The sequence below is a fragment of the Lytechinus pictus genome, chromosome 3, assembly GCF_037042905.1.
Source record: "Lytechinus pictus isolate F3 Inbred chromosome 3, Lp3.0, whole genome shotgun sequence".
Classification (NCBI taxonomy): Eukaryota; Metazoa; Echinodermata; class Echinoidea; order Temnopleuroida; family Toxopneustidae; genus Lytechinus; species Lytechinus pictus.
In genome coordinates this window covers 40902741-41028883 of record NC_087247.1, presented here as the reverse complement: position 1 = coordinate 41028883, position 126143 = coordinate 40902741, and the positions used below count along the sequence as shown (strand labels likewise).

General features: G+C 35.3%; 5 protein-coding genes across 6 annotated transcripts; 3 read left to right on the top strand and 2 right to left on the bottom strand.

The window, feature by feature from the left end:
• The first annotated feature begins 28700 nt into the window (after window positions 1-28700).
• LOC129255614 (tumor necrosis factor receptor superfamily member 1B-like) lies at window positions 28701-58509 on the top strand. Its single transcript, XM_064095975.1, has 8 exons — window positions 28701-28790; window positions 35891-36044; window positions 38395-38751; window positions 42536-42649; window positions 48094-48162; window positions 53448-53638; window positions 53887-54130; window positions 56625-58509. The coding sequence occupies exons 1-8, from the start codon at window positions 28701-28703 to the stop codon at window positions 56630-56632; spliced, it is 1227 nt and encodes a 408-aa protein (XP_063952045.1). The 3' UTR covers window positions 56633-58509.
• A 9440-nt stretch (window positions 58510-67949) lies between these two features.
• LOC129257227 (uncharacterized) lies at window positions 67950-82719 on the top strand. 2 transcript variants are annotated; one of them, XR_010293080.1, is made up of 6 exons: window positions 67982-68169; window positions 74299-74351; window positions 78371-78490; window positions 79871-80027; window positions 80609-80996; window positions 81108-82719. XR_010293080.1 is itself a non-coding variant. In XM_054895510.2 (5 exons), exons 1-5 carry the CDS (start codon window positions 68058-68060, stop codon window positions 80767-80769), a joined length of 603 nt encoding a protein of 200 aa, XP_054751485.2. In that variant the 5' UTR covers window positions 67950-68057; the 3' UTR covers window positions 80770-82719. The 2 variants fall into 2 exon arrangements, 1 of the variants encoding a protein (XP_054751485.2); XM_054895510.2 differs by having other exon boundaries at window positions 67950-68169; window positions 80609-82719.
• A 13498-nt stretch (window positions 82720-96217) lies between these two features.
• LOC129257228 (nicolin-1-like) lies at window positions 96218-105279 on the bottom strand. The gene is made up of 7 exons (XM_054895511.2): window positions 104821-105279; window positions 104082-104160; window positions 101417-101517; window positions 101001-101114; window positions 99571-99651; window positions 98399-98503; window positions 96218-97680 (listed from the first exon to the last, which is right to left on the bottom strand). The coding sequence occupies exons 1-7, from the start codon at window positions 104983-104985 to the stop codon at window positions 97639-97641; spliced, it is 687 nt and encodes a 228-aa protein (XP_054751486.2). The 5' UTR covers window positions 104986-105279; the 3' UTR covers window positions 96218-97638.
• On the top strand, window positions 105228-111404 carry LOC129257229 (piercer of microtubule wall 2 protein-like). Its single transcript, XM_054895512.2, has 4 exons — window positions 105228-105736; window positions 107936-108059; window positions 108459-108592; window positions 109502-111404. The coding sequence occupies exons 1-4, from the start codon at window positions 105677-105679 to the stop codon at window positions 109568-109570; spliced, it is 387 nt and encodes a 128-aa protein (XP_054751487.1). The 5' UTR covers window positions 105228-105676; the 3' UTR covers window positions 109571-111404.
• Window positions 111405-120501: 9097 nt separating this feature from the next.
• LOC129257231 (TBC1 domain family member 25-like) lies at window positions 120502-125678 on the bottom strand. Its single transcript, XM_054895513.2, has 3 exons — window positions 125571-125678; window positions 123409-123560; window positions 120502-122609 (listed from the first exon to the last, which is right to left on the bottom strand). The coding sequence occupies exons 1-3, from the start codon at window positions 125609-125611 to the stop codon at window positions 120715-120717; spliced, it is 2088 nt and encodes a 695-aa protein (XP_054751488.2). The 5' UTR covers window positions 125612-125678; the 3' UTR covers window positions 120502-120714.
• Between the last annotated feature and the right edge of the window lie 465 nt (window positions 125679-126143).

Here is a 126143-nt window from a genome sequence, read left to right as displayed (position 1 = left end):
CGATTGTGAATGATGTATTTTTCTCCATCATAACAGACCAAAATTTGTCCCCCCCCCCCTACTATTTTGGGCAGGGGGGACGCGTTCCCCCTTGTCCCCCTGCGATTTCTGCCCATGGGGCAAATCATTTTCTATGATTATTTATAGCCTTTCATTTACCAAATTACTGCATTATAAATGCCGAACAAAGTAAGAATTATTCTGGTAGATTTGGAAATTGCATATAGCCGAAGTAAAATCAAGATTCCAAAGAAATTTATCTTCTCACAACCCAGACTAGGCCATAGAGACTGTTTTGGTCGGAGCGGGAGTGTCGGAGGAAGCCCAGTCGGATGGACCTTCCACCGGCGATCAAGATATACGACTATAAAGGGACTATAACAAATTCTAATCATATACATCCAAATTCTCCGTTATTTCTTCGTCTGAAAATGCTACCACTGTGTCGTTTGTGTATTGTTCATGTTCAAACTACAATCAATATGCCTCAAGAATGTACATTAAAAATTATTTCTTCAGAACTCACAAATAGGCCCACATAATTATAAATACACATCAAAGGGATCTTCTTCGTCAGCCTTTTGTGAGAACAAATTAATGTCACCTTCTCTCATAATCCTGCATTAAAGAGTGGAACAGTTTACCGTTGATCTAAGAAATAGTTTTACTATTTTCAAAAGGGTATCCAAAAACATATTTTCTTGGAAGTCACATGATTATTTTCCTTCAATATGTATTTTAGAACTTTTTTGCATTTAAGTTTATGACCTACTCATTGATGTGCATATGTGGGTGGATGTGGGTGTGCGTATGGATGTGTGTTTGTAAATTGTTTTCCGTTCTATATAGTTTAGCATCTTAACCTTATTATATTTTTTTTTTCTCTCGACCCGTATGTATTTTATAGATATATCGATCCTATATATTTCATGTTATTAATCATGCATGTTAAGTATTCCAGGGCCCCACTCACAAGCCTTGCTTTGAAAGGGGTCCTATATATATATAACCAATTGGTCTATGCTAAAATCTAATTGATAGAGGGCCTACATTTTTATGTACTCATTTACATTGTATGTATATTCATTTTTATTATAATGTCAGAATTTTTTTTTTTCGAAATAATTTTCAAAGTCAAGGCCATATATATATATATTTTTTTTTTTTTGGAATAATATTTTATTTTCTTCCTCTTTCAAATCAATAAGTTTTCAATCACAATTCATATAAATCAAGATTTTGTACATATATACGAAACAAATAAATATATCAATATCAATGAGATTACAAATTTTCAAAATTATTACAATGAAGTTATCTGCTCAATAATATTTCTCTTCCATAACACAGAGCAGAGGGGGGAAACATATCAATCGACAAAAAAAAATCAGATTTTGTAAAAGGTGACTTTTTTCCCTGAACAGAATAGAAGTAATCTGTTTTGCACATAATTGTACAAGAAAAAAGAAGAGGATAAAATATTTTAAAGGTTAATAAGAGGAAGGTTATTAGCCTAAAAAACGTCCCTACACACTCATAACCTTACCCCCCCCCCCCCCTTCCCCGTCACAAAACTCACACATCCATCAACACACGTTCACCCATGCACGATACATCCGGCTCTGGTACAACTATCTGTATTCGAACAAAATAAACAAGAAAGGCATGCATTGATTTGTTCCCATTTTTTAAGTGCACCCCATCATCTTCCCCTTTTTAAACGCTATTTGATATTCTGTATCTCTATCTTTAACCAAATGTGTCACTTTCTGTACGGTTGGCAATATTCCCTGCTTTCTTGAACTAAAAATAATATACAATTTATTAAATATAATCTTGTAGTATTTCCAGATATCCCCATGAAAATTGTTTTCCAACTGTCACTGCCAAGTTCATTCAGTTAAAATATCTTACTCATCTCTTCCCATACTCGCTTAACTTCAGGACAATAAAAATATAAATGTTGGTAAGACTCAACTTCTTTTTTACAAAAGGAACAAAAATGATCTGTCTCAAAACCAAATTTAAAAAGTTCCCTTTTCGTGTATACAGCCCCTTGTAATTGTTTGTATTGAAATTCTCTGTGTTCAATGAAGTGGTCATATATTCGTCTGGATTTTATATCACATAGTTTCTGAACATGCCCAAATACATATCATCAATTCAATTTCAAAATTGTCTGTATCCATTTCCATGAAATCACCTTGTATCCACTTTTTTGTTATTACTAAAAATATCTCTTGAATTCTGAGCAAGTTTTTAGATGAAAATTTCAGATTATACCAGTATGAAATTGGTCTTATTGACCTCCAACTATTATATCCGAGACCTTAACTATACATTTCTGAAATAATTCAATATAGAAAATTGTCTTATTATTGAGGCATATACGCTTGTTATTAAAGGACAAGTCTACCCCAACAAAAAGTGTATTTGAATAAAAAGAGAAAAATACAAAAAGCATAACACTGAAAATTTCATCAAAATCGGATGTAAAATAAGAAAGTTATGACATTTAAAATTTCGCTTAATTTCACAAAACGGTTCTATTCACATCCTGGTCGGTATGCAAATGAGGAGACTGATGACGTCATCCACTCACTATTTCTTTTGTATTTTATTATATGAAATATGAAATATTCTCATTTTTTCCTCATTGTCAAGTGAAACAATGATTAATTCCTCCCTGAACATGTGTATAGCATTGTTTAATACTAAATGGTTCAGTCAAGTTGGTCCTTATTGTCAAATCTGTAAAAAATGAAAAATTGTATAATTCGAACTATAAAAAACAAAAGAAATAGTGAGTGATGGACATCATCGACTGGCTCATTTGCATGTCACTGAGTTGCGCACATCACTGTTTTGTGAAAAATAATCGAAACTTTAAAATTCCATAACTTTCTTATTTTACATCCGATTTTTCAGCGTTATGCTAGTTTGATTTTTCTCTATTCATACAAATCAACATTTTTCTGGGGTGGACTTGACCTTTAAAAATAATGGGATTTCTTTTCCCTCCAAAATGTCTACATTTATCCAAATCGTGCCATGCCTTCAACATATCTATGTAAAATGATGGTATGTCTTTCAAATTCATTTTACTCGTATCATAATTACACAGAAATATGATTCGACCACCCAAAGAACTAAAAAATATTCGATGGTTGCTTCCACCCGAACTTTTCCCTCCGTCTAGCAAACGTTTAATCCACATTATTCGTTGTAGTCCAGTCAATATAGGGTTTGACCCACCACTAATTGCAACACGAGATATTCCACTGCAATGCTTTCAAGGAAGTTCCCTTAAACAACATACTAAAAGTCCCCAAAAATCCAAGCAGTGGAAATTTATGAAATTTGCATATTATGCAAATTAGCCATAAAAAGTTAGAAAAATAAGGAAAATAGCCCAAAGATTACAAATTGAGTGTCCAAAACTATTTAATTTGAGCGAAAATTCATGATAAATAACTGTATTCAATGTTTTTTGTTAAAAAAGCAAAAAAATCTACCTCATTTGCATAATATGCAAATAAGCATCCTTATATGTAAAAATGTCAAAGTATAATGATTTTTCTCTCATTAACTGCTTGAAAATTTCATTAATGTTGAAATTTACATGCTGCTATCACTAAGGACGTTGAATACATTTGTATTCAGCTTAGTGTCTGTAGTGTAATTTACATATTATGCAAATAAAAGTATCTAACATGTTATGAATATTCAAGAAAACACACTGGTGATACATCCCTCAAAAATTGCAAGTAGATTATCTATTGAAATTGGAATATGACAATACCTTACAGGAAGGTTTCCTAAACACCATATTAAAAGTCCTTGAATATACAAGCATATAGGAAAATCACAAAATTTGCATTTTATGCAAATTAGCCATAATAAAATACAAATAAGGAAAATAATCCAAATATTAAAAATCAAGTGCAGAAAACAATACGAATTGAACTGAAGCCCATGATAAGTTTTCCAAATTTATTTATTTTCTAAATAAAAAATAAAAAATAAATCTGCCTCATTTGCATATATATGAGCATCTTTGTATGGAAAAAAATCCAGAAATTTTGATTTTTCTCACAAAAACAGTTATGAAAACATTTCAGTCTAGATCAATATGATGTGATCACTAAGAATAGCAAATACATTAGTAATCAGATCAGAAGTGTAATTTACATATTATGCAAATAAGCATCCGACATGTTATAAAATATTCAAGGAACACATACGTAATACTTTCCTCGAAAACTCCATGTAGATTATGTATATTAACCATGATGACCTTCCCTACACTTCTTGCTTGGTTGATATTGACATTTGTCACGAGCAGTTACCCCACTCATAATTGTACAATGATGAGTCCATTCTACAGGGATGCCATTGCTTGAATGCTTCATTATTTCCATCCAAGCCTTGCTCTCTTCTTGACTTTGTAGAGACTTTGTGTTTCTTGCGAGTATAGTCCACACTAGCAAGCTCCTGGATTGCCAAGTGATCAGCACAAGATGTCACACCCGTACAAATAAAAGCCCATTAGCTTTGAATAGTTGGTCCTTGTAGCACACCACTTAGCTTATTAACTTGGGGTCCTTGTATTTAAAGCGCCTAATGATAAATCTCCACCCTATACATATCAGAGCTCTTATCTCAGCATAGACCAACACGCAGTCTCAGATCAGCAGATCAAGCATTGCTGAGGGAATCTCTCAGCCACACAACCTGGCGTGACAGCCGGGGTGACAGAGCCCTGTACATCTCTGGGCCAAAGCTGTGGAATAGCCTTCCCCAATTAATCAGGGGAGCAGAGACCCAATCAACTTTTGAGTCTTACCTGAAGACCTTTCTGTTCCCCACTCCAACATTATCCCAAGAATAACTCAATTGTAGCATTACTAGGACAGTACTTGAACTGAATGATGATCCTAAGCACTGTTTGAAGACCATGAATACATTGAAATTTGTGAGATATTTCCTATTTTTGAGCAAGTGCCATGAGCGCCCAGCTGAGGCGGATACCGCGGAGCTTTATAAGAACTCATCATCATCATCATCACTTGTCTTGGTGGTGAATATGAGTACTTGCTTGGATCACAACATCTCTGGGCATGCTTGATAAGAGTAACAATGGGCATTTGCCTAAACGAGCGACATGAAAGCCATTCATAAATTCATGATGAAGGCTTAAAGTGCATTATATGCATTTTCTCAGATACAGGAATCGTGATTAGACGTACGTTCTTGCTGAATCCAGTTGCTGCTTCATGATGAAGCATCCATTTTCTGTTCTTTCCTCTTTGATTAATCTCCTATGGCAACCATCTCCAAATATTAAAGCTATAGTTTCTAAGTAAGTCGTATGCAAATAGTAATATTAATTTCCTGATATTTATGGTAAACAGAAATTCCTCAGTGAGACAATGAACAAACCAGATGGAGAACTAAGCCAGATTATTGCCTTTCCAACAAGAGGACACAACATAATGGAACACCCTTAACATCACCATCAAATACCATCCAACATTGATTAGACAGTGTGTACCACTTCCATGATTTATTTGCCACAATGTTTTACTCATGGGTATACTGTGAGGTTATCCAGAGGAATAACCTTCAAGTAATTATGGTACGACTAAGGATGCTCTTCTGGAGGAATGCTGACTTTAATAGTGTCATGCAGATGTACTTTGGACAATCATACAACTCTCTGTACTGAAATCCGACAAGTCGAGCATAGGAGACTGAATGCCAATCAAGAGGACTTTAACAAGAACACACCGTTAACCACGTCTTCTTCCGACACAAGTTGCCTCAATGAGACAATGGACATAAGTTGTGTCGGAAGATGTCAAGAGTTTTAGAGAAAGGCTAGGAAGGCTTGCACAATTTAGAGCTCCAAAAGCATCAGTAAGGTAAAGCTCAGAATTGCTACAATGCATTAAAGAGGACCATAAGAGGGTTTGTAGACAAGCCTATAATACATAATTTGTTGACCTGATTGATAATGATCCAGGCTGTAACAATTAGCATGTTGGGAGCCCTTATAATACCAATAGCTATGACTACATTGGAATAGCATTATTAAAGGAAGGCAAAGATTTTTAGTCTTAGTATTCACCACTGATCATCATGATGATGACGCTGATCTACAAGTCCTGGGACCCAGTGCTGACCCAGATATGGTCAGATAACATATTGTTTGGTCAAGCAGGTGTAGACAGACTACTGAAGAAATTGTTAAAGAAAAAAAACCTACATGAAGCTATTAGGCCAGACGGAATCTCTGCTTCACTTCTTAATGAGACTACTCATCAGATCTTACCTGCCATAAGTTTTCTTTTCCTGGCCTCCCTTTATCATGATTATACGGTGAAATTTCAAGAAAGTCTAAGTCGTTCCCATCATATAAGAAAGGGTTGTCAACTCTAACAAGCTACACACCAATTCAAATAATGTGCTTTGTTCTTGCCAATCCCATCATCTTGTCAGACTATCAACACGGCTTTAATAGGAAGCGAAGAACATATTTCCAGTATTTTTCCTTGAATATAAATCACATTAGGATTTGAATGCTTAGTGATAGCAGCATATTAATTTGAAAAACTGACATGTTTTCACTGCAGTCAATGTGATAAAAATCGAAATTTCTTGACATTTTCCATATAAGGATACTTATTTGCATAATATGCAAATGAGGAAGATTTGCTAGCTTTTTTAAATAAAGACATTGAACTTATTTATTCATCATGAACTTTTGTCCAAAATTACTTGCTGTGGACATTTAATTTGTCATCTTTAGATTAATTTCCTCATTTTCTATTTTCTTAAATGGCTAATTTGCATAATATGCAAATTAATTTTCAGGCATTGGGATGAATTCTCATGCTTAGTGATATAGAAGCATATTAATGTCAGCATTAATGACATGTTTTCAAGCAGTCTGTATGAGAAAATCACAATATCTTGACATTTTTTCCATATAAGGATGCTTATTTGCATAATATGCAAATGAGGTAGAAATTTTTGCACTTTGATTAAAAACATTGAATTCAGTTATTTATCATGAATTTCCATTAAAATTAAATTGTTTTGGACATTTAATTTGTAATCTTTGGATTATTTCCCTTCTTTTTCTAATTTTTATGGCTAATTTGCATAATATGCAAATTTCATAAATTTCCACTGCTTGGATTTCTTGGGACTTTTAGTATGTTGTTTAGGGGACCTTCCTGGAAAGCATTTCAGTTGAATATCTCGTGTTGCAATTAGTGGTGGGTTACCCCCCTATTCTGGCTAGATTGACTGGACTATTGGGTCTTATAACAAAGACCTCAAAATTTGGAGCTCTCAGTCCACCAACAGATATAGTACCTTGCGTTTTATTCTATCTCTTCCTCCCCAAATAAAATTGAAAGAAATTGTTTCTATTTCCTTAAAAACGTCTTTTAGGACTGTCATCACGGAAGAAACATAATATTGAAAATGCATATACATTTTCAAAATTTTGCATACATCGTAGGTGTTTTTCATAGATGTATATATTGTCTTCAATTACTTGTAAGGACCCCATTGGAAATAAGCCATCTCGGCTTTCATGGGCAATCCTGTCAAGGTATACACTTCTGTTCATATTTTCTTGTACTTGTTCATAGTTACCTGACAAATAAAATCAATCAATCAATCAATCGATCTCTTTGCTTCCACCAACCAATAAGTCTTTTACTTTTAATCACAAGATTTCCTTATAGTTCAAATCATCTTTGACTTTACAATCCCGTGCGAAATATACCCCTAAGATTTTAATATGTTTTAATTAACCAATGTCCAAGAAGTGGTAAACCAGGTCTATCTCTTTCTTCTCCCAACCATAAAAGTTTGTTTTATCCATATTAATCTTCAATCCACTTAAGGACGTTCCACAGTTAAAGTGAAATCCATGTCATTTTTACCAAACTTTGCACATAGATACTTTAGAACCTTAATATTCGAAATATGCAAAAATTAACATAGGTCCATGTGCTTGATTTTTTGCTATAGAGCTTCAAAGTTCACCCAAATTGATGTTCTTAAGAATTGCGCATTCAAAAGAATTTGGCATTTTTAGACCGCCCAAGATTACTACAATGAGTTTAAACCTCCATTACTCATTCAAAATACATGAAAAAGTCATCAAATTTCGCAAGAGAGTTAATAATTGTATCGTTAGAATGGAGAATCTATTAATAGTGCTATTTGTTTGCAATTTTAAGTTTAACAGCACTGTCAGTTCTTAAAAATGGCGTAAAAGATAACAAAATCCCAATCTGAAAAATGTAAAATTTCAGTAACAAACTACAAACGTACAATAAATGCTGCACTTTATTCAAAATCCATGTCATTTTCACCAAAATTTGCAGAGTTGTAGAGGAAGGTATACCTAAGAGGTACAAACATTAAAAAATAGGGGTTCATGTGCTTGTTTTTAAACTATCAGCATTTTTATTAGAGCAAATGTGCTTTTTAAAACACCAAAAATGGGCCGAATACTTAGTATCTATGTGAAGAAAAAATCAAAACCACTCTACCATTTATTCAAACTCGGGCTAATATTCGTGATTCTTGGCAGCACTGCAGAGTAAAGTATTTTGAAATTGTAGAAAATATTTTTTGGAATGGTCCATGGAATAATTCATTTTTTAGCTTCATGAAATAGCGCATCGGATCTGCAGTTAAAGTGCAGAAGATGAGAAAAATCAGCTCATACCCGCAGCTAATTAATACCTGTTCATCCATTGTGACGTCAGCGCGCAGAGTGTAAACTATGCGCAGATCATAATGCGCACAAATATAACTGTGGAACGTCCTTAAATTGTCAAAATCTGAGAATATTTTCTTTACTCTATGGATCGAATTCATATCTTTTAAAACAATGCAATTTCATCTGCATACAGAACTTGTTTTATTTCCCGTTTCCCAAATCCTATCCCTTTAATATTATCATCTCCCCTAATATAATGAGCTAATAATTCAATCGCTATGATAAATAAATATGGAGAGAGTGGATCCCTGCCTTACTCCTCTGTTAACTACGTATACGTAAGATCGTATGTGTTCAAAGTGCGAGAGCGCCATCTACGTACCGGTACGTGTCGACTCGACCGACTCGACTCTAGCTCTGCGTACTAATGTATACCGGTAGTACGGTACGTACAGTACAGACTACCGCTATACTACCGCTATACTATTACTATACCGTATAATTCTTCGAAGTAATCTGCCGATTAGAACAGAAGACTAAATTATTCCTAATCAGAAGGCCGTGAAGTTTGTGTTGAGATTCGCCCTTTCGCTCTGGATTCATAAAAGACGAGGTACGTTACTTAGCCTTAGGAAAGTTTGTGGAACTAAATTCTTATTTTGTTTACATACGGATTACGGTATCGTGGTGAAAGGAGGTACCGGTACGGTACCGCCTACCGATACCGCGAGTACCGGTAATATGGTATGATGGGGGTACCTAAACTAAACTTAAAGTTAAAGCTACGCACTTTGTTTTCAAACAATAAAAACTATCACAATTTTAATATTTCAACAAATTATCTTTCACTAATTTGTGGCAAACATTCTAAATATCGTTAACCAAGGCCAAGAAGAAAATATGGCAAAACTCACTAGGCCTCCTAGGGCCTAATACGAAAATCCTGCCGTGTTTTCCGAACACCTCTTGATTTCGCCGCCCGATGTAGAACTTCATAGAACTTAGAAGGGGTCCTGATTTTGAGTGATTTTCGATTCTCGTGTGTTCTCATGGAATTTTTTTTGCTGTCTACGATACCCCTGCCACCCCTCCCTGCCAACATAAGTAGCACACCTAATTTTGTCTGAAGGAGAGCAGCAATATTGCCAATAGACATTCTACTTTGATCGATGAACAGGCTTAGTCCTACAACATCGTTGGAGTAAACTAAACTTAAAGGTATTGTTTAACTTTGTGAGCAGCCGATTTAAAAAATTCTCAAACCAAGATGAAACATGTGTACAAGTGCATGTATTAGAACTAATAAACCCTGAAAACAACCATTATTGAGAATGAAAAGCTAAAACTACAAGGCAAACCCCGATTTTGTAAATAGGCGTCTTATAGACGCCTAAATAGTACACATAAGTGTATGGGATGAAATTAAGATGGTGTTTTCGGTCACTTTATATTTCAATTTTTGAAGCACTAAATAATTATTTTCGAACGCAATTTTTTTCTGGGCTTCATTTTTGTAACATATCACAGACACAGGTGACAAGTGTAACCTTCTAGCTCAGATTTTTTTAAAGTCAAACCAATGTTAACCAATCACTTTAAGCTACGCACTCGATTTATCATGCAAAAAAATAGTATGGTTGGAACTACCCCTTATCGACCACCTAATCTTCTAAGCATCGTATCTGCGAAAATATTCATCAATTTTACCCAGTTTTCGTCTCATTTGTGCAGAAAATTGAGCAGATCAGATTCCCATGTTTCGCTCGGCGACTCCGATTCAATCGGCGTATATATCGACGAACAACAAATAAGACGATTTTACATTTGCTCATTTGCACCCGTCTTTTGAAACCAACCACCAGCGATACACTAAGTTTACGGCCGATTCTTGTCGCGGTGGCGAAATATTTTTATTCTTCCAAATCAGTTCTATGATGTCAACATGCTAAATGATCTCACTACTTCCACTGCGAGCTCCGGCACATGATTCGACGATTGACGACAGATACCGGTATTTGTTGTAAAGCCGTTTCCTATCGGATTTCTTGGTTTTTCAGCGGGTTTTGGGTCTGGTCAATACAATTTTGATTAATTCTACTAAATTTTTACTTTTTGTTGCTTCTTTTTTTCTTGTAAAATCGATTCTTACCGTTTCTATGGACACTGCGCCTACTCTCCCACGCATATCGTTTATAATACGCAATAATTCTAACGCGCGCAAGGTGGTCGGTTTCAAAAGAGGTGGTCGATATGTGGTAGTCTCACCATATTTCCTGTGCCTCAATTTCTAAAATATATTCAAATTATTATAGGATAAAATGAAATTAAAGGGAATATAACTCCAAAATTCCAAACAGTTGTTGGTTTTCTCTGCATTTAGAGATTTACTGCAGCCTCTGTAGGAAAAAATGAATAGGAATTGTTCGTCACTGCAGTCACAGTTCCACACACAGAGTGCGCATTTGCCATAAAAACTGCATGCGCGATGAGTGGTGCGTAGCTTTAGGACCCGTGCAGCTTTAGGACCCCCTACCATACAAATTTGATTTGGTGACCAGTTCCCAAAAAGCAAAAGCACGGAATGGCCGGAAGATGCAACAAGAGAGCATCTTAATAGAGAATTTCTTGTACCAAGACTCCTCTGGGCCGCTGGGTTAGGACCTAGCTAGCTAGGCGTACAAGGCGCTACCTACAATAGCTAGGCCACGTTTTCGCTCACTAACACACAGCCACACTCAAACTCAAAGACCTGTGCAGCGTCTTAGCCTTGGGTTACTGTCTAAAGACGTGTCGAGGTCCCCGGGGCAAAGCCTTGGGTACAAACAATTTTCACTCTCAAAACTCACTTTAAATCCCTCTCATCCTAATTGCAAAGTTATAGTAAGTAAGATTACTGTTTAAACAATATTAGACCCCTATAGAATAATTTACAATACAAGGTACAAACCGTGAAATCTTTGCTGTTCTCGATAACTCTTGTCTGGTCTCTGACCCTGTAATGTATTCTAGGCTGAGCTCGATTCAAATTTTAAAGTATTGTGTTGATGTACGTCGACCATGTACGCCCGTCCAGGCCAGTTCGCGCCTCCGCTAGCTCGATGGACGTATAAGTAGTTATGGGAAATGGGGTGCGTACGTGGTTGGCTTATATAATATATAGCCATCAAAGTCATTATATTACTATAGGGGTGGATGTAAGAAAATTAAACACACGCTCAAAATGAGAACGAAGGCTTTCCACAAAAGGCGGGAAAACTTTCACTAAGTTTTTCAGCGCTTCCAGGATTCTTGAGTTATTCGCCTTTATTAAAAATGCTTATTTTTCATTTCTATTTTAAAGGATGGTCCAAGCTGGAAATATTTATATCTCAATAAATAGAGTAAAATTCACAAAGCAAAATGCTGAAAATTTGATCAAAATTTGATAACAAATATTAAACAAAGTTATGGAATTTTAAAGATTTGCATTATTCCGGTGAAACAGTTCTAGGCAAGTCTTTATGAATATCAATTAGGTGGGCTAATGATGTCATATCCCCCACTTGTTCTTTTGTATTTTTATTACATGAAATTAGGTTTATTCAAAATTTGTCTATCAAGAACTAAAACAATTGGATTGACAACTGAATATTAAAGTGCATTAGTTATTTATTGCCGCAACTTATTTCATCATAATGGAGACACATCATTTACACATGAAAAAATGAAACATTTATGATTTCATGTAATGACATAAGAAAAAGAAAGTGGGGATGTGATTATCATCAGCCCACCTAATGAATATTAATGATGATACATGTGCATATAACTGTTTTCACAAAATATTGATAAACTTTAGAATTCAATAACTTTGTTATTTGTTATCCGATTTTGATGAAATTTTCAACAATTTGCTCTGTGAATTTTACTCTTTTTATTTAGATATAAATATTTTCAGCCCGGTCCATCATATATAGCCCAGGCTAACGTTAGGTCTGGATTCTCGAATAAAGCAGTCCATACTGGTAAGTTAGATATTTAGGAACTAAATAACATTAGATCTAAGGGTCTAAAAATCTGATAATAGATCTAGACTCTAGCCTAACGTTAGGGCCCCTACAGTAAGTTTTAAATCTCCAATAGAGTCTAGATATAACGTTAGATCTACGTCAGATCTAAGATTAAATGGAACGTTGTCATTAGGTCTAACTTAGAATTAGATCTAACGTTAGGCCTAACTTTTTGTTAGGCCTAACTTAGGTCTAGATATAGAGTCTACTCTAAGGCTAAGCTAACATTAGAACGACAGCATTAAGCTACGTTAAACCTAACGTCCTGACCTAGTGTAGTCGTTTGTCATACCCAGTTAGTCTACAGTCTTTTTCAGCCGACTCACCTTTTGCGAGCATGCATTTGAACGACCAACTGCAACAAGACTTGATTGATACATCTGTTATGTCCATAATAAGTTAGTCTTCTTTTCAATAATGTCTTTATTTTTCAACAGGAATACACAAGCAAAAGTCAAAGATCGACATCATTCCATCTATATATCGTATCCGTTGCTTGCGCTTGCGCAATAAGCACGCAAATGTGCAAATTGTCTAAAACTTTCAATTAAATCGCATGGATATTTATGGAATCCGCAATCACCACAGAAAGCAACAATTTGCACGCAATCAAATGGGGATCTCAGCCAAATTTTGCTATGCCCGTTGTTAAGGGGCGGGTCAGGGGGCCACGGGCAGAAATCTTGATAACTATGCCCGTTGCCCTTGGTTACCACCTTAGTTTGTTATTTTGCAGGCATGGTGGATTACATGACCCCACTTTTGACCGATCAGAGGAACGGATTATTTGACATTCTTAAAGAGAGGCTTATGATAACTTGTACTCAATGGGGCTCTGGAATGGTTTTTGTCTCACCTGCATAGCAGAGTGAGACTATAGGCGCCGCTTTTCCGACGGCGACGGCGGCGGCGACGGCGGCGGCGGCGGCGGCGGCGGCGTCAACACCAAATCTTAACCTGAGGTTAAGTTTTTGAAATGACAGCATAACTTAGAAAGTATATGGACCTAGTTCATGAAACTTGGCCATAAGGTTAATCAAGTATTACTGAACATCCTGCCTGAGTTTCATGTCACATGACCAAGGTCAAAGGTCATTTAGGGTCAATGAACTTAGACCATGTTGGGGGAATCAACATCAAAATCTTAACCTAAGGTTAAGTTTTTGAAATGTCATCATAACTTAGAAAATATATGGACCTAGTTCATGAAACTTATACATAAGGTTAATCAAGTATCACTGAACATCCTGCATGAGTTTCACGTCACATGACCAAGGTCAAAGGTCATTTAGGGTCAATGAACTTTGGCCGAATTGGGGGTATCTGTTGAATTACCATCATAACTTTGAAAGTTTATGGATCTGATTCATGAAACTTATACATAATAGTAATCAAGTATTACTGAACATCCTGTGCAAGTTTCAGGTCACATGATCAAGGTCAAAGGTCATTTAGGGTCAATGAACTTTGGCCGAATTGGGGGTATCTGTTGAATTACCATCATAACTTTGAAAGTTTATGGATCTGATTCATGAAACTTGGACATAATAGTAATCAAGTATTACTGAACATCCTGTGCAAGTTTCAGGTCACATGATCAAGGTCAAAGGTCATTTAGGGTCAATGAACTTTGGCCAAATTGGGGTATTTGTTGAATTACAGCCATAAATTTGAAAGTGTGTTGGTCTAGTTCATAAAACTTGGACATAATAGTAATCAAGTATCACTGAACATCCTGTGCAAGTTTCAGGTCACATGATCAAGGTCAAAGGTCATGTAAGGTCAAAGAACTTTGGCCACGTTGGGGGTATTTGTTGAATTGCCATCATATCTCTATAAGTGTATTGGTCTAGTTCATAAAACGTGGAAATAAGAGTAACCAAGTATCACTGAACATCTTGTGCGAGTTATAGTAGTTTTCAAAATCAGCACTGCTGCTATATTGAATCGCGTGATGCAGGTGAGACGGCCAGAGGCATTCCACTTGTTGTTCTTTTTAACTTGATTTTTCCCGTTTTTTGGCAATTAATGTCAAGAGGGAATATTAATTTGCATTTCGGTCGCGTGAATTTTCAAAAGTTAGATTCATTAAAGACAAAAATTGAAGAGCCCCGACGGGGGGATTTTGCATTGTAAGTCCCCTAATGGTGGCTGCACGATAGCGAGCCGTCTGTGTATGAGGAGAAATTTAAAAAATAAAAAAATGTTAAAAAACTCCTCGAAACAGACGGCTGCCAGCTGTCTACCTAAACACTTACTGCGGCAGCCCGAACACGTACTGTGTACGGGCTGCGTTGTGATTCACCCCGGCTCACCAGATGAAATCAGATGAGCATCGGGAATCACAGGAAAAGGAATAAGATTGGACAAAATTGTAATTAAGGAAATCCATACATACTCACAACTTAAGCCGCAATATACACGATTATCAAAACTATGAAATAATGCCCCAAAACTAGGCAAAAACGGAGGGAATTTTTTTCGGTGTGTATTAATAGAAGTCGTTTGTACAGGAAGCAATGGAGGATCGATATAGCCTTTTGACGAGGCAACGAGATAAATATTTTTTTCACAAAGCGGCGAAAAAATAAAAAACAAACAATAAAAGAGAAAAAATACTTAAAAAATAAAATAATAATTGAATATGCGATTTTAGTATGTTCGTATTTTCATCAAATCCTGCCAATACCACTAAAGTCCATATAGAAAATACAACAAACGTTCCCGACAAAAGGCTACCAGTCGATGCGTGGGAGAAAGATTGTTATGAATATTCATGAGTCTAGTTCCGTAAATTCTTGCTCCCTTTTGCCTGGTAACCAGTCAAGATACGGGTTTTTTTTTTTTTTTTTTTTTTTTTTAAAGAAATAAACATATTTTCGTATGAATTATTATTTTTCTTTCTTTCTCCTTCATTTTTTTTCTTTTCTTCTGTTCTAGTTTATTTTCCCTTTCCTTTTTTTATTCTTATGCTTTTCCCTTACCTTTTCATTTTTTGGGGTCGGTTTTCTTTTTCTTTCTTCCCTTTTTTTATTCTTTTGCCTTTTGCTTTTTTCTCGTTTTTTTTTTATTCTTCGTCATTTTTCTTCTTTTATTTTTTTGTCTCTAATTTTCTTCTTGTCTTTATCCTCTTTTTTTTCTTTGTTTCTTCTTTGTTTTCGATAGATTGTACTCATGGTGTCATACAATTTTTTTTTTATTATTACTATTGGAAAATCTACAGATATAGGTAAATAAACAAGCGAAGAAATAAATGAATACTCATATATTAAAGGAATATTTTCAGTGGTGTACCCAGGATTTTCGAGGGGGGCGGGGCAAATTCGTCCGCCCAAAAAATTGACAAGCAAAAAAAAAAAGAAATGGTCTTCAACCACAAATAAAGGATTTCGTACCAGAAAAAAATGACTAGCAAATAACAAAAAAAAAAAGGTCTACAAGTTCAAAAGAGGGGGCCATTTGTGGCTGGTTGGGATCAGTTGTGATTCGTCGGGGGGGGGGGGGGGGGGGGGGCAGGGGTACGTCCCTTGCATGAGTTGTGACTCGTCAGGGGGGGCAGTCTGCCCCCCCCCCCCATTAGGTACGCTAGTGAATATATTCGTTGATCAAAATTATTGAGTGATCAGCAAATCACCTCTTTAAGATATTGATGCCTATTTTCTGGAACCCTGCCTCTGATAGGCCTGTGCTGACTTAGCCTAGAATCTAGAGGACTCCGTGATGTGAATTTTTTTTAAAGACATCATACAATGCTGGCTCCCATATATTTTGATTTTTTTCTTTCTCTCTTGTTATGTTTTACATTTTGTTTATTTTGTATACTGTGCATGCATCCTTCTTTCAATTTGAATTGTATGTTGTACGTTTTAATGAGAATTTAAAATAAATAAATGAAATGAAAATATATGCAAATCTCATTATCATCCAACAACCATTTTCATTATTGATGCCTATATCAATATTAATTTGTAATATTTTTGAACGGAGATTATGGAATCATGAAATATGATTAAAATTCATATGTTTGTTTATAGATTACTATGTTATCTTTCATCTTTTTTGCATTCTGTAAGATTCAATCATCGAGTATATAAATCTCTGCAGGATAAGTATAGGCCTACAATCACAAAGAATTGAATTGCTCATTATATATAGGACGCATAAAGTCGCCGCGAATCTTGCTTGTCTGATTGTTTTCTTGGCATCCAAGAGGCGTTTTTTTTTCTTCTAAAGACGTCTCGTTCTTTATCTTAATTGTTTTTACTTAAGAATTAATTAATAATAATGGTGACACTAAATCAGCTTATCTATATACTTCTACTACTGTACCACTGAAGAATTGATGCAGAAATCCAATTTTGTGATAGATTTTGTCATAACATCCCAATAAAAGTTAGGGCTTTATCATGCACCTTTTCAATTTTTTCTATAACAAGTGCGTCGCAAGGAGGTGGTGGGGTGGCCTTCCCCATCCTAACGCCCCCCCCCCCAGGACAGTATACACGGTGAGAGCAAAGGGGAAAGCAATGGCGAAAAAGATAGCTTTGCAGGATTTTCTTTCTCATTTTCTTTCTCTCTAAATATTTGCTTCCGCGCAAGTTTGCGAGGAAATTATGATAATATTGTTTTTCTCCTTTATTTACCTTTCTATACTACCCCGTTTTCCCATCTCGGCTTAATGCAAGTGTGTTTCGTGGCGGCATCAAGTTTAAAAAAATAATATTTGGGAACGGAACTAGTATTAAGATTCTATGTCAAAATAATATTTTTCTTTAAATTGAATACCAACTTTCCCGATCAGTAAACTTTATAAAAACAATGCTGTCAATTACATACCCACAAAGGCTACTTCTTTCGCTTTTCAGCTCTTTACTTATTTATTTAGGGCCGCGGACGGCCTTATCCTGAGCATTTAAAAGGGGCAGTTATAAAAATTGTGCCGTACAATATATATGTGAAAAAAAGAAAGTACAATATTACTAGATGGAAGTTCATATGTCATCAATCTCCTTTCGCCTATTTTGCGCCATTAATTTGATATTTTGCATGTCATTTAAGTTTCTAATCATTCAAGTACACTGTTAAAAATGATTGGAAAAAAAAACGCTGTTTACGACATGAATCACACAATTGTTTAAACAGTTTAAACAAGTGTTTAAATTCTTAAACAACGCAGTTTAAATTCAAATATTTGATAATCAAAGCATGATTTTTAAGACTTTAAACACTTGTTTAAAATGTTTGAACTATATACTGCGCAATTCACACAATAAACAGCGTTGTTAAGATTATTTTTGACAGTGTAAGCGCTTCGTATAAATGAGTTCAATTAGTAGCGGAACCATGATTTTCAAGGGGGGGCACATTTTTTTCCAATGAAAACTTTGACGAGCAAAAAAAAGAAGAAAAGTTTTTCAACCAAAAATTAAGAAAATTTCGTCCCTGAAAAAATTGACTCGCCAAAAAAAAAAAGAAATAATTTTTTGTTAACAAAAAAAAAAAAGAATAATTCGGCCCCGAAAAAAAATGACAAGAAAAAAAAAAGATCTTCACTTTCAAAGGGGAGGGGGCACAGTTCAGTTTTAACACCATTTTTTACATCACAAATTTTCATTTTGCTTCTCAAGGGGAGGGGGGAGCACGAGCCGGCTTTGGCCTCCCCCTGGATCCGGCAGTGAGTTCCATGTTTTTAATTTGAAAAGCAAAAAAAAAAAAAAGGTCTTTAACATAAAATTGGAGGTCGTTTTGTATTAATTTTCTTTAGAGGGGGGGGGGGGGAGGTGGATGACTAAAAAAACCTATGCTACTGCCATGAGGTGAATTAAACAACAAATGGTAAATAGAGATTATCAAAGCGGCAGATTCTTTTTTGTAATTATAATTATTCTTTACAATATCTTGATATTTCTTTTTAAAGGAGGCAACGTTGTTTTTGTCTCACTGCATAGCAGAGTGAGACTATAGGCGCCGCTTTTCCGACGGCGACGGCGGCGGCGTCAACACCAAATCTTAACCTGAGGTTAAGTTTTTGAAATGACAGCATAACTTAGAAAGTATATGGACCTAGTTCATGAAACTTGGCCATAAGGTTAATCAAGTATTACTGAACATCCTGCCTGAGTTTCATGTCACATGACCAAGGTCAAAGGTCATTTAGGGTCAATGAACTTAGACCATGTTGGGGGAATCAACATCAAAATCTTAACCTAAGGTTAAGTTTTTGAAATGTCATCATAACTTAGAAAATATATGGACCTAGTTCATGAAACTTATACATAAGGTTAATCAAGTATCACTGAACATCCTGCATGAGTTTCACATCACATGACCAAGGTCAAAGGTCATTTAGGGTCAATGAACTTTGGCCGAATTGGGGGTATCTGTTGAATTACCATCATAACTTTGAAAGTTTATGGATCTGATTCATGAAACTTGGACATAATAGTAATCAAGTATTACTGAACATCCTGTGCAAGTTTCAGGTCACATGATCAAGGTCAAAGGTCATTTAGGGTCAATGAACTTTGGCCAAATTGGGGTATTTGTTGAATTACAGCCATAAATTTGAAAGTGTGTTGGTCTAGTTCATAAAACTTGGACATAAATAGTAATCAAGTATCACTGAACATCCTGTGCGAGTTTCAGGTCACATGATCAAGGTCAAAGGTCATGTAAGGTCAAAGAACTTTGGCCACGTTGGGGGTATTTGTTGAATTGCCATATCTCTATAAGTGTATTGGTCTAGTTCATAAAACGTGGAAATAAGAGTAACCAAGTATCACTGAACATCTTGTGCGAGTTATAGTAGTTTTCAAAATCAGCACTGCTGCTATATTGAATCGCGTGATGCAGGTGAGACGGCCAGAGGCATTCCACTTGTTTTTTCTTTACACCAACCTGGGTCTAACTGTGTGTGAATTACAATAGAAAGTAAGTTCATGTATCAAGTGTATCAGTGTAAGGGAAATGAAATTGTTTTCGTCTGATATTTAAGCACTTTACTCTATATGGAGTCTATTAGACATCATTGCCCCTTTAAATAGTTAAGGGCCCTGTTCTCAGTGTCTTAATTTCTTGAACCGTTTTCCCTTAAGTCAGTTTAGAGGACTGCTTCGCTCCTGTCCTGATCACCATTTTCTAAACTGTTTTTCAGAACCACTTTTTGTAAAGTGGCGCGCGCTCAGTGAAGTCAAATACTATGTAGAATTAGCGCAAAATTTTAAACCATGCAAAGATATCTACATGTATCTGAAGAAAAGCTGTGTTCTCACCTACATGTACATGTACGCTCAAACCAGTTTAATAAGGCAAAGCAGTCTTGAAAACAACACTGCAAGCTGTTTTTCGAAACTGGTTTGGAAAACCACTTAAGATCGCTTCCAAGACCTCTTTGACCCTGCTTCTACATGTTAGAACTAGTTTCCATCAAACTAGTTGCCAGTAAACTAGTTTTTAGGACTTACATGTAGATAATAACAGGGTGTATGAACATGATACACTGTACCTGAATTACAATAGTTGCACAGGAGTCATAAGTAGAAGAAAACACTTGAGCTATGCATTAAAAAAAAGGAACATCATGTGTACAGAAGTACATGTGCCTCATCACCACAACCAAGTGATTATTAAATTTAGTCAGAAAAAAGAGCACAATCAGTGTCAGTGATGCTTCTATCATCAAAGCAGTGCTGCAGCCAATGTTATCTATAAATGCAATAATACTCTTTTCCAGAACTCGCAATGAATCGTAATGGTCTCATTGAGTCAATATAATATGTGACATGTAAATAGAAACATTTAGCTTTTGATGGTATTTTCCTTTCCTTCAGAAAAATTGACAGCTCTACAAATAGTACAGTACAGCACTACAAATTATACTTCCTTTTGAAATGAATTTTCGCTTCCTTTCTGGAACTTGTTTCCTCTTTGAAAAAAAAAATATAAAGGAAAAGGAAGTAATCAGGTGATTTGTCTCGCACACTCACTATTACAAACTTGATTTTGATAATATAATTGTAATTATTGTAATACATAATTTTGAAGCTTTAATTTGTGTGGAAAGATGGTTTTTTTCTTGATATTTTAGGAGAAAACAAAATTACCTCCTCAAATGTGATTTTTTAAAATCAAATCTCAATTATTTTCTAATCATGAAGTAGTAATGTACACTATAAATATACAGTTGAGTTGTTACAAAAAGTACAAAGGGAAGACTTGATACCTTTTCATCTTTAAATTTTTTTTGAATTATGTTGATAACCTGTATAATTATGGAGAGTTTACATTTTAAAGGAGTCATTTGTCTGAATTGGGCAATTTGTGTTTTACCATTCTTTCTTTCTCTCCCTCTTCTCTTTCACTCTTTGGAGTTGTGCTAAGCATAGAGCTACACACTGTAACACAGAATGGTTCTCCTTATAGACTCACTGCAAACTTCGCACTTGTATTGGGAAAATAATCCATTATGGCTACATGTACATGTACAGTATGCCTATTACTAATATTAGAAAAACAAGTTGTAGCCTGTAGGATACGGTATACATTTTTATATGCCTGTCCTACAGGACGTATTATGGTTTCATGCTCGGCGTCTGTCTGTGCGTCTGTCCGTCCGTTAACTTTTCCTTGTAAACGCAATAACTCCAGTTTAACTTAACCTAGGCTCATATAATTTGGTGTGTTTGATACTAGCATGGATCCCAGGAAGCCAATTGATTTTGAGGTCAAAAGGTTAAAGGACACAGTGACATGTTTTCATCTTACCCTTCTGCAGTCCTTGTAAACGCGATAACTTCAGTTTAACTTATTAAAGCTAAGCTCATATAATTTGGTGTGTATGATACTAGCATGGATCCTAGCAAGCCTATTGATTTTAGGTCAAAAGGTCAAGGTCACAGTTACATGTTTTCATCATACCCTTCTGCAGTCCTTGTAAACGCGATAACTTCGGTTGAACTCTAAAACCTACATGTTGGCTCATATAATTTGGTGTGTATGATACTAGCATGGATCCTAGGAAGCCTATTGATCTTGTTACAATATACAAAAGAGGAAAAAATATGATTTGAATCAGTTTGATATTTTTACTGGTCATGTCAGACCATTAAATCTAGCTGTATCTGAAAAGTTACTGGCCCAACATCAATTTTTGTCTCGCCCACCAGAGGTGAAGGCGAGATTTACAGGTAGGAATCCAAATGTCGTCAGTCGTCCGTCCGTCACAAACCTTATGACACATAACTCTGCAACCGTAAGTCACTTTTCAACCAAACTTGGATGGTAGATGGACTTGCATATTATGCTGCAGTCGGAGGTCACATGGTAAGGTCAAAGGTCACTTTCAGGTCAACCGCGTAGCCAGGATTTAATTTTGGAGGGGGCGGTAAGTGCACGCAAAGCGTGCCAACACTTATAGAGCGCGCGGAGCGCGCTCCCTAGGGGGGGAGGGGGGAGATTCCCCCTCCTGCGCGAAGTTCTTGATATCTCATCAAATTCAAATCAAAAGAAAGCGTATCTAGTACCCTTACCAACTCGAATATTGACTTGCTGTGATTAAAAAAAAAAAAATGGGAAAAGTTTGGAGAATTTGAAATAATTCCTCTTACTGCGCAAAGCGCGGAAGCTTAAAACGTTTTATAGAAATAGACAACAGAAATTATACAATTTTGCCTACCTTGGTCACATCAGATTTGAGTGTAAAAAGTTTATCCACAGTAAATTTCGTCAACTCAAGTCGCAAAACCGAGTAGAAGATGGGTACCGGTATATACAGAAAGTAAATAGGCCCTATTCCTTTCCGCGAATGGATTTGAAGCTCTGATTTTTAAAAATTTATCTGAAACTTTAATCTCTTCTAATTTTTATATATCTATACATATAACTCGATTAAGAAGAAAAACAAGCTCAAATGTGAAAGGGATGATGCAAGCTAAAAGAGGAACTTTTCCTTTCCCATGCTCGTGAAGCACGGAAACCTCTGTGATTTATTTTGGAAGAAAAAAAAAATCGCTCATATTAAGCGCCTACTTTTGTTTGATTAAGAAAGTTCAGTGATATTTCAAATCAATGGCGCAAAACAAGACAGGAGATGGATGAGCAGCGATACAGAACAAAGTTTAATATCGTACATACTTTTGCATGTAGCACCGCACAAACTTAATTCCTCCACATTTGAGCAGATACTTTGCCAAAAATTACTTGCTGAAGAAATAGCATTTGGGGACTCGGGGAGTGACAGTAATGTTAACCTGCTCCGAACAGAAGAGCCAAAATTTTGTGTCAATGCAATTAAAAAAATAAAAATAAAATTTCATTTCTTTACACCCATGTATACTTTATAATATCTGGCAAGATACGATTCCCACTGCAGGGAAGGGGAAAAACGGAGTAGAAAGGAGGTGTGGGAAACAAAAAGGAATGGCAAATTTTATATTTAAGCTCACACATATTAAGTTTTGAGCTAAAGATGTGCAAGACACATATTTTTTGTGTTGGAAGTTCTGTTGCCATGGTAACAACATATTTGCCCAAAATTAGGTAAAAATCTTGTGGTTTGAACTACTTCATCAGTTTTCAACCAATTCTCATGAAATTTGGCTCACACATTGGTCTTGAGGTAAAGATGTGCATGCACTAGCGTACCTACGGGGGGGGCAGGGGGGGCACTCTGCCCCCCCTGACGAGTCAAAACCCATGCAAAAACGTATCTTTGCCCCCCCTGACGGGCTTGAAAAACCTTTTTTGCCCCCCCTGACGAGCTTTAAGACCTTCAATGCCCCCCTGACGACCTTGAAGACCTTTTTTTTTTTTTTTTTTTTTTTTTTTTTTTGCTTGTCAATTTTTTTCTGGTACAAGATCCCTTATTTGTGATCCTTTTTTTTTTTTTTTTTTTTTTTGCTTGTCAAATTTTTTGGCGGACGGTTTTGCCCCCCCTGTGGAAAATCCTAGGTACGCCACTGTGTGCATGACATATTTTTGTATTTATCAGAAATTGTGTTGCCATTGTAACACCTAATATATGCAAAAAATCATGCAAAAATCTTGTGGTTTGAACTACTACATCAGTTTTTAACCAATTTTCATGATATTTACATGTAGCTCGCGCATTGGTCTTGAGGTAAAATTAAGCAAGACATATCTTTTTTCATATGTTAGAAACTGTTGCCATGGTAATGGTATACTGTGGGGTATTAATCACCTTCAGTGATAGTTCTAATTTGTAATAACATCTTTTAAAATGATACCTACATGTATTATCATCAAATGAATGAGTATAGAATGTTGATTCATGACACATTTTTAATAACTTTGCCATTGTACCCCAAACTGAACCTAATTTTAAAGGGGGAACTGGGGATGCTGAAGTCTGCTGAACGGAAACTGAGTGTGGCACAATGAAAGTATGACTTAAAACCTTTTGAATTAATTGAAATTATCAATATCTTGTTGGAATGTGCATTTATAATTAACAAGAGATCGGATTTGTGCAGCTTGCACTAAAAAAAGTTCATGGAACAATATTCCAACCTCATGGTTTCCAGTTGTAAACTTTAATATTAGGAAGAGTATTTGCATTTCATTTTCTTTCCACAGATAGTACATATTTTACGATGATCATGATGCTTGCTCCTTCTCTACTGGTGGCATGTTTCTCTTTGTCTGCTCTTGGACAGGTTAGTCAATGATAGTATTTAGATGTGTCTTTGAGGGGATTCAAACGCTCGCATTTTGCGTCATTCGAATGATGCAGTTTTAGTGTGTGAATGCAAAATAGCGTACTTTGAAATGCACAAATCAAATGATGGTATCGAGGTGTTTTCCAGTGATGATATCCAAGAATGACGGAGCGAAACAGCTGTGTGAGTGCTTTGACATCCAAAACGTAATTCTGGGGGCAGAGCTAACGTTTACCTTTTCAACCACTTCTGCAGAAAAACCAGCTATTTTCAGCTGTGTTGGCAAATTTTAGCGATGCACGAGTGATTGACGGGGTACCAAAAAGACGCTGTGCCTCTTATCGGTGCAAAACATAAAGCAGCAGAAGTCCCGAATCCTCCTGAACCGTGTGAATGGAAGATAATTCTAGTGTCATTACCATTCGGCATTGCAATTAAGCATTCAAATGACGCAAAATGCGAGCGTCTGAAACCCCTCTTTAATATCATGTTATTATATCTTTATCGTAATATGTTATTAAATTAAATCTTACTCTTAATGCCACCAGGCTATTTTTTTTTTTTTGGGGGGGGGGCCTTGTATACCGCAGTAAAAAATTGAACCTTATATCATGAAGTTGGAATGTGGGTTATAAACTTCAGAAGCCCACACACATTGTTTTTGTTTGTTTTTAAGAGACTGTAAGGCCCGAATTCACAAAGGTGATTTTGAAAACCCACGGTTGAGTCCATGGTTTATGCAGATTTTCTGTATAAATTATGCTTAATTTAGCACGTATCGGGCGCGTGTATAAAAAATGTCCTATGCTGAAGCGCGCTTTTGTCACAGTGCGCCAAATTGACGCCTGTTACCATGGTTAGATACGCTATTTTATTAATGAGTCCACTGTTTGAAGAGTGGACTCATGAATATAAACAGTGGACTCATGAATAAGATAGCGTGGGTAACCACGGCAACAGGCGTCAATTTGGCGCACTGTGACAAAAGCTCGCATCAGCATTGGACATTTTTTAATATACGCGGTAAAATAAGCGTAATTTATACAGGAAATCTGCATAAACCATGGACTCAACCATGGGTTTTAAAACCACCTTTGTGAATTCGGGCCTTTGTTTTTATCAATTGCATGTCAAAAAGAAATTGGTATAAATGTATAATAGTAACATGTATTTGTCTTTTCTGTGTTTTTTAGATACATTAGTGAATGTATTTGTTTTTATACAACACGATATCAATTGATTTTAATCTGTTTAAGTGAAAATAATGATATATTTGTTATGAATTTTGGCTGGAAACAGAATTCACATAGAATGAAATTGGAGTTAGAGGAGGGAAAACTTGTCCTCAGAAAAAATCATTCTTGGGGCTAATTTGCATTAGAGGCTTTTTGCTCAGGATTAACATTCTTGGTTTATTATCCATTGGGTTAGGTACATGTAGTTGTGTTTGTTGGATAATTTTTAATTTAATCAGGTTCCTTGGGATATTTCTATGGGGTATAATTTCTTTGACAGTATAGAAATGAAATATTGGGCTTTTGATTTGGGTATTTTTGTGTCTGGGTACACAGAATTTATCAATGAGTATCCATGGGTCTATTGTTGACTCTCAGGCAGAACTACCTGTAGCGCAAAATGTGTTTCAGACTGTGTGTCATCTTTGGCCCTGCTGTCCAAAGTCCAACAGTTCTGGCTTTCAACATTTTTTATATGCCATGGCTGGGATTTGAACCCATGACCGTGTGATTGAAAGATGAGAGTAGATTCTGAAGAAAAAAAAAATCAGAACAATATGTGATACTGCCTTGTACAGTATGTTCACCAGTATAAAGATTGTGACCTAATAGTGTAGACCCAATACCATAAAAAGTGAATATGAACAACAGCAACTCTACTCTATCCTACATGTAATGTAAAGGAAAATAGTGGCAGCAAACAATGATTTCATTAGAAAGTCTTTAATAATAGTAAAACTAATTATATTACTTTTTTCCATAGGCAGTCTTGCATTTCTAATTCACTCAATAATTTATTGCTTGAAATAGACAAAGTTCCAATTAAAAAGGTAAATAGTGTTAATTTTCTAGGTGTTTATAGACTATAATATGCAATGGGACACTCATGTTCAAAAAGTCACCCAAAAAGTATCTAAATGTATTGGTATCCTATATAGGTTAAAAGACTCCCTTCCAACTTCTGCATTATTACTATTATACAATTCTTTCATGTTGTCATATCTTAATTATTGTGTTGTTGTTTCATTTTTTGGGGGCAATCGCAGTCGAACTAAATTATAAAAATTATTTAAATTGCAGAAAAAAGCATTTCACATATGTATGGGATGTCATTATCAAGCCCATTCTGCCCCACTGTTTCGAAAAATAAATTCTCTTAATATTTGTGATTTGTATTATTTTTCTATTGCATTAATCGGTTCCTTTTATTTCCAGAATAAACTACCTCTTAATATCCATAAAATGTTTACCCTTAATCACCGGATACATAATCACAATACCCGTTTAAAGATTCATTCCACCTATGGCCAGTTAAAACTAATAACGTAATGAAATGTGTTAGACATAATTTCCCTGTGATTTGGAACTCCACCCCTAGAGATGTAATTGAAAGCAAGTCTGTTAGGTCATTCAAAAAAAGATTGAAGCAGTTCCTATATATCTTAAATATGTATACCGGTAGTTATTTTTTTTCTTGTAGATTGACACCTTTTTATGTTTTTTTTTTTTCTGTTTTTTTTCTTGTTTATATATCATGTTTAATTCTTTATCTTATTGTTTCTCTATACCATGTCATGTTATTAATGTTTTGGGAACTGCGCTTACACAAGGCCACTTGGCCTTATTTATACAGTTCCCCATTTCATTTTCATTTTTACTCTTTCTTGTAAATATATTGTTTCTCATACCTTGCTTTATAATTGTTTTTATCGAGAATGAAATAAATGCAAATTGAATTGAATTGAATTGAAAAAATAATCAAGGTTAATTTTCACCATATCATGGTAGATTATTAAAGAGATGGTTTATTTGCATCTTCATATCTAACTCTGTGAAATCATGAAATCTTAGCTGAAAAAATGACCACACTAGGTGGTTTCAGACCGCCTGTTCCAGGTATTCTCTGATCGGGAAATTTACCCCGATCAGAAAATACCAGGTATTTTGGTAATGTGAAAGCAAACTACGCGAAATTTCCCAGAAAGAAAATACCCGCTAAATAGTAGGTACTTGGCGAAATTACAAGAACTTTTGCGGGGATTTTTCCAAGGTCGCAGGTATTTTGGCAATGTGAAAGCAATTTACGGGAACTTTTAGCCCAGCGTGTCGTTGGGCGCGGGTGCCGTGGGTGGCTGCTGGGCTAGTGGTTTTGAATCTCGCGCCTTGCCTGCTTATTAGACCATACTGCGCATGCTCCTTACATTAGGAATTTATCCCGAAGGGTATGTTTCGGGGCGGTGTGAATGCAGGAATAATTAATGGGTATTTTTTAGCCTAAAAATGTTCTCGTAATTTAACGGGTATCTTGTGATCGAGGCGGTGATCACCAACACATATAAGGACACGTGGGACTGGGAGAATGTACATTCATTGCTTGGAAAAAGACCGGACATCTGGGGAGAATTTCGTTAAAGGAAATGTCAGACAGTGACACCATAGTAGTATTGCTACTCAGCTAATTAGAATCAAGGAAAGATGTCAGATCTGACAACTTGTTGGACAATAATGTTGATGAAACGGTCCCCTGGCTGAAATGCCATGCTTGTGTTGTCAGTTTCTCAGCAATTGCACATTTTTATACCAGAATCATGTTGTTCATTAACAGATTATCTCTTGTCCTCTTGGGTGTTATTTTATTGGGTTATGCTTGAAATCTTTTTCAGATTGTTACCACATCTGACGTTGATGCTTTCATCCCTCAAATTGTCAACAGTTATGTGAATTTTATTTGACCCTGATGTCAACTTGAGTTTAATAAAGAGAAACATAGATGTTTCATGAAGGTTCGGCAAAAATCAATTTAACAGAGAGATGTTATTTTTAGCAGATTGCATTAGCCAACATGTGCCCGCCTCTATCTGAAATTGTCAAATTAGTGCGGGTTCACAACCTTTGCGCGCTTGTAGAAAACGTACCGCTAGTACTGTGACGCTGAGCAACCAAGCTTGCGCTGAACAATGCTGTTCATCTTGGTTTAAGGTGCTCAGCCGACATGCGAGCAAGGAGTTTCACTCATTTGCTCATGCTCGAGGCAGCGTATATCCAGCTAACAGACCCGATTCTGTGCTGCCAGAAGGAGTTTGTAAGAACCCTTGCGCTATTTTAGTTGCTTTGCTTCAATTTACAGCTGGTACTAAGCCTAATTTGTTAACCTAGACAGCCAATCACGGCTCGCTATTTAGCGTCAATTGTCTGGTTACGGTTCTATTATATATTGTTTTGCTCTAGCATTTTAGTCCTTCATGCGATTTTACTCCGATGAGTGCATGTCGAAAAGCTTCAGTAATATGTCCGTTTTTAAGGCTATTTTAAGATGTTATTTTGTGATATCACATGTGAACAACTACATGTACCTCAATTTCCATTTTTGTCTGCTTGCATAGTATAGCAAGACTATACATGTAGATGCCGCTTTCATTGAAATGGCAGTGAACGCGTTGGCGTTGTCACTTGTCAGTACAGTATTTAGATGTTGACTAAGATTTTGAAATGTCATCATTATTACTTAAAAAGTATAGGGCTTATTTCTTAAAACTTGAACAAAAGGAAAATCAATTATCAATAGGAGTGGGTTATAAATGGGTGATTTTTGGTTTTACTGTGGGAACAGTTTTTTGTGTTCCTTTTACCTTATCTCAATATTTTTTGTCTCGGGTCCGAGAAAAAAGTGTGCCAGGCCATAATCCAAAATGGCCGCCAAAATCCCCCCAAATCACAGTTTTGGCCACAACTTTTTTATTTAGTGGTCAATTTCTCTGGTTTTGGTGTCTATTCATATGTTTTGGGGGGCAGGCAATTTGTTTTTCCTATAATTAGTACTTTTAAACCATTATTTGTAGAGTTAAAAGGTAATTATACCTAAATTTTCCAATTTTTGTAGCCTTTTTTCAGCCAAAAAGTAGGTTTTATCATCCTGGGGTTCTGGGATATTAGATGGTACGAGGTCAACAATAGCAAGCAGCTTCATATAGCTATATTGCTTTTATTCCTCCACTTTGGGTTTTACGGATATTTGTGAAATATATCTTATCAAATATTAAAGAAAATGTCATTTATCACTGTACATACTACACTGCATATATCCATGCATTGACCACCATGGCATATGACAAGGCCTGTATATAAACTATAGTGTCATAGAAATGAGCTTCAAAGGTTGAGAATTAGATTGTGAATTTGATTCCTTGTAAGCTGATGTACATGATGAAACCAGCAACGTAAATTGCACTTAAAGGTAAATTCCAGTTTTGGGAACGATCTCAAAATGACTTTTTACAGAATTTAATATAATGATCACCAAAGTGTCTGTTTGTATGAACAAAAAATATGTGCCAAAGGATTCTGGAAGAAATTGTGTAACTGCTGAGAAATAAGCAAAATAAGCGCGGATTCGGTCACTTCCGTCGGGTCTTTATTCCAGCAATAATAATACACTGTCCCACGTGTGCCTATCTGTTTTGCGATCTTCAGTGTGATCGTTTTTTAGCTAGATATTATGATTTCACAAAGTTCAGTTTATGTAACTGTACCAGATCTAGATCCACGATGATATATCAATACTTTACCTTGGTTTTACAGACTTTCTCACGAAATCAGTGTTTTACTGCAACTACGTTCATTTAGCTTTAAATATCACATACATGTATATATCATATACAAACATCACATTTTTAGCCATATCTTCTTCATTTGGAGGCTTTTTTTAACCTGGTTCTGGTGTCCAACTGGCCTATGTTTATGTGGTCAGGTAACTACTAGTATCATGGTAACGCTCACTAGCGTACCTACGGGGGGGGCAGGGGGGGGCACTCTGCCCCCCCTGACGAGCCACAACCCACACAAAATACATATCACTGCCCCCCTGACGAGCCACAACCCACACAAAATACATATCACTGCCCCCCTGACGAGCCACAACCCACACAAAATACATATCACTGCCCCCCTGACGAGCTTGAAAGACCTTTTATGCCCCCCCTGACGACTGACGAGCTTGAAGACCTTTTTTTTTTTTTTTTTTTTTTTTTTTGCTTGTCTATTTTTTTTTCTGGTACAATAACCTTCATTTTTGATTGAAGACCTTTTTTTTTTTTTTTTTTTTTTTTTTTTTTTTTTTTTTTTTTTTGCTTGTCAATTTTTTTTCTAGGATTGCATGCAAGTTACCATTAAGTTAAGTTAACATAATGGTAATTTTTTATGCAACGGGGCCCAGAATAGCTACAGTGTAAATTACCTCTCTCCGCCCCCTGAATTAGCATATTTGACAAAACATGTCCTCAATTTCTGAGACAAGACATATCTTCAATTTCTGAGGCATCTAATTCTAAACCTGAGAGCTCATTTCTATGACACTATAGTTTATACAAGCCTTGTTATCTGTCATAGTGGCCAATGCATTTATGCAGTGCAGTATGTATGTACAGTACATTGTATACTGTATAGCCCCAATGGATAATTGACATTTTTAAATTTAATACGATATATTTCACAAATATCCGTAAAACCTAAAGTGGAGGAATAAAAGCAATATAGCTATATGAAGCTGCTTGCTATTGTTGACCTCGTACCATCTAATATCCTAGAACCCCAGAATGATAAAACCTACTTTTTGGCTGAAAAAAGGCTACAAAAATGGGAAAATTCAGGTATACTTAATGGTTTAAAAGTACTAATTATAGGAAAAACAAATTGCCTGCCCCCCAAAACATATGAATAGACACCAAACTAGAGAAATTGACCACCAAATAAAAAAGTTGTGGCCAAAACTGTGATTTGGGGGGTTTTGGCGGCCATTTTGGATTTTGGCCCGGCACACTTTTCTCGGACCCGAGACAAAAAATATTGTCATTTCATGTTGAGATACATTACAAGGAATAAAAAAAACTGTTGTCATATTGAAATTACAAAAAAAGTATTTTTGACCCATATATAGCCCACTCCTATTATCAATCACTGTTCACCTTGCTTGAGATTCAGGTCACATGATCAAGGCCAACGGTTATAAAGCATCAATAAACTGTGACCTTGTTGTGCTGTCAATGTATAAAAAACTTAACCAAGGTTAAGATTTTGAGTTTCCAGGATATCTTTGAAATTATAGTCCCTATTCCATAAAACTAACTTTCATAGAAAAAGTATCTGGTCGCTAGGCAAAAGTCATGATAGGGGGGGTGTCACTAAAATATTTGTAGGATTTTTACTTTTCAAGATACTCAGTATTATGTCTAACATTGATGCCTATTATGGTTATCAGGTATCAGATATGAGTTGAGTATAGTGTAAGGACACTGGGTCAAGGTCAAAGGTCATTTCAGATCATTTAGCTAGGAAAAGAATTGATATTTTGAATTTGTTTATTATAATTAAGTACTGTACATTTAAGGAAACTTATATGACATTATTATTGGATATCACAAATTAAATGAAATTAGTCAGGTCAATAAACATAGGATTTTATTATACAATCAATGTTTAGTTTTTTTTGCTTTCTAAAAGAAATATTCATCTTGTATAATTTTTGTATGTAGTTTTCAAATTCACACTGCTGCTAAATTGAATTGCAAGTTATACTTCCAGAGGCATTCCACTTGTTGATTATTCAAAATGAGTCACTGGAAATATATTTCTTAAGTACTTTTTTATCAAATGATTTCTATTATTGAATACACAGGTGAAATAATTTTCAAATTTTTTCAAAAGATAGGATATTTTTTAACAATTTACACAATGAATTCGGGATCTGAATGCATTTGATATCACAAAATAAAAGAATCATTGTTGATCTCGGAACGAGCATTACATGTATGTCATGCTTTCCCATCTTTCCCAACTCTAATTAATTGCCACAAACACTGTAGGCCTACATGTATACCTGTTATATGTCTCCATTCTTTTATTAATGTGAATTTCGGCATAATACAGTGTACTTCAATTATCATTTAATGCTTTGATAATGCATTTCACCCCCACACATTGTGAATGAGAGCAAAGAGGAAGTTTGGAAAAGGGAAAGGTCATTCGAAACCATATCATCAACACTATGACAAAATATGTACTCATCATTGTAGTGATTTGATCATGATAGCCTACATGTATGTGAATATGACTGTGGAGGTATTGTACATACATTCATGTCCTTTCTCTAGCACAGAATTTTTACATTGCCAGGGTGCAAAGAGTAGAAATTAGATTGCATAAAATTTAAAGTAAAATGGTTTTATCTTCATTAAATAATGAAGAATTAAAGATTGATGGTAGCATATATTGATACATAAATTGACCCAAGTTACATTGGTATAATGTTCTTATTTTTGAGATTTTATTGTTGATAGACAAGTGGTCTGTATGAGATCTCCAAGACATTTTTAAAATAACACACAATGCCTTCTGAAAAAAACTTGACTGTAGAAGTTGTTTATTCTGCACATTATGATATGATTTGCATGGTGTTACCAGGGAATCTCACAATTCCCTGGTGTCACATTTGGATTTGTACACATAGTACATGAGTACTTTGTACAGACCTGAGTACATGTATGCATAGAGCTAATAGCTCTATGATGTATGTATGCCAATGTACATGTATTACAAGTAGTACACATCCACACAGTAGTAGTAGTAGGCATGAGACTGCAAGATGTGAAATCACATTAACAGGGGAAGTTCACCCTGAAGAAAAGTTTGTTGTAAAAATGACAGAAAGATAATGGAAATTATTGGTGAAGATTTGAGGAAAGTCCATTAAAGATTAAGAAAGTTTGATTATAATTTTAAGCTTTGGTTTTGTGATGTCATAAACAAGCAGCTGCCCCATAATATAAAATGCATAACTTTCATTTTTTCTGTGGTTCGTGATGATTTATTTTTGTTTTCTTTTTCATAAGAAGAGTGAAATTACTTGTCTGTTGATATGTACATTGTTTTAGTTCTAGTACTAGGAAGTTGTTGGTTCTATTGTAGTGCTAATGACAATTACATGTAACACATATAATTCAACTTTTGGTGGCTGCAGTTCCATTTATTTGATTTCCATCATATTAAGATAACAAAAGTCCTTTTCATTATTATCGCAAATAAGCTTAAATGTACACTAAAGTGACCATGTGCAATGAATTTTTTTTTAGGATATTGGCATAATCTACAATGTATGTCTGTACAGTCTGTACCTTTTTAATATCTTTGCAAGTACATGTAAACTGCTCAAATTGCTATTTTAAGTGAAAATATAATCATTGCTAGTGGGTAGAGATACTAAATTTGAATTCTAACAGCTGAAAATGGAAAAATGCCAAATTTACATTCTAATATCTTAATAAACATTAAATGACCACTACACCTTTTTTTATATTGGAATGTTAATACTCCAGTATTATTCAGATTACTGACCATTTACCTACGTTAACTTAATACAGGCTTTTAATGTTCTTATATTTACATTTTTTTTAACACGTGAATTTACTGTGATAAAGATGTTAAAATATCTCTCACAATTATAAATTGTAAGCTTTAATGTGCATGAAAGATGTTTAAAGATGAGAACATGTAAACTAATGTATATTGAGTGAATTCTCCACCCAAATCTGACATTTCACAAAAACATTGGATATACATGTATTTTAGATCTTAAACAAAATAGCAACCCTGTTTTGGGGGCATTTTATTATCGGTTGGATGAGGGCAACTTTAAACAATTTTGTTTTTAGGCCAAATTAGAAAATGTTGTGACAATGATGATGATCTAAATCAGTTTTAATCCTTAAGGATCATAAAGTCAAAGGCCACAGATGTGTACTCAAACCAGTGCTGAATATGGCCAAACAAAGATTTGGGAGGAGACGAGCTCTTTGTCATAATAAACATTTTGTGGATCAACATTTATATGAAATGATGATCTGAACAGGAGGTGGGATTGGGGATCACAAGATGTTCACAGTTGACATTTCATATTCCTGAAAATATCTATTTCTTCTTGTGATATTGAACCATTTTATGTTCATGCTGTACATCAAATTCAAGTCATGTACATTAACTTGTGTTGGAATGCTCCTTAGGGAGGAGTGAAAGTGCAAACATTGTGTGCGGACAAGCCAGAATAGGATGATTGGGGTAATCTCAACTATTAATTGCTTGGAGACGTTGTTCTGATGTATTATGCGGTGCTATATGAAAACAGAATATTTAAAATTAGGGCTTTTAAAGTCATGTTAATATAGAAAATTTCCTTTCCAGATCCCAATGCTCTTTTACCTGTCAGAAAAGTGGCATTCAGATAGGTCATGGTGGTCAGGAATTTTAGCACTACAAAACACAAAATCAAGGCTTTTTATGTTCCAAACAATTAAAATTCTATTAAAAAACATACTAGTACTTAATTTTCAAACCAAAATCAATGAATTCGGAAGTACATGTAGGATTATTAGCATGTTACACCTCCTGGCCTTCCTTTCCAAAATCGCTATTCGGTACGATGTCTTTGCACAGAAGGTTGCCATTTGACTCGCTCTGTACAGAGATACTGTAGATCTTTATGGAGATTGCTTGTGCCTGTCCATTGCTGCAAAAAAGTGTGCAACAGATATTTGCGACCACCATTTACTGAAGATGATACTGAAGAATCTAGATTAAAAAATTTAGAATCACAACCTGCTAATTCCATAATTACAAGTTTTATATTTTAATGTAAATTTTGTGAGAAATCTCAAAGAATTTTATTGTTCAGATTTATTAGCATGAAATTGTACTACTGTCATTTGTTTCGTCAGAACACCGGAATGGGAAAACATTACAGAAATCTGATCACACCATACGGATTCTGGAACACCAGAATCCGTATGACTCAAGGCTAATTATTATTATTATTATGGAATTACAGTTGATCAGACTTTGGAGTCATAATGTTAAACGTAGAGGTAGTGATTCATTGTCACAATAAGTTTTGGATCAATTGGGTAAATGAAAATTAACCTTGTTTCATGATTTATGAGAGTGATGATCTGATTAGAATATTAATATTATGATATGAGCAGTATTATAAAGTTAAGTGTGTAATATCCTTTTGATCTGCCAATAATAGGAGCATTTACACTCTAAAGAGTCTGGTTTGTGTTGCTTATTTTATCTTAGATATCATCTACATGTACATTTAGTATTCATCTACTGTTTTAATATACTCTTCTGCCATAGACTTGCAACCCTCCAACCTGTTTTGTGAATGGGACACGGGAAATTCAGTGTCAAAGCTGTCCATTTGGTTTTGGAGTAGTGGTGGAAAACCGGGAGCCCTTGCTATGTAGTAGCTCTCCACCAAGGAACACCAAGTGTGAGCCATGCGTAGCTGGTAAGTACTTTCCTTTAAGTTTAAGGGAATTAGATCAAACCATTGTCTTGTACATCAATTGATAATATAGAAAAGAAAAATGATAATGGGAAAAATTAGTAGCGATAATTCTGTTAAAGCCAGTATTTGGCGAATAGGTATAACAAGGCTCCACATTAACTTTTTTTGGTGGTGGACCGTTCGGGCCAACAAAACCTTCAAATAATTGTTTTGGTGGCCCGATATTAATGTTTGGTGGCCCTAAAAATATAAAGAAAAACATTAAAAATGAATAAATCGTTAAACCACTGTAAAAAAAAATGAAAGAAAATAATAAAACGGCAAAAAAAAAAGTGTGAGAAAATTCCTTCCCTATATTTGCCAAAATGTTGGAAAAATTCACATTTCGTATTAATGAAATGCCTTCCCAACGTATTTACTTTCTCAAGAGTTGTTTAAGAAGTCATTTATAAAGAAGAAAGAAAGTAACTGTCTGTTTATTTTTGGCTAGAAAAGACACAACTTCGAAAGAAACCAAGTAACAACATACATACAAATGCACACGTGGGACTGTGATGTACTCACCTATGTGTTTTTATGTGTATTATTTTCATTTAGAAATCGGTCTTTTTGAGTCAAAAGAGAGGTCATGATTCCTCTTTTTAATGCTTGCAAATAATCAGGATACACCAGATTTTAACAAAAAGGTCTGTAGAAGGGCATTTCATTGGTGTAAAATGTGACTTTGACTTGGATTTTCACAGTTCTGTAGAAGATTTCTTAGCAGCAACATTTCGTATTGCAGCTCCCTGAGTCTGAATAGGCTACTAACGCACAGCTGCTTGAAGCATGCAAAGCTCACGCCAGCCGGCCGGCGCGGCCGGCTGGATAAAAGCTACTTAATGCTATGGCGGTAGGCGAACTTTGTGTGTTTGTGTGTAGATCAACAAAAGGGCGCATGACGAACTGGCTTGCAATTTGAACTGTGGAAAGTTGATAAATGTGTGCAAAATGGGGAGAAAAATTGCGCTATTCTAAAAATCATTGGTTGCCCGATTCGGGCCACCAAAACTTAATATTTTTTCAATAATGGTTGCCCGAGGTGAATTTCTGGTGGCCCCGGGCCACCGCTAATGTCGAGCCTTGGGTATGAAATACATTTTTTATTGTAAGATCTCATGAGCTAAAGCTCATAATAAGCAACAGGTCTATTACTCTGTGATACACTTATGATTTTTTTTCCTTTCCCTCATTGCCATGATTTCAATTAATTTTACATGAATAAAATTGAAGCTAGAATTAAGGTTTTTAATACCCTGCTATGGCTCACAGAATCAGTACTTTTAAAGATACAGTTTGTACATGAAAATTAATCAAAATGGTTTTATGTTCTTGCAGTGCTGTTGAAACTTGTACATGTATGAATTTTCTTTTTATTTATACACTGGCTTTAATAGCCAAAAACAGCACCAAGGTATTGTTGTATTGGTTGTGGACTGGTTTTACACATTCTGAATCAACTCTATTCTACATAATAATGATGATTATGTAGATGTAATCCCCCTCTCCCCCTCTCTCTCTCTAAATTGCCATATATTTTGACATCACTATCACAATCATATAGTTCCTCAAAGCTCTAACATGTACATGTAGCTTTCTCTATGAGCACTATTCCCTACTCTCTCACTCTCCAGTGTCTTGGAAGTCCTGCAGACTGTCCAAAGTATTCTTCCTCTTCCCCTACCCCTTCCCTCAAATTTCCCTGTCAAAAACACCACTATATATGTCACTTGTGAAGTAATTTAAAGAACAAGCAGTGTTTGGGGCTTTATTTTTGTTTTACTGATGCACAGGAATAGGTTTTTTTATGCACACCACTTTGAGGTGAACAAACTTAGTATTTTATTATCAAATTAATGTTTTTTTTTTTTTTTTTTTTTTTTTTTTTTTGGGGGGGGGGGGGACTTATTCATCTTAATCAACTTAATCATCTTTTGAAAGTCAGCACTGCCATTAAACTGAATTGTATAATGCAGGCGATACTGCCAGAGGCATTCCTTTCATTTTCAGTATACCTTTTTTATTCAAAATCTTTGAAGCAACATTTCCCCCCTACTCATACACACACAAAAATGTTGTTAATGTAATATCAACAATCAACATTGTTTTGGCATAAAATACTGAAAGAAGCATATGAAAAAGAAATGTGTGACCCATAGACAATGTATATATCGAGGAAAGAGGGTTTAGGTACATGTATCATGAATACAACATTTGTTATATATCTGATTTGTGGCTTTATAACATTTTGTCTTCAATCATGTTTGATAGCCACCAAAATAATATCTTATTTTGTAAACCTTATTTGCAGGAGTCAATTATTCTGATACAAATGATCAAGAAAGCAAATGCTCTAGATGTCTGGAGTGCCGTATTGACAAGGAAGTAGAGGTTGAACCATGCACAACTGAATCTAATACAGTATGCATCTGTAAAGAGGGGGAGTATTACTACAATAATGGACTTGATTCCTGCTATAAGTGCACAGATTGTGGAGAGGATGAAGAGGAGACAAGTCCATGCACTCCTACTGAAAACAGAGAGTGTGGACCTAGGAGAAGTCCTCCTGTTACCTCACCCTCTCCCGTCCCCTCACCATCTTCTGTCCGTCCAGTTTCCCCAATAGGCAACAAGACAACACCAACTGTCAACACCAGCCCAAAGACAAGTAAGTTTTCAGCTCCAGTCAGATGTATTTTTGTGTGTAATATAGCTCAATATCATTAGACGTCATGTGTAATTGTTGTCTTCTAGATTACACTGGACTATAAAGTGATTGTTTGTGGTTAAGTCCTGAGAGGCACCATTGTTCTTTGGCAAGACATCATTCTGCATTTTTTCACTCTACACCTATATGACAAATAAGAGAAAGTTCCAAGAGACAAAATTCTACCAGAGCCCAAGTAATATTTTGGTTTGTTTTGCTTCTCTATACAGTGCGTCCCAAAAAAACTATACACTTTTGAAATGGCTGCCAAATAAAAAATGTAGAACTTTGGGGGAAATAACTTATAGATATGGAAAGCCAATAAAGTCAACTTTCAATTGACACCAAAAAGTTGGAAGATTATTTATGCTTGAGCGAGCACTGCCCACTGAAGCAAAGGGTATGAAAATTAGGGTAGGACGGAATTAGCCTTCCAATTTCTTTCAGGTTTTTTGTTTGGTACTTGCAAAGTTGAGGGTTCTTCGGTGAATTAAAGATCAGTTGTGATAGTTTGTTGTTTGTGAAAATTTAATGCGTTTATTACATTGAAATTTAATGCATGAGTGATCGTGAATTGCAATTTTTAGTGCAGCATTTTGTCTTTATCATGTGGATCTCAACAATGTGTTTATGAAAGTCAGGAGAAGAGGGGGTAATATGACTTAGGTAGGTGAAGTACGTTGATGGGATAAAGGTCAACAGAACATTTAGCAACCCCTCCCTCCATCTCAACCCCCCCACCCCCGCTTCTTTCCTCCTCAGACACTAAATTTGGTTAGGCTGGGCAGGAATTAGCCTTACAGTTTTTTTGAGTGGTTAGTCCTTTGGAACTTGCTAAGCTAAATTAATGAGTGAGATAAGTTTTGGTTTTGGCAAATTTCATGAGTTACTAAATTGAAATTTAATGCATGAGTGAACAGGAATTGAAATTTTAGTGTAGCATATTCATCTTGTGGACCTCAGAAGTGTGTTCGTGAGAGTCAGAGTAATGTGATGGTACCTGTTACAAGCAAGAGGTTGGGATATGCTAAGACTTGGTTAACAGGGCATTCCTCTTCTTTTTGTCCTTTTACAAATTAAAAGTCATAATTATGTACCCTCCCCTCTCCACCTCCATTTCCCAGCCCCCCTCTCTGTCTCACTTCCTGGATTGTAGCCTATTCAAAACTTAGCTGCCAAGTGATCGGTGGCTGATGGTCACTTTTTTATTGAATTATTACCAAGAAATTTAATGATTATGATGATTAATGAAATAATTTATTGAAAAAAAGAACTGAATGTTTGATTGATCACATTGCACATTGAATGAGTTGATTTACTGATAAATTGTTGATGAAATGATTGATAGGAAAAAGTTGATGCCCCAATTCAGAATTAATCATTAAATCAACATTCCGCTCTGGACTTCACGCGTGCATGACAATAGCCATCAGTCTCTCAACATGAGGGGAGGGCGGGAAAGAGGGAGGGGGCGGGGGCTGAATGTTCTGTTGACCCTTATTCCATCAACCTACTTCTCCCACTTAAGTCCTATCTCACCCCCTATTCTCCCGACTCCCATGAACACACTGCTGAGATAAAGTTGAAATGCTGCCCAAAAAGAGATCCAAATGATAAAGTTGAAATGCTGCCCCAAAAGTGTAATTTGTGTTCACTCATGCATTAAAGTTCAATTTAATAATTTATAGAATATGCATAAGCAACCAAAACTGGTTACGGTTGATCATTAATTTATCACAACGCCCTTAACTTTGCAAGTTCGAAAGGATTTGCCTCTTAAAAACTGACATAAATTGGAAGGCTAATTCCAGCCCACCCTAATGTTCATACCCTTTGTTTCAGTGGGCAGTGCTCGCTCAAGCATAAACAGTTTTCCAACTTTTTGGTGTCATTTGAAAGTTGACTTTATTGGCTTTCCATATATGTAAATTTTTTCTCCCAAAATGCTATATTTTTTATTTGGCAGCCATTTCAAAAGTGTATAGTTTTTTTGGGACGCACTGTATAGTCAAAGAAAAATATGATAATTTCTTGTATAATCTGGAAGTACAGAAAACAGAAATCTGGTATTATGACAATGAAAATGGATGCATGTTCTGAAAGAGCATATAATTCAGAATTGAATGAACAAATTCAATTCATGTACATGACTGCAAAATGATATCATCAAATTAAAAAAAAAGAGGTATAAAATGGATAATATTCAAACCTCTTCATATACCATATATTTCTTGTATCAGATGCACCATTTTCTCTTCTATAGAAATTTTAACAGTGAAGCCTTATACAAAGAAACACCACTTTTTCTTAATATGGTTTGAGCTTTTTAAGTTTGCCAATGTAACTGGCTATGTGGAAATGTTAATTCCTTTCTGCCAATTCTGTTTTCTGTACACAAAAACGTTCAGATTTTGGGGGTGCGGTTTATTCGCAGCCACATTTTTTCCTCATAAAAGGCAGTATTAATGTACATCTCGCCCTCTTCAATACAGAAGATAAATTAGACTGGTTCCTGTGCTCATTTACAGAACACTTTAAAAATAAATATTATTAAGGTATAATTAATAAAACCCTTAAAGGGATGGTCCCTTAAATACATAGAATAGAATTCACTGAGCAAAATGCCGAAAATTTCATCAAAATCGGATAACAAATAATAAAGTTATTGAAGTTTAAAGTTTAGCAATATTTGGTGAAAACAGTCGTCATGAATATTCATTAGGTGGGGTGATGATGTCACATATCTCCACTTTCCGTTTTCATGTTATTACATAAAATCATAATTTGTTCATTATTTCATACTTGTGTGAATAATATGTCTCCATTATAATGAAATAAGTTGCAGCAATAAATATCTAATGCACTAAATCAGTTGTCATTCCAATTTTTCTACTTCTTGGAGGAAAAAATTTGAATAAACCTCATTTCATATAATAAAATACAAAAGAACAAGTGACATCAGCCCACCTAATGAATATTCATGACGACTGTTTTCCCCAAATGATGCTTAACTTTAAAATTCTATAACTTTGTTATTTGTTATCCGATTTTGACGAAATTTTTGTCATTTTGCTCAGTGAATTCTACTCTATTTATAAAGCTATAAATACTTTCAGCCCGGACCATCCCTTTAAGATCTTTGCAGCATAGGAAATACATGAATGTGATAAGCGATTTTGCCCTTATGGCAGCCTAAATTGCCCAAAGATCTTCCAAACACAATATTCAACTAATATTTATAGAAAATCAGTATTCTACATACAGCAGATTTGCCTTTAATGCATGTAGCCTTAAAGTGAAAGAAATAACATAAAATATAGCCATCATCCCTAAAAGAAAGAAAAAATAACCATAAAAAAATAGAAATTATTTCCTGCCCTGGATCTTAGGCATCACTGAAAAGGAATACAGTTTAATATAAGAAGTTGAAACTATTACCAGCCTTTCTCATTTAACAATGTTTGCAAAAGTCTTTATCGAGAGGACAGAAAAGGATGCTCTAAGGCCCAGTCCCAGTGGCTGATGGACGCAAAAACAAACGAACAGTATGCAATAGCGTTTTTCTAATGGATGGCAAGATTTTTAAAATGTTTTTCACCCTCTTTGCTTCTGTAAGTGCACTGGACGAGGCCTTTAGATTTAATATGGATTGAGCTTTTTGTGATGTGAGGTAAAACTTGTCATGAGTAAAAAAATAGCATGATGATTTTATGGGATTGCCTTATTTTACTTTATTTCTATGCAGTTGATACTGGAAAGTCAACAGAGCTGCAACCAGGTGGGAATTCTTTACCTAAAGGAACGATCGTTCTTATTGTCTGTGGGATAATACTTATCATTGTAGTCATTGTAACCATAGGTAAGATAATTCGTAATTAGAGAGTGGTAGCTAAAAGAAGTGCTGAAAATGACACATTTTATCAATTAAATAATTATTTTGTATTGGATGGCTCAGAATGGAATACCAGAAATCTTTCAAGAGTTTGGGCAAATTCCATGAATCACAGATGACTGGAATATTGACCATAACGAGTGGAATATTCTGGTATTCCATGAAATAAAGTCATCCAATATAATTATTATTATCTATCCCCCCCCAAAAAAAAAAAAAAAAATTCATGTCACTTACCACATGGCTTCATCATTTCGTAATATCAAATTTTATTATTGAAAATTCGACCTACATTTAGCTCATTATGATGTCATTGAGAATCATTGTGCTCTATGCTGCGCATTGTAGTGCATTCATTGTACTTGTTGTATGTTTCACACATTTGACTGTTGAACACGGTCTCATCATAGAGCTATTACAGAAGGAGAACCATCTTCCAATTCCTCTGTTAATCCTTTGTTATCGCTTCCTTCGGGCGAAGGAACGATATCTAACATCAATCGGCGAGCGGCCAGGCGAAAGTTAGAGCCCGCTTACATAACGCGATAAGCCCGCTGGTAAAATCTGAGGTCAGAGATTTTTTGAAGGTCCCTGCGAGGCACCGCCGTAAACAACGTTCTCCCACATAACTTCTCTTCGAGCTCAGTTTTATTTCAAAATCGAAACACGACTTGCTATTCTTCCAACATCCATATATCTTTGTACGGATTCCTGATGTACGTCTTTTATGTATAGTTGAACTTCTGAGATGATCCCCTTTGCATACATACCAAATATGTCACAATCTCATTCGACTCAACAAAATTACAAACGGAGAAAGTTGGAGATTGGTCATTTTAGGTATGTCTTTCTTCCGTAGTTAAATCTTTCCCTGTACGTTCCCGTTTTAGAAATTATAATGAGGGGAAAAAGCATACTTTGAGCTTAATTTTGATGCAAAGATCATTTGTGTAGTTATAATTGCCTTGATAATATAACAACGAATATGCGGGGCATTTCTACGTCGATTGATGCATCGTCGAGTATCTTCCGGTGCCCCATGTACTCCTATTTGTGTAATTTGAAGGTGAGTGTGATGCTTGAGCTCCGAGCTCGCACGCTCAGCTCATTCACACAGTACAGGCCTCAGCTCCGGGCCGTTTCGGAAAAATACTAGAATTGACGTACTTGAAGAGATAGATCTAGACCTAACTTTTATGATTTCGTTGATTATGATCTGTAAATTTTATTTATATTAATATTACCCATTGGGTCCGAATGACGGCGTTTTAAATTGCATTCGATCAACTTTCCCAATCAGATTTAGGGCTGATTTACGGGCCGCATGCGCCTGTAAGTGTGAAAGTGCCGTGATGGACCACCCTGCTGTGAGGAAATTAGCGGTGCCGCGCATGGGGCAAAGCGTTCGAGAGAGTCAGTCCTCCTTCTGTAATAGCTCTATGGTCTCATATTCAACAGCAAGTTTTGTACAGGAGCCTATGGGGTATTCATCAGATTTTGGTCCCTTTTAGAGATACGCTCTAGTATTGAACAGACATTTGATGCAGACCAAAATATGTGTTTTGAATGCATCGCTAAAACACTCTATACCATAATAACACCTGATAATCCCAACAAATTTGAAAGAGGTATTGAATTTTTAAGTAGTGTTGCATACCCTAATGATATTTACTTAAAATTAGTAGCAGTCTATCATCCAGCCTTTTTCTTGGACTAGTTTGACTTTTAACCCCAAGCAGACCGGGCTTCAGTGGCATTGTTATACAGTTGAAACAGGGGGTATAGATTCCTCACATCCCAGACCCTTCTCTCAAGATTTTGGCAATGGACAATGCAGTTGAGGTGAAAGAGTCTTATGTATATTTTTGTAATACTGGTAATGCAGATGGAATAGCTTGTAAAGACTTACAGGAGGATAAAACCCTTGGATCAAGTTAAATTGTGTGAGAGCAGAAAAGTCAAAGAATATGATACAAAACTTTGAATAAAATTAGACAAGCAATAAGAAAGTTATGAGCATTTGAATGTCAAGATCACTAAATGCTATGGTGATCCTCTCACTGGCCTGATCTGTAATGTCACACTTGTCTACTCTTTCCTTAAAGGAGAATGAAACCCTTGAAACCAGCTGAATCCATATCAAAGAGAAAAATCAAAGAAACACATTGTTGAAAGTTTGAGGAAGATTGAATGAATAATAAGAAAGTTATGAGCATTTGAATATTGAGATCACTAATGCCATGTGATCCTCCCATTGGCAATGCGACCAAGATCTGTGATGTCACACACGTACAACTCCCTCATTACTTTAGTACTTATTTCACTTATATTCTCACTTTTATAGAGTCTATCACAAGGTGAGGTGTTCTCTTTATGAGAGGACAAGTACAGAGGTTTCACAACATTATATCATTGATGAATTGTTTGTCATATGATTAGATTGAGCAAAAAGAGATGTTTTGGGGTATATTTTCAGTGTCCAAAAGGGGAGAGTTGTTCATCTGTGACATCATAGATCTTGGTCGCATTGCCAATGGCCAAAAGTGAACACTTGATCTTGCGATAAATTTTAAATATGTACAAAAGTGATGGGACAGTTGTTTGTGTGTGACATCACTGATCTTGATTGCATTTTCAATATAAAGGGGACCTAGCAACAAAGCATTTATAGTGATTTCAATATTCAAATGCTTAAACTATCTTATTATTCATTCAATCTTCCTCAAAGTTTTATTGGTCTGTTTGATTTTTTCTCTTTTATTTGAATTCAACTGGTTTCAAAAGTTTCTTAATAATAATTCAAGATGGCAGAACAATGGATATTTGGTTAAAAGTGACCCACAAAAAGCATGATAAGTTGTAGGATATATATATTTTTTTAATAACAGGGATTTGGGTACCAGTTAACAAATTCTGAAAATGACTCTTGTGACTGCCTTTTTTTCTTGTGTGGCTTGACAGATATATTTCATTTTTACACAGAGGTTAGTCAATAATGTAGAAACACTACTACCAAATTATTTTGCTCAACTTTTGCTAAAAAGTTACACCAGTTTGGTTCCCATGGAACTTAATAATCTGTTATAAAATCATAATAATTGAACATTATTTAGTTCCAAACCTTAATGCTATTGAACTAAGGGAGTAGAATAGCATGTCATACATGTACATGTCTCTCTAGCTCGTCACGTAGTAGTATGAATAATCTGTCTTTACAACCATCATATTTTGTGCACGATTGTCAATGGGGGAGGATGTGCTTGTAATTTTGGACTGGCAAGTCAGATAATGATAGACTAGTGTAAAGATTGAAGAGGCATGTTAGACCAGTCGGTAGAGCTATGGTCATGCACTGGCTTCGATTACCATTTTGAACATAAGTGCCAATTAGTTAGGCATTTATTATCATTACTAGGTTCCTCAGATTGGACCTTAAAGCGCTGGTCCTCTGCAGTCAACTGCAGTGAAAAAGCTTATAGACAATGATGATGTCCGTTTATGGGAAACCTTGTAAATGTCACAGAACGTAGACAAGAATTTTGAGATATTTGACACTCATCCTAATACATACATGTAATTTGAATTTTTTAATGAAATTTTAATAGCAATACTATAAAAAAAAGGTCAAAATAGAAAGAATAGCATCATAACACAGGGATAGGAATAACTTTACCAGAACCTCATCTTAGCTGTTGGATTCCTGTGTGCTAGCATGATAAACTCAGGCCTACTTCTTGAATTTATTACTAAGGCCCATTTATTTTAATAGTTATAAGCTCCCAATTTCTCATGTTTTATATTTCGTGGCCCACTGGTAAACTACCAATTCTACCAGTCACCAGTGTAATTTCTTCCAGGCTCGTGGACCGCTGACATAAAGAAAAAAAAATGCAGTGAAAATATCAACCACTTTAAGATCTATATTTCTTTTAATATCTAGATTTATAAATCAGAACTTTCACATGATAATAATCAACCAAATATAGCTACATGTATGTACTACCAAGCAGGATTTCTCAATTTTCTTGCTTGTAATTGTATTACAATCCTTGTGTATGGCTGCATCCATTTGGTTCTGTTTGTGACTTTTGTTTTTAATACTTCGTGCTAAGTCTACAGTGAAGTAAAAAAGATTTGCAAACAAACAAAACTATATGGCTGGTCCATGTAGCAGGATTATAACGTTACAGGCCGATAAATTCAAGCAAGATTAGAGAAATCCTTCTTGGTAGTATCATTTTCATACCCGGGGGGGGGGGGGGGGAGCCACTTACATTGACGAGTGGGTACCATGCGCGACCAAAAAACATGTAAAGAGGATGTCTTTTTCAAGATAGGGCACGTTACGTATGTAACATGATAAGGGTGTCAAAAATGTCAACATAACTTTAATAGAAAGTATATAGTTCTACTTCATGAAACTTGGCCATAAGAGTAATGAAGTATTACTAGATATCCTACCCGAGTTTCAGGTCACATAACCAAGGTCAAAGGTCATTTAGGGTCAATGTACAAGTTTGGGGTATTTGTTGCATTACTATCATACCATTGAAAGTTTATGGATCTGGTTCATAAAACTTGGACATAAGAGTTATCAAGTATTACTGAACATCCTGTGTAAGTTTCAGGTCACATGACCAAGGTCAAAGGTTATTTATGGTCAATGAACTATGGCCAAGTTTGGGGTATTTGTTGAATTACCATCATAACTCTGAAAGTGTATGGATCTAATTCATAAAGCTTTGACATGAGAATAATCAAGTATTTGGCCAATGAATGTACAAGCAGTATTGTATCATTATATGAATGATGTTTTTTGTGAATGATTATTTTATAGTAGTTTTCAAAGTCAGCCTGCTGCTATATTGAATCGTGCAATGCAGGCAAGACTGTCCGAGGCACTCCACTTGTTTCCCAATTTCGTTTTTTTTATGCATGTATACAAAGATACTACAAGGAGAAGATCGGACACTCCAGCGATTTTTTTGAAAAGCTTGATTAATGCTCATGTGGTAGGGCGCCCACTAGTGTTGAGTAAATAAACCTTCGCACATCGGCTCGCGACTGTGTGAAACATATGGGGAAAATGAGAGAAGGGATTTGGGAGAGGGCACAGGGGCAACGCATGTAGATAATTCCACCTTTTATTACCCAGAAACCTCTCAAATAAATTCATCTCTAATTCAACCATTTCTCTCATGTTTTGTACACATCCATATCGCGATACGCAGAGGTAAAAAAACGCTGTAGGGAGTTCTTCCCAAGCGTTTCACTGCACGCTTTATGTACTGTCCGATCTTCCCCTTGTAGTATCTTTGATGTGTATGATACAAAAGAAATTTGTTAAAAAAAACATCTTTGAATTGACTTTTTTATCTTGTAAAAAAATAATTCTGCACATTCCTTTTCAGTTGTATGTATGAGACGGGACAGAGAGGGTGCATGTTCACTCAATTGTAACTGGCATATACGCAAAACTAGTAAGTATACCTCTTTATTTTCAAAGTGTTTTTTTTTCTAGAAAAATACTCTAAGAGGGCATGTCCACCTTATAAAAAAAAAAGATTTAGATGAAAAGAGAAAAATCAAACAAATATAACAGTGATTTCTTATTCAAAATGGGATGTGAAATAAGATAGTTATAAAACTTTAAAGTGTTGCTTATTTTTCACAAACAGTTACATGTATGCCCTGTTCGGTATGCAAATGAAGGAACTGATCATGTTACCCACTCACAGACTCACTATTTATTTTGTATTTCATTTAATGAAATATGGATTATCTTAATATTTTCCTCTCTACAGTTTGAAGCAAGGTTTGGTTCCTCATTGCACATGTGACATTGCCATTATTGTAACCTATTGCAATTCAGTAAATATGCTTCCGAATTGTCAGATCTGCAAAATCGAAATATTCTTTATGTCATAAAAATGAATAATAAAGAAAGGGTGAGTGCTTGGCATTCTTGGCTCCCTCATTTACATATTACCAGTATTGTGATATTTTTTTTTTTTTTTTAAAAATAAGTGAAACTTTAAAGCCTGAATTCACAAAGGTGGTTTTTAAAACTGTTGAACCCATGGTTATGCAGATTTCCTGTATAAACTATGCTTATTTTACTGCATATATTGAAAAATTCCAATGCTGATACGCGTTTTGGTCACAGTGTGCCACATTGATGCCTGTTGCCATGGTTAAGTACGCTAATTTATTGATGAGTCCTCTGTTTGAAGAGTGGACCATTGATTTGAAACAGTGGACTCATTTATAATAAAATAGCATAGTACCACTGCAATAGGCATCAATTGGCGCAATGTGACAAAAGCGTGCATTGGACATTTTTTAAAGTGGGGTCATTCCATAAAGGTCGGACGTACATTCGGACACATTGAAGAGCTGTATCTCGTTTGATTTAATAGCAGTGTTTTATTTTTTTTCCAGTATATCATAACATGTGACCTAGGTTATCATTACACCATGACAGGACCAGGCTGCAATATGAAGTATAGAAAATATGGGCAAAAATGTGACGGGTCGGACATACATCAGACAAAAGCCAGTTCTTGCACTTTTAGAGTTCATGTCAAAATCTCTGTGATTTTTGTGATGCAGGTACTAAAATTCTAATATGAGGATGAATCTTTAAAGAAATGAAGCAAGAAATTGATAGGCATTGCCTTGTTTTAGTTACAGGCTGATCTATTTGGGGTCGGACGTACACTTTGAGGGGTCGGACGTACGTTGTGCAAAATATTTGCACACTGTACGTCCGACCCCCTTTGAAGATCAGTTAACACAAGACATAGAAATTCTAAACTGGAAATTTTTTTTGTATACATATTGTTTGGTTAGTTGTCTTTCACATAAGACAGAATTAACAAATGAATCTGATGCGGGTGAAGAGTTATGCTTGATTAAAGTTGACATGTATTCAGACAGTGTACGTTCGACCCCCATACTGATTTTTCTTACAGTCAAGCAAATTGCTCCTCGTAGCTATTACAAATGAGTCAGAGGGGTTAAATTGTTTCCATTTTTATATAAACATTTTTAGACCACATCAATAACAAAACAACACAACTATTCATACAATGCAGGATATTTTTTTCCGGTTAAACTTCAAGTAAAATGTGTCTTTTTTAATGGTTTGGAAAAGACATGACAAAGAATTTCTTCAACATTAAACAACTTCTCAAGTCCTGTTACAAACTTTGTTTAAACAAGGTGGGTTATGAACCATGAGTCTTCCCTGATATTGCAAGCAATAAAACATGCAATATGACCTTTTGACCCCTAGATGACCTTTGATCTCTCCATCCTCATGAACACATGTGGTTTCTCCCATTGATCGTTTTGTTCCAAGTTTGAGCAAAATGAATGCAGAAATACATCATTTGACGTTTTTACCCCTAGATGACATTTTACCTCTCCAAATATGTGGTACTTCCAACTGATAATTTGTTCCAAGTTTGAATACAATTGATGGACAAAACTACCGGTAGCGAAAGTTAACTTTTGACCCCTGAAAAGCTTGAACAATTGACCTTGAAAAGTTGAAACATGGACCTATAAGAAATGGACGATTAACGCGAGCATTCTTTTGATGCAATCATAGTCGCCGTCTCCTGATTATGTGCATATTAATGATAACATACAGGTGCTTTGACAATAGCGACTACCAAGGCGAATCTGATCTTCACAAAGGAATGTTTTGCTCTTTTTGCCGTTTGTTGGCTGATGTCTTGTAGCAGATTATACCTTTCAATTAAGATGTTTCAGATTTGGAACAGCAAATTGAGAAGCAGACGATTTTTGTGATATCAAATTTATTATTATCGATTTGCACGCTTCTGCACACTCATAATGACTTTTCTAACAACGAGAGGGGGACGACCCCTACAAGAAACCCACCATGTTTCTCTGGAATATTATGAAGAAATCTTTAAAATGTGATTATAAATTACAATCAATCAATTTCATTTCAGCCTCTATCTTGAAATATTCATACATTTTTCCAAATAAAAACCATGGAACTAAGGTAACCATTTGTAAACCAGAACTGCACATTAATTTCCGAGAATTCAGGTAATTTATTACCTTCTGCGCATACAATTTGTCTAATGTTAAATGTCTAATCACCGAAAGCTTCTGTAACTCATGGTTTAATTGACGGCGACCATGATGGTATCACAGGAGATAAATATGAAGAGAATGTTATTCACATGACAATGACAGTCAGATGTTAGTGAATTCATTAACTAACCGATGAATGTCCAGCTTTCATAGGTCCATGCTTGAAATAACAAAATGAGCAAAAGTGACCTTTTGACCCCTAAATAACCTTAGAAATTGCCATCTTCATCAACAAAAAATTTGTATTACCCACTGATTTTTGTGTTTCAAATTTGAAGAAAATTGACGCACAAAAAAAAAGAAATGACTGAAATTTAACTTTTGACCCCTAGAAAGTTTGATGCTGAAATAAAGGAATGAGAAAGTGACATTTTCACCCCTAGATAACTTGATCTCACCATCTTCATCAACAAACATTTGGTATTAACCACTAATCATTTGTTACAAGTCTGAACAATATTGATGCACAAAAATAAATTTAATTTAAACAAAAAATGACTGAATGGCCTTTTATCTTTTGACCTTTTGACCCCCGATGACCTTTGACCTCATCAACACACACATGGTATTAACCAATGATCATTTGTACCAAGTGTGAACAAGGTTGATGCAGAAATAAAGAAATGAGAACAAGTCAAAATTAAATGATAACCCTTCACATTTTCATAACTTACACCCCTACAGGCAAAAATAGAATAGTCTTGACACCCATGTATCATTATAGCAAATGGGTAGATCTATTTCCCATAGAGGTGCAATTGCTGTATCTGATATTGAGGGGAAGGGGAATTTCTTCCTTATATGGAACTTCTTTGTTTAAAATTTCTCATGTATTTGTATGTTTTTAATTTTAATTTTCTTTTTAATTTCCTGCAGGCTGTTATATTCAATCATAATTACCACTAAATTCATAAAGTTGAGTGAAATTTGAGATATAGGACGGCAGTTTCCATTGATTATGTACACAAAACACAAATAAATCATCATTTCTTGAAGATGATATCATCATATGAAAATCTATATATTGTCAAAAATTGGTGGTATTATTGTGAAATTGGTCTCAAAACTTGTGCAAGACTTCATAGAAAAAAATGATAAAACTATACAGCAATATCACCATGTGTTAAGGTATTATCATGCAAAATGTTAAAGATGGAAGGTGATTTCTTGCCCCCAGTATTTGTTGGGTAAAAAAAATACAAAAGAGGTCATTGTTAAACTACGTTGAAATTGAAATTTGTATTTAATTTTGAAAGAATGATATGAGTAAAAGATGTTATGAGATTTGAATTTTGCAAAAAAAAAACATCTAAGCAGTGCAAGATAACTTCATTAAAAAAAGCAAAGTGGTCGGACGTACAGGGGGTCGGACGTACAACTTTTTTGTACGTCCGACCCCCATTTAACTTGAAATCCCGGTCTAGTGTTGAGCTACCTTCTGGTGTATATATTAAACAAACCAAGCTTGCTTTGCATCTGACTTTGGGGAAACTTGTCTGCTTTTGTTTTTCTTGTAAGAAAAAAAGTGTATGTGAAAAGGGGTCAGACTTACATTTGAAAGTGCCTGCTTTTAATATATTTGGTTTAAAAAATATAAGAAAAATTGAAAAAACCTAACTTATTTTTTAGAAACCTGACATAATAACAACTTGGACAACATCCAACTTTGATCATTTCAAAGCTTATATAAGGTCTAAAATTTGTTGCAAACTTGACCTTTAAAATAAGTAAAATTATATTTTGTTTTTATGGTGACTTCAATGCCTTGCCAAAATGAAATGATACATTGTTTGAAATTATTTCTTTCAGATTCACACATTTCAGTGTCTTAGCTTTCAAGTGATACCTAATTTGTTCTGTTTGTAGGATTTTGAAATTTTGACCAAAAGGTTTATTATTTTATGGAATAGCCCAGTGTTGATAAATAAGCGTAATTTATACAGGAAATCTCCATATACCATAGGTTTAACTAATGGTTATAAAATCCACCTTTGTGAATTTGGGCCTAAGTGGCATAACTTTCTTAATTTACATCCAGTTTTGATTAATTTTTAGTGTTATGGCTCCTTTTCTTTTGATTTACTCTAATTCCTTTTTTTTTGTTTGGGTGAACTTTTAAAGTGTATTTGCCTTTTCTTGCCAAATTGTTTGAAAAATTCAAATGCTGCCTCAATCAAAATTCCTTAGAAAAGATAGGATAATTATTAATAGATATTTAATGGTTTCATCATGTTTAGTAGTCCTTTATAATGACTGTAGGTTATTCTTTCTTAAAAAGAGAAGAATATAGGGACCATTGTATTGTACATGTATGTATTGTATCTTGAGTGGGATTCAGAGTTCTGAAATGAACTCATTTCAGAAAGAATAAGATGATGTGTCAGCAAGAATGCATGTGCCATCATTTTGTTATCTTGTTCTTTAGCTATCTTCGGATAGGTTTGAAGCTGCTGAAAGGGAAGGTTTGGGAATGGCAAGGTGTAAATCCAGGTTAGAGAAAACTCATGATTTGTGTTACATGGAATAGTAATAATGTTACAAAATTAATTTCTCATGCTGATTGATCACCACCCTTAGACACAACTCTCCATTTTGAATTTTGAATTAATTTGTGTATTTATTCAACATATAGATCAAACAACTCCTCCAACAGTATACTCACCAAATGGGACAAATGGAATGAATGGACATGTTCCGATGCGTGCTAGTCCTAGTACATCTATCCATATGCAAGTTCCTTCTAATGGGGCTGCCCTTCCTTGCAATGGACACCAATCAGAAGAAGAAGAAGTAGAACATCAGCAGTCTGTAGAAGATGCTCTGGTAAAGTTGATTGTTTTAATATTCAGTGCAATTAATTTGACATTTTATCACAAGATGCATACAACTCCCTCATGACCCAATAGATAAAGTTTATCGATACAAGTCATGTAGAAACACTCAGTAATTTAGCTCAAAACATTTTTCTTCTTGAAAATTTGAATTTTATACATGTGGAAGTTGTCTTTATGTTATGTTAGGAGTTTTATGATGGATTGAGTGCTGACTTTTTAATTGATTTGGCTTGACAGGAGCTTTCAGCAGACCAGTTGAGGCGTGTTATCAGAGCACTAGACCAACCTGATAATGCGGACCGAAATGTTCACATGCTTGCTGGTCAATTCTTATCTGAGGAGACTAACGCTCTACTTTCAAGTGAAGTGTCAGCAACAGAAGTCTTAGAGGTTTGGGTCAACCGGGGGAAGACAAAAGGAGACTTGGTTCAAGCCCTTAGAGGAATGGGAAGAGATGACATTGCTGCAATATGCGAGGAAGGTATGTCAGTAAAATACTTTTCTCAGCTTAAAGGAAACCAAAACCCAATAAGAGAAGCAATTTAATTAGCAGGAGTAATACAAGAGGATTTAAAACAAGTTTCATCATAACCGGTTATGAAATAGGCAAGCTATGGACGTTTAAAAAGTCTTGTTGTACTTTCTGTGGGGATCCTCAAATTGGCAAACATGCTTCAAAATGGCTGATTTTGTGGACAACCCTCCATTTGTTTTGTACACAAATTTTCAGATTTTCCCCTTTATTTTACATTATTTCACATCATCTCCTCCTGACCTTGACATATGTGATGTAAATTATATTTTCCCATGACATATGTTATGCTCAGAATGAGGCTTGCCGACTGACTGCTTTAGTTCAACTTAATCTAGACTCATACTATTTGGTGTGTATGATAACTAGCATGGATCATAGGAAGCCTATTGATTTTGATGACAAAAGGTCAAGATCACAGTGACATGTTTTCATCTTACCCTTCTGAAGTCCTTGTTAATGCGATAACTTTAATTTAACTTAACCGAGGCTCATACAATTTGATGTGTATGATACTAGCATAGATCCTTGGAATTCTATTGATTTTGAGGTCAGAAGGTCAAAGGTGAAGTCGCCACCTTCCACTTTTCTTGCTTGAGCAATAACTACATTTTCCACGTAACAGGCGGGCGTATTATGTGCTTGCCTTAGCGACACCGTGTTAAATCATGATAAAGCTGAAGATCTAAGCTTTAACCCTCAAGCTCCCGGGGTATTTTGATTCTTGTCATTCCCGGGGGGGGGCCATTATGGCCCCCCCTTAAGATCTCGGCCGCCGATCGCGTGAGCGACGCAAAAATTTGCACGCTGGTAGTGTGTGATGTAATCTACAAGGCTGTATGGTAAAATTTTCCAAAATATTCAGATTTTATTTTATATGAATTAATTATGCTAATTTATGCATAAATCATACTTTTTGCTCTAATTCACTAAACAAAGCTCCTAGAATGCTAATTTTTGGTAAAAATATTCTTTGTAGCATTCTTAACAATCGCAATTTAAAAAAACTTCGGTTTGGAAATCAATTTCTTATGTATTTTATTGTTTTATGAATTTCTTATGTATTTCTTTGTTTTTTTACTTTTGGTTTTTTTATTGTTTTTTCAATGGAAATCGTTCCAGACTTAATTCTGATCATAAACAAGGCAAAATTAATTAAGTTTAATCAGTAAAAGTAGAAATAATGATACATTTATGAATTTTGGCTAAATACACTATTTGCATTGGATTTGTATATGAAATCACGTTTATGAGCAATTTTGGGTCTGACATGCACTTATATAATGTTGCGTAATGTCGTAACCGCGTACCCGGGCGTCACAAATTTGGTCTCAAAATTTGCGCGAGACTTGAAAGTAAAAAGTCAGTGAGCGGCGAGGTCAAAAAATTTCGCGCAGCAGATATATCGCGAAAATTGTCGAGGGGGGGGCCATTATGGCCCCCCCCCCGGGAGAATTAGGGTTAATATGATATAGGTTGTATAAGAAAAGGTGTGGAAATGGGTATGATCCACTTATTAATAGGCCAAGTACATTTTGCAGCTTAAAAACAAGAATACTGCACTCTGATTGGTCAAAGAGACCACACACCCACCAGAATTCCAAAGGCTTCCACTCCAGGGCCTATCCAAGGTCACACTTGCCATGTTGTAATCTCATCAAATTATCTTTGCATGTTGTGATATATTATACAGCCAATCAGAACTCTGGATATCATGCTACTCGAAAATTTAACAATTCTTGTCTTGTATCTTATTGTTAATTGCTGGATCCCGACCCATTTCAAAGGTGCCACATATCAAGAGTTACATTGTGAGAAAGTACAGAGAATGAGCTTTACAATGATATAGATATCATTTTGGCTAAAAAATTAAAATATTTGCACAATTTGCAAGAGAAAACAGAGGAAGAAAATTCAGTTTTGAGACATCTTTTCAGGCCTAAAATTCACCTATCAAATTATTTCATTCAAAATAAATGACCATTATAAAAGAGTAACATTTACTCTTACCAATGATGCAACAAAATTTGATTTCACTTGAAGATAAAGTGGTTAAATTCTTTGAGAAAGAAAGTCTCACAATTCACGAGATTCTGCAGGAAGGTGAATTCAGCCACGAGAGGGTTAGAATAGATCTTGCTTATTTGCACATTAGCATAGGGCTCTATAGTCTGGCTATTGTAGTAATTACGCAGGCTAACATGTGGTCATCATTCTGTCTATCAAAATACCCTAATGCTGCCCTTGTACCAATCTGTAGCTCGGTGCTCAGCAAGTTGAGAGGAAGAAGGTAATATGCAGGGCCACTGGGTTGAGCAGTTTCTTAATAACTGAAATGGCTACTTTGAGTAGATATTTGCCTTTTTTTTCATGTAGAAATGTGAATGCAAATTTATGTTAAAACAATCTGAAATAAGATACATCTCGTTTTTATTGCTTTCAGGCTCATGAGAAATGGCAGATCTCACAGATCCAATGATGGAGAGAAAACAAATATCACACAGACTTTACAAGGATTTGCAATGTGGAAGCTTAGAAACTTATTGTATATTTTTGAGGAGTATTGCAGTCCTATATTTTGTGTCAGGTGGCTGTTAATGACTCAAGGATCATGTATGGATCTGTGATTTTCAGAAGTGCTTCTGCTCCCATGTGGGAGTCAGCAAATATTTTCTCTCTTGAGAGGGGATTATACTTCAAGCAGCTGATGGAGCAAGTGGAACTTAATGCAGGATATGAAAGATAGCTGTGGCTGCCAGACTAAGGGCATTATACAAATAAAAGATGGACGATCACATATCAAAATGGATAAAGTGGTTCTATCCAACAAGAAGCTTATTTCTGGGACTGTGCCTTGGCCTTTAGAGTGATAATATAGAATTATTCAATATACAGTGCACCCCCCAAAAAATATACACTTTTGAAATGACTGCCAAATTAAAAATATATCGCTTTGGGGCAAAACACCTACATATCTGGAAGCCAATAAAGTCAACTTTCAAATGACACCAAAAAGTTGGAAAACTATTGATGCTTGAGTGAGCACTACCCACTTAAACAAAGGGTATGAAAATTAGGCTGGGCAGGAATTAGCCTTCCAATTTCTGTCAGTTTTTGAGAGGCAAATCCTTTGGAACTTGCAAAGTTAAGGGTGTTGTGATAAATTAATGATCAATTATAACCAGTTTTGGTTGTTCAAGCAAATTTCAAAAATTATTAAATTGAACTTTAATGCATGAGTGAACACAAATTGCACTTTTTGGGGGCAGCATTTTAACTTCATCATGTGGATCTCAGCAATGTGTTCATGGGAGTCGGGATTATAGGGGGTTAGATCTAGGACTTAGTGGGAGAAGTAGGTTAATGGAATAAGGGTCAACAGAACATTTATCTCCCTCCCACCCTCCCCTCCTGTTGAGAGACTGATTGCTATTAATGTACGCATGAATTCCATAGTAGAATGTTGATTTAATGATATATTCTGAAAATTGGGGCATCATCTTTTACCTACATGTATCAATCATTTAATCAACAATTTATCAATAAATCAACTCAATCAATGTGCAATGTGATCAATCAAACATTCATTTTTTTAAATAAATGATCATAATCAGTCAATTTCGTGGTAATCATTCAATAAAAAAACAAACTGACCATCAGCCACCGGTCACTTGGCAGTTAGGTTCTGAATAGACTACCATCCAGGAAGTGAGACAGATAGAGAGAGGGAGCCGGGGAGAGGGGGGGGGGTGTGCATATGACTTGTAATTTATAAAAGGACACTAAGAGGAATGCCCTTTTAATCAAGTTTTACCATATCTCGCCCTCTTGCTTGTAACAGGTACCATCACATTACTCTGAATCTCATGAACACACTGCTGAGGTCCACAAGACTAACTTACAATGCTACACTAAAATTACAATTCCTGTTCACTCATGCATTAAATTTCAATTTAGTAACTCATGAAATTTGCTCAAGAAACCAAAACTTACCTCACTCATTAATTCAGCATAACACTCTTAGCTTTGCAAGTAAAGGACTAACCTCTCAAAAAAACTGGAAGGCTAATTCCTGCCCAGCCTAGCCATGCTTAGTCTCTCAGAAGGAGAGAAGTGGGGGTGGGAGGAAGGGGGTAGAGATGGAGGGTAGGATGGCTAAATGTTCTGTTGTCCTTTATCCCATCAACCTACTTTACCTACTTGAGTCTAAAAATTGCAATTCATGATCACTCATGCATTAAATTTAATAACTCATGAAAGTTTCTCAAACAATAAACTGATCACAATTTATCATTAATTCATCACAAAACCCTCAACTTTGCAAGTTTAAAAAAAAATTACTAAAGAAATTGGAAGGCTAATTCCTGCCCAGCCTCATTTTCAATTGCAATTCATGATCACTCATGCATTAAATTTAATAACTCATGAAAGTTTCTCAAACAATAAACTGATCACAATTTATCATTAATTCATCACAAAACCCTCAACTTTGCAAGTTAAAAAAAAAATTACTAAAGAAATTGGAAGGCTAATTCCTGCCCAGCCTCATTTTCATACCCCTGGATTAAGTGGGCAGTGTTCACTCAAGCCTGAATAGATTTCCAACTTTTTGGTGTCATTTGAAATTTGACTTTATTGGCTTTCCACATATATATAAGTCTTTCCCCCCAAAGTGATATATTTTTATTTGGCAGCCATTTCAAAAGTGTATAGGTTTTGGGGGGACGCACTGTGCAATAACCCAGAGATACATAGACATTGATGGCGATTTATATTACTATGGAATTATAGTATGTTAGCTCTCATAAAGCATTTCTGAGTGACATTGTCATTTCACGAAAAGTTAGGAGAAGACTACAAATAAATACAGGTACTCTGAGAAGTGGCCTCTGGAGAATAAAGCCCATCAATCAGTCCCTTGCTTCTTGAAAACACCTTAAAAAACGTTTATGAAAATTTTAAACTGTTCATCTCATAAATACAAATAAGAACTTGCCAATGAGAGGATATAAATGTAGCTTTTTAGTGAATACATCATTAGCTATGTTGAAATGAGAAACATGTATTGGCTTATGATAGGTTAGAACATAGATAATTTTGCATAGTTATGTAGAGTTTCTTCCATAGGCAAGAATAATGTTTTATGTAAAACTCTTGAAGATTCATTGTATGTTTAGAGGAAGCAAAGTTTCATGTGTTACAGCTGAGCTATATTCTTCTGGGTAAGATTGTAAGTCATGATCCACAGACAGGTCAGAGCTCCTCGGGATACTGATATGAAGTTTGTATGGAGAAGTAAAATACTGCAGAGAAAGCATCTGTTGAAAAATATGAAGTGTCATCTTTCATGTGGAATTTAAAACCTAATGGGTGTTTACCTTGAAACTTAGCAACTTTCCATGCAGCAAATCTTTGCTCTCGCGAAAGTGGGAATATTATGTGATCTTTTACTTTCATTGACCAATATGTGGAATATCAACCACTGAAAGAGTAAACCGTCTAGGTCTACTGTGTTACAGACTGATTGGTTAATTTATGAACCAGATTTCATCCCTTCAGTAATTAGAGCATTTAACTTGAGGTCTTAAGCATGTATTTTTTTTAAGAGCAGAAGTAAAACTACAACCATTATGTTATGAATTATTCAGTACTTTGGAAAAAATTATGTAAAAAATGTGTACACAAGATGCTGCCAGACTTGTGTGTTTTCACTGTTTCACTTGGTGATGACTCCTACTCTGAAATATAAAACTGAAATTAATCAGGCAACCAACGTCTTCATTTTGCAGTAGTGAGCTTATCATTTAAGGATTATTGAAATGTGAATTACTCTCCGTTTGCTGTAATTACCATGATTGTGTGGTTTATTCTCCTTAACTGCCTTATCCCCTTAGTGAGGTAATCAAATATATTATTACAAGTGGATGGCATATTGCTCTGTCTCTTCATAAAGAAAGACATCATTTTGAGTAAAATTCTTGAAAAATATGACATCATTGCTCTTTGTGTATTGGAGCAAATGTACTAGTTATCCTTGACTTTCATCACTATAGCATGACCTCTTTGGCCAACTTGATATTCGGGATTAACAAAAGTCATAACTTATTGTTTGTCAAATTTTGACCTCTGTTTCTGATATTTTTTCTTTTAAATCATGTTTTCATTAGGTTTACTTTTCCTGTAAACCACTATTAAGAAGTCAAAATGTTTATTTTATCATTATTTTGATGCTTATTTGTCAGGTAGGCTTTTGGAAAGTGCAGTATTTGTCTTTATGAAATTTTTTATCAAATTGAAATTTTGAAATAATACTTTATATGTAAACTGGGTTTCAAAAGATACTTATCAAACTTCACAAGTGCACTACACAAATTCCACTCAGTCAAAATGAACAAAATTTTGACACAAGCTAGCTTCAATAATCTTTATTAAGCACATGTCAATAATTAAGAGATTGGTTTAAAAACAAAGAGGCTGTAGCCCCTCAAATCAATTGGTTCCGGAATCCAAAGTCACAAAATGGCAAAAAGAAAGACCAATGGAAATGAGATGGGATTAAACCAAATGGTCATTATTTGCTTGACTGCTATTAATTGAGTCTATTTAGGCATTATGCTTCTTTCACCTCAATTATTGACATGTGCTTAGTAAGATTACTGAAGCTAGCCTGTGTCAAAATTTTATTCTTTTTTACTGAGTGGAATTTGTGTAGTGCGCTTGTGAAGTTTGAGAAGTTTCTTTTGGACCCAGTTTATTGTTTAATTTTGTATTTGTTTTATATAAATTTGCATTTGAAATGACATATTGAAATGATAGTCTAGTGTATATATATTAGTTATCTGAGCTGACGTTTTGAAACTGATTATTATCTAATTTTTGAAGTGTTATACTTTCTAAAAGCTTGTATATCTTTATAATGCAACTCACTTTTCAGCATAATAGGCATTTCAGATTCAGATTCTTGCTCTCATAGACCGTATTGCATAATGAGTGTCTTATACTAAAATTCATATATTTCACACATTTATATCAAAAAGGAAGAGAAAATTAGAGACTTCTTTCCACTGTGAGTTTTTGTGACAATTCTCAGAGGAGGTACATGTATGAATGGGAAAATGTGACTAGAAAAGAATCGTAATGGATGTTTCCATGCTCTGATGAGACAGAATGATAACAATAAAGAGATTACTAGGGCGATTCCATACGTGTTGTACGGGACATTTTGACAACAATTTCTAGTTTCCTAGCCGAATGCCTGAGCAATAAAATATTAATTTTTTGTCAATGATAAAGCTATAGTGGGTAGTCATGTGAAAGACTAATATAACCAACACAAAAAAATTGATAATGGGTAAATTGTAGGTGAAAATGTTGTGTGTTGTACGGGACACAGAAATGTCCCGTACGACACGCTACATTTTAAGCTCTAATTCACCTATGGACAGCATATTTTTGTTGGTTGTCAGTTTTTTGCAAGTCTACCCAGTAGTACTTTAATATTACCACAAAGCAAATTGAAGTTCTTCGTTCGTTTGGACAGCAGGTTGAAAAATGTTGTGAAAATGGCTGGTTTTTCTAGCATGGAATCGCCCATTATCTCTCTCTCCCTTGTGGTCTAGAATCTTATAGGCCATTGGGGTAGAGGGGTTTAGTCCTGAGGGTTGTTCCTATAAAGGTCAGTGGGGTGAATGAGGCCAGAAAGTGGAAGGTTTTGAGAGATATGAGTATTCATAGCTGTGACATTATAGATTAGAGGACTTTACAAAAATGAAATGGCTTCTTTTTGTGGTATCTTGTTTAGCATGTCAGTTCAAATTCAATGCATGTTGGAGCAGCACTATCATTTCAGTGGTTGGCACTTGGTCAAACATTCTATAACTGAAAAAATTCATTGTGGAAGTCAATATACAATGAAGCTCCCCTAAAACCACCAGTTAAACAGTAATGAATTTAGATATTGCAAATTTTTACATTACCACATATAAATTGTGATCTAAATTCAGTGTCAAAATGATGTGCTATGGATGTCATGCTATTAATCCAGCTCTAGAAAATGGCTGTGAACAGCTTGTATTGAATATCTGATGATTTTTTTTCTTTTTAATTGAGAGGTGTCATCATTTTCTTATTTGTCTCCATTCAAAGCCATGATCAGAAGGCCAATTTATGATCATGCCATTATTATGGTAATTGTAAGATGGCTCAGCAGCCAATCAAATTGAAGTTCCCGTGATGGTTACCTTAATCATGAGTTTGTATGAAATGGATCCCCATCAGTGTATTTTGAGTGAAATAATTGAGATTTTGGGGGGTTCTCTCACCAGACATCACCAATTTCCATTTCTGTTAGTAACTTTTAATGCAATTTGAGTAAAATCCAGTCAAAAATCATGAATTGTTTTCCATTGATGATATATGGTAGATTAAATTATTTGATTCCAATTTACATACTGGGGTTAGGTATTCTAACATTTGTTGACAATTGTTTATGTTTTCTGTGTTTTTATTTCAGTTTTTTATACAACTATTTGACGACAAGTATCTGGGGAGACTAATCTTGCACTGTGAAAGGCTGCAAGGCTATTAAAGCTGGGTTAATGATATCCAAGTCCTTTAGAAGCATATTGACACATTATATTATAATATGATATGCCATATACAAGAACTGATCATGATTATTTTAATCTCAAATTTGTATGGAGGATATATATATTTTTTTTTCATGCAATGTAGCAGCCAGTGTTTGAAAGATTTATAGAAAAGAAGCAGGGGAAATAAAATGTAAAGCCCACTGCACACCTCACGATTGTTCAACGACCCAATTTTGAAAGAAACTGTAATTTGAACATTTTCTAATAATATAACATATAGAATTGTCTTATATGAGGTAAGGGTAATTATCAGAATAATAAAAATGTTAAAGTGATTGTTTCACTTTGTTCTTCTTTTTAAAATCTCATTTTGGTTCTTGGAAATGGATTAAATGTAAAATACCAGTCCATAAGTTTCAAAGTATTATATCTACAGGAACTCTTTAAAACCTTGGAGATGTAAACCAAAGTTTGAAAATGAATGAGGGTTGGTTTCAATGACTACATGTATAGCAAATATGTACTACACCAATTACCTCTTCATGAACCCAGCATGACCTATGTACAGTACAGTGCATACAATGTACCCTGAATGTTTAGTGTACCGGTAGCTGATAATAGTGTGTGCATAGGAGTTACACACAATAGAAGGCAGTCAAACACAGCCAGCAAACTTTTTGAATTTGAGAAAACTGGGCAGAAGCTAGACATCTCAGAGACAGTTATCAAAATCAGGCTGAATAGTTTTTGTCCTATATTGTGGTGTATTTCACAGTTTTTTAGGACAAAATACAGGCACTCATACACACGTTTTTTCTTAGTCTGAGAATTTTAAAAAATCAGCTGCTCACAAAGTGCAATGATCCCTTTAAGTAATTGTGAGTCTTTATTTCACAGTAATGGCTACATTGGTTAAGAATCATAGCCAGTATGATTGTTACAATGTTTTCACAATTCTGAATCAAATTTACTTGTATACCTATGAATGAAATGGCAATATATTTTCATTTCAGTATTCACAGGGTGATTCAGAACCTTGGACCATGATTTAACCTTCTCATGAATTGGTATTAAGTTTTCATTTCGAATTTTGGTCGTATGCCAGTCTTTAAAGTTGAATTAAGAAGGGGGTGAGTTTCCATAAATATAGGTTCTACATACAATATATAGTATATATAAGTTGTTCAAACACATAGCATGTCACAATAATCCTCTGCCTTCTCGATATTTTGCTTTGAAAGTCTATGAAATTAGCCACCTGTCAGAGCCCGAGAGACGAGTGTACAGAAAAGTCACTCGGAGTGTGACGTCACCGGGGGGAATTTAGTATAAGAGGTGCCTGAATGTCATACAGAAATGCTATGCAGAGAGAGAAAGATATTTTACAATTTTTTTTCAAAGCAACTCAAATCAAACAAATAGGACTGATATGTACAAATCTTTACTTTCCCTGTATAAAAAACAGTATGAATAACCACCATGAACTCTTCAATCATGATGTAAGATAGCAAACAGTGAGTTATTGAATGATATTTTCACTATTTCTCATTTATTTTATCACGATGTTCAATCAAGTGAGTAGCTGGAAAGTAATTCCGGCGGCTAGCTCAGCGCGCGCTGAACGCATACTAGTAATACTAGTGACTAGTACACACAACACCCAGGCATTGAGTGTACTGTTATGGTCTGGTATGTCGACTTAGTTCATGGCCGTGCAGCGATCCCCTGGCGTTTGTTCTTCTTTTCTTTTGTCTTTGACTCCACTTTTATATCCTCTGGATCATTTCCACTCATAGCTCATTCCACAGAACAATCTTGAACCAAACGTATAGTATTCTTTCTCGGCCTTCTGAGTTGTTTTCTATATTTAATTACGCTAGGGGTCACCGTCACACATACAAACGCAATTCGGAAGTGAGTTGAAGACAGAAAGATATATAGTAATTAGTATACATCTCTATGGTTGAAGACAACAAGAACGGTACGGTAGCTCGACAGCTAGCTGCGCCGGAGCGGGCGGCCGGTCGGCACAAAGCAATTCCGCAACCAACTGTGTTTTTTTTGCAAGAGCCGCGTCACACGCGGATAAATATGTCAAAATAACACGTCTGCTACGTTATCGACTGGTGAGAAGATCTCGATCAAATTTCATATTATTTACCTTGAAATTATTCCTTTAGGGTCTATGATATCATTCTGAGGGAATTCACATATTTGGAATAATAGTACGGCCACAAATATTTTAATCATTTCCTCTTTGCAAGTTCTATGGCTCGCAGATACAACTTCAACTGCAGTTATTCCATATGAAGGAGTACGTGCATAGTACACAAAACGGCACTGCCTTGATTACTACACCGGGACCGAATACCCCCCGGTGACGTCACACTCAAAGAACACCCGTCTCGGTAGGCATTGCAGGAGTGAACTCAGGGAAAATGGGTAGGGATAAATCGTTCAAATTCACTATTTTGAAAAAAGAAAATGGGGGGTCGAATCACCTATTAGTGTTTGGGGGGTTGTAAGGTTGCTATTAATGTAAATATCTCAATATTTGGAATCGTCTTCTTAATTCAACTTTAAGGTGTGCGGTGGTCTTAAGACACCATTGATCTATGATGTCTTTCTATCATGTGTCTTCCCTGTAGAAGCTTAGCTGATACATGTTGTTACCATAGAGATAGTGGAAGAATTATTGGTGATTAAATGACGTCCTTGTGATCAGCAAAATACATAACTTCATTGTTATTAATACTGCAATATCAGAAATAAGAACATCATTGGAAGCAGTCACCCATCCTTGATCATTATATAATGATATGAAACATCTCTCGAGAAGTGCTGGCACCTTTGATAAGACCCTGCAAATTATATAGTTCTATGTGAATAATGATAATGATTTCATATTAAAAATTTGAATGAATGTAATTATGTAACTTTAAATAACAAACTCGTTTGCATGTGTACCTTTTTTTATTGTTTGTTTTCCTCCTAATATATTGTTATTTAATTTTTATTTTTTTTTAAAGTTATTTTTATTTATTGATTTTTTTTCTTTTTTATTATGTTCTATCTTTAAAATCTTTCTTTCTCCCTTCCTTCCTTTTTTTCTTTCTCTCTTTCTTTCTTTTTATTTATTAGGCCGGGGGGGGGGGGGGGCTTAATGCCTACACCAACTGGCAACTTACAAAATAACTTGCAATAACATATTTTTTTTGGACACTATTTGAAACATGGTCCAAGCCAAGATTGAGTGATGAAGGTCTGATGAGATTTTGGGATTCTGTGGTCAAAGTTTGAAAGTCACAAAGGTCATTATTTGAAAATTGTATAAGTTTCTGATCTGAAAATAGTGGAGGCAGAAAGTTTGAATCAATCTAGTTTGCTCTCTTCTAACAAATGGCAATGTTGATTGTATGGTAGAGGATATGCAGAAGCATTGTACAGGTAACAGAATTTTCCTTACATTAAAGTTATCACTGTCAACACAATTTGGCCATATCTGTTGGATTATATACCATATGAGAGATAAGGAATAGGTTTTCTTTCGCTAGTGATTATAAATGCATCGTTTTGGTTTAAATTTGGAAGAATGAAATGATATCTTATGATGTGCAATCCTGTACCAATAAAAATTTTACAATTGAAAAAAGTCCCCCCCCCCAAAAAAAAAAAAAAAAAAAAAAAAAAAAATCCAACAACATGGAGGTTTTTTACATATATCCTTGGGCTTTGCAAAGTATGAGTTTTTGTACAGAATCTTAAGCTTGAATGAGCACTGTCCATTTTCTAAAATCTCCTAGAAATCGGTTGTGCAAAAAACAATGATTACCATGCTGTGTCAAGGGAAAAGGGCAAAAAACAAACTGACCTTGCTGTACATTATCTTTTACTTATTTTCAGGGGGGGGCATTTTTGGTCAATGGAAATAAAACAGATACATTGTAACTTATTATAACAACTTTTTTAAGCCTCTATAGACATAACTTTTAGTTTGTTTGGCCAGCTGGATCTGGAGTAAGTAGACTAAGACTTGATGGGGTGGGGAGCACTGTGATAGGCAATGACTTGATGGAACGTGAGAGGGGAGGGCACTTTGGGATACAAGAGAAAGTAGACAAAGACTTGATAGAACGTGAGGGGATATTTCGGGACATAATTTTCATAAAATGATATTATTGATCATAAGCTTTACTTTGAATCATAATTTTCTTCAATGAGGATATACAGTATAACAACATGCTTTTTATGTTATTTCTATAGAGCTCAATCTTACCCAGTGAAAAGTGCAAAAAAAAACTACAGTTTACATAAGTATATGACCAATGGGAGGGCTGATTACCAAGGTTGGATTCCCCTTTGAATACATCTCTCATGAATTACATAAGTAAGCTACAGTGTAGGATATTTCTATTGATGTTGAAGGTTTGCATAGTGGTATGAACAATTGTGGAAGTGGTTTACGGTACACCATGTGTGAAGTCCTGGAAGGACTGAGATAAAAAAAAAAAAAAAGGATAGAGGTACAAGTGAAATGGAAAGACAAGAATGTGGAGGATGAAAAGTAGAGTAGGCCTATTCTTTTATTTCTATTTTTCAAAAATTTTCTATTTAATATTTGGTATAATTTCAGAAGAGAATTAAAGACATGCAATTTTTAATGAAACTGCTAAAGTTCACCATGACAAGTTTATTTTTATGTTAAAAGCATTTCAAATCCATTAAGTTGAGGTCAAGCATACAACATGTTTAATACACCTGAGCTCCCACTTTTTTGTCCTTGTTTATATTTTCCCTAATTTTTACAAGATTTTCTGACCTGTCATTTCTTAGTCTGTTTTCAGATTATTTTCTCTGACTTTTCATTCGAGTAATGCCTTTATCTTTTTTTTATTGAATTTGCTATTTGCTAAATTTAGTTTTAACTTATGTCAGCTGGTCACGCCAAGTTGCATCATTAATACAGACAGACTTAGGAAATCATTAAGGTCACATTTCGTATTTCAAACACTTACACTTAACAAGGATAAACCAATTTATCATCAGTCCACTTAGAGTGTGCTAATGGACTTTATCATGAATGAATTTGCTATTCAATGACACACCTCAGCATCTGTCTCCCATGTCTTTCAAAAGAAATAATTTCCTTCATTCTAAAATGCTATTTGAATGATATAAATCAACAAACAATACGAAGTTGCTTAGATTTGGGGTTATTTAAGCAAGACTTTGCTTATTTTGTCACTCATTTGTTCTGGTGGTTGAAGGAAGTTTATATTGTATATATGCTCACAAGCTCTCCGTGCATTATAAGATCATTTCAACAAAAGTCATCTTTTAATCCTGTCATGTCTCAAGTTTTAATTGCAGTTTCACTATGCTGTTTATTCTATCAAGGTAAGTCAAAATTAACCATACAGTTCTATCATATCTTCTTAGTTTCATAAGATTTTTTGAGTCAATTTCTATTCATTCATTTTTATTTTTTTTGTGCATTAATAGCATTATATGAAATGTTTTTCATATAAGTTCTATTTATTCTCAACAACTTTCTTCATCTTCTCCTATTCTCCCTCTAGTCCAGGAAAAATAACTGATTTTGGGGGTCAACCGCAAACAAATTGCAATATAAATTTTTTTACCACAATGCATTTCCCTGAAGTCCCCAAAATGAAAAATCACAGAATTGGAAAGACGTCTAATTTACATAAATCCAAAATGGCAGCCAAATTTTCAGAAAATTTGATTTTTCGTACATAGATTTTGACATGAACATGTAATTGCCACAAAATTAGTGTCATATGAAAGAGAAATAAATTTCCTATAATTTGGTATTATTTATAGGGGATAAATAGATAATTGGGCTGAGATTTTTTTAGTAGTAAACTGCATTTTTGTCATTTTTTCCCAAAATTTGAAAATTTTGGAAATACATGATTTTACATAAATCTAAGAAAAATGAAGCAATTACCTTGAAATGGTCCAGAAAACTTTATTGATATACTATCATCATGTGGATGCAATTCGAAATTGGCGTCATTCTTTTTAACAAATTTATAAGGTATCAAAGTTGACTACCGGTATTCAAATTTCACAAATGTCGCTTTTTGTATGCATTTTCGTAGACTAATATGTATAACATATCTAGTGTATACAGTACAGTAGTGAAATATTGTATGCATTTATCTGCACTTTTTAACCACTTAGTTAAGATTAGGCTTTTCTTTATCAGATACATAAAAAGGGCTGGCACATTGACGCCTACCCCTCTCAGGGGGCTGTCAAAGTCACGCCCTCTGGCTATATCATGTTGTACAGTGTGTATCCAAATTAACGCAACCACATTTCATTCCAAATTTGTGAAAAATTTGTTAGCTTTATAGTCCAGGAAAAATTACTGATTTAGGGGGTCAACCTCAAACAAATTGCACACGAAATTGTTTACTGCAATGCATTTCCTTGAAGTCCCCAAAATTTCATACTAAAAGTGTTTTTAAAATCCATGTAGTGGAAAGACGTCTTATTTGCATAAATCCAAAATGGCGGCCATCGCAAGAATTTTCAGTAATGTTTACTTATAGTAGTACCAACACTTGTCTGATCATAGCACTTAAAAAAATTATGATTAAAGCATTCACCTTTCACCAGTGTTATATCTTACCATAGGCTTCGTCTTAAAACTAAAATTAGGATGCAAGTCAGATTTGGCCTCTGCTGACCTCTAGAGGTCAATGACCTTAAGGTCAACGACCTTAAAATATCAGAAAATTTATGTTTTGCATCATTAGCTCATAATAATAATGCAAACAAAATTATTATTCAATATTGACTTTCAAGGTAACCTGATATTCTAGAAAGAATTTTGTGTATCATAAATGTTGTTGTTTGACCCTGGAGCACTGGAAAAGGTCAATAACCTTAACATATTACAATATTGATACTTAGTATCAGTGGTTTATGATAAACAGGCCTCTCATGAAAAAATTACAATAAAATTTATTTCAGCACAATGCATTTCCATGAAGTCTCCAAAATGACATACTAAAAGTCCAGAAAAATCCATGTAGTGGAAATTTAAGACATCTAGTTTTTGCATAAATCCAAAATGGGGGCCATCGTGAGAATTTTTCATTTTTACAAATAATAGTAAAAACACTGGTCTGATCAGAGCACTTAAAAAAATAATGATAAAAGCATCTAACTTTCACCAGTGTTATATCTTACCATAGGCTTCATTTAAAAATTCCAATGCAATTCAGATTTGACCTCTCCTGACCTCTTGAGGACAATGACCTTATGGCCAATGACTTTAAAAAATTGATGTTTTGCATCCAGAGTTCTTGATTAGCATCATGTTATATCAACTTGTGTTTGAAATTTGAGGATCTCTAAAGAAATTTGACCTTAAAATGTAAAAATATTGGTACTCGGCATCACTGGTTGATAATGTTTTGAGGTAATTGACCTTTCACTTTCCTCAGCAGTCAAATGTTGAGATCTGCAAACTTTATTCAAATGATCAGTTTAAAATAACAAAACTATATCATCTGTATATTTGTAAGTTTGTAACTCTAGGGGCACGTTTCATAAAGAGTAACTTTGCCATTATGGCAACTACCATGGCCTTAGGGTTCAGCAGCCAATCGAAAACAAGGTTACCATGGTAGTTGTCATAATGGCAACGTTACAACATTTGTAACTCTCTATGAAACGGGTCCCAGGTCTTTTTGGCTAGTACATTCCTGACTGAGGTTAGAGTATTGGGAGGTTTTAAAATGATATCTAAAATGCCTCAATTAATTTTTTGCAATTATCATCTATGTATACTTCCCGAGAGACTTGCAAGCCGGTTTTCCTATCTAGATTGTAACCTGGTGTAGTTGCTCTTTAGAAGGGAGATGCAGCTTACCACGATGCTGGTTGGCACTGCACTTCTCTTCCCATAACTTGCATAATGGTGACTCTGTCAGAGATTGGACAGAATTAAAAATATGTTTCCTAGATTTTAGGCTTTTTCAACTAGTTTGGCATCATAGATTAGATGGACGCTATATCTTCGCTGAGAGCTCTGTGGTATAGCTGCTGATCTGCGTATATCAGATGGGCAATACCTGACAGGACGTACAGACTCTTCACATTTTTTGGCTTTAGATAGTTTGTGATATTCATACAAGTGTTTTCTAGAGGTAGACGTGTCCAAGACAGCACATACATACTCTGTAGCAGAGTATTGGTGGAGGAGTTTGTCAGTTCCGGAGAAGGTTATTATGGATCCTCATTTCCCCCCTTCACTCTTAATGTGATTGATCAAGGTTGACACCAAGATATATTGCATGGTTGCAGTGCTGGAATGGAATTAAAACCATAGGTTGTTTTGAGTTTCCTCAAAGCATGAGGATTGTGGGGATGAAACAAGCTAACCTTTGTCTTTGGGTTTAAAGACAGGACTCAAGCAAGAACACTACCCTGAGAGAGTCAGTTCTTTTGAATTCTTTACTTGCCGGTCTTCCTGTTGAGCTCCATAAAGAGATGTCTGTTTTCTAGTAGAACTTTGATGACTTTCATTGACTTGGTCAGATGAATGTCATCAATAATTTGTATAGCTGTAAGAGTAGACCACTGTATCAGATGCAGCTGCTACTTCAACAAATTTTTCTACACCCGTTAGTTAGTTACCGTATTAAGTCGGAAGTCTTCAGTGAACTGAGTCTGGTTGAGAACCTAGCCTGTATATTATTTCCAAAGTTAAAAACCAGCCTGGTTAGGAATATGATATGTTGTTCTATAATGGGACAATTTTTTAGGATGAGATGCTCAAGTAGCTTGTAGAGATATCAGAAAAGGGCGATTGGCCTGTAGCTTCTAGGCACATTTGGATCTTTCCCAGGTTAGAGGAATTACTTTAGCCTTCCTCAAAATCTCTGGGAGATGGGACTGTGTAGCAGTAGTATGGAAGCTTAAGATGTTCATATAATCATCTCGTCATGTCTACATCTCTTAAGGAAAAGAGATAAGATGACGAAATCTAAGATCTCGACTTGTCTACATCCTGTGGGAGAGATGATCAGGTGACAAGATCTTGGATTTCGTCATGTCTACATCCTGTGGGAGAGATGATCAGATGACATGATCTGTGATCTCATCATGTTTACATCCTGTAGGAGAGATGATCGATGACAAGATCTGGGATCTCGTCATGTCTACAACTCTTAGGGAAAAGGATAAGATGACAATATCTTAGATCTGATCATCTCTCCCACAGGATGTAAAAAATGGCGAGATCCAAGATCTTGCCATCTGATCATCTCTCACACAGGATGTAGACATGACGAGATTTAAGATATTATCATCTTATCCTTTTTCCTATGCAGACATGACGAGAAATCTGAGATGATAAATGAACATCTGGGCGGCAGATCAAAATGTTTCATTTACTCAGAGTGGTGTCACCGAAGCGTGCTGCCTTTCCCTTCTTTGTTCCTTCAATTTCAATATCCAGGTGAAGTCTCCATTGGACTGGTCCCATGGAAGATATTCACTTTGGTGTATCTTGTACTGGGTTGTTCTATTAAGCAGAAGCTGGATAGTAAACTAGTTAAGTTTAATATTCTAAATGAATTGACCTTTGAAAGTTTCAGGGTTAAAGGTCACAACTTTTAATACTCGCAAATTTTCTCATGTTATAAGGGACCTTATAAGTTAACGAAGTATTATTATGCAAAACATACATTTTTATGATATTCCGACGTCAATAATCCTTTAGGTATTGCCTCTAGAGTTCAGCACAGGTCAATTCTAAATTGCATCCGATTTTTAAAATGAAACCTACGATAAAATATAACAGTGATGAAAGTTTACGCTTTAATCATATTCTTAGTGTTATGATCAGACCAGTGTTTGCACTACTACGATTAATCATTTTGGATCACTTTTGATGCCAAAAAGACGCTTTTCCACCACTTGGATTTTCTGGACTTTTGGTATATCATTTTGGAGACTTCATGGAGATGCAATGTGTTGAAAGAAATAGTATTGCAATTTTTACACCTTGAGGCCTGTTTATCATAAAGCAATGATGCTTAGCATCAATATTCCAAAATGTTAAGGTCATTGACCCTTTCTAGCTCTCCAGTGTTCAAAGGTCAAAGTTTATAACGCACCAAATTCTTTCTAAAATACCAGAATACCTCGGAAGTCAATATTGAATAATTCTGTTTTCATTATTACTATTTTTATCAAGAGCTAATGATGCAAAACATCCATTTTTTTATCGGAGGTCATTGACCTTAAGGTATTTGACCTCTAAAGATCAGCGAGGTCAAATCAGACTTGCATCCTAATTTTGAAATGAAGCATATGGTAAGATATAACACTGGTTAAAGTTTCATGCCTTTATCATAATTTTTGAAAGTGTTATGATCAGAACAATGTTTGTACTACTATCAATAATCATCAAAAATTCTCATGATAGTCGCCATTTTGGATTTATGCAAATTAGACATCTTTCCACTACATGGATTTTTCTGGACATTTAGTATGTAATTTTGGTGACTTCATGGAAATGCATCGTGCTCAAATTAATTGTATTGCAATTTTTACACTAGAAGCCTGTTCATAAATCAGAGATGCTTCGTGTCAATATTCTAAGATGTTAAGGTCATTGACGTTTTCCAGCTCTCCAGGGTCAAAGGTCAAGACTTAAAACCCACCAAATTCTTTCTAAAATATCAAGATACCTTGAAAGTCAATATTGAATCATTTTGTTTTCATTATAACCATATTTATTATGTACTAATGATGCAAAGCATCAATTTTCTTATATTTAGAGGTCATTGACCTTAAGGTCATTGACCTCTAGAGGTCAGCGGAGGTCAAATTTGACTTTTATTCTGATTTTAAAATGAAGCCTATGGTATGATATAACACTGGTGAAAGTTTCATGCCTTTATCATGTTTGAAAGTGCTATGATCAGAACAATGTTTGTACTACTATCAATAATCATCAAAAATTCTTACGGAAGCCGCCATTTTGGATTTATGCAAATTAGACATCTTTCCACTAAATGGATTTTTCTGGACTTTTAGTATGTCATTTTGGGGACTTCATGGAAATGCATTGCGTTGAAAAAAATTCTATTGCAATTTGTTTGCGGTCAAACCTTATTTTTCCTAGACTACTCCTCCTCTTTGTCTACTCTAATGGTCATGTTGCCTGCTCTACTATCATACTTCTACTACTTTTTCTACTATAAAATGAAATCAAGCACTGTCCCTCTAAAAAGAATAATTTCCCAAGTATGAAAACAGGATTCTTCTTAATCCTTCGATATTCTCATATCTAGAATATGCTTCTTTCTGTAAAATGATGCATATTTTCTACTCAAATGAATTATCAATATCTCAAAACTCATGGTTTGCCAAAATCCCCATGACTGGGGCTCTCATCTTGGCCAAAACCACGATTTCATCTCCCATTTTCTGAAATTGAATCATTTTTTTTTCTTCTCCATTTTCTTTTTTTTCAAGGTTCTGCTCACCAACTTCAGTATTCACATTCTCCAACATATGACTTTTTACAGGTAGGCTATGATTGAATCAAAAGACCTTACCATTTCCAAAGATAATAGCAAACTTCTTGTTTTATACAGTGCACCTCAGATAAAACAAACAGGCAATCATCTGTTTTTATGTACTGGACACATTTAAAGTAAATAAATAACAAATAACTGTAAATCTTAAAGTCTCTTTGTTTTATTGTCTGAAATTCATGCTATAGGCCTACTTCAAACATGAGTGATTAAAAACAAATTAAAGAAATGAATACCAATTAAATGTCATTGATGGCGACAGTATCTGAATTTCCTGGGTTGAATTTCAAAAGCTATGTTCTGAATGTTCCAGATATACCTGTAAATGATATACCCCAATCCAAGAAAATGACCTAGCACTAACAAAGTTCCGATTATTCAACATAATGCTTCATTTTTAATGGGCTGCCTTTCAGACTCATGTACCACTACATTTTGTGGATAATCAGCAATGCATGGAAGATTATTAGTAGAAATGCATTTATTTGATTTGATAAATTATAAGAACACATGAATTATCCCTTAAAATACACAACTTTGTTTTGGTTAGTCAGCTTTGCAGATCGAAGTTTCATTTGAAATCGAAGAATACAAACTTTCAAGATATGTTATCTTATTTATATAAAAAAAACCTGCCAATTAAAAAAAAAAGAACTTGCTTCTTGCTTCTAATTGTGTTTACTGAGTTTACGGTAAGAAATCAGCAACATATAAGTTGCATCAAATGAAAGAAAAGTCTGTTAGCTTTGCAATGGTTTCTCATTTATTATTCATAGTTATAATTATCATGTTTTATAATGTTGGGTTAAAGGTCAGTTTCATTTTTAAGGGGGGGGGGGGGGGGTGGGTGGGTGCACTGTATTACACATTTCACAGGCAGTTTCCTGGTTTGAACATTTATCATTCTATTGTTATAACAACATACTCTGTTTTTCCAACTCTGTGCTTTCGTTCATTTCCATAGTGCTTCTATGAATAAGACTTTATTGAGATTCAAGCCATAAAGAAAGAATACAAATATGCAATCATTGTTATGATTTGGAAATCATATTTATCAGTATTATTACTTATTACTTCTACTGCACTTTTCCCATTAGGCCCAAAGCACTCAAGGGTTCATTACATGCCGCCGCGCACAAAAAAATCAAGCCATAGAAGCCGTATGTTGTGGACACCAGAAGTGGGGTCGCAGCACGCGCGACCCACTAGTTAGAAACGCAGCTCATGGTGCGAGGTTAGTATACTAATACTAACCTCGCAATACGTGTGAGTGGGCCCAAAGTGCTTACAGTTACATAATTAAAATGAATTATATAATTCTAAAACTACTAACCACAAAAGAGATGCCTAAAACCAAGAAGATTCTATGACTGGAGTTCCAACAGGCAACAAATTTATTCAAGCAGATGTTTATTTCTAAAGAAGCACAAAAGAAAGAACGGCAATAAGGACCTTTTGATGTCCGCCTTCGAAGCCGCCAGTTTCAGTGAAGAAATCCGAGGGGTAAAATTTTACGAATATCCATTTGTATCAACTTTCCATCTTTCATATTGTGGCGTAACCGGGCTCTGTCGGGGTAGCGTTCTGCCGTCTCGCAGTCTCCAGAACCCGGTCCACGCTTCTCCTCACTTATATATCTCTTTTTGGGCAGGTTCTCTCACAAAAGTATATTGTGCAACGTGGTACACTCTCTTGCTCCTCTGAAATACACCAAATCACCCGCTCACTCACCCTAAATCATGCAAATGAAGCAACCTGGGAGATATTCAGTATACAGTTCAACTTGATTTATTCGGAGCTTACATCTTACAACCGCACGCCACCGCTGCTGCAGCTCCCAGCGAACTGACGTACTTCTCCTATAATCTCAAAGCATATCACAACTAAAAATATCGCCCTCTACGACTAAACTATGAAATACATCTTAAAGGTATAACTCATTATGCTACAATATTAATAAACAAACTGAAATTTGAATGCCTGACAAAACATCAATAACCAAGCACTAACCAATTACGACGAGATATTTGCCCAGACTATATCTATTAACCTTTAATTGGTGAAAAAAGAAAGAATTTGACCTTTACTGAAACCAGATTTTAACACTTTTCCGATCGTTTGCGCCGAATAAAAATTTCAAATGTGGTCGGTGGAATATTGTTGTTCATTACTGTATAAGCCAGATGAGTGCCCGCACATGCCCAGTCGAGCAAATTTGAGTCATATTTCAGGACATATTGCATAGTTTATTTTCGCATGCCTCCGAATTATGTACTACATATATAACCAGACCAACATCATGAAGATGCCGCGAAAAAGTATTTATCATCACAAAAGCATATTTCCCTTTATGTATGACCTATAGCTGCGAGTCATGCAGGAATCATTTGTCTACACAATTGCAAGAGATGTTGAGCAAAGTGCATGCCTGACATACTTTCTGCTTGTTCGAAGAGATTTTATATGCTGTTACTCCATCTCATTTGAAACCTCCTTGCTAAAACAAATGCTTATAATCTACTCACCTTACCTGTTTTAAATCTCGTATAGTTTCATTATTTTTTGAATTCTTTTACATAGTAGACTCATAAATACAAGAGCACAGTTGGCAAAACTTACCCCACGTAGTGTATACAGATAACTTCAACATATGGAATAAAGATAAGGAATAAGTCAGTTCGGAGTTACATTCTTCGTATGATCATCAGGAGGTCATTTGAACTCTAATAGCATAGTGGTTTATATTCAATGAGATAAGCACCAACTCTGACGTCTTGATTATTCATATATTCCTTTTAAATGTTTTCATTTAAAGCAAGAATGCGTTCAGTAACAACTTGTATTCAACAGTTGGCCAAGTACATTGTAATAGCAACATGTGAAAGAATTCAAAATAGAAATGTAACAAAGACCTTCCTGACCTTCTTAAAGCATTCATTGATATGCTATTCTAGTCACCTGGGGCGGTATTCTGAACCTTGTCTTTTCTCCATATTTTATCTTCTCTCAGAGATATGACAAAATCGGTATTCTGGTGGATCTCATAACTTTTGTCACAAAAATTGTCATAAATTTTGTCTCTTCTCTTTTATAGCCTGCACCAAAAATGCATGGCTTTAAATGCGCATAATCCTTTTATACAAGCAAAAGATATGCCAAAAGTTATGACAGAAGGATAGCAGTCATAAATTTTGTCATATAATAGTACCAAATATCCCAATACCCTGCCAACTGAATGTCAAGCATATAATGATATCATTTAGATTAGATTGTGCCTTTGTGGTATTAGTTTCACTCATCATCCATGACAATTTTCAAAATAATTTTTTCATGCCACAATTAGTTAGGCCCTACATATTAATTCCTCCTTTTTTTCTCTGTTTTCCTTGTTTTTCTACTTCTCCTCTAAAATCGTTCACAGCTCCCTGTCTCTTTGTAATTAAACGCATCAATATACGCGTAGTTGCGCTATGCCAGCAACTGTATTAGGGATACGCCCTACCTGGCATGGGTCCTTTCTATTGGCTAGAAGGGCTCCCACTAGGAAGTAACGATGATTTTGATTGGTTTGCTTCTGAAAAGATGGGCGGGAACTTTGAGAGATATGACAGGGAAAAGACAATGTTCAGAATACCGATTTGTGACAATCATAGCAGTGTCACATCTCAGAGAGAAATGACAAAATTTATGACAAAAGTTATGACAGTGTTCCAGAATACCACCCCTGGTCTATACAATTTGTGCATCTTGCTATGTCAGGCTAGCTTATGTAATATCTTGCTTTGAAATTTGCCTATCCTTATGGAAGAAAGGAAGGGTCAATTGTACAAACTTGCCCATGAGGTAACTCCGAACAGGTCTATTGTATTGTCTTCAATAATAAGAATCCTTTTGGTAACCATAATAAACACTTGCCAGATTCATATTGTATTTCAGATCAGATTTTCAAATGGGTTTGAGAATGACAAATTCATTTTAAAAGCACTATCCCTTTTTTTATTGCTGTACAGTATATTGCTAAGACGATTGATAATAAGTTTCATGGTGATGTAGTATCAACTGAAGACAGAACAGGTGAATTGGAGACACCATACGTATCAACAAGGGACCATGACATGGACAAAAGACAAGTGGGTATCAAACCTCTCCCATTTTCTCCTCTTTGTTCTTATATCGCTGTCTCTCTTGCTCTCGCCTCCTCTCTCGGCCTGTCTTTTGCTCATTCCTCCTCCTCCCTTCTCTCTATCTGTCACTCCTACCTGTATAACTGGGAAAGTACATTATTTTGAATAAGATTATTCTTTATGCTACATGTGGTGTACTAGTATTCAGAAAAGCAGTGGTTGATTTATAAATATCTCTACTATAATCATTTAAGAGATTAGTAGCACTGACTTTATCCATACCTACTACATATTTCATTTGTTTATAAATATTGAAATCACAATGTTTTCAAACTTCCACTAGGATAATTTTTACTAACCTTTATTTTGAATCAAAAGTAAATAGCTGCAGATATACAATTTGAGTCAAAAGTTTACAAGTACCTAGACCATTATGCACAAATTCTCCACTGGACAATTTACATTGAAAAAAAATGTGTTGTTATAATCAATTTGGTACGAAAGAAAAGAATTCATCATACTACTTTGTATTTATCTAATGTTAAGTATCTTAATATGATTTTCATTTTTATTCAAAAAAGATATCTGGGCAAAATCTTACATCAAATCGTATCTTAAACATGTCATGAATTTACATACATTTCCTTCTGAAGAACCAAGTTTGCGTCAATTAGATGTCATAACTTATCAAGAAAACTATTTGATGAATTTTCAGGTGTATGTATACTTTTGCTCCTGATGAATATAGCCATGAGCTCAAGCCATTTCATGTTATTTTTAACAATACCATACACACTCGCTAATTCTAGTCCCATTGAAGTCTAAAATAAATGAAAGAAAATCAAGTAAATCAATACATGGCTTTAGAAAGTAAGATAATATTGATTTTGAAATCATTTTCAATTTTGCCAGAATTTGAGATTTTTTCAGATGACATGTTGATGAACTGTTGTTTATTTTGTTGTAGTAGCATAATATTTTTAAAGATTTCAGATTTCTTTTTGCAACTGACTAGTTTGGAATGCCGAGGTGTATGCCCAAAGTATATGTACATTTAAGTCTCAAACTGTAAAAGGATATATAAAGTTTGAATTACTTTTGTTTTCTTTCACTAAGTGAAGATTTATCAATATTATATAACTTTCTTATTTCAAATCCGATTCAGTCGTTTTCAGCATTATACTTTTTTTTATTTTTATTTTTTCATTCAAATCAACGTTTTTGTCTGGGTTGTCATCGGTCTCAAATCAATACTTGTTGCTTTTGGTAATGATGATTTTAGATTTATTTCTCTGAAAGAGCGTTTTCATTTTGTTCTGAATTGCAGAGTATATTCTTTTAAGCTGGATACAATATCTAATTCACAATCAATGTTATTATCCGTAGTATGAGATGCTGTCTGATCCATGTGCTGAGGACGTAAGACATGAACGATTATTCAACCTCCAGAACAAGAAAGGAGAACCTCGAGAGTTTGCTCCTGACTTCAGAGTATATATCTACACATGTCGGAATTCAGGCTCCTCATGCGCTGGTCTGCAAGGTATGTTCAATCAAACAGGGTCTTGTTTCATAAAATATTTTCATTAATAGAAGAAATGGAATTCAAAGGTAAACTGTAACATACATCATGTTGTTTTTAGTAAAAAAGAAAATTATACCAAAAATTAATGAGGGTTTACAGAAAACACAGCATTGCCTTAAATTCCATATTTTGTGACTTGACGTGTGAGAACTGCCCCAAATGTCACATTGTAAATGTAAATCCTGTAAATTTAAATCATTATTTTTTTTTTTTTTGATTGATAACTTCATGGTGCTACCTGTATCTCTAAATCAATATTTCCATTTATAGATCTAAGGCACAGGCATATACTCTTTTACAACTTCCAGAAAAAATTGATCTCTATGGAATACACCACAGATGAGGGAGCTGCTCAAATGTGATGTCACAAATTAAAAGCTTTGACCTTAAATTGCCAAAACCTTCATTAATAGCTTTCTCTCATTTCTATTTTATCAAAACAAACTTGACATCAGCGTGAACTTCCCCTTCGAAATTTTAAATAAAAAATAATCATAAATACAGATGTAATGAAACCAATGATTCACTTCCATACACAGCCCCACCTGCTGTGCGGGAAATCCGGAAGACTGTTTGCAAGGAGCGGATGGGCTGGATCCTGGCCCGAGTCGGGAACCCTAATGACAAGAGCAATGCTTTCACCTATGAGATGGTAGGCCCAGTACCACGAGGTTGCTTCTGTGGCATCAGAACAGCTTAGATGATCATTGTACCAGAGAAGGACCAACAGAACCATGGACCACATAGAGGGTTGTTCTAAAAAATGCCACGATTCATTGTCCCATCCATGTTTTGGCCTGTAACATTGCAATCTTGCATGATTTCTGTTCGGATTTTTTTCTAGTAGTAACATGGGTATCTGGCCAAGACACCACTACTCGATGGCCGGTGATGCTTCAGCTTGAAAATATTATACAAATAATGAATGTTCATGAGTAAATGGACAGAATACTTCATGAGGTGGAAGATAAAATGATCCATTCAGCGAGGCATAGCCGAGTTGAATGGATCATTCATTTCATCTTTCACCAAATGAAGTATTCTGTCCATTGCACGAATGAAAAGAACATTCATTATTTGGTTTATATGACACCTAAAAAAATTATTTTGTGTATGAAATTTATCAATTTCGATGCAAAATATGATCATGCAGTGCGGGCTCGGTCTGTTTATTGTCGCATACATACAACATACGCACTGCATGCAAACACGAGTGGTTTTACTTGTGGTGCTTGGAGTCTCAGTGCGCGCATGCAATGGACAGAATCGTATGGATCCAAAATTGCACGATGAATGGATACAAAATTGCAGTTGATGACATCATTGTAAATGGGCTGAATGATCGATATCAAACAACCAATCAAATGACAAGGATCTATCTAGGTGTCATATAAAGATGAACAACTCTTTAACATTCGTGAAAGAAACATCCATAACAAAATCATTCGATTTTCAGTCATATTCTGATATATCTTGCATTGTTCTGTTGATTATGTTTGAAAAATAACATGGATGGATAGCCACTGCTCCACATGGGTGATTGATGGCCAGTTTAGCTTGACTATTCAAGTAAGTTTCAAACACCCCAAAACATCAATTTCCGTTACACAATCATTTTTAATTTTCATCAATATTCAGAAATATCTTGAATAGTTTTAAATTTTGTGTGAACAATGACAGGATTGGAAGGCCATTACAACATCTGTGTGCTTTGGCTTGACATGTGAACAAGTGTGTTAACTTCCATAACATTAACATTTGTAACAAAATCTTTTAAAATATGCATTTATATTCGGATCTGGGAATTGCTGGTTACTGCAAATAGATGCAGTGAGCAGATTTTTAAATTTCGTGTTCATTAATTCTTGTGAGGGTGTGTGGCCAAGGGCTGCAAGATGGTTGAGTCATGAATCACATTTTCTTGAGAATGACCCTGGGATATTTCTATGACATTGAGTACTATTATTTTATAACTCATTCTTCTGCATTATGGCAGAAGTCATTACACTGACTTTGGTCAGTGATATCAAGTCAAGCGTGCAAAAAAATTCATGGAGGATGAAAAAAAATATCCATCACAAACTGTTTAATGTGCTTTACAATGAAGCTACTAGCATCATCAGAAACCATAAGGGACAAAATGTAATTTCTAACTTCATTGTCCTATGTTGGTTTGGGGTGTCATTTCTAAACTTGTCCCCATGTGCTATTTTTCTGTTTTTTCTAAAATTCTCCATTGCATTACTTAATGTGTGTGTTGTACTTAAATATGAAGTGTCATATCACAATGATGCTTTGTTGCATTTTTAACACCTCAATTGCAAGATAGTGCACCTTTGTACAATTTTACTTCAGTACAAACAAAAAAATTAACGAGCATTTTGTGTACTACAGAAATAACTATTCTAAATGGATCATTGAAAATGTTGAGCACATTGGGCACCAGATTTTGCCATACATTTCGCATAATGGAAGCCTTTCGGTCACCATTTTTATCAATTAAAATTTTCCAACTTGCCAATGACTTAAGCTCAATAATGTGTCTGCAATATTTGTATAAGAAACCAGCTTAAAGAAGAACAAGTGTGTAAAGATGACTAGATGAGTCAATTAAGACATTGTCAATGAATAAAAAACAATTAACATGAAATAGAGTTTATTCACATATTTATTCTGAAATTTCATAATATGGAGTATGAGTAGCATGGAGGCAATTTGAAAGAAAGATTCATTCACTAAGGTATGAGAGGAAGAAAGGTGAAAATATTTGAAATTTCAAAGTAATGAGAACCATTTATACAAAAATAATGTAGTACTACTATATTTACTAGTGCAGATCCTGACCAGGTTTGCATTGTGATCATTGAAGATTTCATACTATTCACATTTGTTGCTTAATATCAATCAGGTTTTTTTTTTTAATTACAACATGCATAAACCTTTGAAGGTGGATAACCTGGGGGGGGGGGCAGTCAAATATATTGCTGTGACACGCGTGACCAATAAACGTGTTAAAGGGGTTCAGTTTGGGACGTGGGCCGCGCGTGCACTCGTTAAAGGTATCAAAAACACAGATTTTCAAAAATAAGGGTGGTTTTGAAAGACTGGTCAATGGTCAATCACGGGGTCAAACGTATTTAGGGTATGATTTTTTTCCAAAGCTTTTTTTTTCTAAGACTAGCCAAACGTGTTTATGGTATGTTTTTTTTCCCCAAGCTTTTTCCCCAGGGCTTTTTCCTCCTCGTTTCTGAAAAGTGTTCAGGTTCTTCCTGATTGTGGAATTTTAACCCTAACTGCGCTGGGGGTATGCAACACCCATGAATATAGTTTTGTCTGTAATTAAACATATTGTTAGCAAGAAGACAAAACTTGTTTTAATAGGGTCATATTCTGGCGACCACTTGTTTAGGGGCCAAAATGTGTTAATGAAGCTCGCGAAAAACTTGTTTACGGGGTTATTTTGCACACAGAGAAAATGCATTTAGGGGGTGTTTGGAATAATTTGGCCATGCGTGTGTACAGTAATACATTTGACTGCCCCCCCCCCCCCCCAGGGTGGATAATGCGATCAAAAAGTCTAAAACCTGAACTTGGTAATAATAATAATAATACATTGTATATACAGCGCTTAATACATGGTGTTTCTAAGCGCTTTACAAAACGATTAAGTAGCATGCATTAATATAATTGAACATTTAACAAACAAGAAAGGAAATGTACAGTGTAAAGTATTATCATATATTACAATTTACAAATTAGGTTAGAAAACGGCCTACTCAAGTTGAGAAATACAAAATAATGATAATAATAAAAGCAATGACGTTTATTAATAAAATAGTTTGAATTCTATAAGTTAAACAAAATGCAAAATGATTATCAGAAATACAATGACATATAAATTATGTTCGAATAATAGAGCAGTGCAATAGCTACTAGTATACACATACGGTTGTATGTGTGACAGAGACAGAGAGATGGGAACAAGAGAGATGATAAAGAGATGGAGAGAAGAGATATCAGGGCAGTATCTTAACCGTAACAGGACTGGGCTAATTGAGATGTATTGAGGACTGGGGGGGGGGGGGGACATGATGCCCCCCTTCTGATCTCAGCGGCTGTTTGTGCTACCAGTATTGTGCAGAAATTTGGCACACACATTCCTTACCACATAAACTACAAGCCAGTAATATAAAAAAAAAAATCCAAAAATAATTATTTCTTATTCATTCTGAATAAGATACGCAAATTTATTCATGAAAAACATTACTTGCATATATACTCATAAAAAGACTGGGGGCTGATTCAGCCTCCCCTCAACAGTCCCCTAAAATTAGCATTTTAGAGGACATTATTCACTTAATAATTAGAGTGAAGTTTTGATTTTACGCATAAATTAGTAAAAATTAATTAGCAACTAGATTTTAATTTGTCATGCGGACGAATTAGGTGGTTTGTCTTATCAGTTTGATCGTGATTTGGTGACTTTTGGTCAATGATGATGACGATGATTATGATGTGATGATATATTTGATTAACACAGAGATCCACAGACAGACATATATATAGCCAAGCCAATTCCAATGAATTGTGAGATACGAAATAAACCACATATTTTGACATATGCGTAGGGACGCACCATTAGATACCCAGAAGGGGGGGGGGCTGGAAGTTTGGGTTGATGCAAATTTTTTTGAATATCAAATCAAAGGTAGGCCTAAACCTAAGAGTTAAATTTGATGTTTGGTTTAAATGTTTGTGCACGTGTTAGTGATGTATGTTTGTATACATTTTTTTTAATGTGAGCTGCAATTCTTTTGGCTAATCAGAATATCTGATGAGTGATGGGATGTAAAAATGAATATGAGAAAAAATTATGCCACTAAGTTCAAGCTTATCATTTTTTGCTTCAAAAGTGTGAAAACCTAAAATTTAACCCCATAGGTTACTTACTAGGTCTAGAGGACTACACTCATACTGGAATTATTATAGTAATTAATTATAACTAGTAAACCAAATAGATTACAAATTTCAATCACAGATATTTGGCAAATGAATATGTGTCTTTTATTATTTTTGCATTTCATTTCTTCAATCTAGAAAGTGGACATAATTAGACAGGTCATGCTGCTCACTTTTACTTTTAGAATTTGTTAAATCCATTAACCCTTTACACATTTTTGCTGGAATTTTTTTTCTAGTTTTAATAATCACCTTTAACATTTTTTTTTTTGGGGGGGGGGGGATATTAGAAATAGGATGTACCAGGCTCATCGATCCATCAGGAAAATACAAAGCATTGGGGTTTCACAGGCCTATTTCATTTCCCATAGACTTGTGTGTTAAAGAGGCACTTAAAAAAATTCATAAAAAAGGAGGAAATTCGAGGGTTGAATGTTTACTACCAGTGGATAGGATACATATCTGACCAGCTCATTTTAAAAATAAATCGGCATTTATGAAGACTACCGGTACACCTAACGGGATCAAATTTGTCACTTCAGAGAGTAAAATGGCCCTAATTCTTCCGCCAGTAAAAAAATAGTTCCATAGTAGTGATATATCTTTCCCATGTGGAAAAAGGAAGTTAAGTAGGTACCCTCCCTACAATCAGTGTTAGATTGTCAGTCATATTCATTCATTTTTGTCAATCAGCAATATCAAATTTAAAAATTGAGAATTGGTTGGCTCAATTGAATATCTTTTGCCTGCCAGTTGTAGTGAGGCCTGTGTATAACCTTTATTATATCGCACATGAAGGTTTCTTTTTAAATTACCTTCCTAGCTTTTCTTTAACATCTGTACACTCACTTTATCACAAAGAAATGCATGAAATGTACTTATGTATTATGTAATGACCAATTTTAATATTACTCCTATATGTCTAGTGCGCTATGGATTTACACACATCCTACCTGCCTATATATAGTTCAACAATGGATGCAATGTAGGGCCCAAAGTCCTATAATGCAAAAGTGTAGATATGCATAGTGTGCATATCTGGATGCAAGAACTGCCCACAACATAAATACCAGATTTACATGAGTTAAATGAGATAAAAATAAAAAGAAATGAGAATTAATATACAAGCATACTATACATTAATATCTTCCTATGACAAGGGGTGTAAGAGAGAGAAGGGGGGAGAGAGGGGCTAAAAATAAGTAAAAGTTAGAAAAAGATAGCAGAAGCACTCATTCTCAGCCACCCCCCCCCCCCCCCCTCGAACATACTTACTATGCTTTTCTCTACCCATAACCCCCTCCTTCTTGAATCCATCACTCTTCAGTCAAATTCTAAAGTTCTCTCTTCTCCATCCCTTTCCCATGAACCATTTTCACAATTGAAATTGATCAAGGCCTTTCAGATGTTCAGTATATCCTGTAATGGGTGCTATACACGAATACAGCAGTGATTGTTGGTATACGAAAAAACACGAAAACATGCAACCCAGAGAATAACGTTAGCCTACACAGCCTATAGCCTCGGTATACAAACACATAGCTACTAATCACAATTCGTTACCTGATATACCCCCTATATAGCCTTGCATATATAGCCATTAAGTTCAGTTTTTGGACCTCTTGATGATTGAAACATGTATACTAGTGAAAATAATTTGCTACTGAAGAGTTTGGGCTGGTATTTCATCCACTAGGGAATTCCCCTTGTAATAGGCTATATAGTCTAAGATATAGGTTTCACAGGCCTAATTCATTTCCCATAGACTCGTGTGTTAAAGTGGCACTTCATAAAAAATAAGGAGGAAATTCGAGGGTTGAATGTTTACTACCAGTGGATAGGATACTGTAACAGTATCCTGTTTATGTGATTTGTTCAACTGATAACCTATAATGTATATTCAGTTAGAGGGCGCACTCATGCTCAGTAATAGAGTACCCTTCCTACCTGCAAATTCTGTTGTCGGTCTCACCCTTTGAGGAAAGAAAAATGTCCAGCTTGAGGACAAACCTGTTCTGCCTGCCAAAGAAAGAATCACTTCAAAGCCTCCAAGGTTTGTGGAATGAACAAAGTTCATGGAGTGCGAGAGAACAAGAACACTTCAGACAGTGACACCTCATCTTGTGAGAGTATAAGCACTGTGAACATGATTGTCAATGCAGTTCAAACGGACAGAGGACCAGTATACTGCATGATGGAACTCAATGGCCAGCGTGTCAAATTCCAAATTTACTGTGGTTCCACGGTCAATCTACTGCCAAGAAAGTACCTACGATCAACTGACGTAATACGCCCTGAGGTGGTACACCTGCAAATGTGGAATCGGACATCTTCTGACTCGATAGGGAAGTGCAAGGTCAAGACAGTCAACCCGGTGACTGAACTGAAGTACAAGGTAGATTATGTCATTGTTGAAGAAGACCTTACTCCATTGATCAGTAAGAAGGCTGCAGATTAGATGATGCTTCTAACTTTCAACTATAGTGACTTTGAACAAGTGAATGCAACACACACTACTGACTTCGTGAAGGGGTATCCTGATGTATTATCCACTTCTCAGATTGGTATCCTACCAGGTACTCCAGTACCCTTGACTTGGTTTACATTTCCAAAGTATTCATCCACTCAATGGGTGATTTCAAGTTCGGTGATTGGTATTGAGAGTAAAAAGGCAGCTGAACCGAGCTCCAACACCGTGCTAGGTTCAGAGGGATGATAACGATTGCGTTATTGATAGCACATGACGTCACGCATTTGCGCTGCTAAATCATCTCAACTTCACGCGAGAAGTCTCAACGACGAAAATGAAATTGGAGAGAAATGCATTAAATTCTCATCGTACAGAATACCAATGCTTTAATTAATTTAAGAATTTGAAGGAGTGAACATTATTCTTCATCAAAATATATAAAGCTCAAATGATTTGATCTTAACTGTAAAAGCTAATTTTACGGGGATGTTTCATCATGTTCGCCGTCTGTTCATGAGCTTGAGATTGCTAACACCAACACCGAACTTGAAATCATGATTTTCCCATTCCCTTGGGGTTGGTGTTGGGGAATGGGGAAATTGCATGTAGATCGTCAACACCAGCCGCAGTGCTGGGTTCAGCAGACGACAACACCATCCTTCAACACGAACTGCCATATTTTCCGAGGTCAATCCTAACACCAGCCTGATTTCAAGTATGGTGTTGTGGCGGGTGTTGGTGTTGTCACAACACCAACACCAGATTTCAACACCGTACTTAAAATCACCAATTGAGTTGTTATCAAGCAAGACACCATGAAAATGGACTCGAGAATGCAAGAAAGCATTTGAGGCTTCTAAGGATGAGTTAGTCTCTTCTCAAGTGCTCGCACAGTATGATGTGAATCTTCCTCTAGGCCTTGCTTATGATGCCTCACCATATGGCGTTGGGGCCGTGCTTTCACACATCATGCCAAATGGAGAAGAGCGGCCAGTTGCATTCGCTTCACGCACACTAACAAGCAGTGAGCGGAATTATGCACAGCTAGAGAAGGAAGCTTTAGCCCTGATCTTTGGAGTGAAAAAGTTTCACCCTTACATCTATGGACGTCACTTTACTCTCATAACGGACCATAAGCCACTTGTTACCATATTAGGTCCAAAATCTGGTGTTCCAACGATAGCAGCAGCTAGGATGCAACGCTGGGCTTTAGTCTTGTCTGCATACAGCTATGACATCAAGTATAAGAGTGGTACACATCACATGAGTGCAGATGGCCTGTCTAGACTTCCAATGAAAGTGAATCATACTATAAAGGATGATGAAGAGAACATTTTTCATTACAATCACCTAGACGATTTACCTCTGACATCACAAGAGATTGCTCCTGCTACAGCAAAGGACCCAATTCTATCACAAGTTGTACAGTACAAACAGAGAGAATGGCCAAACTCAGTGGATGATGATAGTCTGAAACCATATTTTCATCGCCAGCATGAACTTTTTGTTGAGCAAGATGTCTTAATATGGGGACTAAGAGTTATCATTAACACCAAAATGTTTGCAGACTAAGATGAAGTTGCTGACAGAGCTACATGATGGGCACATTGTTATGAGTCGTATAAAGAGCTTGGCTAGAAGTTTCTTCTGGTGGCCTAATTTGGACAAAAACATTGTCTCAATGGCAGGGAACTGTCACACGTGTCTCAATACGAGAAATCAACCAACTGAAGCACCGCTTCACTCATGGAAATGGCCTTCAAGAGTTTGGGAACGAGTTCATGCAAAATTTTACAGAGCTAGATGGCCAGCATTTCTTCATGTTTTCGAGTTGATGTTTATTCCAAGCGGATGGGATTCTTCCCTGTGAAAACGACAACAACTAGTGCTATGATTGATGTGCTACGGCACATATTTGCCACACATGGACTCCCTGAACATTTTGTATCAGATAATGGACCTCAGTTCATTACTTCGCAGCTCGCAGAGTTCTTCAAGAAGAATGGGGTGAATCATATTTGAGTTCCACCGTATCATCCTTCATCAAATGGACCTGCTGAACGTTATAATAATAATAATAATATACAGTTCTTGTATAGCGCATATCACATTATGAATATGAATAATGTCTCTATGCGCTTCCAAAGGACTTGGATATTATAACCCCAGCTGTAGCTTGGCAGCCGTAATTACTAAGATTACAGCGCACACGCATTTCAAGGAATAAATTCCTGCCAGGTACCCATTCACCTCACCCGGGTTGAGTGCAGCACAATGTGGATGAATTTCTTGCTGAAGAAAATTACGCCATGGCTGGGATTCGAACCCACGACCCTCTGTTTCAAAGTCAGAAGACTAATCCACTGGGCCACAATGCTCAAACCTTGAAGCAGAATCTAAAGGCATATAAGGAGAGTGGTTTGACTACCCAGCACCAAATTGCCCACTTTCTCTTCACTTATCGCAATACTCAACATTCCTCAACTGGACGAACACCAGCCGAATTACTGTCGAAGAGACAACCACATACTCATATGAGTCTCATCAAACCAACTTTGGCTGAAGCAGTGGAAAAGAAGCAACCTGCTGTCAAGAAAATCCATGACAGAGGGCGTACCAGCATTCGTCAATTTACACCTGGAACCTGTTGCATAAAACTTTTCCATAAAAAAACTCCGGCAAACAAAATTATGCCATTGAAAATTACACATTAAAAACACATCAAAAATTTTATGCAACGGGTCGCAGGTCAGCGTGTTATGGTACGTGCATTCAGAGGGAAAAACAAGTGGGACGATGGAGTCATTATGCAAGCTCAGTGACATATGTTGTTCAAGTTAGTGATAAACAGAGACATGTACATCTTGACCATATCATACAAGGACCCATTGATGACTTTCCTTCATCCACCTTTGAAGATGAGGATGATATATCATTTTCACCAGCATCACATGACCAGCATGATGGACTAACATCACCTCCTCTGGAACAAGCTACATCTACAGGGAGAACAAACAGATATCTTGTTCATGATCGACGTTACAAGTAGTCCCAGGGAGGAGGAGGATGCATGCATGCTTTTGTTTTAGCCCCAAGAAGAAAGAACATAAAGAATTTTTAATGCATGCACCAATTTTTGTTGGATCTCCAAGGAGGAGTAATAATAATTTCTTTGGATCTCTGAGGAGGAGTAATAATTATTTCCTTGGATCTCCAAGTAGCAGCTACATTTGATTATTTGACTTGCATTCAGGAGGTATAAATTATTTGTGCTAAAAGGAAAATGTTTGGAAGTATGCAAAGAAGAACATTTTATTTGGACGATATTATGTTGATTCTACAAGTGACATGGAATATGGATATGAAAATTTATTTTGATTTGATCAATAAACTAAGTGATGGGGAAGGAGTGTTATGTACTATTGAAGAACCTATAAATAGAAGTGCAAGCTGTAATGTACATACCAATGTAATGTACATGCTCCCTAGTAATCTAAACCCCTCAAAAAAAGTTTGAAAATCTGTGTTTGACCATTAATTTCTCCCAACTCCCAATTTTACACAATGCATATTTTACATCATTCAAAAGATCATTAAATTGTCTTTAAAATGATACCATGCTTGTTATGATCATGCCATCGCGAAAAGAGCAGGATTCAAAATTGCTGGATGAGGTCTGAATTGAAATGCTGCAATACGAGCAGAGGGTCAATACGGAACATGATTCTTTTGTCTGTGTCAATAGACATGATAGAGATGATAATCCATTCAAATTACTTCTGTAGTGATGGTTCTGTGAGATAACATGGTTTGAGTCGTGGTTTGAAATACCCATGCATGTTGTTTGTTTGTTATGTGTTTGCTTGTGCAGAGGTGTGTTTGATTCCATGTAAATGTTGATGTTAAGGTGCATGAAAACAATTAAAAGAAACCGCTGAGAAACTAACTCATCAGTACTACTCATCACCACTGAAAAAAGAACAGTGACTTTCAATATTGTGTCATTTTGCAACTTTTTGAATTTCAAATTGCCCCACATTTCAAGACACTGCACCTCCTTGTGAACCATAATCATATCATGTAGGGTATCACTTTAAAGAGAGAATTAAATGCTCTATTCATTGATATTAATTACCCATTGATATTTACTAAAACCGAGGAGGAATTATCGATCAAAGTCAAAACAAACCGCTGAGAAACTCACTCATCACCACAGAAAAAAAAGAACAGTGACTTTCAATATTGTGTCATTTTGCAACTTTTGAATTTTAACCTTGCCCCACATTTCAAGGCACTGCATCTCCATGTGAACCATAATCATATCATGTAGAGTATCATTTTAAAGAGAGAATTAAATGCTCTATTCATTGATATTAATTACACATTGATATTTACTAAAGCCGAGGAGGAATTATCGATCAAAGTCAAAACAAACCGCTGAGAAACTCACTCATCACTACAGAAAAAAAAGAACAGTGACTTTCAATATTGTGTCATTTTGCAACTTTTGAATTTTAACCTTGCCCTACATTTCAAGGCACTGCATCTCCATGTGAACCATTATCATATCATGTAGGGTATAATTTTAAAGAGAATTAAATGCTCTATTCATTGATATTAATTACACATTGATATTTACTAAAATCGAGGAGGGATTATCGATCAAAGTCAGATTTCCAAACTTTTTTTGAGGAGTTTATATGCCATCCAATGACAATAGATGGATTGACCATAGAAAGAATGTCTGCTCTGAACTTCCAGAGAGCACCTCCCTAAAGTCTCAGGTAAAGCCTTCATGTTCATGTGTACTTGAGATATAACAGGATCAGCGAGGTGTCCAGGTACTCTAGCAAACATTAAAGAGGAGTCGATCTGGCACTGCACAGCGGCTGCTGGGCCCATGATCAATTGGGCAAAGCAAATTTTTGGAGTATTTCATTTCATGTCTATTTCGAACAATAAATTATGGATTTTAATTCAATTTTTTTTTTCATTTTTCATTTTCAATAGCTTACACTTGTTGACAATATAGACAAGCCCATGGCTTAGTGAATCATGGTTTGAAAACTGTATCTGTGATAATGATACAAATGTTGCATCAGTAATGACATGTGGTAGGCCAAAGTCATTGCGTTTATTATGAAAACATTTAAACCCTATAAATAAACAGGCGGCTGGTGGTAGTTAAAAAAGAGAAACCAGCCTTCCTTGCTGAAATGTCACATTTCATACATGTACCTTCACATCCATGAAATAGCCATCAATGTTGTAGTGCATTATGGATTTTTATATACGGCATAAATATATTCAATATTAATGATTCCTATCATTCTTGGCTTATCAATTGGCATAAAGTTTAGGTATATAACTTTTCTAAGAATTTTGTAATTTGTGTATAGCCCAAATTTTGATTATTTTTTATATATTCTTAAAGTGATCATTTCACTTTGTTCTGATTTAAAAAATTCTCCTTTTGGTTCCTGAAAATGGGCTAAACATTAGGCTTATAGTGTAAAAATACCATCCCAAAAGTTTCAAAGTATTATATTAACAGGATCAATTTTAAAACCTTGGAGATGTAAACCAAAGTTTGGAATAATTGGGAGTTGGTTTCAATGACTATGTGTATACAGGAAATCTGTGCACCACAACACATTAATCCTAGATGAACACAGCATGACCTACATACAGTGTGTACAAGGTATACACTGAATGTACAGTGCAGCTAATAGTGTGTGTATAGGAGATACACACAACAGAAGGCAGTCAAAATAGCCAACGGACTTTTTGAATTGGAGAAAACTGGTCATAAGCTGAACCCGTCTATTAGACGGTTCTCAAAATCAGGCTAATAAATTGCTACTTGTATCTAAATTAGAGTTTTTCATCCTATATTTTGGTCTGTTTCAGGGTTTTTGAGGACAAATACAGGCACTCATACGCACGTTTCAACTCAGTTTGAGAATTTTTTAAATCAGCTGCTCACAAAGTTAAACGATCCCTTTAATGTGGACCCAGAGGTAGATTTTCATGTTAATTGACTAAGTGTGACATGAACTGAAAGTACCATCATCTTTCATCAACTTTTCAGGAATTTTTTACTTACTTCCGCCAAAAGGGTGCCAAAATCGATACATTTTTATGCTTTAACGATCACTTGAAAGGCGTGTACTGTACATATTGACTCGGCCCTAACCAGTAATAACATGCACAGTTATTTACTATATTCATCCAGATTTAGGAAATCCTTAAGGGATATCCAAGAAAGGGGCCTGGACACACTAAAGCAGCATACAGACACAAAGTTGCCATGGAGTTACTTCAACAAGTGTGGAACCCGATTCAACAAGATACAATTGACAGCATAACATCCACACCTGGCAACCTTTCTAAAGGAGTTACAGCCAACCAGCAATGGCCATATCCATATTGCTATTGCAAAAAGGGTAAATTTGCATGAGGTCAAGCACATTACACAATCAATCATTCAAGAATCCTTTGGCACATATTTTTCTCCAGACAAAGACACTTGGTCATTTAATTGGATTCGGTATGAGATTTGTACCACAACTGGTATTTGTGTGTAACTACAACTCTTTATGTAATGGTTAGCTGATCATAGATTTGTATGGACATATTTTACTAGTGCTGTGTCATCAACGTTCAATCTCTGTGGGAAACAATATTTATGTGTATACACCTAAGATGTGAAGTAACCAACAACTCTGATATTGAAGAACATTTTATAAATTCAACAGAAGAACCTTTCTCAAGAGATATAGAATGTCACTCTTTATTACACTACATGTAGAACTTCTAAAGGATGAGGAGCCATCTCAATAAATCCCTCCTTTACTCATCAAAAATACATAATGTACAGGTCCTCATTGGAATTGTCCTGTCTGCACCCATGACACAGCAGAAGCTAGGCAGGACGGGATACTGCAGTATTCATTGTGCCTTATTTGGGAAGGTCTTCAAGATCTAGTATTAAATACGAGATGCCATCAGGTATAATGATGGAGCGCAAATGTTGGCCTTCTGGAGAATCGATATGGGCCAATTCTGGTCGGCAGGCCATAAAAACTACCTGCTAATGGGGCATAGATCATTTACAAGTTGCATCAAGCAATGAGTTATAACATAAAATGCTATCTTCAGATTAAGAAATTATTTTTGAGGTAGAGTAGGAGATAATAAATTTTGTATTGTTGTACCGGTATTTGGTAGGAGTTCCATTGAGGTTGAGTCATTTTGATTTTAAAACATAGTATTGTCAGTAGGCACGAAGTGCATTGTAAGCTTTTCTTAAATGCTTACATGAAATTATACAAATCCATGAATTCATTCAGATAACATGTATACACATTGTTTTCAATGGTCCATTTGTCACAACATATGTAAATGTGGTAGGTACAGACATATATATCACCCGGTACTGCCACTCAATGTTATTTAGGGACTGCATGACCATTACCAAAATCGCAAAAAAAGGGTCAATTTTAGGGTCGTCCGCGGACAGAACATTGCTCTAAATGCATCTTTGACCCTCATGGAAGAAACCAATCTGGATGCGTTGATGAGATTGGAAAAGTATTCTACTCTACACTTGTTCTGTGAAAGGTATACACAATCATTGCTTGAGATTAGCAAGGTCATTGCAGTGCAATCTTAATAATACTCAGTTTGAACTTACATGTAATGAGCTAAAAGTAAAATCAGATCAGGAGTCATGTTTCATTCAACTTGGTCATGAAAGCAATACCGGTAGTCTTCAGAGTCAAATTTCTAATGAGGAGATAATTCATAACAAAGTGATGTGTGTGTAGATTTAGATGTGGAAAATGATTCAACAATACCATTGGACTCTGAGAGTAATCCTGAATTTGAAGAAAGTACTGAATTGCATGGAGAAACACTCGATAGTGAAACCAATATGCAAGAAGTAGGAGTTGGAATCATTCGTCATGAATACGGTGAAAGATCTGACAAAAGCTAGTAAAAGCAATGATGCAGTGAAAGAAGCAAAGGATTTATCATCTGTTAAAAATGCCTTGTCTAATGAAAAACAGTATCAAGATGCATATGTGTTTACAATCTTTTTGAGTTTATGCTGGTGGCAAGAAAGGACAAGCACAAAAAAGGAATAAGAAAGGTCAGTTTCAGAAAACGATCAGAGTAAAGAGAACTAATTGTTCTGATGTGTCAAATATGAAAAGAAATAATGAGAAAAAGAACTTGGTAAAAGATGAGGCACTGGTTAATGGTAAAGGCCATGTTCCTATGTATGCAAATGTTGATGAATTTATTAAAATAGACAAAGGTAAAAAAAAGAGATGTAGTTACAGCAATCAAACATACCTCTGGAAGAAATGTGACATCTGATAGAAAGCATTATTACAAACCAATTAGCAACTAAATTTGACCCTAAATCAATTAAGCAGACCAATTAGAATAACAAATAATCACCCTTTTATGAATTTCATCTCCCATGGACTTTGTACATGTACATGAAGTAAAAAAAAAATTCAGCATGGCATTGTCTCATAAAAAGTCATGTGTTGTGATGCTATAACCCTAACGTCGCGAATTTGGTCTCAAAGGTTGCACGAGGCTTCAAAGAAAAAAGTAATGAAATTCTGCGGCGCTATCTTTTCTTGTTCCGGAAAATATCGCACAAAACGTTGAGGGGGGCATCATGCCCCCCCCCCCCCCCCCGGTCTTTTTAGGGTTAAGAGATTTAAGAGAGAGAGATTAGGAAGTTGAGTAAAAAGTGAATACAAACATCTGTTGCAACTGAGTAAAATCAGAGGACATTATGCAATGACTTACATTCCTAGTAAATATAGAAACACTAGACCAATGATATTAATGACAATGTATTGCAATTTTAATTTGGTACATCAAATTCCTTTCTTCTTAATTTCTTCTTTCCCTTCAAGGCCAAATTGTGGTTTTGGGGCACCACACGCTGATTGTATGCTGACATGAGTGCAAAGTGAATGGAGTTGGAAATGGGGAACCGGTGCATGTGACTGAACAAAAAGCCCTGATTTACAAATGAATGGTCGTCCCCAATTTCATGATAATGCCCCTTTTATCAAGAAAGACAGGATTGAAAAAAATATAACTCAATCTTCTGAATTGAATTCTAAAAAAATAAAATGATCATGCAACCCATTGAAATAACACAGGTGAAGAAGGATTAAAGGTGGATAAGTCAAACTATGATTCAACTTACAGTTAAGCTTCAATGACTTAAAGGGATGGTCCGGGCTAAAAATATTTATATCTCAATAAATACCGGTAGAGTAAAATTCATATTACTTAAAAGATATTACTTAAATTGCCTTTATCTCTATATTCTGCATTTTACTTTCACTAACAAAAATCAAGCCAAAATTCTTAATCAAAATCATTAAGAAATCAATTTGATTTCAAAAACTAAATGTTACTGAAAGCACTGCATAATATTTCTGAGTAACCGAAGAAAAATAATCTCAAAAAGTGTAACCATAATACAGAAAATATCTTATTACAGCCACGAAATAAAGTTCATTTTTGTGACACATTGAATAGAATGTATAGCATAGAATACTAGCTAGGGTGGGGTATTATAAAGTTCAACTTTATGAAAGTTGGGTGATAAATCAGGTTGACTGCAAATCATTTGAATTCCTATCAGGCCAAGATGAATTCAAATTCTTTTATATAAGGATGATCATTATAATAACAAGTATTTAAATGTGAAATTTGTTATTTTTCAAGATTTGATTTTAATACATAATAATAGAAGGCTCCTCCTGTTATCTTAAAATACTACACTAAAAATGAGGCATCTTATTTAACAGCTTTATGAATCAGCCTTGAGCCATGACTATCTGGTCACATAAGTGTACAATTCTCTACATCAGATTAGTGCAAGGTGCACTGCCTTCATTGCACTAAGTACCAAACAGAAACTTCTATTGCCTGACCGAACAAACTGAAATCTTCTGCAGGCTACATCTGATAATCACCTTCAAGGTTTTCAAGATATACCTCATTATGCTGAGTGGTCTTTACACCCATGCTTCTGTTCATCATCTTGGCTCTAGTAATCTCTCCCTTGATCATCATTGTCATACTGAGAAGGGTGCTTCAGGTATAGGACAAGAGATTGACTTCATAGCTACCATCAACCTTGATGACAATACAGATACAAAGAGATAAACATCAGTAAGTCTCCCCCTTGTCTTGTATACAAGACTTTGACATTTAACACACATCTCATCATTATATACGATTTTCATGGATTTTATCAGCTTTTTGGAATGTCCTATTAGCCCAGTGCTCCTTTGGGGAGCTTCAGATTTGTGACAAAACGTCTGTGACAATTTTATTTGAAGAAAAAAAATGTTATGAACATTTTCGGGAGTGTCTGCTCTGTGCAAGCACATAGCATCGTTGTGAAATGAAAGTGTCACAGAAGTAACATATGATCTCATAACTATGCATTTTATTTACATCTAACACCATTTTGCCAATCAGGTCTCCCTCGCAAACTGACAGGCCTGAATTCACAAAGGTGGCTTTGAATCTGTGATCTGGGGCCCGTTGCATTAAAGAAAGACTTGTTTTGCATATTCATGCATTAATCACGCTTAATGCAATGCGTATAATGAGAAAGCATTAAATAATAAAGTTGTGCTATTGTCATTGAGTGCTAAATTAATTTTTGGTTTTGAGGTTACTGCGTTTAAGTCAACTGTAAATGTAAATTAATGAGTAGTAGGCTCATTCATGTTGTAACTTTTGAAACAAGCATAGAATCTACATAATCCATGGTTTCAGACCACCGATTTATCAACACCATCTTTGCGAGTTGAGGCCAACATTCACTGAATGATAACAGACTTACATCAAATCTTCCTAGGGCACTCTCTGTCTGCTGCTCCTGTACCTTAGCTGTCAGAGCCCAAAGCCTCTGTACTCCTGCTGCAATCTCATCAACGGGCAATAAACTCTATTCAAGACAATAAGTTAAAATCAATTAAAACAAATATCATTTTCAATATTATTGGATTGCAGTTCAATGTAACAGCAGTGTTGATTTGAAAACAACTACCTGTACAATGAATAATCTTTAAATGAGAGACAAAAAATACAACAGACACTCATTTGACAGTTGAATCCAAAGTTCATTGACCTCAAATGACTTTTGCATAGTGACCTGTCACCTGGAATTAAATTTGTCCTCATGACCATTATATAAAAGTTTTATGGGATAAAGACTTATACTTGCAAAATTAACTTTAAAAATCACAATCTGTTGGTAAAAAGGGGAAGAATATACGCACAACTACTGATACATTCTTGAGAGAACAAGATACTTCTTCAGGTTTTAAAACAGTGAATTTCCAGTAACACTCATCAAATTATGAATTGTGCATTCAGATTCCTATTAAGAATTTTAATGTACATAGATCTGATTCCCGCTTTGGCTGGTGGAAATAAGATTAACTGAAATTAACTACCTTAGAACATGCCACCAATCATGTCTTGTTAAGTCAGCATCAAATATAGACAGCTTTACGAAACACCATCCTGTCTATTCCATTCGGTGGATTCACAATATGTTGCGGCATCTATCGGATGCAGCAAACAGGCCTAATTTCTAATATCTAACCTTGGGGCTGACATTGCACGCAGGCGCAGGCAGCGCATAGTGCTTGTGTACTATAATGTGACTGTGATGCTTAAAAATGAAAACTATATTGCAAGAATTCACTAAAAAACAGTTTAAATTTCGCACAGAAATACGCGGGCAAATTTCTCTCCCACCTCATGGACCAGAGTAAATGGGATATCCAGTCGAGCCGTGTCGGCAAGCACTGAATAATCACATGCATGCATGCATTTTAGTACTGGCTCGCGCAAAAGATGTCGACTTTTTCCGATGAGGCATTGCAAATTTCGGTCTGTCTGCTGCTACCGTATTGTGAATCCACCGCATTGTCTTTTCATGGGACTGAAGGTAAATATTAAAGGTGTTTCTTTGAATGACAAATAAAAAAAGATAAAAATCATTACCTTTGAGCCAGGTCGAGGTGACTGAGCCAATTTATACTGATGCTTTTCCAACCATTCTACCATTGGAGGAACAGTCACTCTCTGAAAAAAATTAATCAAAGTGTACTAAAATAAGCATGTTATTGGAACATAATTGAGACAGATACAAAGAATTCATGTCACTGTACTTTTTATTTCTCATGGGGGATATGAAGGACAGTCATTAAATCTACAGAACGGACATAAAATAAGTTATTCAGAGAAGATGAAAGAAGTTATGTAGATAGTTAATATCCCTTGTAATACAAAGGAAAAAATTAAGTTGATATCCCTTATGATACATTTAGTAAAATGAATTTGAGCCATCAATGGCTTGTCATATGATTATTCCAGCACAGAAACCTATTAACAATTAATCATAAATGTCAATCACTATTTAGAAAACAAAAGGTCCATTTGGCTTCAGATTTTTGAAACTAAAAACGCCACTCCCAATGTATATCAAGTTCATTGAGAAGGCACAATAGCTCAGCCGGTAGAGCGGGGGTTTTGGAATCAAATGACTCGGGTTCGATTCCCACTTGGTGCGCTAGTGCCCTTTGATAAGGCAATAATCCTCATTACAATGTCCCTTGGAGAGGACCTTAACCCTAATACGACAGGGGGGGCATGATGGCCCCCCTCGACGCTTCGCGCAATATTTCTGAAATGCAAAAAAGATAACGCCGAAATATTGTATAACTTTTTTCTTTGAAGTCTCGTGCATATTTTGAGACCAAATTTACCACATACGTCATGTGACTTTTTACAAGACAATGTCACACCGAAAATGGCTCATTATTATACTTTGTGTACAAAGTCTATGAGAGATGAAATTCATAAAAGGGTGATCATTTTTCGTTCTTATTGGTCTGCTTAATCAATTTAGGGTTTAATCTAGTTGTTAAATGGTCTATAATAATTTCCATTGAAAAACAAAAGATGAAAAACAAAGAAATACATAAGAAATTCTAAAAACAAAGAAATACATAAAGCAATTTTTCTTTGTGGAAACCTTTAAATTAGATTACAAAGATGACATCTGCAAAAAAGAAGAAATTGGGTGTTAAATATGCAAATGTTTTTCATGAATTAATTTGCATATTTTATTCATAATAAATAAAAAATAATTATTTGTAGAATTTTTTTTAATACTACCTAACCTTGTAGTTTATGTGGTAAAAATGGCGCCTGTCAAATTTCAGCGCGATCACGCAAATGGCGGCCGAGATCAGAAGGGGGGCCATGACCCCCCCCCCCCCTAGTCCTCAATACATCCAAAATAGCCTAGTCCTTTTAGAGTTAAGCCGATGGTCCTCTGGTTGCTTGCTTACAAGCATTCATGCTTTCTTAGCAATTAGGTAAAAAAAAAATCAACACTATTATAAATTCAAATCAAGTTTGATTCCCACCTCTTCATTATATTCTGTGATTACCACATTGTCGACCCCGAAGATGGCCCAGACCGAAGACGGCTGCTGCAGGATCAGACGAAGTGCAGTAACCTTGTCAGGTGAAACCAGCATCTTGATACAATTACAAAATACAAATTTGATAAATTTGCATAAAAAATGCACAGACTGCATCCATCTCTTCAAGGCATTGTGCTTTGACATATGATTCCATCAGACAAATTATGGCATTATGAGTATCAGTAATCACTGACGGTCTGACCTTTCAAAATTGAGAGTTATTGGATTGAATTCTAGTCTTGCTCATTGTTACATTACCTTCTTAGATATCAAGATAAAGTGTAACAGCACAAATACTAAAGAGTGATTCTGAATACAATGATACAATTTAATACTGGCTGATTTGCAGTGCTCACCTGATCTCTTGTAAATGTGAAGTAATCCTGAGAAGAGATATCACAATGTACATCAGGCATCAGCTGGGTTGGTTTGATACATGTTAACCATTTACACCCACCTTCAAAGCAATGAAAAAAGGAAAATAAGTACAGCAACTCTACCTAAGGTTGTGGTGGTAGTAAATAATAGTGCACCTCAGATTAAAAAGAAGTATGCTCACGATGGAAAAACTGGGTCCACATTTATCACAGGAATTCTTTAAATTTTGGGGGTGGTTGACTATAGCCTCCCTTATGGTATCTGGGAGTTTATTCCATCGGGGCATTGTTCTTGGATATAGAGACTGCTGGTAGCATCTCTTAATTGCCCTTATAAGATTGTAAAAAAAATTATTTGAAGAGTGTCTTGTTGTTGGTTTACTATGGACCATCTTGATTCTAAAGAGATGATACTGGGAATTATCTCAAGTATCCTTTGAGATGATAAGAAGGCGGGCTTTGGTACTAACTTTTGAAACTACTACTAAGTACTAATACAAGCCTTGCACTTGTAGCCTTTGTAGTTCCTGTAATGGTTTCACTGTATTTGCCTAACTGATTTTGAATTCTCAAGCCCAAGTTTAACAGTAGTGCTTTACAGTCCATTCCAAGTTTAATTACATGTAGGAAACACAACACGCTGATCATGCTGACGGAGGTGTTTCACTTATGCTTTAAAAAATGCATTCTTGTTTCCAATACTATTTCATAATGAAGTTACTCAATCAAGTTAATTAAAGACCCAGACCGAAGCTAAAAGTACAATTGATAAATGGGAAATATGTAAGGTACATCAGTATACGGTAAGTTTTATGCATATTCACCGCTTGACAGCTGAGTATTTTGCTTAAGAAAAAATAAAATTAACAGGTTTCACGGAGGATTTTGGACAAAAGGATTTCAATTGCCTTTCTCCAGCCTCAGGATCCGTGTTGTGTTAAAAGCGTTGTGATTCCATAGGCTTGTACACTGAAAAAGCGGGTTATTTTTCTGCTTTTCAGATGGACGATTCAATTTTTTTTTCTTTGCAGAAAAAAATGACAATCATTCATTGCTCAAATGGATGGAAACCTATAACTCTTCACTAGAAGTTTTGTGATTTCTTTTCTTAGCTCTTATTGGGCCTAAATTACTATGTCAGGAAAGCTTGTTACACTTAATCTGAATGCAGATAAAATTCGAAAGCTGTGCCAAATAAGCAGGAAATTAAAAAAAGTGAAAACTAGTCAAAAGCTGTAGATTTCATCAAGTCAAGCTTGCAGGAAAAGATATTTATGATATCTCTATGTGACAGAAGTGAAGAAAATAAAATGTGTATTCTGAAAGTTTTTTCTGTGTACAACTGGAATTACACCGATTTTTACACATGACGTCACGGTCTCGAGGCCGGTGAAAGCATTTAAATACAAGAAAGTCTACTTTCGAAGCCCGATATTGGAGCTATTTTTAAGCAAAATACGGTACTCAGCTGTCAAGCAGCGAAAATGCATAAAGCTTGCATTCCTGTATTAAAGGAAAATGAAACCTTTGGAACAAGATAGCTTGTGTAAAAATCAGAAAAATCAAAGAAAAAGATCAACAAAAGTTTGAGAAAAATTGAATGAATAATATAGGAAAGTTATGATCATTTGAACTTTAGATCATTATTGTAATGTAGTTCGTCCTATTGGCAATGCAACAAAGATGTGTGATGTCACATGTGAACAACTTTCCCTATTAGTTTTGTATACATTTCAATTAAACTGCCTCTTTTATCACATACATCAGTAGATCATGTATTCTTTCTATATATAGAAGGGCATGTAATGTAAATTTCCAAAGAATACATATGGATAAAGAGTTTGTATCACCATAAGAGTAAAAAGAGACACTTTGGGGGTATTTTTTAGTCCATCAAAGGGAAAGTTGTTCACATGTGACATCACACATCTTTGTCACATTGCCAACAGAGGGATTTCCATGCCATTAGTAATCGCAATATGCTAATAACTTTCTCATTATTTGTCAATTTTTTCTCAAACTTTCTCAGATCTTATTCTTTGATTATTCTCTTTCCACACAAACCTACTTGTTCCAAAGGTTTCATTCCCCTTTAAGTACTTTATTAGCTTTTGATTGGTATATGATTTGTCAATTTCATTTTAGGTCCAGTCAGAGTCTTGGTCTTTAAGTAATAGAAGTTCATTTCCACTGATAATGTTTGCTCTCACAATTTGTGATACACTTGTATTGACCAATTAATTTTGTTCTATAGAACTTAAAAATATGAAACAAGATAGTTCTGAACTTCTGATAATTTAATATTTGATTTTGGAATTAATTCAGTTGTAAGGTATACTATTAATAGAAGAGAATAGATAAATAGTCTTTTTGACATAAAACATTTTTCTGGGGCATAGATATTTCTTTCACATGTATTTTCCTTGAAATTAAAAAAAAAATTATCTTGCCATAAGGAAACTGATCAATATTGTGTATAAAAATAGAAATATAATTATAATAGATGATACTAAACAGGGACAAGCAGGGGAAAACTCTCTTCAGATAATTCTTTTCACAAGTTGATCAGGGCATTCTTACAATAAATTCTGTACAAAATTGTAGTTATCTCAGTACAGTCCAAAAATAGTAGGCCCACAAGTACCTTGGTTATCATCTTTATTCCGCCTTAGTTTCATTGACATGAACCCAGTGTAGTTATTCTTGAATGTGATATCTCCAATCTAATTGAAAGAAAAAAAAGTAATAAAATAAGTAATGCGAGGGTGAATTAAATCACAACATAAGGTAGGAATACTAGGATGGGGGGTCGGGTGTCCGGACACTATCTTTTTGAAGCCTTCTTTTTTGTCTTTGGATTACACTAAAAATATGAATTCAATACTTGTATTCATCTTCTATTTTGTTCTTTATAGTATTTCCTAACATTTTGTACTAAAAATTGATGAAGCTTCGCTTGTAAATTTTTTCAAATGACTTTCTAAAATTGATCGTCCAGACACACAACAACTCGGTATATATTTCATATTTTGAACACAGGGAGGCTATAGGCATTGGTTTCTGACAAAATTTTCTGCCTCTATTTTCTAACTCTACTCAATTCTTAGAGTTAGAGACGATCCATCACTCAATATTTTCAAGTTCGTATTGCAACTGAAGTTAGACCTAACTTTATCGTTAGTATGGTTTTGAGACAAAAGAATTTGGAATTCCTTAGGCTTAGACCTTACATTTATTTTTCAAAGGCAAAGCTTGTTTTACTTTTATAGTTCAGGAAGTACAATCTTCAGGATTGAAGGAAGCAGACTAGACATCTACACATAAAAAGTCAGAAGGAGGAGAATAAGACAGTTTAACTTGGAGTAGGATATTATTAAACTTACATCGACAAATTCAAAGTTGGGAAAGGTTATATCCACAACAGACACACCACAAGCACAAAAACTTGGGCCTAGTTTGTCTTTACCGTCCGAAGTCTTGGCATATAAATCAACAGGCTTTTTCAAGGTGCAACTGAGCACATTTCCCTTTTTGTATTTTAAAGACATCGCTTATAAAAGTCTGTAGATCTAGGCCTATATTGTTCACGAAGATTGTTTGCGAAAGTCGTGATGATCCACAATCCTGTACTTAGCTAGATTCCGCCCGGAAGGCTTGGCGGGCAAAACGTTACCATACCGTTATTACATAGAGCACTGTAACCGTCTATGGTAGCAGCATGCAATTACCGCATTTATTTGTAATTGTCTATGCATATGCTAGCTGCATGCATGCGCTATGCGCTAGCTATATGCATAACATGCTCAGCGCTCGCGCGCAGTTGGCGCTCGCTCGCTTTATCTGGCTTTAACGTACGACACAATTTGGATAAGCATAGCGCAGAATCATAGCAGCGCGCGAAATTCCGTGCCAATATACCGTACGTTGCGATTGAGTTCAGTTACTATGTGCGCTAGAGATGGCTCCGCTTGTTTTAGTTGGTGTCCTAGCAACGTGCATCGACATGCCGTGTTGTTTTGTTTACATGTACTGTGTGTTGCCTCAGCTAGCTCATAATTGTCAGTGACAGCTCGACAGCATCATTCGATGTTCGGCCCTAGCCCTGCTACATACTGAGCCTGGACAACACAACCAGACGCCATTTTCAATTGTTTATCAGTGGACCAGAAATCATAAATTTATTAACAGTGATTAATAATATTAAGGGCAGTGTGAAACTGAAATATTCCTCAATTCAAAATGGAGCGAGCTGGAACTGACACTCATCATCATGACCATTCCCGTCATCATCATGAACAGGTAACGTGAAAAAGAAAATGAGTAGGCCTAGGCCTAGGTTAGGAGTAGGACCTAATTGAGTTAAGGCCTAACGAGTAATGTCACATTCAATTTCAAGAATCATTGACATTGGCCGTGTTGGCCCGAATTCATATTGTGGTTTAGATCTATGCAGATTTCCAGTAAATTACGCTTATTTTACCGCGTATATTAAAAAATGTCCAAGGCAATAGGCCTAGGCCCTAATGATGATGTGCACTTTTGACTTTTTGTCCCAGACCAGTCCAGTGAGAGTGTGTCAAATTGACACTTGTTGCCGGCGTGGACTGTTGAAGTGTTATAATATGTTATTATGTTAATAATAAATTAATATCCACGCTATTTTATTCATGAGTCCACCGCTCTGAATTAATGAGTCCACTTTTCAGTGGATTCATGAATAAAATAGCGCATCTGCATCTACCGTGGTAACACTAACAGGCATCAGTTAGGCGCACTGACAAAAGCGTGCATCACTCATCAGCATTCACTCACACGTATTGCGAGGTTAGTATTAGTATGGCAGTGAGTCCAAACTTCGCGCGTGTCCATACTTCGCGGACGGTCATTATCTAAAAAACTAGCCAATATCCTTAAAATCTGACATCATCAACGTGAAAAGCGACCTAAAATTACCCTTTGGTGTAAGTTTCTTTAGGATGAGTTCAGTATTCATGAAAATATTGGCCAAAGATCGGCAAATTTGTCACCGATAGCGCCCGTTTTGAAGAAATCTGATATTCTCAACAGTCATCACGATATCACCATTTTGCAAGCAGAAATCATAAAAAATGTGAGATAAATGTGGTACTAACTGATTCTATAGCATTTTGCCATCAATCCGATATAAATATTTCACTTTTTGAGCTCGAGTTTTTGTTTAAATGTCCACAAAAACTTTGGTCCGCGAAGTTAGGTCACACTTTTTCTGAACGGTTTTCCAGCACATCGCGCATTCGCCAATCGGAATAGAATTTTGAGATCGCGATACCGGCGAATCCCCTTGACCTACTTTACATTTTCGTCCATGATTTTATAGTTTATGATCTTGTCGTCAATGTGGTAACTATTTCTTGAATTGGTTTTGTATAAATTATGAATATTTTGTGAAAAAAATTAAGCATGATGAATATTTTTGAAAAGTGCGCGAAGTTTGGACACCCCATCATATACTAACCTCGCACCATATGAACCGCGTTTGGCAGTGGATTTCTAACTAGTGGGTCGCGCGTGCTGCAATCCCACTTCTGGTGTCCACAACACAACTTGTATGGCTTGATTCTTTTTGTGCGCGGCGGCATGTAATGAACCCTTGATTGATCAGCATTGGAATTTTTTATACACGCCCCCAATAAGCGCTAAATTAGGGGTTTAAGCGTAATTTATACAGGAAATCTGCATAAACCATGTTGGATTCAACCATGGGTTTTGAAAACCACCTTTGTGAATTCGGGTCATTCAGGTCTAACGTAGACAGGAATAACAGTCGTTTCTGGGGATTTATTTAACAATTTCTGACATTTTACTATCATGGTGAGTGGGCCAACGCAGTTCAGCGGAACAACCAAAATACAGAGACTGAAGCTTTTGGTCTATTCTAACGTTAGGCCAAGGCCTACCTACCTCAAGTGATGTTCGTGTAGTCTAGGCTCCACTCCATTTCACTACCGCTACACTACGCAACAAAAGTTCTTTTAGCGCTTTGGCGGCTCAGCTGCAATCAAAGTGCATTTTAGTATTTGCACATAGTATTAGTTACTATCACTTTTTATGATATCAGCTTGCAAAATGATGATATCGTGTTGCTTGTTGAGAAGTTCAGATTTTTTCAGAACTGGTGCTAATGGTGAGTTTGATGACAAATCTGCCGATCTTTTGTCAATATTTTCATGAATACCGTACTGAACTCATCCTAATTTCTAAAGAAACTTATGCTAAAGGGAAATTTTAGGTCGCTTTTCATTTTGATGATATCAGATTTTAAAGATATTGAATATTTTTTTATAATTATAATGACTGTCTGCAAAGTTTTGACTCATTGCATGCCATCAATAATAGACCTCCAAGTCAGATTTAAACTCTTGACGTTAATACAAGTTTAGAATAGAAGCTCTAGGGCCAGGCATGACCATGCAAACCTAACTTTACACTTACAGAATATTCTAAATTTCTTTCCAACAGATGGATACAGACAGGACAGGACGTGATCAGGTACTTGCCACAACTACTCTTGAGAAGACAAGTGGAGCCAAAACATCAGACTTCTATAGAACAGAAAAACTTCCACACAGATTTGAAAATCCTGGTAAGTGGCAGGAATAAAACCTCAATGTTTTTTTCTTCTTTTTAGATAGTTTTCAAATATTTTAGAAGTAGAATGATCAGTTGTTGTTGATATTAAAACAGTATTTTTTCTTTTCATGAAATAATTCTTTGCTTGTTTTTCACCCTTAACTTTTAAACAACTAGTTTTAAATCTATAGAATTGAATAGGCCTATAGACCTCCTGTTATTAATATATTCATCTATTAAACAAATCTTTCACGCTGTAAAAGCAAACAATGTTCTTGACCAATTGAATGATTGTTCGAGACAATTCTGCAATGTAACTTGAGAAAACCCATTTCATTATTTTTAGTGGAAAAAACAAAATCATATTTTGTATTCAAAAGTAATAATTTATTGTCTCTATTCTTCCTGACAGAGGTATTTGAAGGATATAATCACAAACCCCAGAACCTTCTTTATCGTACTACAAGCATGGGATATGGCAGTATACCTCCCACTGTTGACACAGTACCCACTTGTTTCCGTGCACGTACTAATAAATTCTCAGAGGTAAGCATCATGTTTATAACATCAATATGTCTTGTTCAGAAAGATAAAGCGAGAGGCAAATCGCCCAACTTTAAAAAAAATATTTTTAAGAATATATTAAAATAATACTTAGTGCATGCAAAAAAAATCTTTTAACATACTAAATTCATGTGTTTGTCCAATCAACCATAGACCAAAAAAACATTTATCAATTGGTCAGTTTATTGAAGCCAGGCCACCCTAAAAATTCTTCTGTCTTTGCAATGTATGTTTGTATTGCCTTATACATGTATGTGCACAAAATATGTCTGAATTTTGTCAAACCATGTATGAACTAGCCTACACTGTATCTTTTTTAAGCCAATCAGGATTAAGTAAAGTTTTCATTCGTCCAATTTCTGCAGCTCAATTCAAGATATGTTTGAAAAAAATGCCAATTAAAGAATGGTGTAAAATCAGTTTTGTGTCTGTCAGGTTGTGTGACTAGTGTACATGTTATTTACCTTCATTTCTGCAAATGATTTGGACCTTTCTACACTAGTTAATTTAGAATTTTGTTATGTTTATTCATTTGGCTTGTGATTCTTGATCTGCAATTCATTTTTATTGTATTACATGTACTACCTTCACATCAAATACAGTACATTTTTAAATTTGAAATTTAATTTTTTTTTTTTAATGTCTTAATTATATTTTATTTAAGTAAGAAGTGTCCATGTGGAAGAGAAAAAAAAAAGGTTAAGCTAAACCAATATATTGTAAGTACTTTTATTTTTGTCAGTACCAAATTATTTTGGTGCTGCTGCTGTCAAAGCCCTTGACCTCCCTTGTTTAGTGAACTTAACTGTTTTAACCGCGAATGTGAATTAGGTTTAGATATATGGCTTTAATATCATTCTCTACTCATTTGTCTTTATTTTGTCATTGCAGCATCTAGGTAAATGTGGCATGTACCGCAATGAAGGATTGAATACAAGCATGGAATCAAGCGGAGTGTGATGATCAACTGAATATTCCAGCTTGTCGATAGCAACATTCTGACATTGAAATGAATCTTAACTCAGCCAAAGTAGAAAGGACAATGCTACAAGGTTATCTTTGTGAACTCAACAAAAATGAAGTGTCATTTTTTTCTCCATAATTTGTGAATCAAATATTCAGCAAGGTCCATGGTTCAACCCTTCTTCAAGATGAATTTGATAATTCATGTGCTGTAGAAGATTACAAGTTGTATGCAATATGCTATGTACATATCTTGTAAATAGAGAAAAGATGTTCTACTGTACTCTTCTGCAAAGTGAAATGTTTGAAGAACCGGCATATCCAACAGGTCATATTATGCTTATTCTGTTAACATACTTGAAAGAGGCTCACAAAGTGTTTGTTTCAGTACAAATGAAAGCCAAAGATGCACTATGATACGCCCTGCCTTGGTTAAATGTACATGCAGGTTTTTTTTTTAAACACTTCATTGTTTGAAGATCAAGTTTATCATGCTTTTACCATTTTCATTAATGAATTACCTTATAACTGAGAAAGACATTGCCTACTGATTCCTTGTCCCATTTGTTGATGGTTCAATCCAAGACACTTGATATGAATAATTAGTAAAGTAGTACAGTACTGCCGTACATGAAGTATCAATAGTCAAAGCTACTGAAAATTGGAAATTTTGATTTGACATGGGCATAAAACTAATTGTGGCAAAGAAATTATATAAAAGTTTTATCTGAATGTAGAATATCTTGTTTCAGCCTTTAAAAAAATGTCAAATGGCCTCTAAATACACTGACTAGGTTGTGTTCAAACTTGTCAACTGAAAACGTCGGATAGAGCCTTGTTAAATTTTGTAAGGATTCGGGAATCAGATATTGATAACAACTTTATATGAAGTGAAGCCCTATTACCTCCGTTTTGAAGATACATACAGTGTATATTGATGTATGAACACCCTAACTGTACACAATATAAATCATACAATTCAGACAGTTACCCGGTATTTTAAAGTCAGGAAATTTGAAAATACCCATTTCCAAAAGCAAAATCAGGAAATTTGACATAATCTTTTTTCCAGGAGCAAAACGTCAAAGTATTTATCAGTTCTAATAAGTTATGGAATTTGTTTTTTATTCTACATTGTGGAAGAACATTTACTTTTTTTTTTCATTCATTAGCATCCTTGAGCTGACCCTATATAAACATTGCATGGGACATTGAAATTGGTTAATCAGTTAGATTGCACTTGGCAAATGGTCAAGTCCTAGAAAAGTGTTGGACCGCAGTCCTTTTTGGCAATTTGGCCTTGTAGTCTAAAAAGTCAAGAAATTTTAGATATGTTAAAATATATGAAACTTGCATGTACAGGATATGATACGATTCACCCCAAACAACATAGTTTACACACCTACATGTATTTGGGGATACCGATATACATATATTGGAAAGTGATGTGATTAAACGTTTTTGTTAACTATCTTTTTTAAATGTATTTAATGTACTGTCCTAATAACATAAAAACAAGGGATACTGAATGTAACACAAATATTACTGAAAAAGTTCATCCGATTGGCATGTAGACATGAGAAAACATTCTTTTTTTTCCACAATCACGAAAATTTACCTTTTGGGGGTAAGCTTTTGCTTGCTAGGAAAGCTTGCCAGGCGAGGGCCTGACGAAGCTAGCAGCCTACATGTAGCAAGCAAAAGCTTACCAAAACGGGTTACGTCTCATGATTGGAAAAAAGAATGTTTTCTCATCATAACAAATATTATTCGTGAAGTATTATTTATTGTGTCACAAATCTTTGAATAAATACTCATTTTTACATGTAAATTGATATCGTATAGTTTGCAATTTTTCAGTAAAGGTTTTGTGGTTTTAAATGTTCTGTTCTTTCTTAGTGTCATTAACCTTCAAGATCCCAAAGAAGATTTTTATATGTGAAAACTAGTAAATGGGACCAACCTCCCCCCCCCCCCCATTTTTCCAGGTTACATACTAACATTATTTTAATTCAATACATAATTGTTATCAGGATAGTGTAATAACTGGAAAGACAAATAAGGATTTGGAGGGGGAGGAGCAACAGATTCTTTAACCCCTGGACCCCATAACACAAAGGTTAGCAATTAATCACTAAATCGAATTGCCTATCGATGTCATCGTAGCATGCAAAATTTGCTCAGTAGACTGACAGGGAAGCAATCAGAATTGCTCTTTCAATTGGTAATTGCTAACCTTTGTGTTACAGGGCCCTGATCATTGCATTTATTTAGTGGTAGCTCCCATGGGAAACACCATTTTCACCAGGGTTATTCATTATACATGAACAAAAATGTGCATGAACTTGATGGTGATATAGTGATATCTGCTACCATCTCAATCATGAGAAAAAATTAAGGGAGTGGGGGAGTGAGAAACAGGCTCAATATGACACTTGAACAAATTACCCCAAACCTTGGTAGAATTGGTATGTGATTTTGACTTTGTACCGCAATCCGGACACAAACACATAAAAAAAAGCAAATCAATTGACATTTAACTGCTGACCATAACCCAGTCGAAGAGACTAAAGTTTATTGCACAAATAATATCCATATAAGTTTAATATGTACCAGCCAAGCTGTTCAGAGTAGTATATCATCACAAATCCCATTTGACAAAATACCTATTGATTTCAATACATACATATAGTACAGTATTTTGTTACACTATCATTTCACAAATGATACTATACATTTCATAACATGGATAATACATATGAATATGCACTGGTGTTACTATAGTTAATAGTACAAGTCTATTTAAATCTAAACATCACATTACCATCACTATTCGGCACTGAAAACAGAATTCAACTAATACATACAGCTAAACAGGCCTAATAAATGAATAAAAAATAGGGACAGAATGCCTTACAGTTGATGTCAAACTAGAGACATTTATTGATGGAAAAATTCACAATCAAAGTTAAAGTTGTGCCCACAAGAAACTGATCCACAAAATCCACAAACTGAGTTTGTGTTTGGAAGAAAATCAGCTTTTGAAAGTATTAGAAGTATGAAAATGAATCAACTAAATTATAAAGATAGGCATAGAGATGTATAAAAGATAGAGAGAGAAAGTGAATGAGTGAGAGCAAAGCTATGAGATGCACAATGGGAGGGAGGGAGGGATAAAAAGGAGAAGTCCACGCTCTCTATTAAAGATATATGATCAGAGGAAATACTATTCCAAAAGACTTACATACACATGGAATGTGTGGAATTCACAAGTACTGTTCTCATAACAAAAGAAAACATGGTATAACACTTAACTGTATAAAATAGAGTTTTAAGAGAAACACAGTAATTTGACTTTGATGGCCAAGTTTGCCCTAAAAATGGGTTGATTCCATCATGGGTTAGCAAATATCATTATTGTATTAGACTAGTGAATTTTTTAGAAAGTAATACAATGCCGTTTCCAGAACAAATGGTATGTAAATTAGCAAACCTCCCTGTTCTTTTTTTCTTGGTTGTGTAAGAAAATTATTCCTTGTATGGTAAGCTGTTGGAACAATGAGTAATCTCACACATTCCATGGGGATTTAGATATGTCCAAGATTCTAGGATTAAAAAATAGACGCCCTTACAAATTTCATACATATATATATAAATTACAGGGAAAATTAGTAGATGACATCATTTCACTCATGTGCAAACATCCAATTTTAGCATAGCACTATTTATACATGAAGCATTGTAAAAAATAAAAAACATTGAAGTTTTCATATCTTTTAATAATACTGCTTTGTCTGTTTTTAATTTTATCTCTGTTCAACCCATGATAAGGACAAACTTGACCTTTAACAATTACCAGTTTTGAATGCACATCTAGGATATAAATATTGATATAAAATTATCTGCTAAAGTTATGTATCTATAATATGCAAACCATCTCCTATAGTGCTTATATTGCAACAAATGATCATAACACAATATTCACATGGTATACATAATTTCACCATGAGACTGAATAATAGGATAAATGGCAATAAAAAGAAATATAATCAACTGCCAAAAAATATCCCACGCACGTATCACTTTGGGAAAGCATAATGATTCAACTATTATTTCACCAGGATAGACCAGCAACCCAATATAAATTACAATGAAATATTGCATATTTGCATTTAGATATGTTAGATTTTTTTTTCAAAGAAGCTTTTGGTCCCTTTCATAAAAGAAGTCAAATTAGAATTTTAGTTTGACCTCCAATACCTATCGAAAAGAATATTCCTTATTTCATGTGTTGCATTTGCATTGTATAAGAATATATCTTGACAGTACAGTGGGTGATTTTGGTACGGTGTTGAAATCTGGTGTTGGTGTTGTGACAACACAAACACCAGCCACAACACCGTACTTGAAATGATACTGGTGTTGGGATTGACCTCGGAAAATATGACATATTTCCGGCAGTTTGTGTTGAATGTCATCTGCTGAACCACGCATCACAGCTGGTGTTGACGATTTACGTGTAATTTTCCCATTCACCAACACCAAACCCCAAGTATTGGGAAAAATCATTTTTTCACGTTCGGTGTTGGTGATTTGAATCCCACGAATAGGCGGCGTACATGATGAAGCATCCCCGTAAAATTAGATTTTTGCAGATAAGATGAGTGCAAATCATTAGAGCCTTATACATTTTAATGGACAATGATATTTACTTTCAGATTCTTGAAGTAATTTTAGCCTTTGCATTCTGTACCATGAGACTTTACTGTAATTTCTCCCACTTTTGTCAAGTTCTCGCTAATAAAAGTTGAGATGGTCAGCTGCGCAGCAGACAGGCGTGACATCATAGGCTATCAATAACACAATCGGTATTGTTCTTCTGAATCCAGCTTGGGGTAGGAGCTTGGTTCAGCAGCTTTTTCACGCTTTCAACACCAACACCGAAAACCGGAATTGAAATCACCCAATAAGTGTAATAATACAGGGGTTATGGATCATTAATGACTATTTTGTGAAATAACCAAAATATTTTGGGTTTGGTTTGGTTTATTTATCAGAAATAATATTTACAAAGCCAAACCCATCTTGCATGATAAATGTTCACAAATGACAATTTGCTATCATTAAACTTTTGTCAAGCATGATTACCCAAACATGCGAATACAAATAAGTGAATATATATCTATTCAAAATATCATGCTGCATGTTTTGCATAATCAAACATTAAGTACATTTTATTTAATTATGTATAGAATGTACAATAGCATAAAGGAAAGCAAACAAAGAAAATCTATTCTGAGTGCTCTAATATGGTAAATACATGTATATTAAAAGATTATTGAAGAATTCTCAATACCGGGTACACCATCTCAAATGATTAATTTTTAGGCACAAAATTTCCCATTTTATGCACTGATTGTACACACTTGAGAATTAAAATCTCAAAACAATGACTTTGATCACATCCTTTCATTCACACTTAATAAAATGAATACAAATAGTATGTGGTATTTGTATAGTGTACATATCCACCTTATAAGGTACTCAAGGCGCTCCTATATTACCCTGGCTAAGCTACTTATCACTTTGATTTATGACTCAACATATACACATTGAACATTAACATACACTGAACAATCGTGCTGTCTTAAGAGGGGCTCAAGAAAACAAATTGCTAGAAAAGATACACAATCCATCATCCCCAATGCCCTACCCTCCAAAATAAAGAGGAAAATAACTTGTACAAGACACGGAAGAAAAAAGATACATATACTTTTAAATGTGAACATATGAATATTAAATATCTAGAAAGTAAATTTCAATAAATCACCATGGTTATTATATGCTCATTTACATTTCAAAAATCAAATATAACCTATAGCTAGATATGGATGTGGTCAAAGTGACTACCTTAATGCCATTGAATGCTGCGAGCTCACTCAGACAGGTATTTCACTCTATACATGGTCGACATTATTACTGGCAAGTAGAAGCAATAAATGGCAATGGTTTTTAAAGCAAAGCTTGTTTTCAATAATTTTTTGGGCCATTAGGCTAGCATTCAATCATGATTCAAAATATAAGGGGAAAAACTAAACAAAAATAATGTTGATATTATAAAACATAAGCCTGACTCCAAGGAAGTGTATTTAACTTAAACTGATAGGTTTTAGTTAACCCTTTGGCTAAATTCAACACATGGGTATTATATCTGCATTTAACAAAAGTGGGTAAGGTTCAAAAATGGAATATAGCATGTCATTTGACAAATAAAACTTTTAGTGATGTGTGATGGCATGCTTTAATCAATATTCATGAATCCCAAATTTCAACACCCAGGGGTAAAATTTAACCCATGATGTCAAAGTGTGATTTATCACATGGATATTAAAAGTTAACATCATGAATAATGTCTTCTTTAAGAAACCTGAATGAGACAAGTATGCTTTCACCTGCAAATTGAAAAAAAAACTAAACCAGGCAGAGGGGAATTTGCAGAGATGGGAGAAAAACAGAATTCCAAATCAGTTTATGTGTGAGTGTCAACCAAGTACAAAATGATTACGATTCTGAGTCAAATAGCATTTAAAAAATGGGAGTTTCTTGTTGTTGGGGAAGGGATCAAACTAGAATTAACCCCACTCAGTAAGTTTGAATTCTAATTGAAAATCATTCTCTTTCAAATATCCATCCTTCAACAAAAATTCTCAATTGTTTGAATTTTCAATTGAATTTCACTTTTTATATTACTGTGTGTAAATGTACCTATTGACTATTCTTAAATTAAACACACTATGATAATCTGCATAAGAATGAACATCTGTGATTGCATTGAGTGTGTCAGCTCAACAGGGACAGATTATCAAAGCAAAGGAATGTAGATCAATAAAGGAAGATCTAATTGTGTTTTAATCAAAATAGATAACAGTACTGTAAAATATTTTTTCATAGTAATCAGCACTAACATTCACACATTTATAATCTGCACATAGACTCTATAGAGCAACATATCATGATAAATCTTTGGTAAGATGTGTCTTACCAAGTTCATTAGACAATAATGCAATTGCACTGGCAATACCAATAATGCTTTTTAGTGTTGGATTTTTGAATTGCATTTTCTTTGCTTATTATTGAGATATATATTCTACAAAAACAAACTAATGAAATACATTTAAATAAACTACGTTTTGCAAAAATAAATTTGTTTACCACATTCGCTATTAAAGACTGTAATTCGAATAGGAGTTCTCTAATATGCTAGCACTGTAATTAATCTATACACGCCCATATATCAAATGAAATAATCCCAAATATACACACAAAAACACAAGAATATCATTTAAGTTTATATATTAAACTAAGATTGTTTTAAAAACACAAAATCCCAACTTCTTTAAAAACTTTCTTTTCATAAATATCTGTAATGGTATATGAATAAGACAGTTTGTGATGAATGCTAACTTGCTACACATTTTTCCAGCTTTATACACTGTATGATATGGCAGTAGATATTTCAGAACAAAAATTGTTCAGATATCTAGGCAAATGTCATACATGAACTGTGGCACCTTTGAGGTGCCACAGTTCATGTGACCTCACGAAAAGCTATTTGAAACAATAATGAATTTGTAAATAAAACAAATTGAGGATTAACTTATGTAGCAATTGATCAAGAGAATATTACAATATATACAGCATTGCAATATAATACTATGTGCTTCTTAACGAAATAAATAATTCTTAATAGTACTTATACAGTATAAAAAGAAGAAAAAAAACAAGTACTGTAACTTTAAATGTCCAGAGCACTGTTAAATCCGGGTAGTAACATGTAAACCTGTTTATAACTTAATAAGAATGCTAGAAAAATATTTAGAAGAATCTAATGAAATAAACTAAATTATAAAGATATGCATCTAGATATATTTCAAAGAGAGAGATTACTAATGATTACTCATTTCACAGTCATTGTGAAATTGTGATGTCTTTTGTTTAGTGCAGATTGGATTGCTTGCTAGAGGGATTTCATTGTTAAGTGCAGCTATTAATTTCAAAATATGAAATTGCTTTTTGTTTTCAAGGCATCCCAAATAAGAACACATTTCCCATTCACAAGCCTTCATTTAACAGGGCTCACAAACGTTTAGCGGGAAAATTGTTAAAACTACTTGTGAACGAAGAGCAACTCCCGCAAACAATTCACGAAGCTTCCGAATCTTAAGCACCTTTTTGTCCCAAAAACTGAAAATGTTGGACTTCACCATTTTTTAACTTTTGCATCCTTTGCAAAATATTTATGAGCCCTGAGAAAACCAGTCTTAACGGAAACTGTAGAAGTGAGATTCAGTGTGCACAAATTGTGCATAAGCTTAAAAACACAATAAAGAAAAAAATATATTCTTTTTATGGTGCACATGTGTATATGTATGTAGTCATAGGGATATTGCAAAATGATATCAAGTTAGGTAATAGAACTGTCATAAAGTCATTGGCAGTATCAAGATGTATTAAAGATGTACACACACATTTCTTATACATGTATAATAAAAAGAGCTCACTTGCAAAAGGGGTTAGGTCCATTTTTCATTAAATTTGATTTTTATGTCTCAATGTATAGATTTTTAGTAGCTCTATAAGATGATACCAAAGAAAAGTTGCAATTCCCATTAAAAAGTGAACTAAAATGGCAAAGAAAAATCACTTTTTTTTCAAAAGGGGTTAGGTCCATTTAAGTTTTGTTGCAAAAGGGGTTAGGTCCACACAATTTTTTTTTGGAAAAGAACATCTTAAAAAATATGAAGACAGGTAGATTTCTTTTATACCCAATTTTATTTTCTCATGGTAGGTTATCATGAAAATTCAGTTTCGCATAAGAATATTGCAATATGGGAGAATTAAAAAAAAATGATTTTCTTGGAGTGGACCTAACCCCTTTTGCAACCAAACTCTTCTGAAGAACTCATTTGTCAAAAGGGGTTAGGTCCATTTTTCATAAATTTTATTGTTTTCTGTCTCTAAACCTCTAAATTTTTAGTCGCTCTGATGATACCAAAGAAATTTTCTAATTCAAATGAAAACGTGAATGAAAGTGGCAAAGAAAAATTACTTTTTTAATCAAAAGAGATTGGATTCATTTCAGTTTGCCTGCAAAAGGGGTTAGGTCCACAATGATAATTTTTAAAAATATATATAGAAAAAAATTGAAGATAGGTAGATTTCTTTTATACCCAATTTTATGTTCACATGATAAGGTAGTACATCATGACAATTTAGTTTCTCATATTAAAAAATATTGCAATAAGTGAGAATAAAAAACATGGTTTTTCTCGGAATGGTCCAAAGTGGACCTAACCCCTTTTGCAACTAAATTATAATTGCATATCAAATGTTTTTTGACAGGAAGAATATGTATCTTGGTCAGGGGAAAATTAATACATTTGTACTTTTTGTTCATGTCAAATAGCACTCGTTTTTAATTGCTGGTGCTCTTTTGAAACTAACAAGAATCATTATAGGTTTTGAAAAACTGCACAAAAAGGTATATAAAAGCAATAATCACTTGTTTTGCCTCCCAAATCTGGGCATCTTTACCTTGAAATGGAAAGAATTGCCTAACTACACTAGCACATCATAATGTGGAGCTTATCCGGCATCAAATTTAACACAATTTTCAATATCAGCCCAGTTGACACTGTAGTGAATTATATTGGTGACATAAATTGAGGAACGCCATGCCACAGCATAAGCTCATCTGGCCTTTCGGGCCAGATGAGTGTTGTTCAATATCTTCATTTCTAAACATTAACCATAAAAAGTACAAGTTGTGACATGGTAAAAAATTACCAAAATATCCTACCATCATTACTCATCAATCATCATCAAAATAGAATGAGAAAAGAAATGGATATCTCTATTAAACAAGGAAGGTGTATACTTGGGATCTAAAGGCAAATGAAAATCCCAAACACAAAAAAAATTAAAAGCAAGTCAAAGGCAATAACATACATAGAAGCTAGAATCTCAGAGAGAGCTACTGGTCTGACTTCCAACTCATCCCTCCTTCGTAACCTCCACTGGCTTCCAATTTACAAGCGGGATCGCTTTAAGATCCTCCTCATCACCTTTAAGTCTCTTTCTGGTTCAAGCCCTTCATAATTTTCTGAACTCATCAACACCTACACTCCTTCCCGTGCTCTCAGGTCACAGAATAAGCATCTTCTTCAGGTTCCTCGTTTTAAGACACAGTACTACGGCCATAGCTCCTTCACCTTCAATGCTGCAACCCTCTGGAACTCTCTCCCGCTTGTCATCCGGACTGCACCCACTATCCAGACCTTTAAGACTGCACTATTAAAGAACGTACCTGTTTAAGAATTGATTATGTCTTTGCTTTATAGTTTTTATTTGCACTGTAATAATCAAAGACAGAATTTGGAATATGTCAAGAGTTAAGTTATTGTATCTTTAGATATGCTTTACCATAAACTGCATGGTTTTATGCCATGCTGTATAATTACTGAATTATTTAATCCTATTATAATCTATTATTTTCAATGACCATATTGTATCATTAGTTGAGATGTTTCATTCATGTATATGTCAAGCGCATAGAGACTTAATGTATTATGCGCTCTAGAAATGCAATTTTATTATTATTATTATGTTTTGTGCACTATGCAGGAGTAAATTAATTAGCCAAATAGATCTTGATGGCATGAAAAAAATATTTCATCACAGAGTATATTTTGTGATAACTTACAGCACAGTACAATGGCTTCTAATATTCACAAAAAATACAAGATATTAGCAATGTCCCACATAATGTATTGAATAAGCTGGTCCAATGATTACATTTTTAATCACACGTCCAATAATTGCAAGTACAAATACACATACACATAGGCATGACACATACAGTACATACATATACTTGAATGGAAGTCAACCTCATTACTTTACTGTTTATGTTTACTACAGTTGTTACTGCACAAATTTCAATCAGAGTGCCTGCATGACATGCTTCTTCATTCATGCATATTCACAAGAGTGACCTTAAATACTAAAAACAAAAGGGAATAAACTTACATTAACATTTCAACAATTTACTAGGCAGTTTGGGTGAGACTTTATTGATTACATTAACAAGAGCCTTGGATTGTTGCAGCAGCAGAGCCATTAAGACCTGACATACCACTTGGTCCATCCTTCCCAGCTGCTTTGGTCCCTACAACCTGGACCTGTGGCCTAGCTGCTTCAGATTGTAGATACTCCAGGTACAAGGCTCTAGCATGATGCAATACCTTGCTCAGGTGATGCTTGCGTACCATCCTGTCAAACAGCATGGCCATTTCATTATAGTCCATTTTATTGGCCATGATCCTGCGACTGTGACCAAGGAGCAAAGCAGCACAGACAAACATCATGAAGGGGTTCCCTCCACCAAAGTCTTGAGGAGGGGGCAAGCCTCTGTAAGGGCTACGGGAGGGGGAAGATGGAGACTGACGGGGGAATTTTAGTGGTGACATGGGGTGGGGTCTCTGGGGAGATTTGGGAGGTGACTTCGGTAAGGAATTTAGGAGAGGAGAGGTTTCACTTCCAGGAGAGGTCATATCATCACTTGATTTCTGATAGAATGCTAGGCTAGTTGGATGGCTCTTTGCATTGTTGTTGGTTTTGCTTTCTTCACCCTGTCCTCTATGATTTGATATCCCTTCATTAGTATTTCTCCCGGATAGGTCTTCCTTTTCAATAGAAATGTGCAACTCAGTTCTATACTTTTTGGCTTTTGATGATTTAGATTTCTTTTCTGCAGGCTCCGATTTGGTAGCACATGATTCTTTTTCTTGGCACTGTTCTTCGTTCTTGTTACTATCTGTTTCCTCATCATCTACTTCCCTGAGTGTTTCACTCACCCTGCTTGGATCTTCCTCTTTCAACTGTTCTTTGGAATTGCTATCAGCATGTGATACAGACTGTGGGGTTTTGTTCAAACTGCTCTGACTACCTAGACTGTCCCTAGATGAGCTCCTGAGACGTGAGAAGCGGAAGCGGACCCTGTCAATTGCATATGCTGAAGGGGAATTCCCAGTGATCGGTCCATTTAGTGTAACACCATCTGTTGGGGGATCTGGAGGAAGGGAACTCCACATAATCTCCAACATCCTCAATGCATCCTGGAATGCAAACTCTCTCTTCAGCTCCAAAAGTAGCCACCTATAACAGAAATAGAGATCATCTGCATTCTGTTCTTTGAGGTAATCATAAAAGTCTGGAGCCAAACAGCGAATGAGTTCTGTAAGGTGCAAAAACTTGATAGACATGGCATGTCCGTCGGGCATGAAATTACCTTTAAGACGTTTCATCAAACTGCAAAAGCAAATGTAGGCCTGGGCTTCATCATTCATTACATAGAGAATGGGTGAAGCCAGGTCACTCATTCCTTGGCAGTATGATACATCAGGATGTGCCAGTGAGTAGGTTGTCAAGACATTGAACAACTTAATACCATTGGGGTTTTCATCCCCGCCAGAATAGAACTTCTCAAGACGATCAGTCCGTAGAACATCCTTACGCACCATGTTCTTAATATTTTTGAAGTCCTCTCTGGGGTCGTTTTGAAGTCTGTCTCTCAACCGCTCATATTCTCTTGATTTTGTTCGAATGTAGTCTAGCCTCTCATTTCCAGTCATACCCTCAGGATAGATATTCAAGAGATGGCGCCAGACTACCTTGCGCAGGGATGATTCAACACCTCCCTGGTACACCCTAATACGTAGCTCCTGTGGTCTCTCAAGACGTCCAAGTGGATCCAAGAATGACCAGAACTCCTGATCATCCAGAGGTCTCATTGGCATTTCATACTTTTCCCCTTCCATTGAATCATCGTTGGTTGTGAAGATTTTCTGAAACCTATTGAAGGTCTTCCCAACTTGATCCATAAAAGCGCCGACTAGTGGTACAGAATGGCTACGATCATGGGAATTGTGAAGAGGTGCTTCCATTCCCGTTATCACATCCCAGTCCTCCAAGAGTCCTGAAAAAGAAAGTTGGAAAAAATATACATCATGATAATTCCAACTTTTAATCTACAACAGAACTTCAGGACACCCCTTAACCTGTTCAGCCCAACTCCAAAAAAGGGCTAAGGTCTACAGAAAATGTGCATTACGACCTAAGTATATAATGAGTAGCAAGTTACGAGAGCTTTCTTAAAAAGAAAAAATTCTATTAGCATAAAACCACAAGGCATTTAGAATGATTTTTTTTCTACAAAGCCAGATTTAAGTGGAACTTTTAACGTACTAATATCTCTTTTAGTTTGTTATAAATGCCTCAAAAAAAGTTCTGCAACTCAAGGGAACTACCAAGAATGGAACTGATATTATTGGAAAGCTCCATTATTTTTCATAACAATGAGGTGATATCTGTTGTGAATTTGTAATCATGGAATGTGTAGTTACAATGAAAACTAGGGCAAAGTCAGAAGTGAAATTTTGCCAGATGCGTTGATTTCTAACCAGTCTCGATTTCTTTTAAATGTGCAATGTGTTTTCAAATTTGCCAAGGTGATTTTGTTTTCCTTGAAATGTTCAGAAATGATTAAGATGAAACCAACATTTCTTTTTTACACTAAACACTGCACATTCTCATGACCAATGGCACATCAATGTAAAAGGGAATAATAATGCCTTCTAATATACCACAGTGGAACAATAAGTAATTATTTCCCCTCAGATTTAAGTTGCGGAACTTGTTTAGGGGTTTATATTCATTCATGATATGGACTGTGCCTGAACTGAGATTTAAGAACAGAACTAGCAGATCTGGCATACCTGGACCATCAAATGGTTTAGCATCCACTTTAAGCCTAAGGCATGGGTCTGAAGCTCCACAGATAGCAGCATCTAAATCCCAATCAGACAACATGGATAGATACACCTCCTGACCTCTGTCATCATGTGACAGGTAGCTGATAGTAAAACCTCTGAGGGGTTAAAAAAAATCAGGTAAAATATGAAATAATTTAAAGCCTCATCACTTTCAGATGACTTTTTTTTACTGTGACTTTTAATACTTTCTTTCATTTGTAAGTGAATAAGAAACCATAGGGCGCTTCACAAAGATTAAGTATGACTTGGAGTCACACTTAAACGTTGACGCATGTATGATATGCAATGCATGATCTTATTTATATGCAGTAGTGCGCGTCCTCATGGCACGATCTGACCAATGCGGTCAACCCTTTTATACTGCACGCAACTAGGCATTTAAGTACAACTCTATTAAAAGTCATACTAAAACCTCCCCATACCAACCAAACTCGTATACTTTTCATCATACTTCATGATAAACCATAAATATGTCTTATACAAGCCTCTTGATTTACCTTTCTTGGCTCATAAATGTTTAAACCATTGGTAAGGCAGAACCATTATATGTAATGAAAATAAGCCTGAAAAATACAATTGGACTGGATTTAGTGTGCAAGTACTGTATTGGAATGTTTAACATTAATTATGGATTGAAATTGACCTAAAAGTAGCAACAGCATTGGAATTACATGTTATCAGTATTTTTTAAACATTCCCACAAAGACCAAATTCATATTAATAATAATTACAAAAATTCCATGACTTTCCTTAACCCATTACTTTCAATGATGAGACATTCATTAATTCATTCTCCAATGACAATATGACTTTCTTTTTTTTAATTGCAGTAATAAGAGCAATGTTTCTTCATGTACACAACCTGAAATAACAAGGCAAATGAGAATTTTGATTTTTCTGGGAGGACATACTGGTAATCATTATTCTTTTCCTGTTAAATTAATAGATTATCTGATTGTACATGTATTTATTACAGTCTATACAATAAAAATTTGACTTGGAGTTTACACAGTATGTATTGATGATATGAATCTGAACAGCAAGTCCCATCTAATATTCAATAGATAGAACTTGCTAGAAGATTCCTATCACATCTGATTTTTATTCAAGTACACAATGCTGAAGCTTTACATGTAGGTAGTGCTCAATCCCATTTTCATTTTATGTAGGTCTTGTAGCAAAGGAGATAAAGGTACTTGAAGTACACACTCTGAGTGGCTTCAAGAAGAGGTTTCACGTCAAAGGAAAAGCATATTGATTTAATAGGGTGCTGTCATGGCTTCATAAACATAGAGTAGGAATATCCCTGCAATTTATTATTGCAAACAGTTGTTTAGTTCAAAATACTTAGAACGTACAATTTAAAAAAAAATGATGACAACAAAACATACAATCAAAGAATAGGAAATACTGTATGGTATTACTACTAAATTTCTCATTACAAGATTCTCCATATATTCTTGCACATGTTTAAAAATTAAGTATTACAGGTACAGCTTTGAGAAATGCATACCCGTACATACCACCCCCCCCCCCCCCAAAAAAAAAAAAATGTAATCTGGAAAAAAGATGGATTCTTGATTATGCACCTCCAACATTGCCATATCTGTTCAATATTTCAAACTTAAAAATTGTCAAAAACCTGAAAATATTATCTGGGGCCGTAACACAAAGATTTAATAGTGATTAATCGCTAGATGAAATGGCCTATCAAGATCATCATTGCATGCACATTTTGCTCAGAAGACTGACAGCATCATTCTTTCAAATTAGCAATAAATCGCTAACTTTTGTGTAACGGGACCCAGATCGTCACTCGTCAGTACCACATACATGTACATGTGTATTAACAAAGTCTATTTCTGATTATCAACTGGATCTATAAGCCATTGTAACAAGTATATGACCTTTGACCTTGTGGCACCTAAATCACATCAGATTCAAACATAGTAATGAACAAATGAAAGATCGAATTTTATGTATTGAATGGAATAGTTAGAGCAAGAACAAGCTATTTTCATATGTGAATAAAAAATTCACAAATTGGTTTTGGCTTCGGATATAATTTTTTAGATTAAAAATTACGCTAAATATTTATCACTTACATTTTCAATTGGAAGGCTTGTACAAGGAGAAGCTGTAGCATGTCAAAGCTGGTGATTTCAGGATCTATACTGAAGCTCTTATACTCAGGTTGCAACAGGCCCGAACATTTCTATTTGGAAAAGAGAAAGAAAGAGAGAGAGAAAAGAGAGAGAAAGTCATTAATTTCTGTGTCAGTTTTACATTGCACAGTATGTCATATATTTGGAAATTCTGTGGCACAGGGTCATACAGGGTTCATTGATGCGAGCAATAACCGCTACCTCTCAGGTAGCGATTCCGATTCGGAAACAATGGTTAAAATAAGAAATCCAAATCAGGTTCCTAAAGGCCCTGTGACTGAGCTCAAAATCCTCGCACTCACTGGGCTTTCTGCAAAGTCTTTTTTCCAGTCGGTATGAACAAACTGGTATATATACTTCCACTTTCCAGGCCAAAATCAAAAGTTTTTTTCAAATATGTAAGTTCAAAACAAGATTGCTGCATCCTTTCTTATTTTCACTCAAACTGTGACATCGTTCTCACTACCCTCCTAAAACTAGATTACTGGAAACTAGTTTAACGTGTAATGAGAA

Coding starts and splice junctions, on each gene's coding strand:
- LOC129257229 (XM_054895512.2), top strand. CDS start 105,677: ATGGAGCGAGCTGGAACTGACACTCATCATCATGACCATTCCCGTCAT. Junction 105,737..107,935: donor CCCGTCATCATCATGAACAG/GTAACGTGAAAA, acceptor TCTTTCCAACAG/ATGGATACAGACAGGACAGG. Junction 108,593..109,501: donor GTACTAATAAATTCTCAGAG/GTAAGCATCATG, acceptor TTGTCATTGCAG/CATCTAGGTAAATGTGGCAT.
- LOC129257231 (XM_054895513.2), bottom strand. CDS start 125,611: ATGCTACAGCTTCTCCTTGTACAAGCCTTCCAATTGAAAAT. Junction 123,561..125,570: donor CAAGCCTTCCAATTGAAAAT/GTAAGTGATAAA, acceptor TTAACCCCTCAG/AGGTTTTACTATCAGCTACC. Junction 122,610..123,408: donor TAAACCATTTGATGGTCCAG/GTATGCCAGATC, acceptor TTTCTTTTTCAG/GACTCTTGGAGGACTGGGAT.
- LOC129257227 (XM_054895510.2), top strand. CDS start 68,058: ATGCTCACAAGCTCTCCGTGCATTATAAGATCATTTCAACAAAAGTCA. Junction 68,170..74,298: donor ATGCTGTTTATTCTATCAAG/GTAAGTCAAAAT, acceptor TTTTTTTTCAAG/GTTCTGCTCACCAACTTCAG. Junction 74,352..78,370: donor CAACATATGACTTTTTACAG/GTAGGCTATGAT, acceptor ATTGCTGTACAG/TATATTGCTAAGACGATTGA.
- LOC129255614 (XM_064095975.1), top strand. CDS start 28,701: ATGCGAGCAAGGAGTTTCACTCATTTGCTCATGCTCGAGGCAGCGTAT. Junction 36,045..38,394: donor GTGTGAGCCATGCGTAGCTG/GTAAGTACTTTC, acceptor CCTTATTTGCAG/GAGTCAATTATTCTGATACA. Junction 53,639..53,886: donor AGTCTGTAGAAGATGCTCTG/GTAAAGTTGATT, acceptor TTGGCTTGACAG/GAGCTTTCAGCAGACCAGTT.
- LOC129257228 (XM_054895511.2), bottom strand. CDS start 104,985: ATGTCTTTAAAATACAAAAAGGGAAATGTGCTCAGTTGCACCTTGAAA. Junction 104,161..104,820: donor CCAACTTTGAATTTGTCGAT/GTAAGTTTAATA, acceptor TCTTTCAATTAG/ATTGGAGATATCACATTCAA. Junction 98,504..99,570: donor CACCTCGACCTGGCTCAAAG/GTAATGATTTTT, acceptor TGTCTTGAATAG/AGTTTATTGCCCGTTGATGA.